We start from the raw sequence: 139657 nt of genomic DNA on the forward strand, positions 1-139657 counted from the left end.
ATAACAACACTGCTTTACAAATGTCTATCAAGAGAATGAGACAACTTAGCATGGCTCACACGCACGTGTCCACGGCTAGTAAAAATAATAAAACTGAAAGGTAAAATCATACACATAACATTTTTTTATTGGCCAATATATATATAATAAAACTGAAAGGTAAAATCATACACAACATTTTTTTATTGGCCAATATATAATTAATAATTTTTTAAAAAAAATTATAAGTTAAAGTTAAAAAAAATGTGAAATTTCTTGTTTAGAAGTAAATGAAATTTGTGTGTTCAATTTTTTTTAAAAAAACATATTTAATCTTTTTGTTCTCTCTTTATTTTGTTGTCTTCCCCAAATGTCTTCTTCCCCAATGAATCACTCCTTATACCTTTCTTCTTCCATATTAAAAATTTTCCTTCATCTTCATCCCTCACCTCACCTCACCCGCCCTTCACTAATCACAAAACCCAACACCTAATTCATATTATTGAATGTAAACTTTCTTGAATTTTTTAAGTAACCAATTTTGAATTTTCTAATAGTTGTGATGCTAAAAATATGGGTCTATCAACTTTCTTACACAACCTTCATTTTTCATTTGAGTTGTTAAGAAAAAAATAACTTTCAAAAATATTATTCTCCAAGGGACAGATTTGTGGGAGAGAGAGGGTTCGAAGAAGAAAAAGTAAGTATGCTATTTTTTTTAAATGAATGTTGAAGAAGAAAATAACTATTGAAGGCTGTAAATTTGGGGAAAAAAAAGAAGCTAGTGAAGATTGAAAATGGTGAAAATCAAGAAAGAAGAAAGAGGGGGGGGGGGGGGGGGGGGAGGGGGGTAGAAGAGAAGGGGCGGAAGAAGATGGGACAATTTTAATTTTAAAATGTATTTTTAATTAATTGATTAGTGTAATAAATTTTAAGAAAATGTTTAAGAGAAAAGGTGAATAAGCAAAAAAAATTGAAAATTAATGATGTGGTGCTTACATGGCTGTGACGTGGTACTTACATGAGTATGATGTGGCAGGTGAGAGTGGTATTCTATTCTCAGGGTTGTATTTAATTCACTTCAAAGATGTTAAGGGATATTTAAATGCCCGTGCAGTTTAAATGTTAAAGTAAGTTGTGAGTTTTATGTATTTTCTCAATGCAAAATTATAAAATTCAAAAGAAGAAAGGCTCAAACTTCCTTTACAAATGAATGAACTAAAAAACGATAGAATGGTCCGGTAAAGTAACTTGAAGTATTTTTCTCATCTTCTTTTTCAAATCTGTCCAATAGCTCTCGATAGTTCATCACTATCACTTTTTCTTTGGTTTATTGGATCTTGTTGACATTGTCATATGATTCTGTTTTGCTAATCGCATTTATAAGGTGTGTAGGAACAAATTCCTCGGTCATCTTACTATCCCAACTAGTCTTTCTTTCATGCTTCAACAATGACAACACATCTCTTTTTCACCTTTGAGGTGGTTATCAAATCTATCCTTCTGAACATGGCATGGTGTCTATCATCTGAATCCGTAACCTCTTCATTCAGATACATGAAGAACTATCAATTCAATTAGACAATTACACCAACTATTCAAAGCATTAATTAACATTTCAATATGGAGTTCCGATAAGGAATTTGACAGCAATAGGAGAAATATCCTCTTCCGTACTTTATGCAGGCGAGGTAATGACTCAAATGATTGAGAATTTTATGGGAAGAAAAAGATTTCCCCAAATTCTATTATCCAGCATGATGGCATGTGAACACAAACGCAAAGTTCTATGCAGGTTAGATGTTCGCTGAATTGCCTGAATGAGAATAATGGGGGCGTAAAATCAGTGTGGACGGTTTGGAAAGGGGTTGGTAACGTGCTAGGTCAGGATCCTGTTTCCCCTTGATTAACTTATTTGCCTCTTTTGATTAGTTTTTGTTTGGCTTATTACATTGAGATCCCCTTAAACTTGAAGTAAATTTCATTTATAGACACATGAGTTGTGACTTGTTTCAATTGAGCACATAGCACACAATAAAGTGTTCTTATTAGATGCTTTCCGTTCAAATTATGGAAAATCTTTCGGGTTTATTTGTAACTATCTGTTACATATTTAAGCTTAACTAAACGCATTTGCTCAATAAATTGTAAAATCTCATTGATGGCTTTTATGAGTCCACCACAACGTAACTGACCAGGTCCCTTATTAACACAAACACAGACGATGCAGAAAGTAATGTGTAAAGTAAAGCACAAAGGATGTTTACGTGGAAACTTTCTTGCTCAGGGAGAAAAAAAGCACAACCTATCTCATAGGATTTTAGCGACAACTTCATTAATCAACGAGCCAAAATTCAGATTACAAACTCTTGTAACCTAGGAATTAAAGTCTTAATCCCTTCCTCCTTGTAACACCTCTATTACAAGACAACAAGCAATGAATCTATTGCCCACTACACCAACTAAACCTAGTTGATATAGACTTCAAAAAGAACTTGACACAACTAACTCTAGCTACAAACTCGACTTGACGATGATTGCAACTGAAATGATCTAAATTCATTTATAGCATATGAATAGATCTTACACTTTTTGAATACAAGACATTAAACTCACATAACAACTAAAGACTACACTTAATCACTCGATCAGGTCCCTTGCTGCGTATGAGAATACCTGCCTTGAGAGAAGAATGGCTTTTGCTTTGGTTAAAAACTTGATTGCAAAAACCAGGTTGTTTCTTGTCAATATGACAAATATAAGATGGACAAAACAACCTAGTGCAATGCCATTGGTTGAGGGCTCTGCTCCTCTGTTACTGTTCTCACCAACCACTGCAGTTAGGGGTGTCAAAAATGAACTCAAACATAGGCAACCCGTCCAGAATTTTAAGGGTTGGGATCAAGATAATTTGAATTGGGTTCAATCTCAACACATTCAAGCCTAACCCATTTTAAGAGAATCCTCAATTGAGCCCAATTCAATCTCCAATTTCAACCCGTTTTAAAACTCTTTATTAAGATATGTTCCTATATTGAAGGTATGAGTTATTATCTGTTTAATATCTTTTAGTATTTATCTATCCATTTGTTACTCTTTTTAAAGAAAAAATTCTTTAGTTGAAATTCAAATTGTGATTATAAAAGTTAAATATCACTATGTTAAAATTATTGAGATTAAGTGGGTCAAATTGGGCGGGTCAAGACCCAACCCATTTTTTAGCCTATTTGAGCCCAAAGTAAACTTGGGTGGGTCAAGACCCAACCCGATTTCTATTTCAACCCATTTTAATATCTTCAATTTCAACCCAAGCCGCCCATTTGACACCCCTAACTGCAGTTGTGACAACTTTACTACTGTCCTCTAAGGTCTGTCTGGAACTTCACTCGCTCATGGGATCAAGTCCCCTACCAGATCTCATTGTTTGTTAAATCATCAGAACTTTAGAATATAACACTCAAGTTTGTTCCAATTGAGGTTATTATTGCCTACTAATGCAGTGCAGCAAGTTGAATTAGTTTAAGTCCCGATGCAAATGGTTGCGATCATGGTAGAACAGCTATATATATGAACAAACTTTTTCATGTCAACTTCATCAAATTGCCTTTGCAAGTCTTTTATATTATTTCAATAGAAAAAAGAAGTAAAAGAAGTTAATAAATGAAATTTGAAGTCATTTCAACTTCAAGGAGAAAAAGGAAACCGCTTTAGACTGCAGCAAGGGGAAATCAACATACAGAATAAACAGAGTTCCTTGTGCAGGCATAGGCATTTATTGGAAGCCACATGTTTGGATCTCATCGTTGGATAGCGTTGTTGGCAGAATGTCACCAGTCTTTTAACTGAATGCAGACACTTCCTCGTTGTCTCATCATTAATTATACGAGCAACACTATTTGTGTGAATCTTCTCACGGGCTGATCGTTCATGAATACAAACCATAGTAACACCAATAGATAAAGGCACATTACCAATGGCTATCTTATTAACGTATTGATACAATGCAGCAGTATATTGCCTATTCACAACTAGTCATCATTAAATAACCTTTCAAGTAAATTTGCTAAATCTTTGAACTCCCAAATGGCTTTCTATATGCAATTCATACATTGACAAGCAAAAAGAAACAAAAGAGATAAATGGGTGATTCAGACTAGAATTCTGTCTCTGCCCATGAGCTTCATATGCCAATGTTTTTGCAAGGATGCACATTTCCATGACCTTGCCTTGAGGGTATGGATTCTGATGCACTTTTTATCATGAAAGTGAAGCTAAAATGGAAGGAAATAATTAAACAATTGATGAAGCTAATGACATTTGATTCATATCAATTAAGATGCAGAAGCAACAGAAACACTCTTTGGACAGATCAAACTCCATGCAACATAAAAGCAAATGTCAGAACACTTCGTACAAAATTTTGCTAGAAGCTGAACAAAGCACATGTCAATTGGTTTGCCAAACCGAAGAAATAGAACAAATCAAAAGTGATAATAAAACAGGGATATCAAGTCCTCAGTTGTTAGTTTTCCTAAGGCCTCTGAAGAACCACCAATTGTCCTGTAATCAGAGGAAAAACAAACAGTTAGCGAAAAATGGTTCTCAAGAGAAAGAACGGAGGAAGGGAGCAAAGAAGGAATCTAACAAAAGATTGACAATAACAACATGCAAAGGAAAATCATCAAAATACTTTATTTTTGTCAGAAATATATGATACTATGTAGACGACTATAAGAAAAACACACTTGCCCTTCAAAAAGTAATTTCTTCTTCTCTTGTAACTCTAAGATTCTCTCTTCAATTGTATTCTCCATCACAAATCTCACGATCCTGCAAATTTGAAAACAACAATAAGCTCTATTCAATGGTCACCAAAGCAGAAGAAATACAACACACACTTGACTGGTTTATATTGCCCTATTCGATGGACTCTATCTTGGGCTTGCTGCTCCACTGCAGGATTCCACCAAGGATCCATTAAGAAAACCTAGCAAAGATCAAGAGATGAGCCACATAACATGTGCTTCTTCAACAGATAAATACAAGTCATAATTGTATATCAAATGAACCAAATAAAATGAACCTGAAGAGTGGAAGGAATGCAACACAAGATATGCACAAGTCTTAAGAATTTAGAGCGATTAACATAGAGAAAAAATAGATCCTTACATGTGATGCAACTGTAAGATTGAGGGCAACACCTCCAGCTTTCAAGCTCATAAGCAATATCTTGCAATTTGAATCCTCAGTGAATCTTTTAAGTGCAGCATCTCTTGCGGCAATAGACATGGATCCAACTAATTGAACACAATTGATGCCACACAGCTGAATATACACAACACAAGCTTCTTTTTTGTTAGTCTGGAAAGAAGAGAAAGTAGGAAGGAAAAAGTACCATTATGTCTTACATTAAGAGAATATTTTATCAGATCCAAAAACGATGTGAATTGGCTAAACACAATTCCTTTTGCAGAACCGTCCCTTTCAAACATGTCGCTAATTTCTTCCTTCTACATTCAATAAAAGTAAAAAATTAGCTATTTCTAAAGAAATTAGAGCGGTTTACAGAGAAAGAAACCCATAAGACAGAAAAAAAAGCAAGCTGAGGAGAATATGATGAATGCAATTGCATACCAAAGCTTCTATTTTAGTGCTTGTCTTGAATTTATCTAGCTGAATTTTGTTCAATATACTTGAGGACCTAAATTCTTTGACAGTAGGTTTAGAACTAGAATCTCCCTTATCTTTATTTCCAGAGAAGTCAAATGTGAGGGGTTTGGTACATGAAGGGCATGGCGTTTCCCTCACATCTTCAGCTAAATATATCATACACGCCCTGCAAAACACGTGCCTACAACAAGTAACCTGCAAAAATCAAAAAGAGATGCACAGTTCAAAGAAGACTCTGTTTAATGCATAAGGACTTTATACTAGATGTACTTTGGATAAAATCTCCATGTCTATGCTGCTAGAAAGAGAGTATCCCAAATGTGCATCCGCTTCATGAGAACTCCAACAATTTTTCGAATTCCAAAGAGAGTAAATGGCATTTGAAGAGTGTACATACAATATTCAGGCTGGATTTGAGCAATTGAAAGGTGCTCGATGTTCTTAGACCTTGAATGGCCAAGCACAAAAACAATTTAAGAAATGCAGAAAAGGACAGAGCTATCAAAAATTGAACTTCAGCTGAGTAACATGTTTGGTATTCTTTTCTTCTCTCTCTTTTCCTATTTCTTGGTATGGGGGAGGGGAGTGGGTAGAGGAGTGAAAACTCACTACTGGATCTTCCACTGCATCCTGACATAAGACACATGATTGTTCAACATCTCCAGCCTCTTTATTGCCACTAGCCAATTCTTTTCTAGAGTACATCACAAGGTAAGGATGATTAGCTGCCTGCCGATTAAAGAAAGACATTGGTCAGACATTTTCTGTAATCAAATTTGGCTGATGACCCATAGTAAGACAAATATATGTATGGGAGGCAAGTTCAGACGAAGCAAAAGAAAGGACAGTGTCGGTATTTGTGCTCATATAATAGAAGGACAAGAAAACTAGAAGCAGCCACTTCAAAATTTAGTTCACAGAAAAAAAGATTAGCACAAAATATAAGCTTTTGGATGAGAAAACAATTTAAGCAAATAGTTATGTTTAGTAACCCATCAACTAAGTCTTCCATAGTCAAATCTTTACTCCAACTTTACATATTTGAGTAAATTTTTGACAACCAACTATTTGTGATAACCCCCTTGACCAGATTGTATTAACTATCCATTGTTATCTTCCAACTACACATCCAACCATCCAGTCGAAAACGATGTAATACTATAGTGATAAAATAATACCAAAATAACAGCAGAAAAGTGATATAAACAGAAGATACAAAAAGAAGTTGTTGAACACTCATATCTATGCACACATAAGAAATTTATTGTCAATTAAAAAGGACTATGGGAAAGAGCAGAATTTTGCACGAAAAGAAAATTGGAAAGAGATTGTGTGACCAAATCATGAGGGTCATGAGTAGGGACAGGTCAAGAGAACCAAAGTAGAAGGACATCAACCCCATGACAAGAGGAAGTTGTTGGAAAGGAAGGAAAACGAGAAGAAGTTGAAAGAAAAAGAATAAAGGGTAGGAAGCCTGTGCTCTTGTCAATTTATATCCAAGGAGTAAAAACTATCATTTTCACTCTAATCCCCCCCCCCCCCCCCACACACACACACACAAAGTATTTTAATCAGTAAACACATGCTTATACTATTTGCACTAAACTACATTGAATCCTGTAAGAAATGGATAAATCGATTTAGAAAGCTTAGCACTGAAAACACCAAAATTGAAGCAACAAAGAGAGTCAATTAGAAAACAAAAACAAGAAGATGAATGTTCAAGGTTTCACATATATAAAGCATCTATATAGAGCATTGTCTTGGTACCTGCCGTAGGGGTGTGATCATACCCAAAATTTGACCAAAGTTATTCATCAGGTGTCCAAGCTGGGCATATCTGCACCAAAATAAATAATGCAGATGCAGTTAGAAGTATAAATATCCTTGCTCCCTTCTTACTTTTTGGCAAGGTAATGAATGGCACAAATGATTAAGAATTTTATGGGAATACAAATGATTGAGAACAAAAAATTGTAGGAAACAAGATACACAGCCAAAAGAAAGAGAAACAATGGGCCAGGAATTTGGCACAGCCGTAGACAAGCAAAGTGGACTTGAAGGAAGAATAGCTTGAGTTTGAAAATGAAATATCAGAGAGATAGCATACATCTCGAACTGTGCAAGGCTTCTATCGTGCAATGTCTTGTAGTAGTCGTATTCTCTCTCATCCAAAGAATCTTTTCTCACTGTAACCTGAATGAACCCAAAAAAGAACCAGTCAGAAGATTCTAATGGAATTGAACCACACGGCACTAGTGCAAACAGAACTTACAGTCTTTGTGGGGAGTGCAAGATCCACAGCTCTTTCTCTTTTGGTACGTCTTAGCATTAGGCTTTTCAGAATTTTGTACTTCAACCAAACCAACGCATCTCTACCTTCATTTTCGTATGCCTTTAAAGGTTTTTCAATATACTAGGAAAAAAAAAGAAGACGTTTCAACTTTACTATGTCAGCAATAAAATGAAGCTTCAAAAGTATGTAACTTACGTTCTTCCACCAGAGGAAGTGGCGTTCAGGTTGGTGGGAGCACTGTGAGCACACATCGTAGGAGCTGTAGAATTTATCAAAGGACAGACTGTATGAGATGTTTCAAAAGTAATATTGATTGAGAAGCAAAATGATAACAATATAAAGTAAAATAGACCGTGAGCCATTAGGAATTTCACCCTCTGGGATAGGAACAAGGATTTAAAAATGAATTTTTGTGTCTACCTAAAATCAAGTCCACTGCAATTACAATCTTCACAAAAGTAACAAGCATAAGGCGTAACTTGTAAGAAACGGGCCTGTAGAGAAGTAAAGAATTCAATTAACCTTGCAACTAAAGAAGTAAGGAAAAGGTAGTTAAAGTAGCAGAAGTTAACTTACAAATGAGTACAATTCTCCCATGCGGTTTTGCAGGGGTGTACCAGTCAATGCCCACTTATAAAAAGATTCTAATGCAAGAACCGCTTGTGTGGTGTTGCTGTGTATAGACTTGATATTATGAGCCTACGCCATAGAAGTTCAACCAGTTAAGAACATTTCAGATAAAAGATCTTGTGTCATGAAATTTAGGAGTTCTACTCTCAGACTACAAAACACTTGCAGGATTGTTCCAAGGCAAAAAAGAGAACAGAATGTCCATGTCCACCATGTAAAATAGAAAAGGGTGATCAAACTAAAATTGAAGATGAAATTCCATGTTCTTACATTATGTTGTGTCTTAATAGCTGAAACATTATTAAGATTATTCAGCAGTTAACCTATAGGTTTCTTCCTAACCACCATAAGATTCTTCACAGTCTAATGACCAGCATAGCTGTTGGCGCATTATTCAGCAGATAACATGATCGACTTGAAAAAAATTGCATAAACAACAAATGATCACCATGTATCTGGAAGTGCCAAGATAAGAAAACAAAAACTTAATGCATGAATCTATGAATGTATGACTTGCCTCATCCAAAATGATGCGCTCCCACTTCACTGAATGCAGAACTGACTTCCTTGTGGACACATCTTCACCAACCCAGGCTGAATTTTCAATAGAACCATCGTCACTCCATTTTGAGTTCTTACTATTCTGTTTTGACTTCTTTGGCCAATAATCAGCCTGGATAACGGAATACGTAGTAATGACAAAATCATATTCCTCCAGTTTGTACATACATTTCTCCCTGTTGGGGCCATGATACACAACAGTTTTGTTGCTTCCTTTAGTGGTGCAACGTTCAATCTCGTGAAACCATTGCGTTGCTCCAATCACAGGACATACAACAAGAGTTCCTTTTACTGTTGGGAGTTCCTGGGAGGTACCGGGTGAAGACGGCAATATACTAGAACCACTAGTTGCTTTCTTTAATTCGCGTTGAGCAAGCACAAGTGCTATGGCTTCAACCGTCTTCCCCATTCCCATTTCATCAGCAAGAATACCCCCTTTGAATATAGTTTCTTGCCTTAATGACCAAGCCAACCACTCCTTTTGGTACCTCAATAGTGGCAAGATCAAATCTGATGGTGCCTCGGCAGTTTCAGCAAACGAGACATTCTGAATATCCAAGTTTAAATCATCTGAATAATTCTCCAGAAGGAATTCATCCATTTCTTGTTCTAGTATCTCCCATGTCAAAACTGATCTTCTTATCTTTTGCATCCTCTCACGTTCATATTTCCTCATTTCTATCCTTCTCACCATGCCATAGAATCTATGATATGCATCTGTATCTTCATCCATTTGATCTTCAGTAACACGAACAACTATTAATTTAGTTAGAAAATTACGCGAACTATTCAAAGCATTTATAGGTGTTAGCATTTCAAGATGGATCTCCCCTATGGAATTTGACATCAATAAATTAAAAATAGGAGAAAATTAAAGATAACAGCTCATCACTAGGGCACAACTTTCGCATGGTATTTTAATTTACATGTCATTCATTATTTTCTAATTTGGGTCATTTTAAAATCATTCAATTTCAACCAAGCTTTCAAGATTCAAGAGCTTCAGAAGAAAAACAAACAAGAAGACAAAGAAGAAGAACCTGGAATTGGCGGATTCATTTTCCCGAAAAGCTGAGAGAAATTAGGGCTTGTTGTTCTTTTGATGCTTAGAAACTGATATCCAACAATGGACTGGTGGTCTCCTTATATAGACTTGGGCTTTCCTCTCCCATGAGCTAGCATTTGGGGTTGAGTTAGGCCCATGTGTCATATCTTTACATGGTATCAAAGCCAGGTACATCCCCATTTGGGCTCCCGGTCCACACTCTATTGGGCCTGGGAATGAAGAAATGTTAGAGTGGGTAGAATCTCACATTGATTGGGGAATGTACTGGTGGTCTACTTATATGGACTGGAGAAATTCTCCCCTAATAAGTTAGGCCCAGATATCATATCTTTACAATTATCATACATCTTAATAATAATGGGCAAATAAAGTAATAAAAAAGAATGTCCTCTCCAACAAACCTGTTCTTTTTCAAAATTGATGTTTAGAAATTGATCTAGTCGTTTTTAAGGAAACAGTATATAAAACCGCTCAACAGACTAAATGGCATTTAAGGAGTGTACGTATAATATCAGGATGACAATGATAAATTTGAAGTTGCTCGAAGTTCTTGGACCTTGAATGGTCAACACAAAAATAATTTAGTAAATGCAAAATGGGGAGAGCTATCAAATTAAACTTCAACTAAGTAACACGTTTCTGGATGCGTTTCTTTTCGTTTCATCTCTCCTTTTTTCCAGTTTCTTGGTTTGGGGGGAGGTTATTTGGGAGAAGGTGAGAGTGGTCTCTATGACGGACAAGATGAGGGAAGCGAGACTGAGATGGTTTGGTCATGTGCAGAGGAGGTGCGACGATGCCCTAGTGAGGAGATGTGAGAGGCTGGTTGTAGGGGTGTGCAGAGGAGTAGAGGTAGGTCGAGAAAAGTATTAGGAAGAGATGATTAGATAGGACATGACACAACATCATTTTACTGAGGATGTGACTTTAGATAGGAAGGAGTGGAGGTTACGTATTAGAATAGAAGGTTAGTAGGGTTAGAGGGTGTATTGCTTAGGCTTGTTATGCTTGTTGTAGTACTAGTCATACACTAGTTTCTTTTGTAGACTTTACACTGTTGTTTATTAACTTTTATACTTTCTTCATGGTTTTCTTCCTTTATTACTTGGGTTTGATGCACTTGAGCCGAGAGTCTTTCAACCTCTCTGGTTATGTTGTTGTTTTTGTTGTTGTTGGTGTTGGGGGAGGGGGTAGAGGTTCACAAACTCACTACTGAATCATGACATAAGTCACATGATTGTTCAACATCTCAAGCCTCTTTAATGTCAATAGATGCTAGAGAACTTCACAAGGTAAGGATGATCAACTTCCTTTCAATTAAAGAAAGACATTGGTCAGACATTTGCGACAATCAAATTTGGTTGATGACCATAGTAAGACAAATACTTCAAAATTAAGTTCACAAAAAAGACAAGCACAAAATATTTTCTTTGACATGAGAAAATAATTTAAGCAAAAACCTATGTTGATAACACCTCTAGCAGTCTTCTGATTAGCTGGACTGCATGTCAAATAAGTTTTTCATTAGTTCAATCTTTACACAAATTTTACATATTTTATCCACTGACAAATTGATTTCTGTTGTCCAAGACTTAAGTCTAAAATAATGTAATACTATAGGGATGAAATTATACCAAGAAAATGTTTATATAAAATTACAGAAGGAAAGGGATATTAAACATAAGATAATAATAAAAGAAGTTGCAGCACATTTATATCTATCCACACATAAGAAATGTATTGTCAGCCAAAGCACTATGGCGAAGAAGCAGAAAATGAATGTGATACGAATGCTCCTTTAAGGACTTACTCTAGAAGAAAATATAGGCGAGCAGCATGTGGAGATAATCTATCTTAGTTTATCTGTCTTACTTTCTTTGTATTAAGTAGGATAAAATATATAAGCAGTAATTATCTATAGTAGTTATAAAGTAGAAGTTACTACCAGCAAGCAGCAACAGTTATTTACAGCAGTAGTTGTTTCTGTCTATTTGTTAGGAGTTATTTATGTTTACTATTAATATTTGTATTTTAGGAGAATTCTGGAAAGGAAAAATATTATTATGTCTTTATATATGGAGATTTGTCCACTCCATACGGACATTGTTATTGGTTAATGCAGTGTTTAAGATTCTTGCACTTTTTTAACCAGTAAAGTTTCATTTTCATTTCATTTCATTTCAGTTTCTATCAGAATGTTTGCAAGAAAAGAAAATTGGAAGTTGGTAGAAAGAAAGGAAGATGAAAAGAAGTCGAAAGAAAAAGAATGAGGAGAAGAAAGCCATTGCTCTTATAAATTTATATCCAAAGGGCAGAATGTCATTTTCACTCTAATTGAAGCAGCAAAGAGAGTCAATTAGAAAACAAAAACAAGAAGATGAGTAAAGCATTTATAAAGCATTGTCTTGGTACCTTCCGTAGGCGTACAATCATAGCAAAAATGTAAAAATAATTATTCCTCAGAGTTCCAGCCTGGAGATCTCTGCACAAAAATACAAAATGGGTATACAGTTAGAAATAAAAATATCCTTGCTCCCTTCTAATTTTTTTGGCAAGGAAATGACACAAATGATTGAGAATTTTATGGGAAGAAAAAGACGAAAAAGATTTAAGTTAAAAATCAAGGACTAACCCAAAGGGTTCAAGAACTACTTGAGAACAAGAAATTGTAGGAAACAGGATACGCAGCCAAAAAAAAGAGAAACAAAGGGCCAGAAAATTGGCGCAGAGTGAACTTGAAGGAAGGATTTTTTTTCCCTTCAAATTTACCACTAGACAGTGTGTCTAGTGGTCTTTATTAATAATAAATAAAAATCCTCCATTGGAATATGTACAAGCAAGGGGGGCTAGACCTTACCAATCCTAATGAGGACAAGAATATCTACTTTTAGCAACTATGAAGAAAATAAGCGCTGGAGTTTATTATAAACTCTATGATGGTATTACATATGAGGATGCTTAAATAATGCAAAATTATAAAAGCCATGAAGAAAGTTGAGTTATCAACCTCAAACTTCCCTTTACAAATGGATGAACTAAAAATGATAGAATGGTCTTCTAAAGTAACCTGGAGTATTTTACTCTTGTCTTCTTCTTCAGTTCTGTCCAGTAGCTCTTGATATGTTGACACTGTCATGTGATTCTATTTCACATATTTTGCCAGTCGCATCTGTAGGTGCCTTGAAACAAATTTCTTTGTCATCTTATCATCCAAACTAATCTTTCTTTTATGCTTCTTTTTGTTATTGAGTTGACCTAGAAAAAATATCTGCATTCCTAGCTACATTTGCAAAATAATGATCCAACACATCCTCCTCTTCACCTTCGTCAAAGATGTCCTCATCTTGTAGGTTATCAAATCTATTTGGAGACAAATGGCTACTACCACCAACTTGTAGTTGTTTTGTAGTGTTAATAGGTGTTAGAAAAGTAAGTTTTTCAACATCGGAACTCACCAACTGATCACTTAAAATTGCAGCATTATCAGTTGATGCCAAACCTTGCCCAAGTGTTACAGATTTGGCACTTCTAGGAACAAAGGTTGGAGCAGCCGTGCTTAATTTGCTATGCATAGGAGAAGTGACCGGCTCTTCCTCTTCACCTACTATATCTGCTCACCTCAAAGCACTTGTCGCACCTTGGTGTTCCTTATTAGAAATAACCATTTCATTTTTAGAGTTAGTCTGAGAAATTGAGATCTTACCTTTCTCAACATTTTGGTCATTCCTTGTAGACATTAGCTGTTGCCTAATTAATAGCCATGTTGCTCACCCAATGATTGGCAAGGAATCTCATGTACCGAGGCATTTAAATTGACAAGTGGTAGATTGTTTTCTGGAATGGAATTAATCATAGTAGCAAACTGATTTTCCTTTAATGTATTAATTACTTCTTGATTAGCGATAACCATTTTAGAAGTTGTTGGATTGATCTCACTACACAATATTATTCGAAAGAGCATCAAAAGTGTTGAGACACGAAACCTCCTTTGGAACAATTGCTCGAGCACTTGAGTTCGTAGTTTGACTGCCTACAATTTGCTGCATTGTGTTATGAATTGGTGAACCAATTCTAACACCTGGAGGGTTTTTCTATGTCACCAAAGTCCAATTTGAATTCTGTACCAATTTCCTTTCAGTCACATTGTTAGATTGATGTACTTGTTACCCAGAATTTTTGATAAACCGTGCCGTAATTAAAGCTTGATTAATTACACCGGCATCAGTCAACCTACTATGTGCTCTTCACCTATATTTTTACCCATTTTAGCAGAAATAATTGCCAACTGATCCCTTTAGCCATCACCTGTTGAATGAACCTGCTCATTCCCAGATTTTGATACACAAATTGCATCTCCTGGAAGCTCGTTTTACACATCCATAATACATGTAGAAGCAACAATAGTCAAATTAGAATGTTGCTCAAAATTTTCACTCACTTGGACCACCAAATCAGGGTCATCACCATCAGAAGTAACACCTCTGTTTCCAACATTTATTTGTTGCAAAAAATTCCTTTGTTGGTTAGGACTAGAAGCATTATTTTCGCCACCAACCTTTTCAGCTTGTGCATGACCTGTAGCTTCAATTTGTTCATTACCGGTCCTTGCTCCTTCATTTAATAGCTTTCCATAATTATACTTCGACAAATCCAAGTCATTAGTCTTGGCCAATATTAATTCTTCCCCAATCTGCACACAATTAATATTAGTACCATAGCTAAAGCTACAACACAATCAGATCGATCATCCCTAATCACACCATCTAGTTGTTGTTGAGGATTTTGTTGCACCAAATCATTATCTTGATGATCATTAATATTACCAACTGGTATGATTTCATTACCAGCTCGCTTTGCATCTAATATCTCCCTCGCATCGCCTTGATATTTTTCAATACAAGTTCCAACTTTCGATGCTTCTTCTTGATTTTTTGTTGCATTCTTTATCAATAGCAATCAATATTTGGCAGCTTAATTAGCCAATAAATCCAGTAGACTTAAACCCTAGTTGTGCTAGGTCTCAACTTCTCTTGGGTTTCTTTATCAATATCAACTGGCTTACCCACTGCCAATGCAATGGATAGTAACAACTGTTTGTAAATAACTATGGCGGTATATTAGAAAAATATATACAAACAAAAGCTTTTGAGGTTTCTTCTCTAGAGGCTATGAATTGGTGTTGTACAACCCTTGTGTAACAGGTAGTTGACAGATTTAGCATACCTATTCAAATCTAAGCAAGTAGCCCTAGTGACAGAGAAGGGAGCAGCGGAACCCTGACTGGAGCTTGAAAACGAAATATCAGAGAGAGATAGCATACATACCGAACTGTGCTCGGTTTCTATGGTACAATGTGTTGTAGTAGTCGTATTCTCTATCATCTTCCAGTATCTCCTTTTCTTTTGTATCCATTTACGTTCATATTTCCTCATTTCTATCCCTCTCAATACGTAATGGAATTTCGGATAAGGAATTTGACAGCAATTGGAGAAAATTAAAGGTATTCAAATTTACACATCATTCATTTTTGGGCATTTCAAAATCATCCAATTTCATACAAGAAATTCAAGAGCTTTGGAAGAAGAATGAAGAAGAAGAAGGGAAAATATCCTCTTCGTACTCAAAAGATTGAGAATTTTATGGGAAGAAAAGTCTTTGAAGTTTCCCGTTAACTTAACTTTAGGAATCCTAATTACTTGATGTTAATCATTTTGCACATATGGGTTGGGGCTAAACTAGTGTTCTATTTTCTTCTTTGGATTTGTTGCTTTTCAAGTACTATTTCATGAAGTCCTTGTTTTCTGCAAGCAATAAAAAAAATCAAGTTTCTCTTGGTTTCTTAATATATGATTCGAGTAGTTGTTTATCTCTTTTAACAACATTATGACACCGGACCCAAATCTCCACCTTTCAATATAGATAAGGACTCTGAGTTGGGGTCGGGGTCGGATCTTGGGTCGAGGTAGGTTTCGGGTAGTTGTATCCCAGGTTAGGTTAGGGTAAATGTCAAGTAGTTGGATCCCAGCTTGGTGTCGGGGTTGAATCCTGGGTTGGGGTAGGAGTTAGGTAATTGGGTCCCAAGTCGAGGTCAGGGATACTAGTCATAATTTTGTAGTCAAGTTCGAGGTTGGGTGTTGGACCCGGGTCGAGATCGAGGTTGGGTTTAGAAATTGGAGTCAAGGTCAGGGTAAGGAGTTGGATTGAAGATGATAGTTAGGTCTCGAGGTGGGATCAGGGTCGAGAGTCAAATATTGGTTTAAGGCCGAAAATTGATTTTGGAGGTAAGATGGGGTCGAGGGTCAAGGCTGGAAAGCGAGTCTTGAGTTGAAGTAGAGTCCCGAACCTTAATCAAGATTAAGATCCCAAGTTAGGGTCAGAAGTCAAGTCTCGGGTTGGGGTAGGGAGTCAGGTAAGGACTTGACTCTCAACCACGACCCCGACTGCCAATCTGAGATCTCAATTAATTAGGCCTCACCCAACCACGAGACTCGACTCGTAACCTAGACCCTACCCGAGTCTAGATTGCATGTTGTGGTAGAACAAAGTTTTGAAAAATATTTTTCTTACTTTACATCCTCTATCTCAATCTATGTGAAACTCCTTTCTTTTTACTCTAGGACTAAAAAAAATATGTTAAACTTTTTTATAATTAGTAACAATTCAATTTAAAAATTTCCTTTTAACTTAATAAATAATTATAACCACATAAATATCTAAAATTTGTTTTACACCACAAATTTCAAAAAGTTGGCACATAAATTAGGATGGAGGGAGTAAATTTGCTAATTCTCTGAACTCCCAAATGACTTTCTATAAGCAATTCATAAGTAGGGATGGCAATGGGGCGGGTTTTGCCTTATGTGGGGCGGGGCGGGTATGGTTTTATGCGGGTGCGGGGTAGGTTGAAACTATTTTTAAGGAATGTAGTGTGGATGCGGGGCGGGTTGTGGAAATTGCAACTCCCTCTCAATATATGCTCGCCACTTTCTTTTTGAAGTTTTTGGTGGAGTTCACCTTTACAAAACTTAACCTTGTTTTATATTTTCATTAATATCAATCATTTATTTAGTTCTCAATAAGATGTTCTACAAGATTTCAACTACTCAATTTCACTTAATTAGTTTCTAATATTGAAAAAATATTTATCAGTTAGTCCAGGCTTCTATATCTCTTAAGCTACACGATAATTTTCTGGAAACACTTTAGCTACACTATAATGAAGCCTTATAATTTTCTGGAAATTGTATTATTTTGTGTTTGACAAAAAAAATTTAGAAAACAAATGAAACATAAGCTTGACCCACAGATTCACTAACCCCTTCTATTAAACAAGAAACAAGAAAAAATATTTATATTTCCAACTACATGATTGAGAGTTGAGACAATGATCTCTCTATATTTAAATGCCAGTAGGAAATAGTAGAACAGTTACAAGTTTATTTACTTGAAAAATAAAAAATAAAAGTTTTATGAATTTTATTTGTTGTGTGAAACTCAATCAAGAAAGAAAAGATCATGTGGGTGGAGCGGAGCGAGTCTATGTGGGGCAGTGGGGGATTGAAAAATAATTTTTCGCTATGTGGGGCGGGGCAGGACGGGTTACTATGTTTACGGGTCTATGCGGGTTTGCCTCGCAACATCCCCGCCCCATTGCCATCCCTATTCATACATTCACAAGTAAAGCAAAACGAAACAAAACAAGTTCAAGAAAATCCCCTATGTTGTAATATAACATCCCCAGTACACTTATTGAAGGGTGATTCAGGCAACCAGATGATTAATTATCTTTACAAGAATTCTGTTTCTGCCCATGAGCTTCATATGCCAATGTTTTTGCAAGGATGCTTCCATGACCTTGCCTTGAGGGTATGGACTCTGATGCACTTTTTATCATGCAAGTGAAGTTAAAATGGAAGGAAACAATAACAACAATTGATGAAGCTAATGCTAATGAAGGTGTAGAAGCAACAGAAACACTCTTTGGACAGATCAAACTCCATACAGCCTAAAAGCAAATGCCAGAACACTTTTCACAGAATTTTCCTAGAAGCTGAACAATGCAAATGTCAATTAGTTTGCCAAACCGAAGAAATAGAAATATCAAAAGTGATGATACAACAGGGACATCAAGTCCTCGTTTGTTAGCTTTCCTAAGGCCTCTGAAGAACCACCAATTGTCCTGCAATCAGAGGAAAAACGAACAGTTAAGGAAAAAATAGCTTTCTAGAGAATGAGCAGCAGAAGGGAGCAAAGAAGGAATCTAACAAAAGATTGACAATAACTTGCAAGGGAAAATCATCAAAATACTTATTTTTTGTCAGAACACATATGCAACTATGTAGACGACTATAAAAAAAACACTTGCCCTTCAAAAAGTAATTTCTTCTTCTCTTGTAACTCTAAGATTCTCTCTTCAATTGTATTCTCAATCACAAATCTCACAATCCTGCAAATTTGAAAACAACAATAAGCTCTATTCAATGGTCACCAAAGCAGAAGAAATACAACACACACTTGACCGGTTTATATTGCCCTATTCGATGGACTCTATCTTGGGCTTGCTGCTCCACTGCAGGATTCCACCAAGGATCCATTATGAAAACCTAGCAAAGATCAAGAGATGAGCCACATAACATGTGCTTATTCAACAGATAAATACAAGTCATAATTGTATATCAAATGAACCAAATAAAATGAACCCGAAGAGTGGAAGAATGCAACACTAGATATGCACAAGCCTTAAGAATTTAGAGCGGTTCACAGAGAAAAAAAAATAGATCCTTACATGTGATGCAACTGTAAGATTGACGGCAACACCTCCAGCCTTCAAGCTCATAAGCAATATCTTGCAATTTGCATCCTCAGTGAATCTTTTAAGTGCAGCATCTCTTGCGGCAATAGACATGGATCCAACTAATTGAACACAATTGATGCCACACAGCTAAATACACACAACACAAGCTTCTTTTTTGTTAGTCTGGAAAGAAGAGAAAGTAGGAAGGAGAAAGTACCATTATGTCTTACATTAAGAGAATACTCTATCAGATCCAAAAACGATGTGAACTGGCTAAAAACTATTCCTTTTGCAGAACCGTCCGTTTCAAACATGTCGCTAATTTCTTCCTTCTACATTCAATAAAAGTAAAAAATGAGCTATTTCTGAAGAATTTAGAGCGGTTCACAGAGAAAGAAAATACAAGATCATGAGCTCACACCCCTTGCCTTCCTTGTGAAAAGGAAAGAAACCCATAAGACAAAGAAGAAAAGCAAGCTGAGGAGAATATGATGAATGCAATTGCATACCAAAGCTTCTATTTTAGTGCTTGTCTTGAATTTATCAAGCTGAATTTTGTTCAATATACTTGAGGACCTAAACCCTTTGACAGTAGGTTTAGAACTAGAATCTCCCTTATCTTTATTTCCAGTGAAGTCAAATGTGAGGGGTTTGGTACATGAAGGGTATGGCGCTTCCATTACACCTTCAGCTAAATAATTCATGCACGCCCTGCAAAACACGTGCCTACAACAAGTAACCTGCAACAATCAAAAGAGATGCACAGTTCAAAGAAGACTCTGTCTAATGTATAAGGAGTTTATACTAGAAGTACTTTCGATAAAATCTCTATGTCTATGCCCCTAGAAAGAGAGTATCCCAAATGCTCAACAACTTCATGAGAACTCCAACAATTTTTCGAGCTCCAAAGACAGTAAATGGCATTGACTAGAATTAAATAATATAAGGTAAAGGGTAAAATAGTATTATGAATTATTATGTAAAGATATAATGGAAAAAGAAATTAAGTAACAATGGAAACACACCAAATTGGTTGTTCCATAAAATGGGGGTGTTTCATTGTTACGTAACAACGAAATTTAACAATACAATACAATACATTTTAAGTAACAATCAAAACAAACATTGTAGGTGTAGTAATGATACAATACAATACAATGGGTAACAATAATCCAAACAGAGTGTTAGGAATAGGACTAGAATAAAAAACTAGTTTTTGGCCGAATTCTACTTTTGGTAACTTTTAAGCAAATTTTTATACTTATCGTTCTTTTTTATATGTCATCCTTACTATAAAAAGTTTATCCATAATATTTGTCATTTAATAAAATCAATGTATAAATTACAATATTCTTTATATTATAACTTGATAGTTAATTAGTCTTGAAAATAGATATTTGACCAACCTAGAAAAATTAATAAGTAATTAATGTTCATTGTAGTTACTTCATACATTGATTAATTACTTTCACCATTGCATTACTCTAAAATTTGATTTTGATAAAGAAATCTAACAAACAAATTAAAAAATAAAAGATGAATTTATTTATCATTTATTGAAAAGTTGACTTCAAAAAAATATTAAATTAGGATAGAATTGTAAACTTACTTAGTTTCTATTTGCAAGTGAAATCTAAAAATGTGACATATAAAAAGAAACAGAGGTAGTATTTTATAAAAACATCTCATCATTTATTAATCCCAACTTGACAAGCTTGAAAAATGCACCATGAAAGCACTCACCTCCTCAACTTATGTACTCTATTACGGAAAAAAAAACTTATATACTCTATTTTTATTTAGGTACAAGGCATGAAATATTCCTCAACTTTGCGATTTAGAGTTGATATATCCTCGTTATAAAAGTGGCTTACACATGATTTTTTTTGTACAACGCCAAATTTGAATTTTAAATATATCTATTTGTTACTGACCTTTGTCATTTTTATTTGTTTCTATACGTGTAATGGTCCATGGTAGATGTGATTTGGAGTAATGAGAGCTAGATTTTTGCTGGGGTTCTATAAATGGAACCTCTTTCATGTTAGTCATGTAGTGTTTTGGGGATAATAAGCTAACAACTAATTTATTGAGGTTTTGGCTAGAACCTCTTTCATGTTAGTCATGTAGTGTTTTGGGGATAATAAGCTAACAACTAATTTATTGAGGTTTTGGCTAAATACTTCACGTATTCCACAAATAAGTCTGTATCATATCAATGATACGATAGCGATTCAGATCACTTCCTAAGTTTGCCTAATCTAATTATATGTGATCAATTGATTCATAATGAAAGCACTTGTAGATGGTCTTATGGGTAGAGCAGTCTTCCATAAAGATGACATTGTGGTTAATTTCTATTATGCTTTTTGGAAGGTTTGTCCGGATCTCTTTCTCGGTTAACCCACCCAATATTCGAGAGAGTTTAGACTTTGAATTGTAATACTTTGAGTTCCTTCTATATTGCATTTTGTTTAATAATTGGCCTTTTCTCAATTGTTCTTGCACGAATGGAATACTGAGAAAAAAGGTAGAATTAAAATGCATTTAGACTTAAATAGTAATCTAATATTTTTGTTGATAGATTTCTTGAAATGGCCTTTTCTCGAACTCATAACCTTAGGAGTGTTTACCTTCCGAACAACTTTCTCTGGTATTAGTTTGAAAGTGTGGTTGATGCGAATAAGAAACAATAGTTTAAAGTGTGGTGCTATAGTAAAGGTACTAAAATTAGTTCCTTTTTCTTAATATTCTTTACTAATGCAGCTGAATTCTTTACTCTCTCTGTGCTATATGAATTCTGATGCACTTTATGTCATGCAAAGGAAGTTAAAATGAAGGAAGCAATAAGAACAATTTAACAATTGATGAAGCTAAAGAAACACTCTTTGGACAGATCAAACACCATACAGCCTAAGGGCAAACGTCAGAACACAGTACAGAATTTCGCAGGGAATTAAACATAAGGAATAGAACATATCAAAAGTGACGATGAAGCACGTTTGACAAGTCCTCCATTGTTAGTTTTCCTAAGGCCTCTGAAGAACCACCGACTGTCCTGCAATCAGAGGAAAAACAAACAGTTAGGGGGAACAGAAAGAGCGGAGGACGGGAAGGTGGGAGGAAAGAAGTAATCTAATAAAAAGATTGATAATAATAATTTGCAAGGAAAATCATCAAAATGCGTTATTTTTGTCACAACACATGCAACTATGTGACGACTGTAAGGTAAAGACACTTACCCTTCAAAAAGTAATTTCTTCTTCTCTTGCAACTCTATGATGTTCTCTTCAATTGTCTTCTCTATCACAAATCTCACAATCCTACAAATTAGAAGAAAATAATAAGCTCCATTCAATGGCCTCGAAAGTACAAGAAAGGCAAAACACACCAGACAGGTTTATATTGCCCTATTCGATGGATTCTATCTTGGGCTTGCTGCTCCACCACAGGATTCCACCAAGGATCCATTAAGAAAACCTAGAAAGGATCAAGAGATGAGCCACCTAACATGAAATGTGTCGTGTGCTTATTCAACAGATAAATACGAGTCATAATAGTATCTTGAGCTGGTTCTTTGAGTGTGCAGAGAAGTGAAGTTAGGTACATCAAACGAACCAAATAACAGGAAATATAATAGGAATGAAACACTAGCTATGCACAAGCCTTAAGAATTTAGGGCAGTACCCAGAGAAAGAAAATAGATCCTTACATTTGATGCAACTGTAAGATTGAGAGCAACAGCTCCAGCTTTTAAACTCATAAGTAATATCCTGCAATCTGAATCCTCAGTGAATTTGTTAACTGCAGCATCTCTTGCGGCAATAGACATGGATCCAACTAATTGAACACAATTGATGCCCGACAGCTGAATACACACAATACAAGCTTCTTTTTAATTAGTCTGAAAGGAGGAATGGAATGGGAAGTAGAAAGTACCATTATATCTTACATTAAGAGAATACTGTATCAGATCCAAAAACGATGTGAACTGGCTAAAAACTATTCCTTTTGCAGAACCGTCCCTTTCAACCATGAACTTAATTTCTTCCCTCTACATTCAATAAAATTAAAAGTGAGCATCAAGAATGTATTTAGCAATATTATTCACAAGTAGAAGAATCAAAGAGTTAAGGGCAACGTCAATCAAATTAACAAGACTGAGATTCTTCAATACTTGTTCCACTGTGTGGGACACAACTAGTTTTATAAGCAGTTTGATTTTCTTCAATGCAATAGAACATGGTGAAGATACAAGATCATGAGCTCACACCCCTTGGGTTAGAACATTATCTTAGTTCTGAATCTATTAATGGAATAAACCTGAGAATCACAATAATTTATGGTTTAGCGTCTGTATATGATGATGTGACATGACATCGCTTGCTCACTTTGTAAAAAGGAAAGAAATCCATAAGGCAAAGAAGAAAAGCAAACCGAGGAGAATATGATGATAGTGTAGAATGCAATTGCATACCAAAGCATCTATTTTAGTGCTCGTTTGGAATTTATCAAGCTGAATTCCGTTCAATATACTTGAGGACCTAAACCCTTTGACAGTAGGTTTATAATTAGAATCTCCCTTATCATTATTTGTAGTGAAGTCAAATGTGAGGAGTTCGGTACATGAAGGGCATGGCATTTTCTCCACATTTTCAGCTAAGCCTATCAAACATGCCTTGCAAAACACGTGCCTGCAAGAAGTAACCTGAAACAATCAAAAAGAGATGCACAGTTCAAAGAAGACTCTGTCTAATTTAGAAGTACTTGAAGGTGCTTGAAATTCTTGGACCTTGAATGGCTAACATAAAAATAATTTAATAAATGCAAAAAGGAGAGAGCTATCAAATTGACAATGAGCAATTGAAAGGTGCTTGAAGTTTCTGGATTTGTTTCTTTCCTTTTCTTCTTTCTTTTAGTATTTCTTGGTTTTGGAGGAGGGAGTGGGTAGAGGTGCGCAAACTCACTACTGGATCTTCCACTGCATCATGACATAGGTCGCATAATTTTTCAACATCTCCAGCCTCTTTATTGCCACGAGCCAACTCTTTTCTAGAGTACATCACAAGGTAACGATGATCAGCTGCCTGCCGATTAAAGAAAGACATTATACTGGTCAGACATTTTCTGCAATCAAATTTGGCTGATGACCCATAGTTCAGACGAAGCAAAAGAAAGGCCAGTGTTTGTATTTGCGCTCATATAATAGAAGGACAAGAAAACTAGAAGCAGACACTTCAAAATTAAGTTCACTGAGAAAAGGTTAGTACAAAACATTAGCTTTGACATGAGAAAATAGTTTAAGCAAACAACTATGTTTAATAACCTTTAGCAGTCATCTGGTAATGCACATCAAATAAGTAATCTGGAATGCACATCAAATAAGTCTTCCATAGTCCAATCTTTACACCAATTTTACATATTTGAGCAGTGAAAAAATGATACCTGTGGTCCCATAATTTCCTGACCAAATTTTTGACAAACAACTATTTTTTATAAACCCCTTGACAAATTGAATTAACTATCCATTATTATCTTCCAACTACACATCTAACCCCCCAGTCGGAAAAATAATGTAATATCATAGTGATAAGCTTATACCGAGAAATGTTTATACAAAAATTACAGCAGAAAAGCAACATGAAACAGAAGATACAAGAAGAAGTTCCAGAATATTCTTATCTATGCACACATAAGAAATGTATTGTCAATTAAAAAGGACTATGGAAAAGAGCAGAAAATGAATTTTTGCAAGAAAAGAAAATTGGATAGAGATTGTGTGACCAAATCATGAAGGTCATGAGTAGGAATGTTGTAAGAAAAAGAATGAGGAGTAGGAATGTTGGTACCTGCCGTAGGCGTGTGATCATAGCAAAAATGTGACCATAGTTATTCATCAGAGTTCCATCCTCGACATATCTGCACCAAAATACAAAATGTGGATACAGTTATAAATAAAAATATCCTTGCTCCCTTACTTTTTGGCAGGTAATGGCACTAATGATTAAGAATTTTATGGGAAGAAAAAGATGTATAAGATCTTAATTTAAAAACCAAGATACTAACCCAATATGTTCAATAACTACTTAAGAACAAGCAATTATAGGAAACAGATTTAATGCAAGTAATCCATGCATAAGCAAGAGAACGGGATACACAGCAAAAAAAACTAGAAAAAAATGAGCCAGCAAATTGGTGCAGCTGGAGCCAAGAAAGTGGACTTGCAAGGAATAAGAGCTCGAGTTTGAAAAATACCTATCGAACTGCTCTCGACTTCTATTGTGCAATGACTTGTAGTAGTTAAATTCATTCACATCCAAAGAATCTTTTCTCATAATAACCTGAACCCAAAAATAGTAACCAATAATAGAAGATTTTTATCGAAATTGAAGCACATGACACTACTGCAAGACAGAACTTACAGTCTTTGTGGGAAGTGAAAGGTCAGCAACTCTTTCCTTTTTGGTACGTCTTAGCATTAGGCTTTTCAGAATTTTGTGCTTCAACAAAACCATAGCATCTCCATGGATCCTCTCGTACATGTACCGCGTATTCGCTAAAGGGTTTTCAATATACTAGAAAAAAGAAAAAAAGAAGATGTTTCAACTTTACTATGTCAGCAATAAGATGAAGCCTCAAAAATATGTATATCATTAATTGTTAACTTACTTTCTTCCACCAGAGGAAGTGGCGTGCATGTCGGTAAGGCCCGGGACGGCACTGTGGGCATTCATCAGAGAAGCTGTAGAATTTATCAAAGAACAGATAGCACAAGACATTTCATAAGTAACATTGTTTGAGAAGCAAAAGTATAACAATATAAAGTAAAATAGATTTTGAGCCATTGTGTCTTTCATGCTAAGGGATAGGAACAAGGATTTAGAAAAAGAATCTTTGTGTCTACCAAAAATCAAGTCCGCTGCAATTACAATATTCGCAAAAGTAACAAGCATAAGGAGTAACTTGTAAGAAACGAACCTGTATAGAAGTGTAAAGAATATAATTAACCTCAGAACTATAAAAAGTAAAGAAAATGTAGTAAATCAGCAGAAATTAACTTACAAGTGAGTACAATTCTCCGATGTGGTTTTGCAGGGGTGTACCGGTTAAGGCCCACTTATAAAAAGATTCTAACGCAAGAACCGCTTTTGTGGTGGGGGTGCTTACAGATTTGATATGATGAGCCTATGCCACAAAAGTTTAATCAGTTAAGAACATTGCAGATAAAAGATCTTGTGTCATATGAAATTTAGTAGTTCATATGACCTCTCAGCAGCTAGTTCATGTGTTACCACCAAAGTGGTGAAGCTAGACAAGGCACAAACTACATGCAGCATTGTTCACCATGAAGATAGAAAATAGTGATCAACAGAATTGAAGATGAATTTCACATGATGAGCAGTTAAGCAAAGCAAAGAACTTTAGGACAGAGATAAATTCGGTGCTCTTACATTTTGCTGAGTTTTAATAGCTGAAACATCATGGACATATTTACACCTACATTATTCAGCAGTTAACTGTATAGGTTTCTTCGTAATCACCACAAGATTCCAGTTAACGGCATAGGTTTCTTCATAATCATTAGCTCAGTAAAAGTTCACCATACCAATCTCCACATTTACAACTCTAATAACATGACTTGAAAAACTGGTATTTATAAGAAAAAGGTTGTATAAACAGCAAATGAACCAAGAATGTTTTCAAACCTCCGATACTACAAAATAGAGAATGCCAATTGAAGAAAACAACAACCTAATGCATGAATCTGTGAACGTATGACTTGCCTCATCCAAAATGATACAATCCCACTTCACCGAATGCAGAACTGACTTCCTCCTGGACACATTTTCACCAACACTGACTGAATTATCAAATAGAACCAGCGTCACACAATTTTGAGTTCTTGCTGTTCTGCTTTGATTTTTTCGGCCTATAGTCAGCCTGGATAGTGGAGTACGTAGTAATGACAAAATCATATTCCTCCAGGTTGTACGTAAATTTCCCCCTGTTGGTGCCATGATAAAGAAGAGTTTTGTTGCTGTCTTTAGTGGTGCAACGTTCAATCTCTCGAAACCATTGCAAAGCTCCAATCACAGGACATACAACAAGAGTTCCTTTTACTGTTGGGAGTTCCTGGGAAGTACTCGGTGAAGACGACAATATACTGGAACCTTTCTTTAATTCGCGTTGAGCAAGCACAAGTGCTATGGCTTGAACCGTCTTCCCCATTCCCATTTCATCAGCAAGAATACCCCCCTTAAATGTAGATTCTTCTTGCTTTATTGACCAAGCCAACCACTCCTTTTGGTACCTCAACAGTGGCAAGATCAAATCTGATGGTGGCTCAGCAGTTTCAGCAAGCGAGATGTAATCAGAATTATCTGCATAATTCTTAAGAATGACTTCATCCATTTCTTCTTCCAGTGTCTCCCATTTCAAAACTGATCCTCTTAGCCTTTGTACTCTGTCACGTTTATATTTCCACAAACGGACACTGTGTCTTCGATCCGAATACATATCTTCACCCCTTTCGCCTTCAGTAAAACAAGAACAATTATCAATTTAATTCGAAAATTACACATTCATAGCATTTAACATTTCAATATGGATCTCCCATAAGGAATTTGATAGCAATAGGAGAAAATCAAAGATAACAGTCACCATTAGGGCATTCCAATTTACACACTTTTTCATTTTGGGGCATTTCAAAATCATCCAATTTTACACCAGAAAATCAAGAGCTTCAGAAGAAAAACAAAGAAGAAGAAGAAGAAGACGAAAATGAAGATGAAGAACCTGGAATTGGAAGATTCATTTTCCGAGAAAGCAGAGAGATATTGAGAAGGTGAAATGGAACTGAAAAAGTTGAGCGGGAAGGACTATTTATATAGAGCACTATTGAAAATTAATCTAACTGATTAACAAATTAAAACCGCCATAAACTTGAACTAACTAATTTGATGACGTGTCAAAAGTTGCTGACATGTCAAATGAGCTGGATAATGAATGGTCTGATTTGAAGTAGTTAAGGAATGAATGTAAAATAATTCCTTTAATTTGTGTTTAGTTTTTTTTATGTTTAGAGTTAGATATCCATGTTAAAAAAAATTGTTGTTGGCTTTGACAAATTGATAACGGGGCTTTGGGATAAGTATATTTTTTATTATTTAATTATATTTTCAATCAACACTGTAAAAAGTTAATTTGCTTTACGATTTAACTAAAAAGTATGGCCGCGTGGGTGCAACATTTGTGTTGGACATTATATATATTTTTTTAAAATTCCTTTTTAATTTAAAATGTCAACTACGTACCCATCAAATGAAGTTATCGTAGGAGACGAAAACTCAGTCTTTGAATAAGTTTGTATAATTGTAAAAGCGTGTATAAACACTTTTTATATATTTTTGTACAAGGTTAATACATTACTTAATTACCGTAAGTGATTAATATATTTATATTACTTTAAAAGCATGAATTCCTAACTTGAATGTTAAATTAATATAATATTCCTAATTTAGGTTGTGAGTTTTTCGACACTTTTTCGACAAGTTGTGACTTTTTTCAAAGGTTTGTGATTTTTCGATGAGTTGTGACTTTTCCCGAGAGTTGTGACTTTTTCAATAAGTTGTGACTTTTCCAAAGAGTTGTGACTTCTCGGAAAGGTCATGACTTTCTAGATAAGACACAAAAAAATACTTGTTCATACTATCCTTTTGTTGACTATAAATAGAGAGGTTTCCTCTCATTTTTCAACCACAGTTTTTTTTAATCTTCTACTCTTCTTCTTCTTGCATTTTAATAAATTTCATGTGATTTATTTGACGTTGAGTGAGTTCGAAGTTTAGCGGAATATGAGGTACCGCTATTCTGATGAAGTAAATCGTTCTATCCTAAGATTGTATATTCCATAATCTCAAGTACTTGAGGAAAATAATTTTGATGATATAATAATTATTATTTTTTACTTAATATATACATTAGTATGTAATGTTTCAATATATGAAGTTAACATGATGTAGTCTGAATTTTATTTTATTTTTGTTAACACTTTTTCTTGTGATATAGATATATTCTTCTAAATAACTTTTTCCAAAATTATTAGACTTCTTAAGAGTTAGATAATTGTCACGATTTATGTTTTTGATGCTCAAGACAAAAGAATAACTTTATTTATCAATTCTACTTATGTGATTTAGGTTGTCAGGAAGTTTGCTTCAAAAATAGTTATTATTATATAAACAATGCCCTTTTTTGTTTTACTTATTTACTATTTCTTAAAATTTGAGTATTTTAGACGAAGAGAAATTCATATGACTTGTAATAATGTCAGTTGAAGATTGTATTAGCTTAATTTTTATTATTTATTTAATAACTAATTTTTATGAGATAAATATTTTCATTAATATATATATATATATATTAGGTATATGTATTTAAATTAAAATATTATATATGTCATGAATGTATTATCAAGCTAACAAGATCTTCTAACTTTAAAATATATTATTTTATAATGTTTTGAGTTTTTTTTTTATTAAATACGCACAACAAATGTGAAAATATGTGAATGTATATGAATCGTTTAAAATTTATGTAACATCCGACAATTTAAAATGAATATGAAGAAGCTTGAATTTGGAAATAGTCATTTTTGGCAAAATTTAAAATCTGGAAATTTGGCTAAGTTCAAAAATCTGGAAATTTGGCCAAGTGTGGAAATCAGTGATTTTTGGCCAACTTTGAGCAGTCGTAACTACTAGCTCAGGATGATTTAGGAGTAGTTCCAGTTATGGTTTCGAAGCTTGTGGAATGATCTTTCCAACGCCACCGAGTTTGCTCAATTCCGAGTTCGTATGAGCGAGTTATGCCCTTTGAAAGTTGGGGCAGTTGGCAAGGAGTCCGTCCGGAAATTTAAGGGCATTTTAGTCTTTTCACAAATCATTTCTTTTGAGGTTATATTGTTGTATTAGGCTGATCTTTGGATCATTTTGTCCCATTTTTGAAAGAGAAAGAGTTAGGGTTCTTGAGAGTGAAGAAGAGAAGAAGAAGAGAAGAAAGAGGAGATCAACAAGATTCGTCAAGATCATTGTGGATTTTCGTCGGGGGTGATCCCTATCAAGATATGTGAGTTCTTTGTGTGGGTTGATCCTTTCCCCCACTCACCAAGCTCATGTTTATGGTTTGAGAAAACATAGGATTTGTTGTTGAAGTTGTTAGTTGTTGTTGATGTTGTTAGTTGTGTTGTTGAAGTTATTGTTGGTTGTGGGACAGGATTGGGCTGTGTATTTGAGTTGTGATCTATTGTATGTTGAGATATTGATGATCCTTAGTGTTGGTTGGTTCATACCCCCACACACCAACTCGTTTTTAATTCCAAGAGAAGATTTATTGGTTGTTGAAGTTGTAGTGGTGTTGTGTTGAAGTTCTTGCTGGTTTAGTACAGATTTCCGGCTGTGATTTTTGAGTTGAATCTATTGTATAATAAGGGTCTTTATGATTCTAAGTGTTGCTGCTGAAACCTTGAGGTTGAGAGGGTTTAGAATTGGAAAGAAACAAGGGGAAAAAGTCGAATTTTTGGGGAAAAAGGGGCTGGGCTGTCGCACCTCTCCTAGTGCCAAGGACACCAATCCTTCCCTTTCATTCACCATTTTTTTCATACATGTTCCTAGGTATTATACCTATGTTTCCTAGTTGTTTCCAACACTCCAAGGTACTTCTAAAAGTCAAGTAAAGCTTCAATTCAAGTGAAGTTAGTTTCCAATTCAAGTGAAGTTAGTTTCCAAGTCAAGTGAAATCAAGCTTAGAAGTAAGTAAGTCAAAGCAAGTCTTTAAGGTTTTCCAAGAGTCTTCATTGAACGTTTTAACTTCATTCTAAGGCTCAAGTTCCAAGTTAAGTATTGAGTTTCAAGTCAAGTCAAAAGTTAAGAGTTTCACATCAAGCCAAGAGTTCAAGTAAAGTAAAGAGTTTAAAGTTGAGTTCTTTTCTCAAAGTTATTAGGGAACTATGTATTCCCAAAGAAGTTTTAAAGAAATGTTTTTACATTTAAACAAGGTTGGAAACTGAGATTTCCAAAAGAGCCTTCGGGCTAGTTTTTGAGTAATTATCTCATATCAGCAGGAAGAAATGTGTTTTAAAAACATAAGAGCCAGTACATTTTTTGGAGTAGTATCGAGCACCGAATTGGGGGAGCGTTCAAAGAACCCACAGCCCCCATAGAACCATGTTAGCCACCATGGGTAGAAAAGGATCATACTTTTTAGATGAACCCTTTTCAGATTAGACTAGTGGATCCATTAGGCAGTTCAGGTCTTATACCTTTGGCCGGGTATAAGATGCTCTGGTAGCGTGAGGTCGATCGTTGTATCATCACTATAGCTCTTATGTGATGGTTGTCGGTTAGAGAAACTCCCACAGCAGTTATTGTATTTTCATACACAGAGATTATTGTATTTTTATATACATCAGTTCATTGTATTTCTATATACATTTCAGGCTTATCGTATCTTTGTATACACACAGAGTTTATAGCATGTTTTAAACAGTCTTTCTTTATATCGCACTTGTTTTAAATTGCCTTATATTGAAAGAAGTCGGTCAGGTTGAGTTGAGTTGAGCAAGGTAAACTTTTCAGTTTCTTCCAAATTTCCTTCTAGCCTATGTTGCTTAGTTTTCCAGCTCGCATACTCGTACATTCCATGTACTGATGCCAGTTGGCCTGCATCGTTTGATGATGCAGATTCAAGTACCCCGGATCAGCATCCTGCACGTCGTTGATCCAGCTGAGCACTCCAGAGTCAGTGGTGAGCCTCCTTGCATTCCGGAGGACTCAATTATTTTGTGTTCTTAGTTTTTGTTTTATTAGGATGTTGCGGGGTCTGTCCCAACATCCATCTCAGTATTTTAGAGGCTTCATAGACAGACAGTCAGTCAGTTAGTTTTAAGTCTCTCATCTATATATATTTGTAAATATTCCATTTTGAGATTCGAGTTGCCTTTATGGCCATATTTTATAAGTTAAGTTGTTTTGTAATATTGCATTGCATTGAGTTATTCTGTTGGGTTAGGTTTCCGCTGAGTTAAGAAAGCCAGGCCAAGGGTTCGCTTGGGGCCAGAAATGGTCTCCGGGTGCCGGTCCCGTCCAGGGTGTAGGTTCGGGGCGTGACAATTTATTATTTACAAAATAAATTTTATATTCGGTAATATGGAATAAACATTATCATTTTGTCCCTACACTAAATTAAAATCTAATAACTAATAAAAAAAATAGTAACATTAATTGAAAGTCATGTTTATTTATGTAAGTATAAAATTTATTAGAAATTCAACTATTGCACATTAATTCTTTAGTCATAACATTATAAATTCTCTTAGTTATTACTAATTATTGCAAATGTTATTCACACTCTTTTACATTCTTTAGTTATGATATTATGAATTCTCATAGTTATTACATTAATTATTTCTATCTTTCATCTTTCCTTATATTAAACTTTGACCAATTATTTTTCATATTTTTATACCACCCTTATATATGTGATAACATGATGTTGTTATTTTTCCTTTGACGAATAATGGTTGGTTGAATAAATTGAAAATCATTTACAAGTATATGAACTATATCTTTGTAAAGTGTAAGATAAACAAGTGATTATATATATGATTCCACAGATATAATATATTCTTTAATTTTAATTTTTTAGCTTTTTCGGTAAAAAAAAAGAAACATTTCTTAGTTAACTATGGACAATCAGATAACCATCTTTGATTTGTGTACACAGTCAATCGAGAAGTCAAATATAAGAGCCAACAACAACAACGTCATCCATTATATTATAACTTATAAAATAAAAATTAATGTACAAAAAATAGTTATAAAAAATAAAATGCAGTTGTTCTCTTCACATATTCACATGACATTTAAACAGTTTAACGTAGAATACATGTGCAAAGCAAATCTGGCTAGATGACAAGAAAAATGCACAACAAATATAACAAAGAGATTACTAATGAACAATAACAATAGTTCTCAAAGACACCTTTGTATTGATAAACTGAACCAACTACAACTTCTGTAAACAACAACAATACTTGATAAACTATATTTAAAGCAATTTGAAATACAAGAAGAAATAACTAGTGATAGATAGATAAAAGAAATGGGATGAGAAGATAGAGTGAAGAAGGAGATGAGAAACTAGAGAAATAGAGATGAGATAACACAAAGATACATCATGATTTTGCTTGCCCCATTATGCCCAGTACTTGTTCTGTTTATACATTTTGTTGCAGCAAACTCTGTCCTTTGTCACGTGACCTCCCACTCTTCCAAACGTAATCGCCAAATCATTGAGAAACGCAGCAATTATCAACAAGTTCAGAAGATTAAATCACCTAGATGGTACAACGACAACAATCAAAGATCACAAGAAAATAGAATATTAGTTGATGAACAAAAGTTTTTCCGGAGATTAAGTGACGAAAGCTATTGGGTTATGACTGATGAAAGAAAATTGGTCACACTCGTCCAACATTTTCATAGTTAACCTTGTTTTATATTTTCATTGATATCAATCATTTATTTAGTTCTCATGTTCTACAAGATTTCAACTATTCAATTGCGCTTAATTAGTTTCTAATATTGAATATTAAAAAAATATTTATATGTTAGTCCAGACTTCTATCTCTCTTAAGCTACACTATAATTTTCTGGAAACACTTTAGCTACACTATAATGTGAAGCCTTGTAATTTTCTGGAAATTGTATTATTTTGTATTTGACAAAAAAAAAAAAATTAGAAAACAAATGAAACATAAGCTTGACCCACAGATTCACTAACCCCTTCTATGAAACAAGAAACAAGAAAAAATATACGTATTTCCAACTACATGATTGAGACAAAGATCTCTCTCTCTCTCTATATATATATATATATGCCAGTTGGAAATAGTATAACAATTACAAGTTTATTTACTTAGCAGAAAAATAAAAAAAAAGTTTTATGAATTTTATTTGTTGAGCGAAACTTAATCAAGAAAGAAAAAGATCATACGGGGTGGAGCAAAGCGGGTCTATGTGGGGAAGTAGATGATTGGAAACACAAGTTTGTGCTATGTAGGGCGGCGGGGTGGGATGGGTTAGTATGTTTGCGGGTCTATGCAGATTTGCCCCGCAACCGCCCCGCCCCATTGCCATCCCTATAATCATACATTTACAAGTAAAGCAAAAAGAAACAAAACAAGTTCAAGAAAATCCCCTATGTTGTAATATAACATCCCCAGTACACTTATTGATGGGTAATTCAGGCAACCAAATGATTAATTATCATTACAAGAATTCTGTTTCTGCCCATGAGCTTCATATGCCAATGTTTTTGCAAGGATGGACATTTCCATGACCTTGCCTTGAGGGTATGGATTCTGATGCACTTTTTATCATGCAAGTGAAGTTAAAATGGAAGGAAACAATAACAACAATCGATGAAGGTGTAGAAGCAACAGAATCACTCATTAGACAGATCAAACTCCATACAGCCTAAAAGCAAATGCCAGAACACTTTTCACAGAATTTTCCTAGAAGCTGAACAATGCAAATGTCAATTAGTTTGCCAAACCGAAGAAATAGAACATATCAAAAGTGATGATACAACAGGGACATCAAGTCCTCGTTTGTTAGCTTTCCTAAGGCCTCTGAAGAACCACCAATTGTCCTGCAATCAGAGGAAAAACGAACAGTTAAGGAAAAAATAGTTTTCTAGAGAATGAGCAGCAGAAGGGAGCAAAGAAGGAATCTAACAAAAGATTGACAATAACTTGCAAGGGAAAATCATCAAAATACTTATTTTTTGTCAGAACACATATGCAACTATGTAGACGACTATAAAAAAAACACTTGCCCTTCAAAAAGTAATTTCTTCTTCTCTTGTAACTCTAAGATTCTCTCTTCAATTGTATTCTCAATCACAAATCTCACAATCCTGCAAATTTGAAAACAACAATAAGCTCTATTCAATGGTCACCAAAGCAGAAGAAATACAACACACACTTGACCGGTTTATATTGCCCTATTCGATGGACTCTATCTTGGGCTTGCTGCTCCACTGCAGGATTCCACCAAGGATCCATTAAGAAAACCTAGCAAAGATCAAGAGATGAGCCACATAACATGTGCTTATTCAACAGATAAATACAAGTCATAATTGTATATCAAATGAACCAAATAAAATGAACCTGAAGAGTGGAAGAATGCAACACTAGATATGCACAAGCCTTAAGAATTTAGAGCGGTTCACAGAGAAAAAAAAATAGATCCTTACATGTGATGCAACTGTAAGATTGACGGCAACACCTCCAGCCTTCAAGCTCATAAGCAATATCTTGCAATTTGCATCCTCAGTGAATCTTTTAAGTGCAGCATCTCTTGCGGCAATAGACATGGATCCAACTAATTGAACACAATTGATGCCACACAGCTAAATACACACAACACAAGCTTCTTTTTTGTTAGTCTGGAAAGAAGAGAAAGTAGGAAGGAGAAAGTACCATTATGTCTTACATTAAGAGAATACTCTATCAGATCCAAAAACGATGTGAACTGGCTAAAAACTATTCCTTTTGCAGAACCGTCCGTTTCAAACATGTCGCTAATTTCTTCCTTCTACATTCAATAAAAGTAAAAAATGAGCTATTTCTGAAGAATTTAGAGCGGTTCACAGAGAAAGAAAATACATGATCATGAGCTCACACCCCTTGCCTTCCTTGTGAAAAGGAAAGAAACCCATAAGACAAAGAAGAAAAGCAAGCTGAGGAGAATATGATGAATGCAATTGCATACCAAAGCTTCTATTTTAGTGCTTGTCTTGAATTTATCAAGCTGAATTTTGTTCAATATACTTGAGGACCTAAACCCTTTGACAGTAGGTTTAGAACTAGAATCTCCCTTATCTTTATTTCCAGTGAAGTCAAATGTGAGGGGTTTGGTACATGAAGGGCATGGCGCTTCCATTACACCTTCAGCTAAATAATTCATATACGCCCTGCAAAACACGAGCCTACAACAAGTAACCTGCAAAAATCAAAAAGAGATGCACAGTTCAAAGAAGACTCTGTCTAATGTATAAGGAGTTTGTACTAGAAGTACTTTCGATAAAATCTCTATGTCTATGCCCCTAGAAAGAGAGTATCCCAAATGCTCAACAACTTCATGAGAACTCCAACAATTTTTCGAGCTCCAAAGACGGTAAATGGCATTTAAAGAGTGTACATACAATAGTCAGGCTGGCATTGAGCAATTGAAAGGTGCTCGATGCTCTTGGACCTTGAACGACCAGCATAAAAATAATTTAATAAATGCAGAAAAGGAGAGAGCTATCAAAAATTGAACTTCATCTGAGTAACATGTTTGGTATTCCTTTCTTCTCTCTCTCTTTTCCTATTTCTTGGTATGGGGGAGGGAGTGGGTAGAGGTGCACAAACTCACTTCTAGATCTTGCACTGCATCATGACACCAGTCACATGATTGTTCAACATCTCTAGCCTCTTTATTGCCACTAGCCAACTCTTTTCTAGAGTACATCACAAGGTACGGATGATCAGCTGCCTGCCAATTAAAGAAAGACATTATATTGGTCAGACATTTTCTGCAATCAAATTTGGCTGATGACCCATAGTAAGACAAATATATGTATGAGAGGCAAGTTCAAGCGAAGCAAAAGAAAGGTCAGTTTCTGTATTTTCGCTCATATAATGGAAGGACAAGAAAACTAGAAGCAGTCACTTCAAAATTAAGTTTACAGATAGAAAATGATTAGCTTTTAGATGAGAATAATTTAAGCAAACATCTAATAAGGAGAATTGAGAAAATAAAATTATACTAAGAAAATTTTTATACAAAAACTACATCAGAAAAGTGATATGAAACAGAAGATACAAAAAGAAGTTGCAGAACATTCATATCGATGCACATATAAGAAATGTATTGTTAATTAATCAGGACTAATCGAAAGAGCAGAAAATGAATTTTGCAAGAAAAGAAAATTGGATAGAGATTGTGAAACCAAATCATGAGGGTCATCAATAGGGACAGGTCAAGAGAACCAAAGTCGAAAGGAAGGAAAACGAGAAGAAGTTAAAAGAAAAAGAGTGATTCTGGATGACTAATTTCACCTATAAAACGACCCTGCATGACAAAAGGATAAACACATGCTTATACTATTTGCACTAAACTGCATTGGATCCAGTAAAAAATGAATAAATCGATTTAGAAAGCTTAGCACTGGAGACACCAAATTTAAGCAACAAAGGGAGTCAATTAGAAAAAAAAAACAAAAAGATGAATTCAAGAATCCATTACAATCAAGAATGTTCAAGGTTTCACACATATAGAGCATTTTCTTGGTACCTGCCGTAGGCGTGTGATCATAGCAAATATGTGACCATGCTTATTAATCACATTTCCATCCTGGACAAATCTGCACCAGAAAACAAAATGCGGATACAGTTAGAAATAAAAATATCCTTGCTCCCTTCTTACTTTTTGGCAAGGTAATGGCACAAATGATTAAGAATTTTATGGGAAGAAACAGATGTATAAGATCTTAAGTTAAAAACTAAGAAACTAATCCAAAGGGTTCCATAACTACTTGTTGGCTGATGGAGGATTTCCAAGAGATATTCTTGTCATCAAAGATGTGATCCTCTAAGATGAGAAGATATTCTTCATATCAAGATATGATCCTCTAAGATCTTAGTATAATTGTGGTAATCTAGAATATCATATCTTTGATTCTTTCTCTTAATGTAAAGATTTAGGTGATTCTATTCCACAATCTTTTATGTATATATAAAGCCATGTACATGACATAGAAAGATATGAATGAAATTATTCAATAATCTTATTCCACATGGTATCAGAGCTTTAGGCTTATTCCTGGCCAATTTTATTCATCCTATCTTGAAAAATCCCATTTTGCTATCTTTATCTGCCTAAACCATGTCTGAAAATGGTACTGCCGCAAATACTCCAGTCTCTGAAAATGTTTCTGCAACTGTAGAGAATAACTCTACAGTTTCAATTGGAGATTTGCAACATTCAGCTTCAACAGGTAGTTGTTCATTGGCCTTCACAGGTATTTCTTACTCTTTTATTACTAATGTCTCAGACAAAATTTCTCCAACGTGGGTGGTTGATTCCGGGGCAACTGATCACATGACTAGTTTCTCTCATCTCTTCATATCATATTCCCCTTGTCCTAGCTATAAAAAAATAACTATAGCTGATGGTTCAGTTATTACTGTAGCTGGGCAAGGAGACATACCACTTGGAAAATCCTTGATACTTAAAGATGTCCTTCATATCCCAAAGTTATCTGCAAATCTCATTTCTATCCAGAAACTCACCAAAGATTCCAAATGCCAAGTAACTTTCTTCCCTTCATATTGCTTATTTCAGGAACAGAACACGAAGGAGATGATTGGGCGTGCTAGTGAGAAAGGTGGTCTTTATTGTTTGGATTTCCACAATGGTGAATATATATCTAAGAATTCCTTGTCTAGTTCATTCTTGTTTGAATCTATCATGTCCAATAAAGAGAAAGTATGGCTTTATCATCGTCGGTTAGGTCACCCTTCCTTTTATGTAATCAAAAGGATGTTCCCATCTTTGTTCAAAGATTTGATTGTTGAGTCTTTTCATTGTGATGATTGTGAAATTGCAAAACACAAACGTACTTCCTTTCCAATTAGTCACAAAAGATGTCAAACTCCATTCTCTCTTATTCATAGTGATATATGGGGACCCTCTCCCATTCCTAATATTTCTGGTGCTAGATGGTTTGTGTCATTCATTGATGATTGTACAAGAGTTACGTGGATCTATTTGCTAAAGCAAAAATCAGATGTCAGTCAAATTCTTCCTACCTTTTTTAATATGATCAAAACCCAATATGATGTGCCAATTAAAAGATTTCGATCCGATAATGCCAAGGACTACTTCAATCAAAACCTCTCTGTTTTCTTCCAAAAAGAGGGAATTATTCATGAATCTTCATGTGTCAATACTCCTCAACAAAATGGGATAGCAGAGAGAAGAAATGGTCTGTTACTTGACATTACTAGATCATTATTGTTTCACAAAAAGGTGCCAAAACAGTATTGGGGGGAAGCTGTCCTAACTGCTGCACATCTTAGTAACAGAATGCCATCAAGAATTCTGAACTTTCAAAGTCCGCTTGATACTCTTAGGAATTTCTTTCCAAATTTTGAAATTTCCAATAAATTGGTTCCTAGAATCTTCGGAAATGTTGCCTATGTTCATATTCATTCTCAAAATAGAGGCAAATTAGACCCACGTGCTCTTAAGTGTGTTTTCATAGGATATTCTCCTACTCAAAAAGGTTACAAGTGCTATCAACCATCATCAAAGAAATTATTTGTTTCCGCAGATGTCACATTTGATGAGAGTGAATCCTTTTTTAATCGTTCTTACAATCAGGGGGAGTCACTGAAGGGAAAGGAACCTCTAGACTTGTCACTATTTGATTTGTCCATTTCTAGTCGTGCCAAATCCTTGCTTGAGTCACCATTTCTACAGTCACCTGAGTCTCTAAATCCAAATGAACCCATTGAGTCTCCTAATCCAAATATAGATAATGGAATTCTAGAAAATAATCTATCATTGCAGGTATATTCCAGAAGAAAGAGACTAACTGATCAAACTACTCGGTTGCAATCATCTCCTCAGGTTACTGCTCCTGATACCCATCCTGAACTTGTTGAACCGTCAGAAACACCAAACCAAACTGATCATGAAGAAGAATTTAACCAACCTAATGTCCTTGACCTTCCCATTGCAATCAGAAAAGGAACCAGAACTTGCACACAACACCCTTTGAGCCTCTCCATGACATATCAAAATCTATCCCCAAGTCATAAAGCTTTTCTCTGTAACCTCCACACAATTCCTATCCCCAGAAATTTGTCTGAAGCATTAGGAAATAAAGAATGGGAGAAAGCTATGAAGGTAGAAATGGAAGCATTGGAAAAAAACAAAACTTGGGATATTGTGGAATTACCAAAAGGAAAAAGGTTGGTCGGGTGCAGATGGGTATTTACTGTGAAATATAAGTCAGATGGGTCCATAGAAAGATATAAAGCACGTTTGGTAGCAAAGGGTTATACACAAACCTATGGAATTGATTATTTGGAGACTTTTGCCCCAGTGGCAAAAATGAATACAGTGAAAATTTTATTATCATTGGCTGCAGTTTTTAATTGGAACCTACAACAATTTGATGTAAAAAATGCCTTTTTACATGGAGACTTAGATGAGGAGATCTATATGGAGGTGCCACCTGCTTTTGAAAGCAAGAAGGGAATGGTGTGTAGACTGAAGAAGGCACTCTATGGATTAAAGCAATCACCTCGTGCATGGTTTGGAAGATTTACAAAGGTTATGATCAAGCTAGGGTATCGACAAAGTCAAGGAGACCACACCTTGTTCATACGACACTCAAAAATAGGAAAAGTGACAGCATTGTTGGTTTATGTGGATGACATCATAGTAACACGTGATGATTCAGAGGAGATACAAAATTTGAAGAAGTGTTTACTCAAGGAATTTGACATCAAAGAGCTTGGGAAATTAAAGTATTTTTTGGGAATCGAAGTGGCACACTCAAAACAAGGAATCTTTATTTCCCAACAAAAATATGTGCTTGATTTGTTGAAAGAAACAGGAAAATTAGGGTGTAAACTAGTGGCTACACCAATTGAATACAATCATAGATTGTGCAATGCTCCAGAAGATTCAGTGGTAGATAAAGGCTTGTATCAAAGGCTTGTATCAAAGGCTTGTAGGGAAATTGATTTACTTGTCCCATACAAGGCCGGACATTGCATTTGCTGTAAGTGTTGTTAGCCAATTTATGCATGATCCTAGAGAAATGCATCTTCAAGCTGTCAACCGGATTCTACAATATCTTAAAGGAAGTCCAGGAAAAGGAATATTATTCAAAAGAGGAGGAAACATGGTTTTAGAGGCTTATACAGATGCCGACTATGCTGGTTCATTAGTGGATCGAAGGTCAAGTTCTGGATATTGCACCTTCTTAGGAGGAAATCTGGTGACTTGGAGGAGTAAAAAACAAAATGTAGTAGCTAGATCAAGTGCAGAATCTGAGTTTAGATCCATGGCGATGGGAGTTTGTGAGTTGTTATGGCTAAAGATAATCCTTGAAGATTTGAAGATAAGATGGGAAGGACCTATGAGGCTATATTGTGACAATAAATCAGCAATAAGTATAGCTCATAATCCTGTACAACATGATCGCACTAAGCATATTGAGGTAGACAGACATTTCATTAAGGAGAAATTAGATAACGGACTCATTTGTACGCCATTTGTATCTACAAAAGATCAGGTTGCTGATGTTTTAACAAAAGGATTGCCAAACAATATGTTTCAAGATCTAATAAGCAAGCTAGGAATGGAAGATATCCATTCACCCGCTTGAGGGGGAGTGTTGGCTGATGGAGGATTTCCAAGAGATATTCTTGCCATCAAAGATGTGATCCTCTAAGATGAGAAGATATTCTTCATATCAAGATATGATCCTCTAAGATCTTAGTTTAATTGTGGTAATCTAGAATATCATATCTTTGATTCTTTCTCTTAATGTAAAGATTTAGGTGATTCTATTCCACAATCTTTTATGTATATATAAAGCCATGTACATGACATAGAAAGATATGAATGAAATTATTCAATAATCTTATTCCACACTACTTGAGAACAAAAAACTGTAGGAAACATGATACACAGCCAAAAAAAGAGAAACAATGGGCCAGAAAATCGGCGCAGACGTAGACAAGCAAAGTGGACTAGAAGGAAGAATAACTCGAATTTGAAAATTGTTACGGGGTTATTTAGGGACTTTACCAATGTCCACTTAAATTACCTAACTAATAGACAACTTAGTTAAGTATGTTAGGATAACAGTTAGGAGATAGTTAATTAGTACTATTAAGCTAATCTTTTTCTAATTCAATGTATAAGAAAGTATATCTCTTGTACAATCAGAACATCAATAAGAATTCAAGAATTTCTCTCTCAATACTCTCATCTTTTCTTCTTCATGCTTAATTAGTGTTCTTGAATTCACTGCATGTTCAAATAATAGCAAAACTGAAATACCAGAGAGATAGCATACATATCGAGCGGTGCTTGGCTTCTACGGCACAGTGTCTTGTAGTAGTCGTATTCTCTATCATCCAAAGAATCTTTTCTTACTGTAACCTGAATGAACCCAAAAAAGTAACCAGTAAGAAGATTCTAATCGAATTGAAGCACACGACACTAGTGCAAGCAGAACTTACAGTCTTTGTGGGAAGTGCAAGATCAACAGCTCTCTCTTTTTTGGTACGTCTTAACAATAGGCTTTTCAGAATTTTGTGCTTCAACCACACCATCGCATCTCTACCTTCATCATCGTATGACCATGAAGGTTCTTCAATATACTAGAAAAAAAGAAGATGTTTCAACTTAACTATGTCAGCAATAAGATGAAGCTTCAGAAGTATGTAAATTCTTAAATATTAACATACTTTCTTCCACCAGAGGAAATGGCTTGCAGGTTGGTGGGAGCACTGTGGGCACGCATCGGAGAAGCTGTAGAATTTATCGTAGGACAGACAACACAAGATGTTTCAAAAGTAACACCGATTGAGAAGCAAAATGATTAGAATATAAAGTAAAATAGATTTTGAGCCATTGTGAATATCACACTCAGGGGTAGGAACAGGGATTTAAAAAAGAATCTTTGTGTCTACCTAAAATCAAGTCCAGTGCAATTACAATCTTCGCAAAAGTAACAAACATAAGGGGTAACTTGTAAGAAACGAACCTGTATAGAAGAAAAGAATTTAATTAACCTCACGATTAAAGAAGTAAAGAAAATGTAGTTTAACTAGCAGAATTTAACTTACAACTGAGTACAATTCTCCAATGTGGTTTTGCAGGGGTGTACCAGTTAAGGCCCACTTATAAAAAGATTCTAAAGCAAGAACCGCTTTTGTGGAGTTGCTGTGTACAGATTTGATACAATGAGCCTACGCCATAGAAGTTCAATCAGTTAAGAACATTGCAGATAAAATGTCATATGAAATTTAAGAGTTCTACGCTCAGGACTCAACAGCTAGACCAGGCACAAACTACAAACCACATGCAGCATCATTCAAGGGCAACAGAGAGAACAAAAGTTAAGTGTGTAGGTTTCTTCCTAACCACCATAAGATTCTTCACATTCTAATAACCAGCATAGCTGTTAGCACATTATTCAGCAGTTAACATGATCGACTTGAAAAAAATTGCATAAACAGCAAATGAACCATGTACCTGGAAATGCCAAGTTACGAAAACAAAAAACTTAATGCATGAATCTATGAATGTTTGACTTGCCTCATCCAAAATGATACGATCCCACTTCACTGAATGCAGAACTGACTTCCTCCTGGACACATCTTCACCAACACTGCTGTTCTGCTTTTTCCTTTTTGGCCTATAGTCAGCTTGGATAGTGGAGTATGTAGTAATGACAAAATCATATTCCTCCAGTTTGTACATACATTTCTCCCTATCGGCGCCATGATAAAGAAGAGTTTTGTTGCTTCCTTTAATGGTGCAACGTTCAATCTCACGAATCCATTGCAATGCTCCAATCAAAGGACACACAACAAGAGTTCCTTTTACTGTTGGGAGCTCCTGGGAAGTACCGAGTGAAGACAACAATATACTGGAACCACTAGTTGCTTTCTTTAATTCGCATTGAGCAAGAACAAGTGCTATGGCTTGAACCGTCTTCCCCATACCCATTTCATCAGCAAGAATACCCCCTTTGAATATAGTTTCTTGCTATAATGACCAAGCCAGCCACTCCTTTTGGTACCTGTTAGAGAATCATAAAGTTATATGTTTCCTTGTTATAATATTCTAGCTGATTCTTAGGGATTTAGATATTTAGTTACCTTAGTTAGTCTTTTCTTTACCTATATTTAAATCATTGTCTTCTTCGGATAATATACATTGAAATTACTCCATACTTTTGTTGTAACAGTACCTCAATAGCGGCAAGATGAAACATGTCTTATCACCTCTTCAAATAAATGGGTAATTGATTCAGGTGTCACAAATCAAATGACTGGTAATTCTAATATTTTCTTTAGCTTTCAATCACACAAATCTCCCTCTCCCATCACTGTAGTTGATGGGTCTACTTGTACTAGTGTTGGATTTGGAACTGTTAAGCCAACCTCTTCTAATACTTTGTCATTTGTGTTAAGTCTACCAAAATTGGCTTTTAATTTGATCTCTGTTAGTAAACTTACGAGAGACCTTAATTGTTATATTTCATTCTTTTCCGATCATTGCATGTTTCGTGATCTTAAGACAAATCAGATTATTGGTAAAGGACATGTATCTGATGATCTTTACATCCTTCATGAGTGGGAGTCTCAGCCTGTTGTTTGCTCTAGTATCGTGTCTCCATATGATGCACATTGTCGATTGGGACATCCTTCTTTACCTCTATTAAAGAAGTTGTGTCCTGAGTTTCAGAATATTTCTTCATTGGATTGTGAAGCTTATCGATTTGCAAAATATTATTGCACATCATTAAGTCAAAGGGTAAATAAGCGGGTTGGGTCAACTTTTGAGTTAATTCATTCTGATGTTTGGGGACCATGTCCTATCATTTCTAAAACTGGGCATAAGTACTTTATTACTTTTGTGAATGATTTCTTTCGGATTTACTTTATGAAGAGTCGCTCAAAAGTGTTTACTCACTTTTGTGCCTTTTGTGCTAAAGTCAAAACTCAATTCAATGCTTCAGTATGTATTCTAAGAAGTGACAATGCTAAAGAATATGTGTCAGAAATATTTCAGTCATATATGAGACAACATGGTATTCTTCATCAATCTTCTTGTGTTGATACACCCTCTCAAAATGGAGTTGTTGATAGAAAGAATAGACATTTACTTGAGACAGCTCGAGCACTTATATTTCAAATGAAGGTTCCTAAATAGTTTTGGGCTGATGCAGTCTCTACGACTTGCTTTCTTATTAATTGCATGTCGTCTACTGTGTGTGCTGGTACTATGCCTTACAGTGCTCTCTTTCCAAACAAGTCACTTTTTTCGGTGGAACCTAAGGTATTTGGATGCACGTGTTATGTTCGAGATGTTCGACCATTTGTTACCAAGTTGGATCCCAAGGCATTGAAGTGCGTTTTCCTAGGTTATTCTCGCCTCCAAAAGGGGTATCGGTGTTATGTTATTCTACTGAACTTGGCAGATATTTGGTGTCAATTGATGTGGCATTTTTAGAGTCTATGTCAGTCTTCTATGCACCTCCAATTTCTACAAGTCAGGAGGAGGAAGATGAGTGGTTAGTCTATCAAGTTACCCGTGTTTTGACGGAAGAATCAAATGTTGTCTCTCCATCTCCCAATTTTTTTATTGAGGATCAATCGACTATTGTCCCATCAGTTCCTACTCCATTGGCGGTAGTAAGACCACCAGTTGTTCAATTTTACTCGACGAGGCGAGAGACCAATGATACATGTCCTACAACAATCCATTTGCCACCAAATCCTGCAGAAAATCTTGACCTCCCTATTGCTCTTCGCAAAGGTACTCGTAGTTGCAAATCCACATATTATATTGCTAATTTTGTTTCTTATGATGGCTTATCCTCTGCGTCTAGATCTTTGATTGCCTCTCTAGACTCTATCTCTGTACCCAAAACAATGAAAGAGGCTTTGAATCATCCTGGATGGTATGATGTAATGCTTGATGAAATACATGCCTTAGAGGAAAATCACACATGGGATTTGGTGGATTTACCCAAGGGAAAGAAATCAGTGGGAAGTAAGTAGGTCTTCACAGTTAAAGTTAATCCAGATGGGTCTATAGCAAGACTTAAGGCTAGACTTGTGGCGAAAGGATATGCTCAAACCTATGGGGTAGATTATCCAGACACTTTCTCTCCGGTTGCCAAACTCACTTATGTCCACCTGTTCATTTCTCTAGCTGCTTCTCAGAATTGGACTTTACATAAGTTAGATATTAAAAATGCATTCCTTCGTGGTGATCTTCAAGAGGAAGTTTATATGGAGCAACCACTTGGTTTTGTTGCTCAGGGGGAGTATGGAAAGTTTGTCATTTGAAAAAGAACTTGTATGGCATGAAACAAAGTCCCCGGGCTTGGTTTGACAAGTTCAGTGAGGTAGTTCAGGATTTTGGGCTGAAAATGAGCAAATGTGATCACTCAGTCTTCTACCGACAATCAACAACAGGCACTATCCTCCTTGTTGTATATGTTGAAGATATTGTTATCACAAGAAGTGATTATGCAGGGATTTCTTCCCTTAAGTCTTTTATGCATACTAGATTTCATACAAAGAACTTGGGCCAATTGAAATACTTCTTGGGAGTTGAAGTGAACAGAACCAAGAAGGGAATTTTTTTGTCTCAGAGAAAGTATATTATTGACCTACTTGCAAACACTAGAAAGTTGGCAGCTAAACCCTGCAATACTCCAATGGTACCCAATGTACATCTTATGAAAGATGACAGTGATCCTTTTGATGATCCAGAAAGATATAGAAGGTTGGTTGGGAAGTTAAACTACTTGACTGTGACTCGTCCAAATATTGTTTTGCGGTAAGTGTTGTTATCAGTTCATGTTCGCACCTACGGTCAAAGATTGGGAAGTTGTGAAGCATATTCTATGTTACTTAAAAGGAGCTCCTAGACATGGCATATTGTATAACAATCATGGTCATACTCATGTGGAGTGTTTTGTAGATGTTGAATGGGCTGGATCCAAAATTGATAGAAGATCTACAATAGACTATTGTGTCTCTGTTGGAGGGAATCTAGTATCATGGAGGAGTAAGAAGCAAGGTGTTGTATCTCGATCCAGTGCATAATCTGAGTACAGAACTATGTCGCAATCCACATGTGAAATTATGTGGATACATCGTCTCTTAACTGAAATTGGGTTAAAGCATCATACACCAGCAAAACTTTGGTGCGATAATCAAGCTTCTCTTCATATTGCCTCAAATCCGGTGTATCATGAAAGAACTAAACATATTGAAGTTGATTTTCATTTTATTCGTGAGAAGATTCAGGAGAATCTGATTTCCACTGGCCACTTGAAGACAGGAGAGCAACTAGCTAATTTGTTGACAAAAGTGTTGAATGGAACTCGAGTTGATTACCTTTGTAACAAGCTGGGCATGATCAATATCTATGCTCCAGCTTGAGTAGGAGTGTTAGAGAATCATAAAAATATATGTTTCCTTGAATATAATATTCTAACTTATTCTTAGGGATTTAGATATTTAGTTACCTTAGTCTTTTCTTTACCTATATTTAAATCATTGTCTTCTTTGGATAATATATATTGAAATTACTCCATACTTTTGTTGTAATAGTACCTCAATAGTGGCAAGATGAAATCTGATGGTGGCTCGGCAATTTCAGCAAGCGAGACATTCTGAATATCCAAGACTAGATCATTTGAATAATTCTCCAGAAGGAATTCATTCATTTCTTGTTCCACTATCTCCCATGTCAAAACTAGTCCTCTTATATATTGCATCCACTCACGTTGATGTCTCTTTATATCTATCCTTCTCAACATGCCTCGGTATCTACGATCTGAATCTGTATCTTCATCCCTTAGGTCTTCAGTAACACGAACAATAATCAATTTTATTAGAAAATTACACGATCAATTCAAAGCATTTATGGGTGTTAGCATTTCAAGATGGAGCATCCATACGGAATTTGATAACAGCTCATAACTAGGGCACAACATGATGAACCTAGGGCATAACATGATGAACCTATTCAAATGTTATTACAATTTACATGTCATTCATTATTTTCCATTTTGGGTCATTTTAAATCATTCAATTTCAACCAAACTTTCAAGAAACTCAAGAACTTCAAAAGAATACAAACAAGAAGACGAACCTGGAATTGGAGGATTCATTTTCCTAGAAAGCACAGAGAAATCAGACAACTAGTACATTCGTCAATCATTGTGGACCTTTTACCCATTCACGCCCAGGCTTAGCTGGAGCGTGGACCAAAAGCCCAAAAGGCCCAACTGGAGCGTGGACCGAGAGTCCAAAAGGAACCACCTCCTTCATGCCCAGGCCCAAGTGGAAAGTGGACTGAGAGCCCAAAAGGCCCAACTAGAGCGTAGATCGGGAGCCCAAAAATGGATGGTTTTGGGATGGATCTGGCTCTGATACCATATAAAGATATGACACTTGCAACTAACTCAACCACAAAATCTAATTCATGAGAAGAAAAATTGCCCAACTCCATATAAGCAAAATACCCGTTCATTTCCCAATCAATATAGGACTTCTTACCTACTGTAATATTTTTTTATGTTTAAAAATTGATATATTTTTTTTATTATTATTTAGAAATTGATATCCAATTTTCCTTCTGTCCCAATTTATGTGACTTACTTTCCTTTTTAATCAGTTTCAAAAAAGAATAACACATTTCTATATTAAGTAACAATTTAACTATAAAATGACTATTCTACCCTTAATGAAATGATTTACAGCCACACAAATTTCTATCATTCATTTTGGATCACAAGTTTTAAAAGTCTTTCTTTCTTTCTTAAACTTCATGCCGAGTCAAACTACCTCACATAAAATGGGACGGAGGGAGTAATATTTAGTGAATTAAAGTAAAACAAAAGAAAACTATCCTTTCCAACAAACCTATTCTTTTTCGAAATAGTTGTTTAGAAATTGATCCATACATTGTTGTAAGGAAAAGGTAAAAGGTTTAAATATGTCATTAGAATTTGAAAAGGCTCAATTATGTTCTCCGTTAAAAGTTTGGCTCATCTATGCCATTGTTATTTGAGAAAAGGTTCATTCATGACATTAGTTTTTTTACCTCAGCAAGACCCAAACAACTTTTGACATTTTTCAATCGGAAGTTTGGATCAAATATACTCTTTTTGTTTCTTCTTCCTCAAGAACACCAAGAACAAATGAAAATACTAAGAACTCTCAAAATTTCCAACTTCTTCGGTTCTTCACGAAATCATTTCAAATTTCAAAAGTAGCTTCCCTCCGAGCTAGATACCTAAAGTCAATATCTTTTGATCTCGAATTCAACCTAATTCAATAAGACCCACTTGAAATTTTCTTCAAAAGTTTAAAAGCTTCAACATACTTTAATGGTAGAATTTTCTTCACAACTCCAGATCACTTAAAATTTTGAACATAGACTCATAAACACTGGGAACAAAGATCTAGTATCAAAAATAACAATAAAAACAGGAATCAAAGCAAAATTTTGAAATTTTGGGACTGATTTCAGTTTTTTTTTTGGAATATTTTTATAATACGGGTGGGTTTTTTTTAACACCACAAATGATTTAAGAATTTAGGCTTTTTTTAAATGGAAAAAGGTCAAATATACCCCTGTACTACTAGAAATAGTTTATATATACCCTTCGTTATACTTTCTGGTCATATATACCCCTCCCGTCATACTTTGGTACATATATACCCCTAATTATAACAGAATGACACATGTCTGCTTAAAAATCAAACAACCCATTTCCCAAATTTTTATACTCTTATTATTTTTTTTATATGTCATTCTTACTATAAAAAGTTTTTACATAATACTTGTCATTTTATAAAATCAATGTATAAATTACAATATTTTTTCTATTATACCCTTGATAGTTAATTAGTCTTGAAAATAGATATTTCACCAACCTAGGAAAATTAATAAGTAATTAATGTTCATTGTAATTATTTCATACATTGATTAATTACTCTCACTATTGCATTACTCTATAAAATTTGATTTTGATAAAAAAATCTAACAAACAAATTAAAAAATAAAAGATGTATTTATTTATCATTTATTGAAAAGTTGATTTCAAAAAAACATTAAATAAGGGTAGAATTGTAAACTTAGTTTCTTATTGCAAGAGAAATCTAAGAACGTGACATATAAAAAGGAACAGAGGAAGTATTTGATAAAAATATCTCATCATTTATTAATCCCAACTTGACAAGCTTGAAAAATGCACCATGAAAGCACTCACTCAACTTATGTACTCTATTACGGAAAAAAAACTTATGTACTCTATTTTTATTTAGGTATAAGGCATAAAGTATCCCTCAACTTTGTAATTTAGAGCTGATATATCCTCATTATAAAAGTGGCTCACACATGATTTTTTTTTGTTCAACGCCAAATTAGAATTTTAAATATCTGCCTTATAGATCTATTTGTTTCTAACCTTTGTCATTTTTATTTGTTTCTATACGTGTAATGGTCCATGGTTGATGTGATTTGGAGTAATGAGGGCTAGATTTTTTCTGGGTTCTATAAATGGAACCTCTTTCGTGTTAGTCATGTAGTGTTTTGGGGATAATAAGCTAACAACTAATTTATTGAGGTTTTGGCTAAATACTTCACGTATTCCACAAATAAGTCTGTATCATATCAATGATACGATAGCGATTCAGATCACTTCCTATGTTTTCCTAGTCTAATTATATGTGATCAATTGATTCATAATGAAAGCACTTGTAGATGGTCTTATGGGTAGAGCAGTCTTCCATAAAGATGACATTGTGGTTAATTTCTATTATGCTTTTTGGAAGGTTTGTCCGGATCTCTTTCTCGGGTTAACCCACTCAATATTTGAGAGATGTTAGACTTTGAATTGTAATACTTTGAGTTCCTTCTTTATTGCATTTTGTTGAATAATTAGCCTTTTCTCAATTGTTCTTGCACGAATGGAATAAAGATAGAATTTAAATGCATTTAGACTTAAATAGTAATCTTATATTTTTGTTGATAGATTTCTTGAAATGGCCTTTTCTCGAACTCATAACCTTAGGAGTGTTTACCTTCCGAACAACTCTCTCTGGTATTAGTTTGAAAGTGTGGTTGATGCGAACAAAAAGCAATAGTTTAAAGGGTGGTGCTATAGTAATGGTACTAAAATTAGTTCCTTTTTATAGTAAGGAACCTTTTTCTTAATATTCTTTACTAATGCAGCTGAATTCAGAACTGTGAAGGCAAATACAGATGCACATTTCGATGATGTTGCCTTAAGGATATGAATTCTGACACACTTTATGTCATGCAAAGGAAGTTAAAATGAAGGAAGCAATAAGAACAATTTAACAATTGATGAAGCTAAAGAAACACAGTTTGGACAGATCAAACACCATACAACCTACGGGCAAACATCAGAACACAGTACAGAATTTGGCACGGAATTAAACAGAAGGAATAAAACAGATCAAAAGTGACGCTGAACCAGGTTTGACAAGTCCTCCATTGTTAGTTTTCCTAAGGCCTCTGAAGAACCTTGGGACGAGAAAGAGCAGAGGACGGGAAGGTGGGAGGAAAGAAGTAATCTAATAAAAAGATTGATAATAACAATTTGCAAGGAAAATCATCAAAATGCTTTATTTTTGTCACAACACATATGCAACTATGTGACGACTGTAAGGAAAAGACACTTACCCTTCAAAAAGTAATTTCTTCTTCTCTTGCAACTCTATGATGTTCTCTTCAATCGTATTCTCTATCACAAATCTCACAATCCTACAAATTAGAAGACAATAATAAGCTCCATTTAATGGCCTCGAAAGTACAAGAAAGACAAAACACACCAGACAGGTTTATATTGCCCTGTTCGATGGATTCTATCTTGGGCTTGCTGCTCCACCGCAGGATTCCACCAAGGATCCATTAAGAAAACCTAAAAGGATCAAGAGATGAGCCACCTAACATGAAATGTGTCGTGTGCTTATTCAAAAGATAAATACGAGTCATAATAGTATCTTGAGCTAGTTCTTTGAGTGTGCAGAGAAGTGAAGTTAGGTATATCAAACGAACCAAATAACAGGAAATATAATAGGAATGCAACACTAGCTATGCACAAGCCTTAAGAATTTAGGGCAGTACCCAGAGAAAGAAAATAGATCCTTACATTTGATCCTTACAAGACTGAGATTCTTCAATACTTGTTCCACTGAGTGGGACACAACTAGTTTTAAAAGCAGTTTGATTTTCTTCAATGCAATAGAACATGATGAAGATACAAGATCACGAGCTCACACCCCTTGGGTTAGAACATTTTCTTAGTTCTGAATCTATTAATGGAATAAGCCTGACAATCACAATAAATAACGGTTTAGCACCTGCATATGATGATGTGACATGACATCTCTTGCTTTCATTGTAAAAAGGAAAGAAATCCACAAGGCAAAGAAGAAAAGCAAACTGGGGAGAATATGATGACAGTGTAGAATGCAATTGCATACCAAAGCATCTATTTTAGTGCTCGTTTGGAATTTATCAAGCTGAATTCCGTTCAAAATACTTGAGGACCTAAACCCTTTGACAGTAGGTTTAGAATTAGAATCTCCCTTACCATTATTTGCAGTGAAGTCAAATGTGAGGAGTTTGGTACATGAAGGGCATGGCATTTTCTCCACACTTTCAGCTAAGCCTATCAAACATGCCTTGCAAAACACGTGCTGCAAGAAGTAACTGCAACAATCAAAAAGAGATGCACAGTTCAAAGAAGACTGTCTAATTTAGAAGTACTTGAAATTCTTGGACCTTGAATGGCTAACATAAAAATAATTTAATAAATGCAAAAAGGAGAGAGCTATCAAATTGACAATGAGCAATTGAAAGGTGCTTGAAGTTTCTGGATTTGTTTCTTTCCTTTTCTTCTCTCTTTTCGTATTTCTTGGTTTGGGAGGAGGGAGTGGGTAGAGGTGCGCAAACTCACTACTGGATCTTCCACTGCATCATGACATAAGTCACATAATTTTTCAACATCTCCAGCCTCTTTATTGCCACTAGCCAATTCTTTTCTAGAGTACATCACAAGGTTATGATGATCAGTTGCCTGCCGACTAAAGAAAGACATTATATTGGTCAGACATTTTCTGCAATCAAATTTGGCTGATGACCCATAGTAAGACAAATATATTTATGAGAGGCAAGTTCAGACGAAGCAAAAGAAAGGCCTGTGTTTGTATTTGCGCTCATATAATAGAAGGACAAGAAAACTAGAAGCAGGCACTTCAAAATTAAGTTCACAGAGAAAAGGTTAGTACAAAACATTAGCTTTGACATGAGAAAATAGTTTAAGCAAACAACTATGTTTAATTACCTTTAGCAGTCGTCTGGTAATCTTGAATGCACATCAAATAAGTCTTCCATAGTCTAATCTTTACACCAATTTTACATATTTGAGCAGTGAAAAAATGATACCTGTGGTCCCAAAATTTCCTTGACCAAATTTTTGACAAACAACTTTTTTTGATAAACCCCTTGACAAATTGAATTAACTATCCATTATTATCTTCCAACTACACATCTAACCCCCCAGTCGGAAAAATAATGTAATATCATAGTGATAAGCTTATACCGAGAAATGTTTATACAAAAATTACAGCAGAAAAGCAACATGAAACAGAAGATACAAGAAGAAGTTCCAGAATATTCTTATCTATGCACACATAAGAAATGTATTGTCAATTAAAAAGGACTATGGAAAAGAGCAGAAAATGAATTTTTGCAAGAAAAGAAAATTGGATAGAGATTGTGTGACCAAATCATGAAGGTCATGAGTAGGAATGTTGTAAGAAAAAGAATGAGGAGTAGGAATGTTGGTACCTGCCGTAGGCGTGTGATCATAGCAAAAATGTGACCATAGTTATTCATCAGAGTTCCATCCTCGACATATCTGCACCAAAATACAAAATGTGGATACAGTTATAAATAAAAATATCCTTGCTCCCTTACTTTTTGGCAGGTAATGGCACTAATGATTAAGAATTTTATGGGAAGAAAAAGATGTATAAGATCTTAAGTTGAAAACTAAGATACTAACCCAATATGTTCAATAACTACTTAAGAACAAGCAATTGTAGGAAACAGATTTAATGCAAGTAATCCATGCATAAGCAAGAGAACGGGATACACAGCAAAAAAAAGAAAGAAAAACAATGAGCCAGCAAATTGGTGCAGCTGGAGCCAAGAAAGTGGACTTGCAAGGAATAAGAGCTCGAGTTTGAAAAATACCTATCGAACTGTTCTCGACTTCTATTGTGCAATGACTTGTAGTAGTTAAATTCATTCACATCCAAAGAATCTTTTCTCATAATAACCTGAACCCAAAAATAGTAACCAATAATAGAAGATTCTTATCAAAATTGAAGCACATGACACTACTGCAAGACAGAACTTACAGTCTTTGTGGGAAGTGAAAGATCAACAACTCTTTCCTTTTTGGTACGTCTTAACAATAGGCTTTTTAGAATTTTGTGCTTCAACAAAACCATAGCATCTCCACCGTCATTCTCGTGTCCCATAGTCACTAAAGGTTTTGTAATATACTAGAAAAAGAAGACGTGTCAACTTTATTATGTCAGCAATCAGATGAAGCCTCAAAAGTATGTATATTATTAACTTACTTTCCTCCACCAGAGGAAGTGGAGTGCACGTTGGTCAGGGCAACTGTAGGACGGTCCTCACAAGATATTTCAGAAATAACAATATAAAGCAAAATAATTTTGAGTCGCTACTTATTTCACCCTCAGGGGTAGCCGACTAGCCAGGTAGGACCAAGGATTTAAAAAGGAACCTTTGTGTCTACCTAAAATCAAGTCCCCTGCACTCACAATTTTTGCAAAAGTAATAAGCACAAGGGATAACTCGTAAGAAACGGACCAATATAGAAGTAAATAATTTGATTAAGCTTAAAACAATACGAAGTAAGCAAAATGTAGTTAAAGCAGCAGAAGTTAATTTACAAATGAGTACAATTCTCCAATACGGTTTTGCAGGGGTGTACAAGTTAAGGCCCACTTATAAGAAGATTCTAAAGCAAGAACCACCTTTGGGGTTTTGTTGTCTACAGTTTTGATATAATGAGCCTATTTATGCCATAGAAGTTCAATCAATTAAGAACATTTCAGATAAAAGATCTTGTGTCACATGAAATTTAGGAGTTCTACAAAACACATGCAGGATTGTTTCAGGGAAACAAAGAGAACAAAATGTCCATGTAAAATATAAAAGGGTGTTCAAACTAGAATTGAAGATGAAATTCCATGTTCTTACATTATGCTGTGTCTTAATAGCTAAAACATTATTAAGATTATTCAGCAGTTAACCTATAGGTTTCTTCCTACCCACCATAAGATTCTTCACAAACTAATGACCAGCATAGCTGTTAGCACATTATTCAGCAGTTAACATGATTGACTTGAAAAAAATTGCATAAACAGTAAATGATCACCATGTATCTGGAAATGCCAAGTTAAGAAAACAAAAACTTAATGCATGAATCTATGACTTGCCTCGTCCAAAATGATGCGCTCCCACTTCACTTAACGCAAAACTGACTTCCTTGTGGAAACATCTTCACCAGTTGAATTTTCAATAGAACTATCATCACTCCATTTTGAGTTCGTGTTGTTCTGTTATGACTTCTTTAGCCAATAGTCAGCCTGGATAGTGGAGTACGTAGTAATGACAAAATCATATTCTCCAGTTTGTACATACATTTCTCCCTGTTGGTGCCATGATACACAAGAGTTTTGTTGCTTCCTTTAGTGGTGCAACGTTCAATCTCGCGAAACCATTGCGTTGCTCCAATTACAGGACATACAACAAGAGTTCCTTTTAATGTTGGGAGTTCCTAGGAAGTACCGGGTGAAGACGGCAATATACTGGAACCACTAGTTGCTTTCTTTAATTCGCGTTGAGCAAGCACAAGTGCTATGGCTTTAACTGTTTTCCCCATTCCCATTTCATCAGCATGAATACCCTCTTTAAATATAGTTTCTTGCTTTAATGACCAAGCCAACCACTCCTTTTGGTACCTCAATAGTGGCAAGATCAAATCTGATGGTGCCTAGGCAGTTTCAGCAAACGAGACGTTCTGAATATCCAAGTCTAAATCATCTTAATAATTCTCGAGAAAGAATTCATCCATTTCTTGTTCCAGTATCTCCCATGTCAAAACTGATCTTCTTATCTTTTGCATCCTCACGTTCATATTTCCTCATTTTTATCCTTCTCACCATGCCATAGAATCTATGATATGCATCCGTATCTTCATCCATTTGATCTTCAGTAACACGAACAACTATCAATTTAGTTAGAAAATTACGCGAACTATTCAAAGCATTTATTGGTGTTAGCATTTCAAGATGGATCTCCCCTATGGAATTTGACATCAATAAATTAAAAATAGGAGAAAATTAAAGATAACAGCTCATCGCTAGGGCACAACATTCACATGGTATTTTAATTTACATGTCATTCATTATTTTCTATTTTGGGCAATTTCAAAATCATTCAATTTCAACCAAGCTTCCAAGATTCAAAAGCTTCAGAAGAAAAACGAACAGGAAGACAAAGAAGAAGAACCTGGAATTGGCGGATTCATTTTCCCGACAAGCAGAGAGAAATTAGGGCTTGTTGTTTTTATGATGCTTAGAAACTGATATCCATCAATGGACTAGTGGTCTTCTTATATAGACTTGGGCTTTCCTCTCCTCTCCTCATGAGCTAGCTTTTGGGGTTGAGTTAGTCCCAGGTGTCATATCTTTACATGGTATCAACGCCCGGTCCATGTGGACCGGGAGCCCAAATGAGGATGGACCTTGCTTTGATACCATGTAAAGATTTGATACTTAGGCCTAACTCAACCCAAAAGTTAGCATATGAGGAGAGGAAAAACCAAGTCTATATAAGAAGACCACCAGTCCATTGATGGATATCAGTTTCTAAGCATCAAAAAAAAAAAAAGCCCTAATTTCTCTCTGCTTTTCGGGAATATGAATCCGCCAATTCCAGGTTCTTCTTGTTTGTTTTTCTTCTGAAGCTCTTGAATCTTGAAAGCTTGGTTGAAATTGAATGATTTTGAAATTACCCAAAATAGAAAATAATGAATGACATGTAAATTAAAATACCATGCGAATGTTGTGCCCTAGCGATGAGCTGTTATCTTTAATTTTCTCCTATTTTTAATTTATTGATGTCAAATTCCATAGGGGAGATCCATCTTGAAATGCTAACACCAATAAATGCTTTGAATAGTTCGCGTAATTTTCTAACTAAATTGATAGTTGTTCGTGTTACTGAAGATCAAATGGATGAAGATACGGATGCATATCATAGATTCTATGGCATGGTGAGAAGGATAAAAATGAGGAAATATGAACGTGAGGATGCAAAAGATAAGAAGATCAGTTTTGACATGGGAGATACTGGAACAAGAAATGGATGAATTCTTTCTCGAGAATTATTAAGATGATTTAGACTTGGATATTCAGAACGTCTCGTTTGCTGAAACTGCCTAGGCACCATCAGATTTGATCTTGCCACTATTGAGGTACCAAAAGGAGTGGTTGGCTTGGTCATTAAAGCAAGAAACTATATTTAAAGAGGGTATTCATGCTGATGAAATGGGAATGGGGAAAACAGTTAAAGCCATAGCACTTGTGCTTGCTCAACGCGAATTAAAGAAAGCAACTAGTGGTTCCAGTATATTGCCGTCTTCACCCGGTACTTCCTAGGAACTCCCAACATTAAAAGGAACTCTTGTTGTATGTCCTGTAATTGGAGCAACGCAATGGTTTCGCGAGATTGAACGTTGCACCACTAAAGGAAGCAACAAAACTCTTGTGTATCATGGCACCAACAGGGAGAAATGTATGTACAAACTGGAGAATATGATTTTGTCATTACTACGTACTCCACTATCCAGGCTGACTATTGGCTAAAGAAGTCATAACAGAACAACAAGAACTCAAAATGGAGTGATGATAGTTCTATTGAAAATTCAGCTGGTGAAGATGTTTCCACAAGGAAGTCAGTTTTGCGTTAAGTGAAGTGGGAGCGCATCATTTTGGACGAGGCAAGTCATAGATTCATGCATTAAGTTTTTGTTTTCTTAACTTGGCATTTCCAGATACATGGTGATCATTTACTGTTTATGCAATTTTTTTCAAGTCAATCATGTTAACTGCTGAATAATGTGCTAACAGCTATGCTGGTCATTAGTTTGTGAAGAATCTTATGGTGATTAGGAAGAAACCTATAGGTTAACTGCTGAATAATCTTAATAATGTTTCAGCTATTAAGACACAGCATAATGTAAGAACATGGAATTTCATCTTCAATTCTAGTTTGAACACCCTTTTATATTTTACATGGACATTTTGTTCTCTTTGTTTCCCTAAAACAATCCTGCATGTGTTTTGCAGAACTCCTAAATTTCATGTGACACAAGATCTTTTATTTGAAATGTTCTTAACTGATTGAACTTTTGTGGCATATATAGGCTCATTATATCAAAACTGTAGATAGCAAAACCACAAAGGCGGTTCTTGCTTTAGAATCTTCTTATAAGTGGGCCTTAACTTGTACACCCCTGCAAAATCGTATTGGAGAATTGTACTCATTTGTAAATTAACTTTTGCTACTTTAACTACATTTTGCCTACTTCGTATTGTTTTGAGCTTAATTAAATTATTTACTTCTATACAGGTCCGTTTCTTACGAGTTATCCCTTATGCTTATTACTTTTGCAAAAATTGTGAGTGGAGGGGACTTGATTTTAGGTAGACACAAAGGTTCCTTTTTAAATCCTTGGTCCTACCCGGCTAGTCGGCTACCCCTGAAGGTGAAATAAGCAACGGCTCAAAATTATTTTGCTTTATATTGTTATTTCTAAAATATCTTATGAGGACCATCCTTTGATAAATTCTACAACTTTTTTGATGCGTGCCCACATTGCCCTGACCAACGTGCACACCACTTCCTCTGGTGGAGGAAAGTAAGTTAATAATTAATAATATACATACTTTTGAGGCTTCATCTGATTGCTAACATAATATAGTTGACACGTCTTCTTTTTCTAGTATACCATTGTTACAATGAGCTCTATTTATAGACGCTACATTATAAATCTTATTCCCATTCTAACATTAAATATATGTCTCATTTATCCAATTTAACCAAATAGAGTCCAAATCAAAACATCTTTGCTAATGAATGTTTTTATCTTATGTATAAAGAGATGAAAGGCACAGGTAAAAGAACTCATAGCTACTTATATAATCGAGAATGTTGTCCTTTTCTCCTTTCTACTAGCATTCTCAAATATATTCTTTTGTATTTCCAAACGAATGTTTTCAATGTTGAGGGTGCACTAATCTCTTGACTCTGGCACAAACAGTTATAACCCCACCCCAAACTACGTTCTCTTTTAGGTCCTTCAACCAATCAATATGACCCCACATAGCCGCTTTTGCTAAAACTCGAGCAGTTCTCCAGACAACTCGTTTTAGATCAACTTTTAAGTTCTTGGCAGTCTATAGGTTATCGACTTTTATTTATGACCAATAAATATGGATATCTTTACACCATTTGTATTCCTTTTCTCCTCTATCCCTAGTAAAATTTTGACTCTTCCAATATTTAGGAAACAATAATCTTGAGAAGTAAGGTTGTTCCTCCTTTTCCCTTACTTTCTTTTCTGTTTTGGTGCTTTAATGTGCTTACTCAGTCGAACGGGTTAAAATATAAGATATATCCTTCTCTTATAAGCTTCAGAAATATAAGTGTTATTGAATGTGTAAGAGAACTAGAAGGGCACAATAGAACATATAGGATGTACATAAAAAGAAAAAACACGCTTAGAAATCCTTCATAAATCAAAGTTAAAACTTAACCAAAAACACCACAAAACCAGTAGATTGAAAGATGAAGCCTTCTTCCCTTCAATGAACAACAAAAAGACTACACTTAGCAGCTATAATAAAAGGTACATCACACTAGTAAGGAACATGGGATAGCACAACTTGTTCTGTGCTGACCAGACATGTGCTTGTCACTGTGTTTCTGCACTTCAATAACCAGCAAAAGCAGACCTGCCTTTTAGCACTTTTTCCTTCTTTTGTTCCCAATCAGATATCAAGACCTACCATGTGTTCTCCATTTCTCATATGCTTACTCGCCAAGGGCTTTACAAAACTAGTTAAATCAAAATGTGGAGAAGCTGAAGAACTCACAGAACTTCACCACAAAAGGGAAGGATAAAAAAACCCTCCTACTCTGCTAATGAGATCACTTTTTATTAGTGATCATCTCAAAATTATGCCAAAAAAACATACTTTTCTTGTCCTTATAGAAAGATATAGCCTATATGTTACTCCCACATTGATTCAAACCATTACAATTAAACAAAGAAATTTTTTTACCAAACGAACTTACTGATTCAACTGCATAACAAGGCACCATCAAAATCACACCAATCAAAAACATTTGTTCCTGCCAAAACAAATTTAAAAAAAAAAACCCAAATGATAAAAAAAATCAACTATTTCTCAGATAATCAGATAAACAAATATACATAGAATTCTTCAACTTAGAAAACACAAACCTCAGGGTTTTTGTAAGAAGAGAGATGTTCAAAGAGGAGGTACATAGAGAGTGTGAGAGAGATGACAATGAATACTCCAGCAATTAGTGTTGCTCATACAGGAGGCGAGTAACTACTGAAAAGGTCGTGGATGACCCTATTCAAATGCTCCGATGATAACGATATTACCCCTTGCATCAGCTACGATTTAGGGGTTCGCCCGAAACCTTGATTTGCCCGATGATCGGAGCTATATAATTTTTTTTTCTCCGGCTGAATTTTTGTCAATATATTAAATAATATTAAAAAAATTGAACGAAATGATCTAATAAACCCTTGTACTTCTATGCGTGTTTATATTTTGAACTTTTCTACTTACCTTATTGTCAACTGAACCCTTCAATATAATAAAATAAAATATCTTAAACCCTTCTAACCATTGACCAAACTTATGTGGCAACTTAATTGTTGAGTTGACATAAATACGTGATCTCACGCAAAAAAGGAGCTTAAATATTAAAATTTAGATTAAAAATAATTAAAAGAAAAAGGAAAATACAACAAAAAGAACAAAATAAAAATAAAAATTATAAACTTCACTCTTTCTTCTTTCCCCCACCCCTCCCCATTTCTTTCACCTTCCCTGATCTTCCCCCACCCAATCCCCAATTCTTTCATTCTCTCTTCCTCCACTCTTTTCTAGTTCTTTTTCTCTTTTTTCTTTCTCAAATTAGAAATGAGATCGTGCAAAAAATGAGAATAAAATGAGCAAAGGGAAATCGAGAAAATTGGTGCAATATCGAAATCCACGGAAAAAAATATGTCTAATGAGTATCTTGAACTCTTTTTGTTGTTAAAATTGTTAGCAATTTTAGTGCTCCATCTTTAAATTTGTTGTTCTTGATTTGTCTTTCTTTTCCATTTTCTAGGGTAAAGTGACAAAGATCCAGTCGTTTTGAAAGGATAAAAATAATTGATGAATGTAAATTAGTTGAAGTATGTTGGATAAAATTGTGTATAAATATTATAATATATTGAAATACTTTAATGGTAATTCATTGGCATCCGGGAGAAAATGGGTTTACATGTGTTCGTCAAGTGATATGAAGATGGACTGCAAAAGATGAAAAAACTAATTTATTTTAAAAAATTAAACAATAAGTAACGTGTCATATAAAACCTGATGTGGTGATGACATGTAACTTTTATTGTGCGTTTGAAGTTCACACAATGTCAAAGGGATTTAAAATGCTGAGTTTCATTGAGTTTAAGGATTCAGTTAGTAAATAGTCAAGTAAAAAGGTTTAAAATACAAACTCATACAAGTACAAGGATTCATCAAGACTATTTTGCCTATATCTATCCTTCTCAACATTCCTCAGTATCTACGATCTGAATCCGTATCTTCATCCCTTCCGTCTTCAGTAAAACACGAACAATTATCAATTTAATTAGAAAATTACACGAACTATTCATAGCCTTTAACATTTCAATATGGGAGCATAAGGAATTTGACAGCAATAGGAGAAAATCAAAGATAACAGTCACCATTAGGGCATTCCACTTTACACATCATTCGTTATTTTTTCATTTTGGGGCATTTCAAAATCACCCAATTTCACACCAGAAAATCAAGAGCTTCAGAAGAAAAACAAACAAGAAGACGAAGACAAAGATGAAGACGACGAACCTGGAATGGGAAGATTCATATTCCGAGAAAGACAGAGAAATGCGGGCTTGAATGAAATTAAGAAGCTGAGTTGAAAATTGAATTGGAACTGGAAAAGTTGAGCGGGAAGGACTGTTTATATAGGGGAAAATTAGCAATTAAGTCATAATACCCAACATAATTAGTCAAAATAACAACACTTTAAAATATTTATTTAAAATGGCAGAATGACAATATTTTTATAAAATAATAAGTATTCAAAGTTTAGTATTTTAAATTAATTTTATTTATGGAAAGAGTCCAATATTGAACCAAATTATATACCAATAACCGTTTAAAGTGGAAAAAAAATAATTAAACCAATACCATTAACCCTTTTTCATCACCATTCACGTTTCTTTCCCACCTTTCACGGTTCAAGTCTATCTTTCTTCAAGGTGCTAAATTGTTGTTCATCAAGAAATTTTCTTTATTGTTAAACGAATCTCTTTATTAATTCAAGCAGATTTCTCGGTTGGCAAGGTAATTTCCATTATCCATTTTGATTTTTTTGATTTGATGTTTAAATCACCGATTCTATACATTACGGATTTTCAGTTGAATGTTCTAATTTTTATGTGATTTTGTTTAAATATTCATCATATAGTTATGATTTTCAAATTTTTTCAATTTTTTTTTGTGATTTTCTTTTAATTTTTCAGATTTTGTAGATTCTAGAAATTCATATATATGTTTGTTTTGTTTGATATTTAATACATTTTTGATAATATCGAAATTTGCTTTTAGGGTTTTGGATTTTGGGAAAAGCATTTGCTCCATTAAATATTTTGTTTGATATTTAATACATTTTAATATTTGTTTGTCTCATCCATTTTGTTTCTTTTCGTTTTCCACGTTATTTTTGGGCTTTCGTATCTTGGCCTTGTTGCTCGCGTGGTGGGAAAGAGGTCTGAGATCCTGATAATTGTGCAAAATTGTGTTGTAAATTTTTGGAACACTTTGTAAGATGATATAAAGTAGTTGGGGTCTTTGTGACTTATTTCTTCATCATCTCTGTAGGTTTTAAGCATAGCCTGTTGTGTGTTTTATAGTCACTGTGAACCTTGTTGTAGTAAGGGAAAATATATTTGGCCGGAGGAATTCTGGTTGGTTTTCTAAAGTTATGAAGTTATGGTTTTATTACTGTAAAAACTCTTGAACTTTTTTTTCATAATTTTAATGTTTTGTATTTTATTTTTTATAAGACATTTTTTATATTCATGTGTATACTCTCTGCAGTTTTAATCATAACAGTATTAGCAAGATAAGTTTGATGAAAACATGATATATAAAGTTGTGATGAATACATTATAAGAAGGGAAATACAAACTAATTTGGTATTCATTTAGAATTTGGAATACAAAATGATATTGAAATACATCTTGATGTTCGGGATACTAACTGATATTGAAATACATCCTGATTTTTTGGAAATAAACTTGTCCATAGAAATAGTAACTACTATTTTAAAGTCAAATAATAATAGTATAACACAAATGGATATCGAAATATAAATACAATTTAGTTTGAATACAACTTATTATATGTTTTATGTTTTCACCATAAATGTATTTTACTACTAATATATAAAATTGTGATGAATACATTATAAGTAGAGAAATACAAACTAATTTGGTATTCATTTGGCGTTTGGAATACTAAACGATATTGAAATACATGCTGAATTTAGTTTGAATACAACTTATTATATGTTTTATGTTTCACCAAAAATGTATTTTACTACTGATATATAAAATTGTGATGAATACATTATAAGAAGGGAAATACAAACTAATTTGGGATTCATTTGGCGTTTGAAATACTATATGATATTGAAATACATCCTGATGTTTGGGATACTAACTGATATTGAAATACATCCAAAATTTAGTTTGAATACAACTTATTATATGTTTTATGTTTTCACCAAAAATGTGTTTTACTACTAATATATAAAATTGTGATGAATACATTATAAGAAGAGAAATACAAACTAATTTGGTATTCATTTGGCTTTTGGAATACTACACAATATTGAAATACATCCTGATGTTTGGGATACTAACTGATATTGAAATACATCCAATGTTTGGTTTGAATACAACTTATTATATGTTTTATGTTTTCACCAAAAATGTATTTTCAGTATCATTTTATTTTACTACTAATTTGTATTTATATTTTTTTGTTGCTCATACAATTTTTCAATTACACTTTAAAGTAATTACACGTTAAATACACAAAATAAAATAAATTCATAACATGGATATGAATACATTTCGGGTGAAAACATATTCAAAGAATTCCAGGATAGTAAATATATAAAACAGAGGGCATTAGAAATTGGGAAACAATTCCATTCTAATAAGGTGTAAAATTGAAGCATCATTAACTAAACAATACGCGGTCCATTCCTACACGAACGCCTATTGTACCCCTAAACCCACAAGTACGGCAAGAATTCTTGCTCTTCTTCCCATATAGCTCGTTGTACACCTCGTCACGATACTTCTTGAATGGCCTTCCAGGTAGCTTTTTGTGCTTTGGAGGCCGCACTATGTCTTCCTTAATGTACCCAAGTACATTCCACTCGTTTTAATCAGGTAAGGAAATAATTGGAATGTTGTATGTATCCAACAAGTTACTTGGCTTGTACATGTCAGAACAACATGGTCCAACATCAAAATGTTTCTTCTTTAAAACGGCCCAAGCATGCGAACATGGTATTTTATCACATATCATGTTTGACTTGATCTGTTCGTTTTCCATTGGAATCTATGCTCAATTGAATATTGCGTCATCACAGCTTTTAAAGTTTCCTTGTCCTTATAAACTTGATCTTCCAATACTACCTTATGTTTGGTGTTTGTAATAATGTCGCAATTCATGTAATCGCTATTGTTCAGCACACTAAGCACTAATGCTTGTGTATCAACTATATCTCCTCCATTTATTCCACACATTTCAAATCCATCTTTCAAAATATTTCTATCAGCCAATTCACAATCATTCACAAATACGGATACACATAGAGGATACTTTGCTAATTCCTTGTTATCTTTCTTCAAAGACACATACACCCTCACACCCATGTCGCTGTGTATTTTCAAAGGTGCATTACTATCCTCTATTTTATACCTAAGTTTCACACTGTTGAAGCTCAAATCAACACAAATTTGCTTAGAAACAACATCTAATAATTCTCTAAATGTCGCATATTTTTTCATCACAATTGCTTCTATAGTGTAATCAACGTAGCAATTATCCTCGTTCCACCTCCCAGAATGCATGACTAGAAAACTAATGCTTCCCATGCTACATTAACAAATATATATTTGATAATCACATATTTGCAGTAGTCTAAAACAAAAAAAATGTATCCAATAATCAATTACATAAATGTAATGTGCGCTCAAACATCAATAGCTTCAAAAAGAAAAAATATAGAACACGCACTCAAATACATAATGATCTGTATTTACATACAACTATTCCACCTTTTAGCTCAACTACAATAAATTAAATTCAATATTTAATTGTATCCAGAATTTATAGCAAGGCAACAAATATTGGTATACAATTCTTAATTTCTTTATGATTTTTAACCTTTATAAAGTTGTATCCATTAACATTTGGTTACAAAATAGTATGGAACATAAAACATCAAAAAAGGAAAAATTCAATATTTAATTGTAGCCAGAATTTATCACAAAATTTTTACGACTCTATCACTATGTTGTTACTAATTACATTAACTTTCTGGGATACAAAATAGATTGTGTATTTTAAAAAAACAACAGCTTCAAAACTAAAAAAAATATACAATTTCATATTGTTAATATTTACATTAAACATAATGGGATACTAAAAGATTGTATGCATTCAAATAAAATAAAAAAACAACTATGAAACTAAAAAGAATCAAGCACCTTCAAGCGTTGTGCATCATATATTGGATTTTTAAAAGTCCAAAAAAAATTAAAAATTTCAAACCAAACAAAGATTTCACCGATTCAAAATAAACAACAAGAAAATAAAATACCTGCTGTCGAAATTTCTTGAATTCAATAGAACTGACGAAATTATAGTCATGGATTTCGAAAACATCCGTTTTAAGAATATGCCGAATTCAATTCGAAGAAGCTATGAATATTATCAATTGAATGATTAGGAAGACAAAACTAATTTTGCAATATTTTTTTTTTTGGAATTATTAAGAACGGAAGAGAAAAAAAAACGCTCCATAGAAAAAATGGCAACATCCCCGCTTTTCTAAACGTAACTGGATAAGTTCTAATCATTTTTTCCTTTTTTGATGTTTTATGTTCCATGTTTTTCTCTATTTTATTATTAAGTATTTGTATTCTTTCAAATTAATCAAAATAAAATAAATACATAACTCATTCTTTTAACAAACTAAAATATTGTTATTTTTAATAAATAGTTAAATTGTTGCTAAAGAATCCCACTAAAGGCTAAAATATTGTTGTTTTAAAAAATTTCCCTATATATAGAGCACAATTGAAATTAATCTAACTGGTTAACAAATTAAAACCGCCATAAACTTTAATTAACTAATTTGATGACGTGCCAAAAGTTGCTGACATGTCAAATGAGCTGGATAATGAATGGTCTGATTTGAAGTATTTAAGAAATATATAAAATAAGGAAAGATTACCTAAATACACAATTTATAATACCATATTCTCTAAAAAATTCCTACCGTTTGAATTTTTTTTTAAAATTACTATTCTCTCATATTCTCGGATACATTACTTACATGATGTATCGGTCGGATACCTCACTTTACGCGATGTATCAGTCGGATACATCATTTTACGCGATGTATCAGTCGGATACATCATTTTACGCGATGTACTAGGATGAACACGATGTATCGATCGGGACGTTAAGTGATGTATCTGAAACTGAGACGCAATGTATCGGGACGTTGATGGATGTATCCAAAACTCGGACGCAATATATCAGGACGTTTTGGAATGTATCTAGATTCCACCAAATTTAAGAAATTTTTGTAATTCGAAAAAGAGTAGAGATAAGATGTCATTAGATCTTTACACTATGGGATTTGTGTAAAATTCCCATCAAATAATTCCTTTAATTTGTGATTATTATTTTTTTGATATCTAGAAATTGATATCCATGTTTAAAAAAATTGTTGTTGCCTTTGACAAATTGATAACTAGGGTTTTTGAGATAGAAGTGTGTATAAATATTTTGTTCACGTATGCTATGAATAAGTTCGCATCGTATCAATAGCGATTCAAATCAGTTCCTAAGTCAATTGATCCATAACAAAAGCACCAATAGATGGTCTTATGGGTAGAACAGTCTTCCACAAAGATGATATTGTGGACTTGTGGTTAACTTCTATTATGCTTTTTGGAAGGTTAGTCCAGATCTCTTTTTCTCAGGTCAACACACTCAATATTCGAGAGGTTAGAGTTTGAATTGTAATACTTTGAGTTCCTTCTTTATTGCATTTTGTTGAATAATTGGCCTTTTCTCAATTGTTCCTGCACGAAAGGAATATTGAAGAAAAAAGTAGAATTTAAATGCATTTAAACTTAAAAGGTAATCTAATATTTTGGTGATAGATTTCTTGAATTAGAAACTTTAAAAATAAATACATTTAGAGGGAGGACATGAATACTCTTAATAGAAAAAGTCTCCATTCCATAATTTCATCATTAACTCTTTATTAGTTTGAATTTTTTTATTTTTTTTTACCGCTTCCTAAGAGCTCCCACCTTTTTGCTTCTTTGGTGACTCGAACTCACAACCTTAGGAGTGTTTACTTTCCTAACAACTCTCTCTAGTATTAGTTTGAAATTGTGGTTGATGCAAACAAAAAACAATAATTAAAAGTGTGGTGCTACAGTAAAGGCAAATTTCCTTACTATTCTTTACTAATGCAGCTGAAATTCAGAACTGTAAAGGCAAATTTCCATGATGTTACCTTGAGGATATGAATTCTGATGCACTTTATATCATGCAAAGGAAGTTAATATGAAGGAAGCAATAAGAACAATGTAACAATTGATGAAGCTAAAGAAACACTCTTTGGACAGATCAAGCCTAAGGGCAAACGTCAAAACACTTGGTACAGAATTTCGCAGGGAATTAAACCGAAGAAATAGAACATATCAAAAGCGACAATGAAACAGGATTTTCAAGTCCTCCTCTGTTAGTTTTCCTAAGGCCTCTGAAGAACCACCGACTGTCCTGCAATCAGAGGGAAATCAAACAGTTAGGGGAAAATGGTTTTTTAGATAAAGTGCGGAGGATAGGAGAAAAGGAGTGTAACAAAAAGATTGACAATAACAACTTGCAAGGGAAAATCATCAAAATGCTTGTTCTTTGAGAATTGTTTGAATAGAGAACATTAACAGGCTTTCTGAGCTATCTATCAGCCTCTCACACTAAAGCCAACTTGTCTCAACTATCCGTTGAAATATCTAGTAGAATATATATATTTGCAACCAAAGGAAACATATATATTTCTTTCAGAACACATTGCAACTACTGTGTTGCTCAGACCTCTTCAAAAATGTCAAGGGATGTAATGACCCGAAAGGTCATTTTGGTAAATTTTTCGTGGAAATGACTATTTTGCCCTTTCGGTAGTTGCCCCGAGTCCCATGTTTTGTGGTTGTAAAGTTGGTTTGAGGAAAAGTTGGTAAAAAGTTGAGTTTTTGAGAAGTTGAGTTTTTATGAGTTAAAGTTGGTTAAAAAATGCTTTTTCGAGTCATTTGGAGTTTCGAGACTCGGATCGGATTTCCGTCGATTCCGGCAGTTTTAGAATGTCAAAATGGGTCTGTGTGAAGTTACGGAGTTGAATTTGGAGTTGAAACGAAGAATTGAGGTCCTAAGTTGCTAAAGCTGTGAAATTTTGATAAAGAGTTGACTTTGGTCAACATATGAGGTTCTGAGGCTCAGATTGAAATTTTGAGAGTACCGTTGGTTTTGGGAGGCGATTCTAAGTCTAGAATGAGCCTTGGTTGAATTTTTAGATGCTCCGTTTGAGTTTCGAATTTTTTTGGCGTTAAACTAGTTTCTTGGCATCTTATTGAATTTCGGGTCAAGGAGTCCTCGAATTCAAATTCCGACGGTTCCATTGAGTCCGGAACGTCGAATTTAGTGGGGGTACATATTTAGTTTGTGTGCACGAGATTTTGAACGAATCCCGAGGGTCCAACGGGGACTTAAACTTTGGTGTTATTGCTGTGTTTCAGCTGCTGCGTTTTAGCTGCAACAGCAGTCTTTTTTTTAAAAGTCAAAATCAGTAGCTATTTTCCCACAACTTGAAAATACCCATTTCTCCATGTTTAGACTTTGAGAGCTCGAAAATAAGCGATTTCAAGTGGTTTTTCGCAAGGAATTCATTGGGTAAGTTATTTCCAACTTATATCTTTGATTTCCATCGATTATTTATGGATTTTAACATCAAAATTTGAGATTTCAAGTGTAAAATTTGGGGGTTTTTGCCTAATCCGAATTTAATAGAAAAATTGAGTTTGTGAACTCATTTCAACTCCTTTTTCGAAACGGTTTTCACTATTGGATTCTAAATTTCTTGGGAAACATTTTTCACTAAAAATTTCCAGATTTCGAGAATATTTTTCCGGAACGAGATTTTTGACCATTTTACCCTTTTTCTCCAAATTTCACGATATTGGTGTTGTTAGATTCGTATTGATTGTGGGATTCCATTTATGAATAGATTGTGGTGATTTGGAGCATGCTCGGAAGGGTAAAACTCAGATTTGAGTTACTAGTTGAAGTGTTTTGAAGCAAGAGACTTCTAAACTTTGTTAAACTCTTAGACTACGCATGACTACTTTCCTAATTGTGTTGGGGAGTAATGGGGATTGAGGATGGGTTTTACTTGTTGATTGAAATTGTTGTAAATGAAAGATGGGGAATAAAATGAGCTAAATGTGTTATATGTGACTTGAATTTGTTGAATAAGTCATGTGATAACTGATATTAAGGGGATAGAAGAGCATGAGTAGGCTATGATTGAGACAAATGATGTGTAATATTATGATGTGATCGTGATATGATTGTGATTGATGACATGTGCATATTCATTATTCATCTCATGTGTGAGCTATCTGTTGCATGAGTTCTGAGACATTGATATGAGGATGGATGGATATGAGACACAGTTGAGACTAGCTCCGGCTAGAGATATATGAGATGGACTAGCTCCGGCTAGCGATTTGGATGCCGATGGGATCTGGTTACGACGGTGATACATAGTCCATGTGTGGCCCCCATGGGTTCTGATTTGAGTATTCAGCGCGGTCTGATTACGTCAACAAATGTGTATCTTAGGACAGACATGCATCACGACTACATGACATCATTATCGCATTTGACTTTATCTTTGTCTGTAGTGTGTGGATTTTACCTACTTGCCCATCTTCATGTGATATATGATCTATTTGCTCTTATATGAGGAATGAGGTTGATGTTGAGACACTGTTGGATATATCTGTTGATTATGAATTGTGTGGTATAGGTTGTTGGTTCGCTGTTAGAATGAAGTTTCGGTGGTTCGGTTGGGATTGGAAGGAGTTGTTTGTAGCTGCTAGTTTAGCTTAGTTTAGTGTTACTTGCGAGTACCTGTTGCTTTTGGTACTCACCCTTGCTTCTACACAGTTGTGTAGGTTGACAGCTCTATCAGATCCGGCTTATTACTCATCTTCAGATTAGAGCTTCCAGACTTACTTGAGAGGTAGCGGTTCATTCCAGACGTGCCCTCAAGTTATCTATATTTACTGTTCTGTTCTATTCTAGAACTTTACTATGAGACTTGTATATTTTATTCAGATTCTGTATTAGAGGTTTGTACATGTGACAACCAATTATGGGGTTATGTTGAATTTATTTAAAAACTTCCGCTTATCTTTCTATCTATTTCTTGTTTTATTAATTCTGTATCATCGGGTTTTTGGGTGTTAGGCTGACGTGTCCGGTGGGGTTTGGGCACGTGCCATCACATTCGGTTTTGGGTTGTGTCAGGGTGTGTGTCGGATTCGCCAAAAGTAGTGTATTTTTGAAGAATCCAACACGGGTGCGGCATCAAAAATGAAAAGTCTGCACAACGATGACTGTAACAAAAAGACACTTACCCTTCAAAAAGTAATTTCTTCTTCTCTTGTAACTCTATGATGTTCTCTTCAATTGTATTCTCCATCATAAATCTCACAACCCTGCAAATTTGAAAACAACAATAAGCTCCCATTCAATGGCATACAAAGCAGAAGAAATACAACACACACTTGACTGGTTTATATTGCCTATTCGATGGATTCTATCTTGGGCTTGCTGCTCCACCGCAGGATTCCACCAAGGATCCATTAAGAAAACCTAGCAAGGATCAAGAGATGAGCCACCAAAAATGTGCTTATTCAACAGATAAATACGAGCCATAACTGGAAAATAGATCCTTACATGTGATGCAACTGTAAGATTGAGAGCAACACCTCCAGCTTTTAAACTCATAAGCAGTATCCTGCAATCTGAATCCTCAGTGAATTTGCTATCTGTAGCATCTCTTGCGGCAATAGACATGGATCCAACTAATTGAATACAATTGATGCCCGACAGCTGAATACACACAATACAAGCTTCTTTTTTGTTAGATTGAAAAGAGGAAAAGGAAGTAGGAAGGAGAAAGTACCATTATGTCTTACATTAAGAGAATACTGTATCAGATCCAAAAATGATATGAATTGGCTAAAAACTATTCCTTTTGCAGAACCGTCCATGTTGCTAATTTCTCCATTCTACATTCAATAAAAGTAAAATTTGAGCATCAAGCATGTATTTAGCAATCTTATTCACAAGTAGAAGAATCAAAGAGTTAAGGACAGTGTCAATCAACATATCTAATGCATAGGCCTCACTTGTTCCACTGAGTTGGACACAACTAATTTTAAAAACATTTTGATTTTCTTCAATGCAATAGAACATAATGAGTTCACACCCCTTGGGTTAGAACATCATCGTAGTTCTGAATCTATTAATGGAATAAGCCTGAGAATAACAAAAATTAATGGTTTAGCGCCTGTATATGATGTGGCATGACATCCCTTGCTCTCTTTGTGAAAAGCAAAGAAAAGCAAACCAAGGAGAATATGATGATAGTGTAGAATGCAATTGCATACCAAAGCCTCTAATTTAGTGCTCGTCTGGAAATAATCGAGGTGAATTTTGTTCAATATACTTGAGGACCTAAACCCTTTGACAGTAGGTTTAGAATTAGAATCTCCCTTATCATTATTTGCAGTGAGGGGTTTGGTACATGAAGGGCATGACATTTTCTCCACACTTTCATTTAAATCTATCAAACATGCGTTGCAAAACACGTGCCTACAACAATAAAAAAGATAAACACAGTTCAAAGAAGACTCTGTCTAATGTACACGGACTTAATACTAGAAGTACTTTTGATAAAATCTCAATATCTATGCCGCTGGAAAGAGAGTATCCCAAATGCTCATCTACTTCATGAGAACTTCCCTGAAAAAAGAAGAAGCAAAACAGAGTATTTTTTTCTAAAAGGGATTGCATATCATCAACATTTTCCCAGAAAGAACTAGAAAACATGTGACCCGTGCATTGTTTTAAGGAAAAAGTATTTTAAACTGTTCAACAGAAGTAATTGGCATTTAAAGACTGTACATACAACATTCAGGCTGACACTGAGCAATTGAAAGGTGCTCGAAGTTCTTGGACCTTGAATGGCCAACATAAAAATAATTTAGTAAATGAAAAAAGGAGAGAGCTATCAAATTGAACTTCAAGCTGAGTAACGTGTTTCCTATTTCTTGTTTTCGGGGGAGGGATCGGGTAGAGGTGCGCAAACTCACTACTGGATCTTCCACTGCATCATGACATAAGCCACATAATTGTTCAACATCTCCAGCCTCTTTATTGCCACTAGCCAATTCTTTTCTAGAGTACATCACAAGGTAACGATGATCAGCTGCCTGCCAATTAAAGAAAGACATTATATTTGTCAGACATTTTCTGCGATCAAATTTGGCTGATGACCCATAGTAAGACAAATATATTTATGAGAGGCGAGTTCAGACGAAGCAAAAGAAAGGTCAGTGTCTGTATTTGCGCTCATAGAACAGAAGGACAAGAAAATGATACCTTTAGCAGTTGTCTGATAAGTCTTCCATAGTCCAATCTTTACACCAATATTACATATTTGAGCAGTGAAAAAATGATACTCGTGGTCCGTGTCCCATAATTTCCTCGACCAAATTTTTGACAACCAACTTTTTTTGATAAATCCCTTGACCAAATTGAATTAACTATCCATTGCTATCTTCTAACTACTCATCCAACCCCCCAGCCACTAAACTACATTGAATCCAGTAAAAAATGGACAAAAATCGATTTAGAAAGCTTAGCACTAAAAGCACCCACATAAAATTGAAGCAACAAAGAGAGTCAATGAGAAAACAAAAACAAGAAGATGAATGCAATCATCTATTACAATTATCAGGCATATATCCTTGTCTTGGTACCTGCCGTAGGCGTGTGATCATAGAAAAAATGTGACCATAGTTATTCATCAGAGTTCCATCCTCGACATATCTGCACCAAAATACAAAATGTGGATACAGTTATAAATAAAAATATCCTTGCTCCCTTGCTTTTTGGCAGGTAATGGCACAAATGATTAAGAATTTTATGGGAAGAAAAAGATGTATAACCCAATATGCTCAAGAACAAGCAATTATAGGAAACAGATTTAATGCAAGTAATCCATGCATACGCAAGAGAACGGGATATACAGCAAAAGCAAAAAAGAAAAACAATGAGCCAGCAAATTGGTGCAGCTGGAGCCAAGAAAGTGGACTTGCAAGGAATAAGAGCTCGACTTTGAAAAATACCTATCAAGCTGTTCTCAACTTCTATTGTGCAATGACTTGTAGTAGCTAAATTCATTCACATCCAAAGAATCTTTTCTCATAATAACCTGAACCCAAAAATAGTAACCAATAATAGAAGATTCTTATCGAAATTAAAGCACACGACACTACTGCAAGACAGAACTTACAGTCTTTGTGGGAAGTGAAAGATCAGCAGCTCTTTCCTTTTTGGTACGTCTTAGCATTAGGCTTTTCAGAATTTTGTGCTTCAACAAAACCATAGCATCTCCATGGATCCTCTCGTACATGTACCGCGTATTCGCTAAAGGGTTTTCAATATACTAGAAAAAAGAAAAAAAGAAGATGTTTCAATTTTACTATGTCAGCAATAAGATGAAGCCTCAAAAATATGTATATCATTAATTGTTAACTTACTTTCTTCCACCAAAGGAAGTGGCGTGCATGTCGGTAAGGCCCGGGACGGCACTGTGGGCATTCATCAGAGAAGCTGTAGAATTTATCAAAGAACAGATAGCACAAGATATTTCATAAGTAACATTGTTTGAGAAGCAAAAGTATAACAATATAAAGTAAAATAGATTTTGAGCCATTGTGTCTTTCATGCTGAGGGATAGGAACAAGGATTTAGAAAAAGAATCTTTGTGTCTACCTAAAATCAAGTCCGCTGCAATTACAATATTCGCAAAAGTAACAAGCATAAGGAGTAACTTGTAAGAAACGGACCTGTATAGAAGTAAAGAATATAATTAACCTCAGAACTACAAAAAGGAAAGAAAATGTAGTGAAACCAGCAGAAATTAACTTACAAGTGAGTACAATTCTCCGATGTGGTTTTGCAGGGGTGTACCAGTTAAGGCCCACTTATAAAAAGATTCTAAAGCAAGAACCACTTTTGTGGTGGGGGTGCTAACAGATTTGATATGATAAGCCTATGCCACAGAAGTTTAATCAGTTAAGAACATTGCAGATAAAAGATCTTGTGTCATATGAAATTTAGTAGTTCATATGACCTCTCAGCAGCTAGTTCATGTGTTACCACCAAAGTGGTGAAGCTAGACAAGGCACAAACTACATGCAGCATTGTTCACCATGAAGATAGAAAATAGTGATCAACAGAATTGAAGATGAATTTCACATGATGAGCAGTTAAGCAAAGCAAAGAACTTTAGGACAGAGATAAATTCCGTGCTCTTACATTTTGCTGAGTTTTAATAGCTGAAACATCATGGAAATATTTACACCTACATTATTCAGCAGTTAACTGTATAGGTTTCTTCATACTCACCACAAGATTCTTCACATTCTAATAGGCTTCATAACTGTTTAGGTTTCTTCATAATCCCATCTCCACATTTACAACTCTAATAACATGACTTGAAAAACTGGTATTTATAAGAAAAAGGTTGTATAAACAGCAAATGAACCGAGAATGTTTTCAAACCTTCGATACTACAAAATAGAGAATCCCAATTGAAGAAAACAACAACATAATGCATGAATCTGTGAACGTATGACTTGCGTCATCCAAAATGATATGATCCCACTTCACTGAATGCAGAACTGACTTCCTCCTGGACACATCTTCACCAACACTGACTGAATTATCACTAGAACCCTCGTCACACAATTTTGAGTTCTTGCTGTTCTGCTTTGACTTTTTTGGCCTATAGTCAGCCTGGATAGTGGAGTACGTAGTAATGACAAAATCATATTCCTCCAGGCTGTTTGTAAATTTCCCCCTGTTGGTGCCATGATAAAGAAGAGTTTTGTTGCTGTCTTTAGTGGTGCAACGTTCAATCTCCCGAAACCATTGCAATGCTCCAATCACAGGGCATACAACAAGAGTTCCTTTTACTGTTGGGAGTTCCTGGGAAGTACTTGGTGAAGACGACAATATACTGGAATCAATCTTTAATTCGCGTTGAGCAAGCACAAGTGCTATGGCTTGAACCGTCTTCCCCAATGCCATTTCATCAGCAAGAATACCCCCCCTTGAATGTAGATTCTTCTTGCTTTAATGACCAAGCCAACCACTCCTTTTGGTGCCTCAACAGTGGCAAGATCAAATCTGATGGTGGCTCAGCAGTTTCAGTAAGCGAGATGTTATCAGAATCATCTGAATAATTCTTAAGAATGACTTCTTCCAGTGTCTCCCATTTCAAAACTGATCCTCTTCGCTTTTGTATTCTCTCACGTTTATACTTCCACAATCTGACACGACGTCTTTGATAAGTTCTTATGCTCCTTGATGTTTTGATGATCTCCTCACAAGTGCAGGAACCTGGTCCTCTGCAGAGTATGAATACTCATCCAGTGGTCAAAGTGTTGTCCAACTGTCTGCGTCAGAAAGTTGGTGAGTTGCAGAGTACTCCACCAATCAGAAGCAATGAGGTTACTTGTACGTTTGGCAGTTTTTCTTCATGATATATATCAAACAACAAACAACACTTTGAATTATTCATTCAAAAGAGAGATATTTCAAGCTTCAAAACAGCAGGGACCTAATCGATTGCTTCAAGTGCTTCCTGTACCAGTTGTTACTTTGTTTGCTTGTAATAGTGCTTATATTGTAGGATTCGTTTCGTTGTGATAAGAAACGTTTCAACTTGTGTGAATCATTGTGAGTTCTGAGTTAGAGTTAACTTGGTTCTTACTCCAAAACCTATATTAATCAGGATAGGATTAGTATAGTGGGTAGTGTGGTATCTACTCTAGCTCGTCTAAGTAACAGGAGGTGTTACTTAGAGTTGGGATTAGCAGGCTAATCTCGGTTTGTAACTGGCTTTTACTTTTGCTTAGAGAAGATTAGTGAAAAGCAGTTCTAAAAGTCCTAGCAGGCCAGGTCGTGGTTTTACTCCATTGAGCAAGGAGGTTTCCACGTAAACTCTCTTGTCGATCTTTACTTTTCAGCACTTGTTTCTTTACTGTTTTAGTTTCAACTGTGCTGAGGACCTGGTCCCATTGATACGCGTGGACGCATACATTCCTTCAGTCTTCGATTCGAATCCGTATCTTCACCCCTTGCGCCTTCAGTAAAACAAGAACAATTATCAATTTAATTAGAAAATTACACAAACTATTCATAGCATTTAACATTTCAATATGGATCTCCCATAAGGAATTTGATAGCAATAGGAGAAAACAAAAGATAACAGTCACCATTAGGGCATTCCAATTTACACATTATTTCATTTTGGGGCATTTCAAAATTATCCAATTTTACACCAGAAAATCAAGATCTTCAGAAGTAGAAGATGAAGACGAAGATGAAGAACCTGGAATTCGAAGATTGATTTTCCAAGAAAGCAGAGAGAAATTAAGAAGCTGAGTTGAAAATTGAAATGGAACTGAAAAGTTGAGGCGGGAAGGACAATTGAAATTAATCAAACTGATTAACAAATTCAAACCGCCATAAACTTTAACTAACTAATTTGATGACGTGTCAAAAGTTGCTGACATGTCAAATGAGCTGGATAATGAATGGTCTGATTTGAAGAAGTATTTAAGGAATGAATATAAAATAATTCCTTTAATTTGTGATTAATTTTTTTAATTATTATTTTATGTTTAGAGTTTGATATCCATGTTAAAAAAATTGTTGTTGGCTTTGACAAATTGATAACGGGGTTTTGGGATAAGTATATTTTTTATTATTTAATTATATTATCAATCGATACAGATTTGCTTTACGATTTAACTAAAAAGTATGGCCACGTGGGTGCAATATATTGTGTTGGACATTATATTTTTTTTTAAATTCCTTTTTAATTTAAAATGTCAACTACGTACCCATCAAATGAAGTTATTGTAGGAGACAAAAACTCAGTCTTTGAATAAGTTTCTATAATTGTAAAAGCGTGTATTGTAACAAACCCAAATTCCTCACTATATTAATAACAGACTTGGAAAGTGATTTAAACCTTTAGAATCGTAATTGCGATAATCAAACAATTGAATTACAATGGAAATGCTGAAATAACAAGTAACTAAGATAGAGATAAGAATTGGAATGAGAAGCTTAGATTCTAGAAGAAGAAGAGAGGAACAAATGTGTTTCTTCAATACGCATTGTTGCTCCCCAATATACACGCAAGTATATATTTACGTTGTCTTGATTATTATCATCATTGTTACCTCAAACACCTAACCCCAATTCTCTTGGATGTCCTTGATTAATTTTTCTGCGCTGGCATAAAACTCTTTCGGGTTCGTTGTAAGGTTCGACAAGTTCTTCCTTCCGAGCCAAACCTGAAAATCAAGTGCCTGCAATAAATAAGCTAAGATCAAGTAATTAATACCTAAATATTCTAATTGTAGACTTAAGAAGATCGAATATAAATGAATTTCTAAGTCTCCGGCAGCGGTGCCAAAAATTTGTTGCTCCCCAATATACACGCAAGTGTACGTGGTCGTGCAAGTAATATAGATTCTTAAAGAACGAGTTATCGTTCCCAAGGGACTTATGATCAATTTATATCTAACACTTAATTCTACAAATAAAAGTAAAAGTAACTGTTTAAGAGATTGTGATGATTGTTAACTACTAATAATTATGCACTAAATAAAAGTAACTAATTGTGAACGACTTTAATATGATGTTTCAAGCAAGTAAAAGGCAATTCCAGGGCTGCAGCATATACTAAATCTCATGTATCATATTATCGGTTTAGAACTAGTTTCAGTTGTCAAGTTACTAGTTTACAGGGTTAATTGTATGAGTCGAGTTCACACCTCTAGTTGCCTACTCCAGTTATCTATCTAACTACATCATTTAGCGGGAATAAATAGACTAACTAGCGAGCATTTATATTTCATCCTATTTCGTAACCAAGCGAGTTGTTCGTCCGGGTGTCACTCCTGAACACAAATCACCTCAACTTAATGGGTCGATCAAGCTCTCTACATTTTCTGGTCTATCTAACCTCTCCTCTCCTAATTCAAGTTTAGACAATATATTTATCTTATGGTGATCAATCATAAAATACTAAAACAAGAACATAGAAGTAACTTATAATGACAACCAAGAATTAATTCAACAAGCCTTTAATAATCAACAATTCATCCGTAGCTACTGCCCCAGAACTAAGGCGTTTAGCCACTCATGCTATTAGAAAACCACAAAATATAATTGTTCATGCGATTTCCTGAAAATAGAAGAGTTAAAAGATCAAAACCTATTACAAATGTGAATACTTGCTCTTGCACACCCGATAAAAGTCGAACCCCAACAATGGAGCCCTAAGGGTCTATTTATAATAGTAGGAAAATTAGAGCCAAAGTCTATTACAATTAGGAATCTTTTTTTAACACTTTTAAGCTGGAAAAATCAGGATCTTGCTGGCATGTCGCGCCTAGCATCGCGCCCAAACTTCACCGCTGAGGTTTCCACCCCGGCGCGTCGCGCCTCTCAAAGCGCCTGAGAAAGGCCCCAGAATGTTGGGCCTTGGCGCATCGCGCCTGAGATGTCTCTCTGAATGTTGACCCTTGGCGCCTCGCGCCTAGCAGTGCGCCTGGCCCTGGGGCCTTCAACCTTAGCTTCTTTTCAGCATATCCTTGCATCTTTTCTTTTAATTTGATTCAAATCTCCTTGAGAGTTCCTAAAACCTCTAATCACATGTTTTAGTGCATAATATCGCAAGTATAACGAAATCAAGCTAATAGACTCAAGATCATTCGTTACTTCAATCAATTCATGGGCAAATATTGACAACTTAGGCATATAAATATGCCTAAGATCATGTATAAACCCTTCTTTCAAACTCATTTGCCCTTTTAACCAAATGTTAATTGGACAGGGATCCCAAATAAAACACTCCAACATTTGACTTGTCCCAATAATCCCAACTAAATTAGTCTCCACCAATAGTCCATAGTCCCTTACATATCCAACTCGATTCACAACAATACTCTTGCCCTCAATGAGAACCTTGTCCTCAAGGTTCAAGTACAACAATGTCAACAATAACAGAATATCACTCTCATAAGGTGAAACATACTTCTTCCTATCAAATTCCATTAAAGGGTATTGTGATAACAATTCCATTACTAAGAGGCAACCACATATGCTCTGTTTTGTTTTCCAATTGATAGCGTTGACTGGAGATCATTGTTAGTTGTTTGGTCCAACTCCTTAAAGAATGTAGTACAATAAATGGATTGTACAAATTCACCATGTGACAGATTCTTAAAGTAGTTGTAAATATTAGATTGGCTGATGATATTTCCACATGAACAAGGAGAAGAGTAGTGTACCAAGGAATAAACAAAGAACAAGTTCCAGCCGTCCAAACAACAATCAAAGGGACAATTATTTTCGCATCCGTTGAATTCCTTGTTGGCAGGTCATTGTCTGCTCCAATATTGAAAATGCCCACTTCAATGGTTAACACCACAACAACTTGAATGGAATATGTAGCGCAATTTTACTTTTGCAAACTTACCGAGAAAACTAGCCGAGTTAAAACAAGGAAAGCTGGTCTAGAGACAAGAAGATTGGTAGTGTAGTCCTTTAGATTTGCAACGATGGAAGTAACCCAAGATTAGCATGATGCTAGCTGACCAAAAACTACAAAGATATTTGGCAACAGGGGCGAGGCCAAAATTATCCTTCCAAAGTAGGAGCGTGCCAAGACTTGCGAAAACATTAACCTTGAGCAAACACGTCTATAAAATACGCGTGTCCATGTATCGAGCCTTATTTTCAGCATGCCATGCTAAAAGGAAAACAAGAACATTTCTTCTCCAAGTCAATCCAGTCACCTTTGATGTCAACGTTGTCAAGTAGAAGGAAAGGCTTCTTTCAACAACATAAAAGTGAGTATAATTTGATGAAAGAGTAACTGCTAGTGCTGAATCAAACTGCAAAATGGAGGAATTCGCACACCAAAATTGTCCGGGATCCCACACTCTAGTCATAGAGTTCGAATAAGCAAATAAGTAACATCTGCCAGAACAACCCTGCAATTGTAATCCCTCCATGTTAACTGTGTAAACCGTCCGAGTCATGAAAGGGAAACTTATTCTCGAATTCCATACACCAAGATCCGTTGCAGTTAAACGAATGGATACAATATCACATTTAGCACCAGGATCAAATGGAAATTGACTCGAATTAAGTTGATCACCTCCACTTGTTTGTGGCCTCATTATCGGAGCCAACCAAGTGACACCTCTAAGAGAAAAATCCAGAACGTTAAAGGTCTTGAACGCACAGATATCAGATAACGAGAACTCTGAAAGAGTGCACTCCTGCCCAGTATCAACCCAATTGCATTTGCGTAAGTGAAAGTCAAGGCAAAGCGTCGATCTGTTTTGGTTACCCCCACGATATTCAGGAGAATCATGACAACAGGAAATTGTGTAAAGCCATAAGGCAACAACAAATGAATCATCAATTTCAGCAAGTAGCGAACTTCCACTCGACATCACAGTTCCCTGACAAGCAAAAGTAATCGAAAAATCAGATGTATTCAATGGAGGAAATTTTTCAAACAACGCCACATTATCATGTGAATTTTCCTTCTCGTCATTATAAGAACTGTCCGCATCATGCAGCACCGTAAGAGGTACAAAGTGTTCAATCTCATGGACAATAGCTTTCAAATCATGAATGTTGAAACATACTGTTGTGTGTGAAATTTCATGGAACACTTGATCTTCGACAATGGAAGAAGGTTCATATTCCAAATTTGCTTCTACTGATTTGGCATTCCCAATTTGTGGTGTATCTACGTCTTCAAGAGGTTCAACCTCAACATTGTTTTTAGTAATCAATGCCACAGACTCTACATATTTATACTGCACTGGCAATTCATCGAACACATGGTCTGCCTGTGAGCTTCCAGTGTTGAAGGCTAATACAGACGTAGAGGACTTTAGAACACGATCGAGAGCAGGAAGGGGAGACACCACAACTGATTGTGAAATTGTAGGGACAAAATTAACATAGTCAAAATGAACCTGTGAGGATTTAGCTAGACGCCCCAGCACATCGTTGTTGGTTTGTTGGCGGAAACGCTGAGCAAATTTATCCTTAAAATGTGTCCAATCCAAAAATAGCTTGTTGCAAAATAAACTATTGAACCAAGCCAGAGCTTCACCCTCAAGGTAGAATGAAGGAAGCGGAAGCCAGTCATTCGCATCAAAACCAAGGTATGTGAAGTACAACTCCGCCTGAAAAATCCAACTCCCTAGGTTGCCGTCGCCACTAAATCTAGGTAGAAACATCGACGTGTCGTTGTTGGAGTACGATGGATGAAATCACCAATGTAACAAACCCAAATTCCTCACTATATTAATAACAGACTTGGAATGTGATTAAACCTTTAGAATCGTAATTGCGATAATCAAACAACTGAATTACAATGAAAATGCTGAAATAACAAGTAACTAAGATAGAGATAAGAATTGGGATGAGAAGCTTAGATTCTAGAAGAAGAAGAGAGGAACAAACGTGTTTCTTCAATATGCATAAACCTTTTTTTCAAGGGAAAATTGTATATAATAGCAAACTATTAATTCAAATTAAATTTTATAAATATAGTTTGATTTAATTGTACCTCATAGCAAACTGTTGTTATTTCACCTCTCTCCTATTGAATCTCGCTCGCCACTGTCGTTCTCTCCCTCCCCTCTCTCGTTTTTATACAAAGTCAAGTGTATAAAGTGTGTTTGTGTTTGTATAAAGCGAGAGAAAATTGTATATATACATATATTTTCGTTCCCCTCTCTCCCCTCTCCTAGATCTCGCTCGCCACTCTCCCAGATCTCGCTCTCTCACTCGCCTCTCTCACTTTATACAAAAAACGCAAATGTATAAAATGAGTGAAAATTGTATATATACATATTTTTTCGTTCTCTCTCCCCTCTCCCAGATCTCGCTCGCTCACTCGTCTCTCTCACTTTATACAATTGATCTTTTTGTATATGTATACCAAAGCAGATTATACATCTGCTTTCTTTTGTATATGTATAGCGAAATATACATATTTATGTTTGCTATGGAGCGCAATTATGCAAACTTTGCTATAGCATACAAATATGAATTTTGTGTTTGTTATATGTGAAAGTTGCTCTTTTTTCAAACTCATTTACCCTTTTAACCAAATGCTAATTGGGCCGGGAACCCAAATAAAACACTCCAACATTTTACTCGGCCCAATAATCCCAACTAAATTTGTCTCCACCAATTCTAGTCCATAGGCGTTTACATATCCAACTTGGTTCACAACATGTATAAACACTTTTTATATATTTTTGTACAAGGTTAATACATTATTTAATTACCGTAAGTGAATAATATTGTATAAACACGGCTGTAAAAGAAATCTTTTTGGCTATGCAGGTATCAACCGAAAATATTGCTACATGGGTACAATATGTTGTGTTCACGGTATATTTTTTAAAAAAATTCCAAAAAAGTATTATAATAATACAATTGATTTATTTCATCAAACAATTATACAGTTGAAAATCGTTAAACTTTTTTAATTATGTATTTCTCATCTAAATCATAGTTAGAGACTTTTTTTCGTTAATTATTAAATCTTAGTTATTAAATTTAATCTATGTCATGTGTTCCCAATTCAATTAACAACTTATAAGAGAAAATAAAGAAAAATGAAATGAACGAATCTCACGAAAAAGAGCTTCACTGATGGTGCATTGAATCCGGCAACAAAGAAAAAGTAGAGTTGCAAATGGACGAATTAAGTAGTTCAAAAGTTGATTAAGACATCGATAAAATGATTTTTAGTTCTAATTAGACTATTTATGAGTTAATTTAGTAATTTCAATTACCACACAACTACACAAAATAATTAAGATTTATTGATAAATCTTGGTAATAAACTACCATTTTCATAGCAACAAAGAAAAAAAATCACAAAACGTTGTCCAAAATCTATATAGACATGGTGATGTGGCACCCCTCTATGACCTTCATTCATATTTATCTTTTTTCTCTTTTTTTGTCATTTTTCCTACTTAAAAATATCAAAATATAATTTCTTCAATTTTTTAAATTATAAACCCTTCATTAAAAGCCTTTAATAATATTAACATCCATACATTTTTTTTGGTAATAAAATCATTTTATATACCAAAGTAGGCATTAACATTTATACATTATTCATTAATATCTACAATCTCTTGAGTTTCCTATCTTTATTATTTTTAAACTTATCTAATAATGAGGGAGTGGAAGGGATACAGTTTAATTGAAGAAAAATAAGCATTTGTAATTTTGAATCTTTGAAGGCAACCCAACCTATAAATTGATAGGAGGAAACCACAACATGAAAAATAGACAATTATTTTTCACTACTCTTTATTTTTTTGACATTTTTCTTTATTCTGTCTAATTAATTTTATACAATAATAGGTTTTTTTTTTAGTTTTATTTAAGGTGTATATATGTAACTCTGAAAATTGAATTGAATGAGGTAAGGAATTAAATTTTTTTCCCTCTTTAAGATTTTTGCATATAGTAATTACTGTAAAGAAAATCTAACGAGCCAAATTGAAAAAAAAAAAAACAATCATAGAAAAGATGAAGGAAAAAAAAAAGGAAGAGAAAATAAGGCTGGAATACGTAAAAAGAAAGTATAGTATAAAATATTAAGGAATAGGCCATAGAGTTGTGCTATATACTCTATTGACGATTAGATTGTTATGCAATTATGAAGAAGAAATAAGTGTTGCCGGTAAGAGAAGAATACTTGAAAGAATTCTCATAGATAAGTTGATTTTTTTAGCAGTAAAGTAAACGACAATTAGCAAAGCGCTATCATAATTGTAGAGGCGCTAATTATTTAAACAGTCATTTAAGTTTTATTAAAATATTACTTTGAGTTTGGTAAAAAAATTCTAAGCATGAAAAACAAGTTAATGCATTTTTTTTAACAAAATGAAGATTATAATTTTGTTAAGTGAGTTTAATGAATTAAATAAAGTTAAATAATATTATTGTCTTAAATAAAAATGACATTTGAAAGAAATTTTCAAAACTTGAACAACAATTTAGAAAATAACTCTATTTTAGAATGACAACTCTATATAAATTTTAAACTATGTTGTTGAAGATAAGAAATTATATTTGTATTAAGAATTATCCTTATACTTAATATTTGAGTTTGACTTATTTTATTTATTGCAGTTAACAAAAATAGATTGACGTGACTATCAGATATTATCCTATACCACATATTACTTTTTTATTTGTTTATAGTCTAGACTAGACTATAAATAATTCTTTTTCTTGAATTAGTTAGATAAAAAAAATTCTCCTTATATTTATTCAAAATATTAATTTATCAACAAAAATATTTGTGTTCATCAAGATAAACTTAAATTATATAGTTCACAATTCAGAAATCACAAGTTTTTACATTTGGATAGTATTTGAAAATAAGTAATATTCTTATTTATCTAATATAAATTTTACTATAAACATGTGTTATGCCTTTTATTTAAACTTGTGCTCCATCTTTTTTTTCTCTCCTTTTATAATTTCTATACTTATCACGTTAGTTTTTATTTGCATTAATATTGTGTAAACTTTTATTTCTTTAGCAGAAAAGTTTATGTTAAATCAAACGTATGAATTAATTAAACCACTTCTTTCATTAAATTTGTAATCTTTGTATTTGTACTAACTCACATAAATTGAGACGGATGAAGTAATATATATAGCATGTGTTGAGACAAATTCAACTTGTATTTATTTATTTTTTTGCTTAAGAACGGAAGGATTTTATTTATTAATAATATAGTTTATCCATACAAAAAAGAAACTAATCTAAATGATTTAGGGTGTGTTTGGTATGAAGAAAACATCCTAGAAAATGTTTTCCTGGAAAACAAGTTGATTTTTGATTTATTTTCTCATGTTTGGTAAGTGAGTAGAAAATATTTTTCGGAAAATATTTCTAGTGTTTGATTTATGAATGAAAAATGTTTTTGAGAAATATCTTTTATTTTTACTAGAGTAGAAAATAATTTTTGAAATTGAAAATATTTTTTAAAAACAAAACTTAATTTCTTTTGGGGGTGGTAAGGGGGTAGGGGAGTGGATGGGGGGGGGTCTAGGGTAGGGGTGAAAAATTGAAATTTTGAAATTGAAAATATTTTTTAAAAACAAACTTAATTTTTTTTTTTTTTTGGGGGGGGGGGGGGGGGGTCGAGGGTAGGGGTGAAAAATGAAATTTTGAAGTTGAAAATATTTTTAAAAAATAAACTCAATTTTTTTTTTGGGAGGGGGGTGGGTGGTCGAGGATCGGAATGAAAAAATAAAAATTTGAAGTTGAAAATACTTTTTAAAAACAAACTTAAATTTTTTTCTTTTTGAAGGGGGTGGAGGGCTGATAGGGGGGATGATGGGGGGGCGAGGGTAGGGGTACAAAAATAAAAAATTGAAATTAGAAATATCTTTTAAATACAACTTTTAATATTTTTTTTGGAGGGAGTGGGGTAGGGATGAGGGTGGGGTAAAAAAATTGAATTTAAAAACAAGCTTTAAAATTATTATTATTATTTTGGGGAGTGGTGGTTGGGGGGGCTGGTTTGAGGGTAGGGACAAATTAAATTGATTTTTTCAACAAAAAAATAATTGTAATTTGAAGTTGGAAGAGAGTTTTGGAAAATGTTTTCCTTAAGTTTTGAAGGAAAGTCATTTTCCTTAAATTTGAGGAAAATGAATTGATTTGAAAAACATTTAACCCAACCAAACATGAGAAAATTGGATTGTTTTCATTCATACCAAACACACCCTTAGTTTCCATAGCATCTCTTTCAAGTGCAGATGAAACAAACAATGGAGATGCATAAAAAAATTTAGGGCTATCCATATCCATATTTGGAACATTTGATTTCCTTCTATATACTGCTAGTAGATTCGTTGTTGTATTAACCTCCCTTGATATGTGCTCTATCGATGATCCCTTCATTTATTTTAGCAATGATCTGCAAATCCGTTATTATATTAGCCTCCCTGATATGTGCTTCATCGATGATCCCTCCATTTGTTTTAGCAATATCTGCAGTCCGCGTACATATAGTTAGTTTTCAAACGCATTATATCCAAATAATCTCAAAGAACTTATATCAATTCTAGTTTACTGAAGTGACTTTTGTATCATTTACCAAATCCTTGCTACATTTCATGTATTAAAAACTCAAAATTAAATCGTGTCACTAGAAAAAATGTTTTTTTTTAAAATAATAATAATAATAACATTGTATGCTTATTGAATTTTTTTACACAATTTGTATTTATTCTATCCTATAGTATTCGTCAATATATAAGTTACGTAGGAGACTAAAATTCAATTGACAAAATGTCAGAGCAATGTACGCCATAACGCAGATTAAATTAATGTTGAAAATTACGTTAGTGATCTAGAAAATAAATGAAAGTGCCTCAACAAGTTGGACTGAACAATATGTCAAAATATTGGAATTTTAATGAAGATGTGTGAAAAGTACCAACAAGTTGCAATTTTCTTGTCAAATCATGCATGATAAAATTTAGGAATATAAAAATATAGTCAAAATTCAATATAATGAGCCAAACACAAACATTTCACGTTGAAACGTGACTGAGGCAATACTACTATTTTCCAGTTGAAGATAAGTCCAATATATGACTATAGGAAAACAAAATATCATCATTTTACAGTGCAAAATTCTCTAGTTATTACAAAAAACGTGAATGTATATATTTCTTCTGTTTCACAGTATATGTACCGAGCCCTACCAACAACTAGTCAAAGCAAAAGCCAATTGTATGCTAAAGACGGACTAGTTTGTCCAAAATGACACCGAATTTATTCATTCGATTCCAAAATAGTTATCATGTTTCGTTTCTGGATAGCAAATTTAACTAATTTTTAAAATTAAATTTGATAATTTTAAAATGAATATTCAGATATTCAAAAAGCAACAAAATTATATGAAAAGTACTATAAATTAAAAATATTCTCATACTAATATGATAAAACATAAATCTTAAAATTTATATATTGTTTGATCTTTTTTAAAAAATTATGACAAATATTTTAGAATGAGAAACAAGGTTGTCTGTGTACTTCCATGTGATTTGAGAGGAGAGGGCCTAATGTCACCCTAGGGCCCAGGGGCAGACCCACCTTGGTAAGGGGTGTTCAACGACATCCCTTCGTTGAAAAATTACATTGTATATAGAAGTCAAATTTTAATTTAATAAATATATATATATATATATATATATATATATAAGTATTGACACTTCTTAACACAAGTTAAAGATCTAATCTAATAATTAAGGTAAATTTCTTGAAATTGTCTGTTCTAGTCCTATTAGACTCGTAATTATATATTTTGGAGACAGTATTAGGGAGTGATGATCGAGAAAAATGCCAAGGCATGAGGCATGCATGTACGTGGGCTTTTGAAGGGAGTATAACCAGACTTTTTAGTTATGTGAATGATATGATATTGAAAATTTTGGTTTGATAATTTCAGTTTTCAATTTTTAAAAATATTATATAATATTAAATTACTAATTTAATATATATAATTTGATATTTTAAAGTTTAATTTTATATTTCGTGCATTATATAGTGAATTGATAATCATAATTTGGTCAATTTCAACTAATTACATATACTTATATAATAGAGAATTATGACTTTGACTTTTTAAAATACGTCTTAATTATATCAAACTTATACCTTGGATGTAGAAATATTCAAAAGAAATTACAGGCAATTCCCTTCGTTAATCAATCAACCAAAACTGACATTTCAATCAAGATATAGAGTAGTCAAATTAAAGTTCTAAAATTAAAATAATTAGCTTTGTAGTAAATTTGTTCTTAATTTTCATATTGGCATTCCAATTCAACTTTATTCCATTTTAACCCTTTAATTCCAATTTTTATGTTCCATTTTTAGTGGTTGCTTCGCGCGATAACAACCACGGCGTACCGGTCTTCTCTTTTCTTATACGTTTCCCATTAATACTAACAGGAAAAATCCTTTTGGCCAGAATGGTAAAATAGCATATTTCACACTATGTTATTTTATCTTTTTGAACATTTTTATCATTTTAACTTTAATACCTTTTAATTAAAAATTGTTAAAAAGATCAATTTTTTATAAAATAAAAAGAATATTATAGACTTTTTAAATTTTTGGCCAAATTTTCTAGCCATATTTTAGAAAAAATGTTCTTATATTTACATATAAGAACATTTTATTATAACAATTAAGTTTTTCTTTTTTAAAAATAAAATAGAATAACTAAAGTATTTTTAGCATTTTGCTATAGTAATGCTTTGACTGTACTACACATGCATTTTATATATGACATCAATTACTTTTGATGCCAAATACTCCCTCCGTCCCATTTTATATGTCACAATTTTACTTTGCACTTGCATTAAGAAATAATATAACTTTACCCTTCTACCCTTATTTAATGTTTTCTTAAGTCAACTTAATAATAAATGATGAATACATTTTCAAGATTAATTAACTACTCTATCAAGGGTATGATAGGCAAAATATGATAATGTATGCATAAATTTTATAAAATGACAAGTATTATGATCCAACTATTTATATAAAGGGATGACATATAAAATGAGACGGAGGGAGTAGTATAATGGAAGTACCCACGAATTACAGGGACGTACCAAGCATCCAACTTGTTGCTATTAATTAAGAGTGTTTCCACCACTAATATATAGTGCGTATTGATGTCATATATTAAATGATAATATCACTGCAATTTACAAAAACCTACTTAATAATTCCATTAATTAAAAATTTATTTGACTAATAATGACTTTCAAGAAATTTATTGATAATTTAGTCGATGAGGTTAAGAAAAAGAATATTAAAACATGTTACCTTTTTTATTAGTTAAAAAATTATTTACTTAAACCAAGTTTAAAAAGCTTGAGGCAAGTTGTTGAGCACGTGACGTGGATTGAAGTCCAGTATGGATATGCATCATCAATTAGAGAAAGAAAAATTATAGTGAATTTATTTCGAGAGAATTTCGTTAATTTATTTTTACTTTTTTTGCGACTTTCGTATTCAACCCGATTGATTTACTATGTGTTACGATTGTTGGAAAGTTCAATGCATATAACAATATGATTATGTTATATACGATAACCATAAGTTAGATACTTCATGGATGATATTTAAGGATTATTATTCATTTAATTGACAAGTCCAATAAATTCATTGTTTTTGCAAGCTTACTAAAATCTTCATAAGGTTGATTATTACGATTTGATTGACTAGTTTAATCAATTCATAGCCTATAAGTCTTTTTTATTTGGATTCGTGTTAGGTCTAGTTTTATCACTTTTACTGAATTATTGATAATAACTGCACATTTACTATATAGGCACGGTGATTAATTGAAACTAACATATTTTTTAAAAGAAGACACTTTAAACCGATTTACCCTAAATCATCCTCAATAGAGTAATTAGACCCTCAGGGAATATAGAAATATAAAAAATCACCATGTGTTAAATTAGTTTTTGGATTAACTCACACTTCAAAAATTAGCTTAAAGAAAAAAGAATTATCCAAGTCTTATAAATAGTCCGCCATCTCATTAATCACCAACGTGAAACTTTTTACCATTTTTTTAACAGCATGATTACTAGGACGACATTCCTTTCTATCCTAATTACCCAAATTGAATCAAGTATTATCAGCATCCACTACACACCTAAATGGAAAAAAACAGAAAGGTAGATTTCTATCTAAACTCTCAGCGTTCATTCTTTAATGAGATTAAGTTTTGTGCACTGTCAGTGTAGTAAATTTCTACACCATCAGGTAACTTACTTTAATAAAATATTATAATTATAAAAAAGAAAAGAAAATAATATCAACCATTTACTAAAAAGAGAAGAAGAAGAATATCAATAGTTGAGTCCTATTTGGATTCTAACCAAATATAATTCCGTAATTAAATTATTTTCTTTCCAAGATTAATACAATAATTAGGTTTATCGTAGGTTTTCCCTTAAGATCATCGCTCATGTAATTCTTCAAACATCATACTTTCTGAACCTAGTAAGAAATAATTTTTAGAACTTCAAACATTCTAAAACTTGACAAGCTTCTTCTACTCAACGGTATGTCGCGAGAACAAATTTCTTATATTTTCTTGTTTATAAGCATGAAAAAACTCCTTTTGAACAAATCTTCATTAGCAAAATAATTCAATGTACCAAAAATAGGTGAATATAGCGTCGAGAGAGGTGAATATTGCATTTAAAGTATTGTCATATCGTCTCTAATTCTTCTGTTCTACACCAAGTTATTGGGAAGAAATTTTATTAGTTTAACTTCCACTACTGAATATATTTTCCAAAGGAAGTGTTGAATAATAAATAGACATATTCATAATTTTAAGTTATCTAACATTCATAAATGTATTTTGCAGCATCAATGGAAAACTCAAATTTAGATGAGCAACATACAGAAGTTGAAGTTTCATTAGAAGAAAGTGATAGGGAAGAAACAAGACAGATTGTTTCCGAAATAGGAGTTGGAAATTCGAGAGACCCCTATATCGGTAAGGAGTTTCAGTCACTTGATGATTCATTTAAATTTTATCTCGAATATGCTCATCGTAGCGGTTTTAGTGTACGTCGAGGTCGTATGACTAAGTCAAGAAAAGATAAGTCAATAATTGGTCAAGAGTTTGTCTGTTCAAAGCAAGGATTTCGTTCAAAGAAAAATTTAGAAAGTAATAAACCACGAGATGAAACCAGAGAAGGATGCAAAGTGTTGTTATATATGTCAAAGAAAGAAGAAGGTAATTGGGTTGTTTGTAGGCTTGTTGCTAAGCACAATCATGAACTTGCATCTCCAAATAGTCAAAAATTCTTGCGATCAAAAAGAAAAAAATCTGATGCCCAAAAGAATCTTATTGATTTACTTGATAACTCTGGAGTTCGTCCAAGTAAAATAGCATCAGTGTTGATGAATCAAGCTGGGGGTATAGATCGACTGAATTTAACAAGTCAAGATATCCAGAATTATTTGCAAACTAGAAGACAAAAAAATCTTGAAAAAGGAGATGCACAATTAATGCTACAATATTTCCAAAGGCGTCAATCTGAAAATCCAGGTTTCTTTTATGCAATTCAAATGGATGTAGATGGTCATTTAGCTAATTGTTTTTGGGTTGATGCTAGATCTAGGATTGCTTATAAGAATTTTGGGAAAGTAGTTGTTTTTGATCCTACATATCTGACAAATAAATATAAGATGCCTTTTGTTCCATTTACTGGAGTTAACAATCATTATCAGTCTATTTTGTTTGGTTGTGCTCTACTTTGGGATGAAACTCAAGACACTTTTGAGTGGTTACTTCGTACTTGGCAAGAGGCAATGTTCGGAGTTGCGCCTCATACAATCATAACAGATCAAGATTCTGCCATAACAAATGCAGTTGCAACAATATTTCCTAACACTAAACACCATTTTTGTATGTGGCACATAACAAAGAAGATTCCAGAATATTTAAGTCATGTTTATCATCAGTATGTTGATTTTAGTAGCAAGTTTAGTTGGTGTATTCATGGTACAACCACTCCTGAGGAATTTGAAACAATGTGGATAGAAATAATGGAGATGTATAATTTAGGAGAAAATAGTTGGTTGCAGAGAATATATGCAATTCGTGAAAAATGGATACCAGCATATGTGCGTACTACTTTTTGTGCAGGCATGTCAACAAGTCAAAGAAGTGAGAGTATGAACAAATTTTTTAAAGATTATTTGAATTCTAGTACTCCAATGAGTATATTTGTGGTGCAATATGATAAGGCTATTGACGCTAGATATGATAAAGTAAGAGAGAAGGATTACAAGACAAAACATTCAAGGCCTATCTTGAAAACTTTGTATCCTATGGAGGATGAAGTGGCGAAGGAATATACAAGAAAGATATTTCAGATTTTTCAAGAAGAACTAATTCAATCTCAAAAATTTATCTCTGAAAAGATTGAGGTTAAGGACGGAAGAAACATCTATAAAGTGCATCAACTTCAACGACAAAAGCCGACATACATCGTTAGTTTGGATCTTGCATTGAAAAGAGCTGTTTGTTCATGCCACAAATTTGAGTTCATGGGAATTCTATGTAGACATGTACTAATGGTATTTATAAAGAAGCAGATTCACTCACTTCCGACATATTATTTATTAGATCGATGGAGTAGAAATGCAACCAAAGAAAGAGCTAATGATCCACCAAATGAAACAAAAAATTTGAAATCTTCTACCCTATGGTTTAATAACATTATGATACATTCTATTGGGCTATCTGAACGAGCTACAAAGTCTGAAAAACATTATCAATTTGCACATCAAAGATTATTGCGATTGTGTGAAGAACTTGATGAACTTCCTTATGAATCAGAGGAAGATTGTGTTGTATCAGGGGGTCCAGGTAGTGAAAAATATTGTGAAATAATATCATGTGAACAAAGTCAAGATACTACTCTGCTTGACCCTCCAGTAGCGGCAACTAAAGGGCGTCCAAGATCTTTGAGAATGAAAGGTGCTTTGGAAGTTACTCAAAAGACCAAAAAAGTTACTTCTCAGAAGCAAAAAAGGCAAACGAAAAGTATGAAATTTAAGAGAAAGGAAACAAGGTAATTTCACTTTACACAATAAATATTATTTCTATTGCGAGTTATTGTTGTTATAACTTCTAACATTTTATGTGCAGTTCAAATTATAATGTCGAAGTCGAGCAGAATGGTACAACAATATCTAACGAGGCTCATTCAATGGTAATTTTTTGTATACTAGCTTATGTCAGTTGGCTTACTTTTCATATACCTTCTTCTTCAACTAACAGAATTCTTTCAAATTTTATCATTTAATTTGTCAGCAGTTTCAACGATATCCAGAATATTATCAAGGATTTATTGAGAACACTGATTGTGCTTATGCCACATCATTTACGGTAAGAACTATTCATTTTTTATTCTATCGTTTATATATTATGTACATGCTAAAGTGTGTGTTGATGAATTATAACTCTTCCTTTCAGGAGTTGATGAAAGCAGCTTCAACTCCATTCCAGCAACACCATCCTAGTTAGTGAGTAAGAAGATGAAGGATTTGGAGCTTTGAGAATATAGGAAATAAGAGGAAGCAGTTATTTAGATTTTAGTTTATTAGTTTTCTTTGAAATTTTTTAACTTTTGAATAGTACTTTCATTGTTTATTTTGACATGTATATGGGATAAAATTATATGCTTGTATTGCAGTTTGTCCTCTATTTTTGGGTCAAATCAATTATATTTTTTGTTACGTGTGAAAATAGATGCACTTTATATCATTCGAAAATGAGCGTAAAATGTAAGATTCCTCTACAAATCAACAAATTTTACTCTAAAAATAGCTGATGTTATAACATGTGTTGTCGAAAACCTTAATAAAAACTAGCTATGCCATAATACAATTATATACAAATAGTTTTCTGGTGGTGTAGAAAACTTGTTCCTTTACGATATGCAAACTTATATGATGCTCCAGATGTGGTTGAACTTTTTACCTCATCCTCCTCCCCAACCAGCTGTTAATAGCATCATGAGTCTATGAGTTTCCTCTTCATTGCTTAGTTTCAAAGATGTAAAACTTGAGATATATATATGTCAAAGATCATAAATATAATTAAAATCACTTATTCGATAAATTTTTATTGATAAATAGTATCAGAATGATATACATGAATCTGAACTTATATTAGAATTTAGATTCTAACAAGTCCAACAAGTTTGTCATACATAGAATGAAACTTAAATTTCATACAATAGTACAAATTGTGAAATACATTTACTATAAAGCGTCTCTCTTTTCTTTTCGAAGCATTTTCCATTCCTTTTACCCCATATAGTATATATGTTGCTTGGGGTGGACAAGAGGAGTTGTATATGCATCGTTATCGATCATTGTGAAGATAGAAATATGTCTCAGCAGGAGCTAGAAGGAGCATCTTCGGATGACTTGGTTCAGAAACAATGGGAAAGAAGAGGTTACCTTGGCGTGCATACAGAAGCAGAACGACTATAGCTTTATTGATCTTCATATCCCTGCTAGTCGTGTCAAAGCAGACAACATGAATGATCTTAGCTCATTTGGCTGATTAGTATGGTTCATGAGAGCTCAACTCACTGTGGAACAGAACACAATTATTCCCAATATTGAGAACTAAAGGGGTTCACAAATGCAAGTATTTCTGCAAGGCTTTTCGAGGAGCTTGTTGGTGTTCTGACGCCACTCGGGGATGATGAAAAAATATGCTCCATGAGCATCGATAAATCATGTTCCATGAGCCACCAACCAACCAAAAAACAAAACTCAATAGACTCCTTACGTGAAAATTTACAGAAAGAGAATCAGTAACTCATTCATAACAATAAAATTAATTCAGAATATGATCAATCTGTCCAAAAATAATTTAGGTAAATTATGTCTCTTAAAGTTGAAAGCATTACAGAGAAATAGGATTAGTAACTTAATTCTATTTTCTCTTCCCATCTATTGTTAGATCAGGGTATTGATAAATTATGCCCACATAAATGGTATGAAGAGCACCATCATCTATAGGAAGATTGAATGAATTACTCATAAACAATGAAATTCTATTAGAGTAAATTGATTGTGCAAATAAGACACATTAATCACATAATAATTCTAAAATTAAATTATTAATAAAGAGAGAATAGTTTCACTAACATAGATCTACTGTACTCACATAGCAAAATAGGTTATTGAATTTGACACTTTGATTCTGCAAATTCACCTGCAAATGCTTTCTTTATACTAATCAATAAAATAACCATTAGTTAATTAGAGTGAAAAATGATAAAATAAAAACAAAATCATAACCCTCCATGAGTACGAATAAACAAACAAAATTGGAATATCAAGATATGCAGATCGGAAGAAAACATAAAGAGGAAGTAGGTCAAATGTGATATGCAGATTGAAAAAAAAAGCATAAAGAGGAAGTAGGTCAAATGCGTATAAGAAGGAGTAACTGCCGCTGAATATCAGCTATTTTAGAGGGATAAAGACAGGATTTTAATTTCTAGGAGAGAGAGAAAAAAAAGTTAATTTTAATTTTATATTTCTTAAAAAAGATTAGGGAGAAATTAAAATTACATGATGGTGTAGAAATTTACTACACTGACAGTGCACAAAACTTAAACTCTTCTTTAATTCGCTATAATAAAAATAGTTTTTATCGGTAATAAATATATATATTACATAAAGAGTATTAAATTATTATCGTTATTAGTTAATTATTATTGGATTCAGTATTGCTATAAGCTTCAAGGACATTTACAAAGAATGTTAATTGCCTCTAAAATATATATTTAGTATTAATAAATTATTATTATTAATTAATTATTGCTAAAAATTAATTTTATGTAGCAATCACCTAACTATGAGTAATTAGAGAATTTTCACTAGATAAAATGGGGTCCCACATTAGCTGTAAAGAACTCAAAAACAACTCATGAACCACACACAAGTCCACAATGGTTGCATTAGCCGATCGACTTTTCTCCTACCTATGCTTCAACGAAACTACTTACGTAAAATATCGTACTACCAAAGCAAAAAAAAAAACCCTATTTATACCCCATTTCACTTATGAAACTTACTCATTATTAATTTCTAATGAAAATAATGGATACCAAAGAAGCTCAAAAAAACCATTTTTCATCAATATTAACTAGATTTCATGCTGGTTATTTTAGAATAAGCCTTTCTTTATGTAGCCAAGCGTTACTATGGAAAACATTAAGTGAGCCATCGGACGATATTCATAAAATTCGAAATATTTTTCGAATGCTTCCTTCTACAGCTTTCATTCTTCTATGGTCTTTAGCTTTTTTTGCGTTAATATCACTCTCTTTACTATATTTTCTTCGCGTTTTATTTCATTTTGACATGGTTAAACGCGAATTCTTGCACCATGTTGGTGTAAATTACCTTTACGCCCCTTGGATATCGTGGCTTGTGTTGCTACAAGCAGCCCCATTCTTCAAACATGAAGGGGTTTGTTTTCTTATACTTTGGTGGATATTTATTGTACCAATATTGGCTTTAGATATTAAGATATATGGACAATGGATTACAAAGGGGAAGCGTTTTCTATCAGGAGTCGCGAATCCTACTAGTCAATTATCGGTTATTGGTAATTTGGTAGGAGCAAGGGCAGCTGCTGAAATGGGATGGAATGAGAGTGCACTATTGTTGTTTGCAATTGGAATGTCACATTATTTAGTGTTATTTGTGACACTTTATCAAAGGTTACCAGGAAGTAGTTCAATTCCAGCTATGTTAAGGCCAGTATTCTTCTTGTTTTTAGCTGCTCCTAGCATGGCTAGCTTGGCATGGGATTCTATTTATGGAAAATTTGATTCTTCATCCAAGATGCTATTCTTCCTCTCCATTTTCCTCTTCCTTTCACTGGTGAGCATTTTAAAAGCACACTTACAACATCTCATGATATTTATAAAGCATAAAAGTAAGAGTTTAAGTTATATATACGGACAATATAAACAACTTTTTATCTCATCAATGTTACTTTTATCTATTATAATAACTGGTTTTATTTTTAAGGTTATAAACTTCACATCCTATAAGAAACCTATTTGTAAATATATTCTTTAGATGAACTGATAGTGTAAAATAACAGTATAATTAGCAAGGATAAATTGCGCAAGAAAATTAAGAAAAAAGTGAGTTTTTTTTAATTTTATAATGTTAAATGAGTCTTGATGTTAGAATTAAAGAATTATTACTTTTAGACATACTAAATAGAAAGTAAATAATATAAAATCTAAAACAAATCAAATATTTTTAAAATTTTTGTTGTTGTTGTTGTTGATGTTTGAACTAACTAGAATGGAAAGAATATTTGTTTATTCCTTCTTCTATATATAGTAGGAATATTTTATTTTTTTTGTATGTTTTCTTTGAAAGAAGAAAAGAAAAAAGTGAAAATAAAGAAAAAAAGAGAATGATGTGGACCGTCTAAATTGACCTTATAAGTATTCAAGTACTAGTTGGCTTTTGCATTTGCAAGATTTTGTATTTGTCATTTTCTCCATTGTACGGCATGATGTTGTTGCCTACCAACAGTTCAATTCATAACCGTCACCGTCATCTTAAATACACTATGTGTCCCTTTTTGTCAACCTAATGTACCACTAAGATTTAAGACTTGTCTACTTGTCTAACGGCGCATCTAGAATACCGTGTTCAGAAATTCAGTAACTTTTATATAGATATTGTATTTATATTGAAAAATTTATTATATATTAAAGAATTTAATCGTAACAAAGTAAGTATTTGGTCCAGCCGTAGAAACGAAACTTGCTTTAAGTGTTGTTGTCCTCATCCTTAGTGAGGGTTTGATTTTCCTTAGGTTAGAGACGGAGCCAAGATTTTGAATTTTAGAATGATAATTTCAAATATTAATAACTAGTTTCTGAACTTAATAGTTATATATATATACACTTATTTTCTAGATTTCTTTATACATATATATTACTATTTGAGCAAAAGCTATTGAGTTCGATCGATCTTGTATGGACTTTTGGCTCCACTCCTACTTTGGGCATTTATAATAAAGATTTGTGAAAAATAGAGTTGAGATATATAGCTGGAAACTCATAAACTTTAAAATGTTGAATCTGCTTCTATACGGAAGTAATGTATTCTATTTATGAATATATGATGACTAAAAGTATTGTTTCCTAACTTGTTGAAAATGTACGTACGCAGGTATCAAGACCAGCCTTATTTAAGAGATCAATGAGGAAATTTAATGTATCATGGTGGGCATATTCTTTTCCTTTAACAATTATGGCTATGGCATCAACTAAATATGCGCAAGAAATGAAGAATACTGCTTCATACATATTAATGTTGTTTTTGTCTGCACTATCAGTCATAGTATCACTTGTCTTAATGATTTTTACTGCCTTAAATTCCAATTCACTTTTACCTTGTGATGCTGATGATTCAATGCACTGCATTAGTATTAATCAACGCTCCTCAATTGTATAATTGTAGTAATTATTTAATTTATTTATTTATTTTCGAATACTTAGAACAACCCACGTATGTAAAATTAGTAAAGGAATTGTACTAGTTAGGCTGTCATTAATGACTTTTGTATGTATTTGTGATGATCAAAGATGGAATAATACCTAAATTGTTTTAATTATACGCCTACTTAATTTATTTGGGTTTGGTTTATGCGACGTTTTATTAAATGTATTTAACATTTTTATTAACTTTCAATTTCATCATGCATGTGTTTACCTGTTTTTATATTCATAATTTCAAATTCAGTACATGACGTGAATATATATTTTCACACTTGTATTGAGTTATTATGTCTCTATGAATTTGTTTGAAACAAATTTTAAAGTGATATAAAATATATTGCACCGTAAATAAAATATGAAAGAAATATAATTTTATTGATAAATATTACAGGTACAAATCTGGTTATTTCTTAATTTTTCTCTCTTCCTAATATTCGTCCGTGATTCGAGTGACATATTTCTCAAAATATGATGATTTGAACTTGATCTCCATGAAAGGATTTGTGAATCTTCTTGAGTTATTTGACTATCAAGAAGCGTTCAACATGTCTTGATCTCCTTATGAATATCTCAAGATTTTACGGGGTATTAATTTGAGATGCCTCTTTAAGTAAATATATAAACCTTTAAATAGGCATGAACTAGCTAGAATTTAGATTTGAGTAGTCTCCAAGAACTCTAACTGAAATTATATTTATTTTGTAGAGTCCACACTGTTATTAAAAATATCTTGTAGAATTCTATAAAATTTCAATGTTTAAGTACCAATGATTTTCAGAGATTTACACAGGAGGTAAGTTGGGGGAGCGATTGGGTCTTTAGACATCAATACCACATGTATGCCGATGTTGCAAGAGGTGACGTTGATCACATCAAATCAAACTATATCATATAAAATGAGACGGAGGTACAACATTATTATAATACTTACTAAGGCAGAATCTGGAGTTAAGATATAGCCTGAACACAGTTGGACTCAACTGAACATTCCTTAAAGTAGCTTGTCTTTTACTGCTCTATTTTTTGTTCTAGTATTACTACTTTTTCTCATTTCGTTGTTATAAGTAGCAAAAAGATGAAAAAAGTAGCCACGCGCACAGTGAAAGCAACAATGTGGGGCATAATAAGATTAGGTCTTTGTGTACTTGCCCCTTAGCTTTGCTATTTTGCTTATTTTCAACCATTCCCATTGATAGGGTTATGTAGTGGGAATACGACCACTTGGACCTTTTTACCACTTTTTGACTCAACTCAAGTTATAAAAACCTTTTAAAAGTTATTTGGTAGGATGCATTAGATATAGTTTACAAAAATATAGTACAATGTGATTTTAAAGATGAGATTTGAGAAAGAAAGTGTGTATACAATTTTATTTCTATTCTGTGAAGATAGAAAAATTATTTCTGATTGATTATTGGCTAAAAATATATCAAACTCAAATATATAAAAAAACAATAATAGAGAAACGTGAAGAACAATAGCAAACAATAAACAAGGTGTAAATGAAGCAAAACAAATAACGGGTAATAGTGAATTTAAATAGTTACTAGTACGAATTTTAGGCATAATACATAAATATGATCCTTAACTAATTGGCTTCAGCGCATAACGATGACCTCCAACTTTGGGAGTGCACAACTTAAACTTGTATTAAATTGAACAAGTAGACACACGTGTCCTATGTGATATGGTACATGTAGGACGCCATGTAAGACACAAAATTGCCATGTAGGGTGTCATGTAGGGCGAATGTGTTTATTTGTTCAATTTTATATAAGTTTAAGTGTCTACTTGTGCATATCTAAAGTTAAAGATCATAGTTGGCAGTTGAAGCCAAGTTAAGGATCATGTTTATATATTATGCCTATAATTTGATTGCAAATTTAATAAAAATAGTAACTAGTAGTACTAAATTTTAGTATCATAATTTATATGTAAATCGTAAGCCATTTTCCGAAATGATAATCACGGAAAAACCTTAGTATAATAACAATAACAAGCACTAATAAATAATTAATGGCTAAATTAAAAGGAATTATATGTAAATCGTAAGCCATTTTCCGAAATGATAATCACGGAAAAACCTTAGTATAATAACAATAACAAGCACTAATAAATAATTAATGGCCAAATTAAAAGGAATATAATTGTATCAAAAAGTGACAAATGAATAAGTCGAGTTGGATATGAGTTAATAAAAAATGAGCCCAGGTAAGAACTGATTCATTCCTTAAAAAGAAAAAAAACTCCAAATAAAATATCATAGAAGACTGACTATTCCTTTGGAAAAAAGACAGTCACTACCTCTCTCCTCCGTCCCCAGCCCCCTTTCTCTCTTCTTCTTCTTGGAATTTCATCCACCACACTCACTTTCCTCCTCTGCATTCTCTCCTTCATCCACTTTCTTCTCAACCCACATTTCTTTTTCATTACAAATCAGTCGTCCACACTAATTACCACTTAGTCTAAAAGTCTTTTAGATTTTAGCTTTTTAGTCTAAAAGTATTGAGATTATTATTTATTTTTTTAGGCTTCAAAAAAAAGGTCTAAGTATGGATTAACACAAAGAATAATGGTGGATATTGAAAAATTAAAACTCCATTGATAAATTAGAGAAGGCTTGAAAAATAACAAATGGGTCTTGTGAATTTGTGAAGTTGATTCAAAATTGTGATTGTGATTAGTTGAATTTGTGGTGGTGAACTTGTATTTGAATTTTCAAGTCAAATGGGGAAAATCTCATCTATTTGACATGAATTTAGTGTTCAATTTGGAATAAATATGAAGAACATGCTTATTTGGAATATATTTTTTTTTTAAAAAATGCTTATCTAAAATTTCCAGAAATTACAAAAGTGGCTTAATTGATTTTTTTAAATTTTTAACATGATTTCTTACATGGAAGTCCACGTGTAAACAATTGTATTTCACACACACTAGTCAGATGGAAAAATGGTTAAAATATTATGTTCTGATGAGTTTAGGAGTTCAGTTGGCAAATTGATAAGTAAGAGGGTCCAACTTACAAACGGAGTCAAGTGAATGGGTCTCCCTGGTCATTCCGCCGTATTTTAATATTGAAAGTATTTATTAGAAAATTGATCTCTAACTCCACAACAATAAAATCAATCATGAAAACAACTTTATTTCTATATACAATAACAATTATCTTAGTGTTAATTTCTAAATTACATTAATAATTTTTTTATACTGCACTCTAAATATCATGCCGTAAAAGAAAACTCTAAATCTTACCCCCACAAAATAACCAATATACTTGTTTTTCCTTTTCAGGTTATTATTCCCTAATTTTTATTTTTTTCTTCCTCTATATTTCTCCACAAAGTCCTTTTCTATTGACATTGTCTTTTGCTGTTCTTCTTTATTTTTTTAACTCCTCATTTTTTTAAGTTTGTATTTTAATATTTCTTAGAATTTGAATTTTAAACTCTTTTTTTTTTTTCAAATCTTCTCTGTTAAATAGTTTATCATACTTGATATTAAGAAAATATTCTATATAGAAATGAATAATTAATATTTCGAGGAATACATTATCAAATTATTAATTTCTTGATAGTCAAACATTGTTCATTCTTTTAGTCACGAAATCTGATATTTTCTTCAAATTAATTAAAACACATTGATTACATCATTTTAAAGACTATTTTAATAATCAAGATACGAATTTTAGTAATTATCATATTATGTAACAAAATATTAAAAATATGTTTACCTAATAATTCTTAAAATTATTTTTAAGAACAAATATTAACTATTCAAACACATTTTATTTAAATTAGTTCAAAATTTTCTTTCTAAAACATGTCAAAACAAGTGTAGCATTTGTTATTATTTGTTATTCATTTTAACACAATTACAAAAATATCCTTATGAGACCATAACAAAAGTAAAGACATGCACAAATTTTTCTAGATTTTCATTTCGATCATTAATTATACAATTATTATTTTATCCTTAAATGATATTAAAATTATTAAAGTGTCATTGATCATCCTTCTCATTGCTCTTCTAATAATAGAAATACTTATATGATTTACATTATCATATACTGACTCTCTGACAGACTATTATATATATTTCATTATTTCTTAAAAATATACAAGTAAATTTTATATGATGCTCATATGATATATACTATATACTTACAATTTATCTGATATAATTATGAGGTTAGTAGGATTAGAATACATGATCTCAAATTTAATTAACAACATCTTAATTACTACACTAAATTTTTTACTTGTGTCAAGAGGTATTAATACTATATATATATATATAAAAAAAAACTAAAATTTAACCTCTATATAATGTGATTTTCTAACGAAGAAGTGTCGCTTGACACCTCTTGGATAAGGGTGAGTGCTCTCCTGATTATAAGTCATATGATATCATTTACTAATAAGATACAATAGAGGATTGATTCACTCCTTCAAAAAGAAGGCTTAGTCTTCTTTGATACCCACATATTCTATATCATATATTGACAGAGTATCGTAGATGATTAATTATTCCTTCAAAAATACTTTTTATTCGATTTATCATCCATGACAAGGTATCATAAATGACTGATTTATATGTTTAGAAAATGATTATCTATTACATTCGCATGATATATACTATCATTTACTGACGATATATTATAAAGGACATGTTCATCTCTCAAAATAATTTATTTTAATTTAAAAAAGTACAAGAAATAGAGTTCTGATTTAATTTTGATATTTTAGTTTATATATTTTCGAATAATTTTATTTGTAAATTAATTTATGAAAAATTGAGTCAATTTGGATGTAATTTTTTTCATTTATATTTTTATTAATTTAAATGTTAATATCTAAGTTAATAATCTACTTTTTATGATCTAATTATTTATTTCTTTTTATATTTTATTAATTTAAAATAAACTATTTATATTTTTATCTGTATATTTTATTTTTATCTTTAAAATGAAAAAACAAGAGAAAGAAACAAAAAAGAGAAAAAAAAAAAAAGAAAAAAAAAAGAAAAAGGAAATTAGGAGAAAAAGGGACAAAAAGAGAGAGAAAAGCTAGACAAGGTTTGACGCCGCAATTCAAGGGATTTGTTTATGTGAAGACATTAGTGGACGATAATTTTTTTTGTAAGTTATCGCAAATATTAGATGATAATCTTATGTCTTATTTATAAAATTTGAGTAAACATAATTAGAACATAGAAGACATTTTTCAATGGTTGTATAATTTTTTTAATATAAAGGACAAAATCTAAATGGTGGCTCAAAAAAAGAAATATTTCTTTTGATCATGTATACTATAATTGAGTAACAATTACTATATGTAATTTTTCCTTTTAGTATTTATGAGTTCAACAAAAAATATTGTTGCTATTTCTATTCTACTATATTAGAAGTATCAATTTAGTGGTGGTATCAACGTGTGTGTTTATTGTGTCTACCATTTGTTGTTCTGACTCGACTTAGTTTGAATATTGATAATTTTGCATTGTGGCTTTATATGAAACTCAATATCTTTTTTTTCTTTGTTATTACAACTTAGAAGAGAAATTACTGGGCATGGGAATGAAATAACCCAAATTATAGGTGGAAAAAAGGCAAATAATTAAGGTTTAATTTTTATTTATTTTTTGGTTCTACACTTCTACTTTGATTGTAGTATACCAAGAATAAGGGTGTGTTTGGTATGAAGGAAAACATCATTTTCCGGAAAATGTTTTTCAATTTTCTCATGTTTGGTTGTGTTAAATGTTTTGGAAAATGTTTTCCAAATCAACTAATTTTCCTCAAATTTAAGGAAAATAACCTCCATTCAAAACTTAAGGAAAACATTTTCCAAAACTCTCTTCCAACTTCAAATTACAATTATTTTTTTGTTGAAAAAATCAATTTATTTTGTCCCTACCCTCAAACCAGCCCCCCCCCCCCAACCCCCCTCTCTCCCCTAAAAAAATAAAATAATTTTAAAGCTTGTTTTTAAATTCAATTTTTTTTACCCCACCCTCACCTCTACCACCCCCTCCCAAAAAAATATTAAAAATTGTTTTTAAAAGATATTTCTAATTTCATTTTTTTTATTTTTTTACCCCCACCCACTACCCTCACCCCCCTATCAATCCCCCTATTAGCCCCCCAACCCCCTTCAAAAAGAAAAAAATTTTAGGTTTGTTTTTTAAAAAAAATTTCAACTTCAAATTTTTATTTTATCATCCCGATCCTCGATCACCCAACCCCCCCCCCCCCAAAAAAAAAAATTGAGTTTGTTTTTAAAAAAAATTTCAACTTCAAAATTTTATTTTTTTACGCTTACACAGCCCCCCCCCCCCCCCCCCAAACCCACCCACCTCCTACTCGCCACCCCTACCCCCCAAAAAAAAATTAAGTTTGTTTTTAAAAAATATTTTCAACTTCAAAATTTAATTTTTTTACCCTACCCTCGACCCACCCACCCACCCACCTCCTACCCAGCCCTCCCACCCACCCCACCCACCCCCCCCCCCCCCCTCCCAAAAAAATAATTTAAGTTTACTTTTAAAAAATATTTTCAACTTCAAAATTTCATTTTTTCACCCTACCCTTGACCCCCTCCCACCCAACTCCTACCTAGCCCCCCTACCCACCCACCCACCCCTGCCACCCCCCACCCAAAAAAAATAATTTAAGTTTGTTTTTAAAAAATATTTTCAATTTCAAAATTTCATTTTTCACCCCTCACCCACCCACTCCCCTACCAGCCCCCACCCCCTCTCCCCAAAAATAAAAAATTTAAGTTTGTTTGAAAAAAATATTTTCAATTTCATTTTTTCACCCTACCATCGACCCTCCACCCACCCACCTCCCTACCACCCCCAAAAAATAATTTTAAGTTCGTTTTTCAAAAATATTTTCAATTTCAAATTTCATTTTTCACCCCTACCCAGCCCCCACCCCACCCACCCCAGTACCAGCAACCCCTCCCCTCCCCACCCCTAAAAAAAAAATTTAAGTTTATTTTTAAAAAATATTTTCAACTTCAAAATTTTATTTTTTCACCCCAACCCTCGACCCCCCTCCCACGCACCCCTTACCAGCCCCCCACCCCACCCCACCCATCCCCCTACCAACCCCTAGCCCCCCAAAAAAAATTTAAGTTTATTTTTAAAAAATATTTTCAACTTCAAAATTTCAATTTTTCACCTCTACCCTCGACCCCCCCGGTCACCTACCCCCAATTTTGGGCCTTTTCTTCACAAATCCCAACAGGCCCATTCTTAAAACTCATACAATAGCATTCCCAGCAGCCCTATTTCATTATTCTCAAAACCTCCTCCAGCCCACCCTTTAAATTCGACCCGGCCCAGTTCGTTTATTCCCAAAAAGAAAATCTAGAAGAGACTCTCAGAACGTTCACATTAACAACAATTCCAGACGACATCGTTCTCCAGCGATACGTAGCGTGAAACAACCACAACAGCACATGGCGAGTCATGGCGAAATACACGGCAGGTTCACGTCTTGGACGCGTGAATCAGTACTCTGCGATTTGTTGTCGTCTTTTCCACGATGTCCCTCTCAAATTTGTACGATTTCAGCAGAAAAACATCTGCCAGCAGCTGTCAATCCGTCCTTGTGGCCTTGAGATGGAACCACGTCGCGCCTAAGGACGAGTGAATCAATTTGGAGCGTCCGTTTCCCCTCTCCTCTTCCGAAATGGGTTGAAATCGCAAGGCAAATGTGTCTCCCCCGAAATGGTGAAAGGATTTGGGGTTTGAATTTCGAAGTGGGTCCATTTCCTATGGGATTTCATCCGTTTCCCCCCATTCTGAATCCTAATTTTCCCTCTTTAAATGGTTCCCTCTTCTTCTTTGTTGTTGGGGATATTTTAGTTAAAATTGGATTGAGAAAAAAATAAATACAAAGAGAGGCTTGAGTAGTAGTGTTTAATATACAAGCTAAATATACTTCGAAAACAACGGATACAATAGTTCTCGGCGTTTGGGTTCAATTTTATGCCTAGATTTCTTGATCACCATTTGTGTTTGAGTTCTCGTGGTGAAGATCGTCTCCCCTACTCGTTTGTCTCAGCTCGCTACACACAAGAAGGTTAACTCCATTTTCAATTCCAATTCTTTAGTCGGCATACTGTTTCAATGATGTTGAGGTTGTTTATTGATTTATTTTTCTTCTTCCTTTCTCGACTGCCCTTATTCTACTCGATTCTTGATTTATGTTGTAGCCTAGTGATTGAGTTAGAGTCGGCGCCTTGTTTGTTTGAGATATAAAATGTGCTTTTGGGACTGTTGTTGTTCGTATGAGTCTTAAGAGTTTTCTTTTCCGAGTAAGCTTTCATGTAAAAAGGGTCTATTTCGTTCCGATAGAGTCTAGTTTATCTGTGATGTTATTGTTTGCCTCGTGTTTGGCATCACTGTTTTCTCTGCGTTTTCTTTTAAGGCTACTTCATTACCCTTCATCTCGAGTTCCTACTACACCATTTTGCTGTGGAGTTCTTGGTGCTGAAAAATTATGGTCAACCCTATTGATAGTATAGAAATTTAGGAACTTTGAGTTTTTGAATTCTGACCCATGATCTGATCTAATGCTAATGACTTCATTGTTAAATTTATTTTGAACCAGTTTCACAAAGATTTCAAACATATCGTAAGTCTCATCCTTTGTTGCCAAGAAGATGGTCCATGTAAACCTAGAATAGTCATCTACAATTACAAATATGTACCTTTTGCCCCCTTTACTTAGCACGCGCATTGGGCCGCATAGATCCATGTGGAGCAGTTCCAGAGGTTTTGTTGTGCTAACTACTCCCTTTGGTTTAAAAAAGAATTTTGTCTGTTTTCCTGAGGAGCATGCACTACAGATTTGGTCACTATCGAATTTCTGTTTAGGCAGTCCTCTAACCAGGTCCTTTGTTATTAACTTGTTAATTGTAGAAAATTTAATATGCCCCAACCTCTTGTGCCATAGAAGAGAGTTGTCAGTGATTGCGCTGAGGCTTGTGAGTGAATTTTTCTGGACTCAGTATCTCTGTTTTATATATATTCTTATGCCTTTTTCCAAGAAGAACCAGTTCCTTTGTGGTTGAGTTAACCACTTTGCATTCATCAGCAATAAAGATTACTTTATTTCCTTTGTCACACATTTGAGATATGCTTAGCAGGTTGTGTTGTAGTCCGTTCACATAGTATACATTATCAATTGCTTATTTAAGGTTGATCCCTACCTTTCCTATTCCTTGGATTTCTCCAGTTTTTCCGTTCCCAAATGCTACGTTTCCACTCTTAAAATCTTTCAGAGAGAGGAAGTTATTTCTATCTCCAGTCATATGTCTTGAACATGCACTGTCCAGGTACCAATGTCTTGGCTTTCCTCTCGCTGAAACCTGCAATTATTAACCAAGGGTAGTTTTGGGTACCCAGATCCACTTGGGTCCCTGTTTGTTAGTAAAAAGATGAATAAGATTTCTTCTAGCCCATATTGGAGGGGTCTTAGGGGGTAGGTGTCTTCTTTGAGTTGTTGCCTTTAGGTACTTTTTGAGTATTTTGAACAAAGGCAAAGTTGTTTTTATGTGCAGTTTGTTTTTTATTACATGCATAGCTGTTATGACCTGTAAGTCCACAGTAGGAACACAAACAATCTATGTTGGGATTCTTTGCTTCATAAAATCCTATTCCATGTTTTGTGGTAGATAGATCCTTTTGGATTCTATCGAGAAGTATGAAGGATCTGGTCCATCTCATACTGTGCTCAACTTCCATTTTTGTCACGTGAAGTTTCTTCTGAAGATCTTCATTTTTCACAATTATGGAGTTAAGTTCTATATTCAGTTCTACTAACTCTTTTTGTAGGAGACAATTTTGTTGTTCTAGGTTCACATCGTCTTCTCTAAAAAAATGCATAGTCTTCCCATTAATAAGTCTTTTTCAGAGCATTTTGATTCATATGCATTTATGAGAGTATGCAATAGTGATTCCAGTTTTCCTTTTGAGTAGGACTCAAGATGTTTTTTTAATGTGAGTTAAACTAACCTGGTCTTGTTTGTCCTTTTCTTTTTCTGATGATGATCCAGCCATGAGTGCTAGAATTGTATCCTGTGTCTGACAGCTATTTTCTAGTTCACCTGGTTCAGTTATGACTACTAGTGCAAGAAAGTCGTATTTGTCAGATTGCTCTATCACAAGTAAGGATTTATTTTCAGCTTTCTCATATTCGGACTCATCTTTTGACATGCCTTCTATTGCTGCAAATGCTTTCTTCATTGAGAGATCAGCCTCTTAGGTAGTCATTCTCCTATTTGTGAGAATGTTCCTGTCTCATTTACTTTCCCTTGTTTTTTTCGGATTATTCTTTTTGTGTTCTAGGGCCCAGAGTAGACAAAATTTAATAAAGTGATAAGGACTTCCACATTTATGACAAAGTTGCTCTCTTGAGTGTTTAGCTATCTTTTGAGGACCTCTTCTTTGGAATGTTTGTCCTCTTTTCAACATTCTGGAGAACCTCTTTGTCATGAGTGCAATATTCTCATCTTCAAAATCTTCAGGGGTTGTGGCTTTAAGAACCAGGTTCATCTCTTTTCTTTTGTTGCCTATTTCTCTTTCTTGGTTTTTCTTCAGTTCATACGTTATGATATTTCCAATGAGCTCATCTATGGCCAGTTTATCTAAATCACGCGCTTCAGTAATGGCTTCCACTTTACTTTCCCACGATTCTGGTAAGACACTTAGGAGTTTTCTAACAGCTTTTCCATTCGGAATTACTTATCCCAGCGAGTAATTCTCATTGATGATTGCAGTGAACCTGGTGTGCATATCTTGGACAGTTTCCCCTTCCATCATTTTGAATAGTTCATATTGTCTGTTCAAGTTATCGATTTTGGATTTCTTGACCTGAGTTGTTCCTTCGTGTGCAGTTTGGAGAGGAATATACCCTCTTACGATAAAACAATTTACTTTATCAGAATAGTGGTACCTCATATTCCGCTAAACTTCGAACTCACTCAACGACAATAAATCACACAAAAATTTTTAAAATACACGAAGAAGAAGAAGAGTAGAAGATTTAAAAAAAATGCGGTTGATAAATGAAAGGAAACCCCTCTATTTATAGTTAACAAAGGGCAATATGAGCAAGTGTTTTTTGTGTCTTATGTGAAAAGTCACGACCTTTCCAAAAAGTCACAACCCTTTGAAAAAGTCACAACTTAATAAAAAAGTCATAACTATTTGAAAAAGTCACAACTCATCGAAAATCACAACCTTTTGAAAAAAGTCACACTTATCAGAAAAATCACTACTCATCGAAGGTCACAACCTAAGTTAGGAATATTATAGTAATTTAACATTCAAGTTATGAATTTATGTTTTTAAAGTAACATAGATATAGATATAGATATGATGAGTTAGAAAAAATTCTTTTAAATTTATATAGATTGACAATCTAAATCTTTTATAGTATCTCATGTAATGTCACATCACTTACAAAGTTATTGTTTTAAAAAAAGGAAAATGCATAAGTACCCCCAACCTATGTCCAAAATCTCTGAGACACACCTAACCTTTACTAAGGTTCTATTACCCCCCGAACTTATTTTTTAATTAATTTTTTACCACTTTCGGCTTACGTGGCAATATAAACTAGATAGGTTGAAAGTTTTGTTCAACACGCGTTGGGTCCCACTTTTTCAACTTTCTAAAAAGTAAGCTATCAATTCAAAAGTAGCTTTTACACTTCCCAAAATTTCAAAAAGCTATCACTTTATGTTTTAGATAAAATATATTATTTATAATTTACATTGTTAATATATTTTTAGTTAATTTATAGATTTCAATGTTTATATATTTTATTTCAAATTTGGGCTTGTAAAATTTTGTAAATATTATATATATAATTTTATTTTATTTATAGATAAAAAAATTTATTTATAATCTACTTTGTTAATATATTTTTAGTTAGTTTATAGTTTTCAATGTTTATATATTTTATTTTAAATTTGGGCTTGTAAAATTTTGTAAATATTATATATATAATTTTATTTTATTTATAGATAAAAAAAATTACTTATAATCTACTTTGTTAATATATTTTTAGTTAGTTTATAGCTTTCAATGTTTATATATTTTATTTCAAATTTGGGCTTGTAAAATTTTGTAAATATTATATATATAATTTTATTTTATTTATAGATAAAAAATATTATAACTTTGTTAATATAATTTTAGTTAGTTTATAGTTTTCATTGTTTATATATTTTATTTCAAATTTGGGTTTGTAAAATTTTGTAAATATTATATTTATAATTTTATTTTATTTATAGATAAAAAAAATATTACTTATAATCTACTTTGTTAATATATTTTTAGTTAGTTTATAGCATTCAATGTTTATATATTTTATTTCAAATTTGGGCTTGTAAAATTTTGTAAATATTATATATATAATTTTATTTTATTTATAGATTAAAAAATATTACTTATAATCTACTTTGTTAATATATTTTTAGTTAGTTTATAGCTTTCAATGTTTATATATTTTATTTCAAATTTGGGCTTGTAAAGTTTTGTAAATATTATATATATAATTTTATTTTATTTTAGACAAAAAATATTATTTATAATGTACTTTGTTAATATATTTTTAGTTAGTTTATAGTTTTTAATGTTTATATATTTTATTTCAAATTTGGGCTTGTAAAATTTTGTAAAATATTATATATATAATTTTATTTTATTTATAGATAAAAAAAAGTTTACTTATAATCTACTTTGTTAATATATTTTAGCTAGTTTATAGTTTTCAATGTTTATATATTTTATTTCAAATTTGGGCTTGCAAAATTTGTAAATATTTTATTTTGTATTAAGATCCGAAGTTACAATTATATTGTTATAGTTTTCAAATTTGAAGTTAACAATTTACTTTGTAAATATTTCATTTTGTATTCAGTTTGACTGTATCCTTTAATCTTATTAATTTAACATAATGATCGTTGATATTTCAAAAATATATATTTTGTACTCATGTGAATTTTACCGTCTTTACGAAAATTTCTATTCATTTAACGTTTCTTAAGTTTAGCTTATCACACAGGTAGGTGAAAATATATTTGATCTCTTTTTCAAACACCCTTAAGTTGTAAAAAACCGAAAAAACCCGAAAGAACCGACTAAAACCGAAACCAAAAAAACCGACTTTGCGTGGTTTGATTTGGTATTTAGATTTAATAAACCGACATAATTGGTTTAAGTTTTTTTTTAATGAAAAACCAAACCAAACGGACCTATGTACACCCCTACTTCTAAGTCATCAAGAATCGTGGTTGAGTTCAAAGGTTAGTTTTTTCTTGATTTTATTTTGTTAGCTTTTCGAAGAAAGGAGCAATTTAACTTATGATAATGGAGATTTTTTTTTCCAAACATGAAGAACAATAATAAAGAAGAAGACAATTGAGTTAATATTTATTTTTTTCAAGTTTATTTTAACACATGGCCAATTTTTATTGGTCAGTGCTGTCTAAAAACTGCACCCACCCGCCTAACATAGGTGAAGTCACGGACTCAGCCACGTAGACCGAAAAGTGGTAAAAAATTAACAAAAAAATAAGTTCGGGGGGGTAATAGGACCTTGGTAAAGATTAGATGTGTCTCAGGGATTTTGGGCATAGGCTTGGGGGGTACTTATGCATTTTCCCTAATAAAAAATAATTACTAAAGTTGTTTGACTTAGTTATTCGTTACATCTTTTCTTCGTCAATTAAAATTTTATTTTACTCCATAAAAAATTATTTATTAAAAAAAGATTATACGATTTATTTTGATAAGACAAATCAATTTTTAAAAGGAATTTATTTTTATTAAATAAATTTTATTAATTATATTTTGAATTTAAATTTGTCAACTATTACTATAAAAAATAATTACTAGAGCTATTTGACTAAGTTATTTGTTATATCTTTTTTCGTTAATTACATTGTATTTTACTCTATCAAAACTTATTTATTCCAAAAAAAATTAGAGTATTTATTTTGATAAGTCAAATTAATTTTATTAGGAGTTTATTGGAATTTTCTTTAAGTTTATCGATTCAAAATAAATAGAACTCATATTACAATAGTTAAATGAATAATTTTGCCTACTGATATATCCTCAAAAAAATATAGTGGTTTATGAATTTTGTGTTTGAGGAAGTTTTTGGGTGTGAAGAAATTGAAAAGGGTGGGACAATGAGAAAGAAAAATCATACTTTTTTTCTTTGTATATATATTTTTTTAATATATAATTTCTGATGTGTCATAAAAAAATATATGATATCTAATAAAATAATGTTGGAACACCACGTGTAGTTGGTTGTATTATATACCCAATGATCAAGTGAGAAATGAGTTTAAAATATTGTGTTTTATCGAGTTTAAGTGTTTATTTGACAAAATGATAAGTAGGAAGGTCCAATTAACAAACAGAGTCAAATACAATGTTTTTTCAAGGCATAACGCCCCCTAAATATTCATAACTAACATTTTTGCTAGGGGTGTCAAATGAGCGGGTTGGGTTGAAATAGAAATCGAGTTGGGTCTTGACCCCCCCCCAAGTTTACTTTGGGCTCAAATGGATTGGGCTCAAAAATGGGTTGGGTCTTGACCCACCCAATTTGACCCGATTAATCTCAATAATTTAACATATTAATATTTAACTTTTATAATCACAATTTGAATTTCAGCTCAAGATTTATTTTTAAAAAAAGTAACAAATGGATAGATAAATCCTAAAAGATATTAAATAGATAATAATTCATACCTTCAATATAGGAACATATCTTATTAAAAAGTTTTAAAACGGGTTGAAATTGAAGATTGAATTAGGCTTAATTGAGAATTCTCTTAAAATGGGTTAGGCTTGAATGAGTTTAGATTGAACCCAATTCAAATTATCTTGAGCCCAACCCTTAAAATTCTGGACGAATTGAGCGGGTTACCTATGTTTGGGTTCAGTTTTGACACCCTTAATTTTTGCTCTTGATAATGGGAATGACCAAATATCATGTCACCCTAAATAATCATGGTTGGAAAAATAATATTAATTTCGCCCAAAAATAAAATTCATGCTAAATAGCAATAATAAGAGAATAACAACAACATCAAATACTCTAATCAAATGAAAATATAATATCCAAACAAAGTAATTAATACCACTGCTTATAGCTTGATGGTGTCAAGAGACTAACCACACTTTCTAACTAAACAATTTTCTTTTATGTCACACAACTCACCATAATATTATTCTCGCACTATTTTCTTATAGACTATAAAAAATAATATATAGATTACTCTTTATTGCTCTCTTTGATTTTTGGTAATCTTTTTTTTTTATAAATGAACAGAAGCTCTCAATTTATAGGAATGAAAAATGCCAAATTTTCTTTCTGTAATAATAATTAGTTGGTCGCTAATTTTCAACATAGTAGATTTGCTTTCATCAAAAGATGGTGCATTTTCTTCCTCATTAATAGGTATGGACCGCAGAGCTCCGCCTAGTCGATTTTCTCTATAACATTTTTCACCTTCAAAATCTTTGATGGATGCTTGAGTTTAAGAAGTTGCTTCAGTAGCTCTTCTTATCCTTTTCATCTTTTCTTTGTGGAATTATAAAGAACCTTCCAATTGTTCTATCGTCGTAGAATCTAAATTCTTAGACTCCTCAATAGCACACATCACATTATCAAATTTAGGTTAAAAAGAACTAAGGAGAGATCTACCACACACAAATCATCTATTTCCTCCCCGTACCTTCTTGGTTGATTCAAAACAGTTATCACTCTTGAAGAAAAATTCAAATCTATTCAGATTCTTTCATTTTTAAAACTTCAAAATCAGCCTTTAAAGTTTAAAGTTTTATCTTCTTCACATTATCAATTCCTTGTAGCAAATTTTACAAAATCTCCCTTTCTATGAGGTGGTTGCATCAACCACTTTCTCAACCATGTCATCATCCAAACACTGATGGATGAGCGTGAGGGCCTATTGGTCTTTCTTCCTTGTCTTTAATGATGTATTTTGGGACAATTTCCTCAGTAGTGAATTTTGTATATACCATTTGTTTATTTAATGTCCCTAATATCTTGAGAGTCAAAAATGACTTTCATGCATAGACATTATTTTTCATAATTATCTCTCTTAAGATGGAGGAATTGAAAGAACAATAAACTATTATTTGTCATGATTCTAATAATGGAAAATAATAATCTCATCCAAGAATAATATCCACATTAAATAGCAATAATAAGAGAATAATAATATCATCAAATATTTTAACGAAATAAAAATATAATAACCAAGCAAAGTTCCAACAATATTTGTCCACTTTTGACTTTGCACACTTCTTAAGAAATTTTAAATAACAAGGTAATTTTACTATATCACCCTTTGAATTTAATAAATGCAATGTCTTGAAAAATATAATGAAGAAATGACTATAATTAATAATAAGGGTAAATTAGGAACTAAGTGTAAAATTATCCATTAATTTCATAAAGTGGACAATTATTATTGGACATCCTAAAATAACATAGTGGACAACTATTGTTGTACAAAGAGAGTAATTAATATCACCGATTATAACTTGATGTTATCAAGAAACTACCACACTTTCTAAATAAACAACATTCTTTTATTTCACGTAACTTACTACTCCCTCGGTCCCTTTTTACTTGTCAAATTTTGACTTGATACACCTATAAAAAAAAATTGATTGTCATAGTGAGTTTATCATTTTTATCCATATTAATTGATAGGATCCCAAAGATCTTTACAAGCTAAATTTTTTAAAGACGTTAATTCAATATTAATAAATTGAGGATATAATAGATAAAAAAGTTATTCTTTCTTAATTTGTCAAAATTAACAAGTAAAAAGGATAAATAAAAAAAAATTGAACAAATAAAAAAGAACAAAGAAATACTATATCATTCCCATGTCATTTTCTTACCGATTACAGAAAATAGTTTGTAGATAACTCTTTGTTGCTCTCTCTAATTTTGATTGTGTTTTTTTTTAAATGAACAGAAGCTCTCAATTTATAGGAATGGAAAATGTCAAAAAAAAAATCTTGTATTAAATAACCGGTTGCCAATTTTCAACATAACAGATTTCTTTTGAAAAAAATTGCACCTTTTAAAATTATCGACAAAAAAATATTGCGCACCTTTTTTTCTCTCAGTAATGAGTATGGACCCCACAATCACCACTATCAATTTAAGAACATTACTGTTAAAAATAATTTATTTTTATAAACACTTTTTAAAATGACTTTTCAGAAAATAGGCTTATGTCTGTGTGAAGTAGAAACTTAAACAAAAACTTCTTTATGTAATTCACTTCTTTTACTTTCTACTACTGTTATCAAGCCTTAATTAAGCATATTATTACGTCTTTAGTTTCTCTACTCCAAACTTAACAAAAACTAAGTTGAAAAAGTGGATGGATTTGGTGGTGAGAGGAAATTACACGTCGGAGCGACAATCATCATCCTATTGTTTGGAGAGATCATTTTCTTGTTTATGCTACTCTTTCGGTAAATTTGAATGCTTAGTGTGTTCATGTTTTAATTTAAGTTTATATTTTATGCATTGACAGAGTAAAAGTTTTTTAATGATGAAAGTTGGGACTTATCAATTTTTACGTACAACCATTCTAAATATTCGTCACTAACATCTGTTGACACCTAATTTTGATCCTCCATGATAGAAATTAATTTTCGAACTTCTTAATTTCAAACGATTTGAAATAATTAATTTTTATAAAAATTCGAAATGTTTTAGAGGTTTTGATGATTTTTATTCATTTCTACAACATTTTAGGTGATAAATATGTTTTTACCTGGTTAGTATATTTAATAAAATCATCTCCAAAGACGTTACATTTTAGTTAAGTGTTTTATTAATTCGCTTTAGTTAAGTTATAGTTATTATTTTCAAGTTTTAAAATAGCCTTGTAAATTTTATAACTTTTGAATAATAAATTTGCTTTATATAATTATATATATTATTGGTATGTTTTTTTATAAATATTTGATAATCATCCCCGAAGATTTCACATTTCAAGTTAAATATTTTATTAATTTAGTTTGGTCTAAGTTATAATTGTAATTTCGAGTTAATTAATTTGCATCTAATTTAATTATGTTTTAGTTAAATTAATCAATGACGTTAAAATTAAGAAGTTTGTTAACTAATTAGATAATTCATCTTATTTAGATTTTAGCTGAAGTCGCAAATTAAATTCAATGTGGCTATACCTTATTAACGATTTTAGCCATCTCCTTTTACCCTTTTTAAACCTTTAAAGCACCAAGTATTGGGCCATTTTCAGCCCAAATCCCTCCCTTCAGCCGACCCAACTCTCAGCAGGCCCATTCCCATCCTCATATCCAACCCAATTCCAATTACTTTCCCAAAAGAACCCAACATACAACAGCAACACAGTACCAACAGGCCCCTGTAGCGTTTCTTCTTTGCAGCGAAGAAGTGTACACTCCAAACTCCAGAAAAAGTAGAAACCCAGAAGCAGACGCGTACTACAGCACCCGTCCTTCCCCCTTTTTCCTTTTGGAATGAGTCAAAACCTCAAGGAAAAAGGTGTTTAGCCGGAAGGGTGAAAGGTTTTGGAGTTTTGAATTTTGAATTTGGCCTTTTGAATCTGATTTTTTATCCCTTTCCCCCCAAAATCCGAACCCTAATTCTCCACTATAAATACCCTGTTCTTCTACAAGTTGAGGGGGGATTTTTTTTAGTTGCAAGATTTTGGGTCAGAGACAAGCGTTGAGAGAAAATTTGGGAAAAAATACAAAGGAATCGGTTGATTTTTTAAGACAGAAATACACACTGAAATTTCTAGTTACATCATTGTTTAGGACTTCTTGAAATCAAGATTTTTGTTTAGTCCTTGCTCTTGTTGTTTCTTGTTACTCATCAGAATTTTGGGAGTCACATCTCGGTGGTGGAAGACTGTTTCCGTCCAGCTCACTGATTGTTCCGTTCGCTGCCTCGAACAAGGTAAACTATTCATGACTATTTCATTCATTTTGAGTTCATAATGTTGAATCGTGTTTTGTCCTCTGTCGATTCAAAGAGGATTTTATATGATATGTTCAAGTCTATCTTTCTCTTCGTGTTAATATTTCTGAATCTGAGATACGTGTGTTTCGTTTTCGAGAGAATTTATCGTCCATCCACGCTTGCTTTTCTCTGTTTATGGCTCTTCTTGAGTTCTTTTGGTTGTTGTGCCCATTTCATTTTTGTTTGTCTATTTGTTGGTCGTTTGGACACTGCTTCATCCCATCTTGTTGAAATCGTTTTGGGTTATGAATGATGCTCTTCGGTACAAGACACATCTTTTGATTTCTTCTATAGTTCACGCATGTTGTAGCTGTTTATTATTAGTATAAATTATAGGAACTACATAATATAAGTACTAAATAACATCTTATTCCTTCTAGTTTTCTATTTACCAAAAATCTCTTAAAAATGATGTTTGCGGAATACATAGCGTTGTGCACATGATACATTAGGTTTGATACATTTCACATAGCGGGATACATAGCGTTGTGCACGGGATACATTAGGTTTGATACATTCCACATAGCGGGATACATAACATTGTGCACGAGATACATGTGAGATACATAGCGTTGTGCACGGGATACATAGCGTTTGATACATTCCACATAGCGGGATACATAGCGTTGTGCACGGAATACATGCGGGATACATAGGTAAATAAGGGATTTTTGAAATTTTTGAAATAAGTAGGGATAAATGAATATTAAGGTAAGTAAAGGAGTGCAGTTAAGTAATTTGTCCTTATTATTATTATGGATCCTGTGTTTAATCCAAATGAGCTTTCTTAATAATATGCGTATTGTTTTACTATTTGGGGCCATATACCACTTAAGACTGATTTATCTTTCCATTATATGCCTTAAGTGAGTTGGTTTTGCCTCTTTCGGGTTACGATCTATATAAATTTTACTCTCAAGTAACACACAAAATCCGCTTTTTTTTTTTTACTGTTCGTGATATCTGGGAGCTCCACCTTTCTTTTAAGTCTTGGTAGATTGAATAAATATAGAATTATAAATGCAACACCATCTGTTTAGCTGTGGTTTCTCCCGTTTCTTTTAAGCATATTGCTAGTTGTTTAAGTGAAGTATAAAGTCCATTTGGCTGCTTCTTTTCCTGTGTCCCGAACTTATTCTCCTTTTACTGTTTGGCATGGCGTGTTGTTAAATTTATGCCTTGATTTTGTTTAGATTTAGTCGGAAAATGCCTACTGCTTTATTTTCTTAGCTTGATTATTACATAATTGTGGATGTTATATTTATTTGTTTAATGGCATGACATGAGTCTTAGTGTTAGGCTTTCTTTAAATCTTGATGAATGTGCATATTTGGGGTATGTTGATTTTTTTCCCCCCCTTAAAATTGATACGAATTGAGTTGTATCTTGATGGCCAATTTTTATTTTTTTAGTAGGATACAAATTGTTGTATGAGTTAGCATTTTCCTTTGTTCCCTTATTATATTATTAATTATTAATGCATTAATCTCTCATTTTGCCTTAAGTTGCAGAATGTTGAGTTTTTTTTTTTTATAATTAATGTAGTGGTTTTGTCTCTATTTGCCTTTAGTTATAGACAACCTTGATTTTAATTAGCTTGTGTTTATTATGATGTCTCCTTTTTAAACAATTTCTTCGTGTAGTATTTTCCTTAAATGTTGGTCCGTAAATATTCATAGCATGTTTGGTCCATTTGCTTTTAGATTTAATATGTTCAATTTCTTCTTGTTATGATTCCAATTATGCTTAGCTATTTTATTAAAAATCTCATTATGATTAATTATTGATTATTATGATCTTGTCCTTTGCATGAACTCCTTCAATGAGTCTACTGAACTCCACTCACCTACATATCCGAGTTGATTTCCTATCGAGTCGGTCTTGGTCATCGTTCAAAAAACGAAAGCCGAAATATTGCAATTGGAAACTAAAATACACAGGCGGAAGAAAGGCTGAAATACAGCCTGTATACAACCGTATACACTGATATACATGGAAAAAATGCCGATATACAGGTTCAAAAAAACGAAATGCAGGTTGCAGGGGTCAAAATAGACTGTATACAGTCCGATATACACAAAAGTGGATCAAAATATGGCTTATATATATCGATATACACTTTTCATATACACAGGTCTTTGGGGAAAAAATGGGCTTAAAGTCTAATGGATTGTGCCTAAATTTGGGCTTTCTCTTGTTATTACCATTATCTATTTGTTTGTATTAACTCTCTAACCCCTTTTTATATGGTTCGTTAATTAACTTAATTAAATCCTCAAAAGATGAACCATTTGCTTATGCTAGATATATTTCAATAAAATTTTCTTTTTGTCAATTCTTGTACTATGTTTGAAAACTTATACTTAATTTTCGATGAACTTAAAATAGTTTTCATGCTTTAAATGACTAAATGAATCTAAATTATTATTTTTTAAGAAATTCAAATAAAATTCTAATCAATCTAGATTTGCCAAACGCTAATCGCGTGCAAATTAATTTGAATATTTCAATTAAGATTCAATTTTCTTAAAAAACTAAAAATTGTTCTTTTTAACTATTTTCTCAAAGTTAAATCAAATATTGTATATATATTATTTTTTTATATATTTTTTTTTTATGTCAAATCATTTTTTTTTTCAAATTAGTCAAAACTATTTTTTAGTCAAATCGCAGGTCAACCGCAAGTTAGCGGACATTCCAAGGGCCTAACACCTTGTTGGAATGTACATTGAACTTTGAACCCTGTTGTTTTCAATTGATTTTATCTGTGTAAATCTTTTTGAAAAACTTACTTTTTTTCTTGATTTTTTACTAAAAATTAAGTGGTGACTTTGATCTTTTGGAAATTCGATTTCTCTTAAATCATAAGTTTAATCGATTTTTTTGAAAACCTAGTCATTTTTCTTTTATGTATATTTTTGAGTAAAACAACATTATTACTGTTGATGATGGGAGTTGGGACTTGTCAATATTGCACCGCATTCTAAATATTCATCACTAACATATTTACTCTAGATGATGGGAGTTGGGACTTATCTAATTTCTAGGCCACCTTAAATATTCACCACTAACATTTTTGCTCTTGATGATAAGAGTTGGGACTTGTCAAATATAATGGCCACCCTAAATTGTCATTGCTTGCAACAAAATTTAAAGTGACAGAAAATATATTACAATCATAAATAAAATATGAAGAAACGTAACTTTATTGATAAATAGTGTGGGTTCAATTATGCTCATCCCTTAATTCGAGGGTTGTTTGTGGCGTATTTCTCAAAGTATGATGATTTAAATTTAATCTTTTTATGAATATTTCATGAATTTGTAAAATATTTGAGAAGCCTTTTAAGAAAATATAGTACTCTTTATATAGACATAACTTGAATTGAACACATCTTATAGAGTCCCGTAAAATTTCAATATCTACCGTCACCACTAGCATTTTTGCTCTTGATGATAATAGTGGTCAAATTTCATTGCACCCTATCTAATTTATCGGTTGCCAATTTTCAACATAGCAGATTTCCTTTCAAAAAACTTAAGGATGACTTTGAGTCTTACTCCAAAGATGAAGGTCTATTTTGAGCCTTTTCTCTCGGAGTCTTAGAACTAATTAATGTCTACAGTAGTGTTCATGTGTGTGTGTTTGTGACTTAAGTGTTTCTAAAAAAATTTACCCTGGTTTGGTTGCTCTCTGTTAAGAATTGCTGGTTTGTAGATTTTTTTTTTCCTTAGAAAATATACTATTTTGCCTTTGTTACTTTATTTTAGCTCCATGGATTGAGAATCGTCGTTTAACATTGGGTCAATTTGTATTTTTCATGTGCTCACTGGTAGCATCTCCTTGGTCCTTCTATCTTTGTTTTATTATTTCTACTCTTCTGTAATATCTAGGAATCAGTTACTGTGTATCAGTGGTTTTTTTTTTGTTTAATGTATTACATCGTCTTTTCTAGTTTATGCTTATTAGTGATAATTTGTAGGATTTCCTGTGGACCCTTTTAATCTTTATAACATCCTCTAGTTGGAATTGTATGCTCATTTATGGGAATCGTTACATATATATTTGCTTTCGTCTTTTTGTCTTATCATGTTTTTCCTTTGTTCATTTTGGCTGGATTACGTGTTAATATTTCACTTTTTCTTATGCATGTGAAATATGTCTGGGTTCGTCACGAACTCACTCCCCTTGCATTTTTGAGAGAGCCATAAAGGCTCAAATCTCTCCTTTCAAGTCAGCCAACCAAAAAAAAATAAAAATCGACAAACAGGTCCAGGAGTTGAAAGAAGAAGCAACAGATCGAGAAATTGAAAAGATTGGGCCTAAGGTCCACTCTTAATTTCAAAATAGTATTTTGTTATTTTGGACCTAAGCCCACTTATTTGTTATTACTTGTTAGTTCTTAGGACAAGTGGAAGAATTGGGCCTAAGACCCAAAAGAAAGATATTTATTTTATGTTAGACTATGACAGGTACTAGTGATTTAAATAGGCCAAAGGTCCAAAACGAAATTATGCCCAAGTGCTGATTCAGGCGGACAGAAAATCAGACTTGGGCCCAAATTTTCTTCTTTACTTCGTTATTTTATATTTGTTTACCTGTCATTACCTGCTGTTAATCTTAAGGTTACTACAATTTAATTTTCCCAATAGATAGCCATTCAGAACTAATTTTCTAAAAAGCAACTAATTAAGCATTCACTTCCTCCGATATAAAATATAATCTTGTAAGATATTGTACTTAGGTGATATCTCACTTAGATAGTAGTCCCATATTTTCCTCCCTTTTCCCCCTTTAAAATGGTTCTAACTATAAAAATTGTACAAATCAAATTAAGTTAATTTTTAGTCAAATGATTAATTGCCGGATAATCGCATTAGTGGGTGTTCTAGATGCTTTAAAACCCTTCCTAGAACACTAATAAAAACCCCGAACCCCTTTTAAGTTTTCATTAGATTTCTGTTTTAATCTTTTGAAAACAATAGTTTCTTAATTTACTTTAAAATTAAGTGGCGACTCTTAAAATCAGTCTAACTAATATTTGTAAATAAAACAAATATTACTTTGATATTGAAATGTTATCTCAAATATATAATTCCTTGATGAGAGTTCTCTAATTTGGCATAATTAGGTAACAAGTGACATATTTCAGAAATACTTTTATGGAGGAAAAAGTGCAAGCAATAGAATTAAATATTTTTTTCATTCTTCTAGAATGAACTTAAATTAAATAATTAGTACTATTGTTCTGTAAGTGCACAATAGCATATTTTCTTTGGCTCTCTATGGTATACTTTAAATCATTTTAGCAACAATTAACAAAGACGAAAAGAAAGAGAAAGCAAAAGCACTAAACCTGTAAATAATTTTTTTTTGTTTACAAATTATGGAGAGAAATGATTGTCTCTTCACTTATTGTTACCTGCCTTTATCATAATGATGATGGAGTAGAGTATAGAGTTATTAAAAAATTCTTGCTTAAATTATCTAGTTTCCGAAATATTTTTGGAAAAAAATTGTTTGTAAATGGGCACTTAAAAACGAGTTCTCAAGTCCAAACACACTCAAACATCTATGTTTCCGATATTCATAATTTGAGATTTTTGAACTAAACTTTTCAAGTACGTACTCAACGGTGCTATCCATATTTTCTTCTAAATCTTGAGTTACACACCAACCCAAGTTTAGAGTGAGATTATTATTTATTATTACATAGAATCTCAACTTCAAAATTCAATCAACCATTCAAAATTTTGACATAAGATTTTAATTTGATTTCCATCGATTGAAAAATGATAAAACAATAAAAGAATTTTTTTGACACCTTCTTCTCACCCATTTTTTGGTACGAAAATAATTTTTGGTAATGTAATGGTGAAATGAGTTGTGATTATGGTTTACCGGTTGATGGTCTAGTGGTGAAATAATTGTATTTCGTCAGTATGTCACGTGTATTTACATTATATATGGGCCAAACACATATACATCCCCTCTAATTTGTCCACATTTTTATTTTGACACTTTATCTTAGCCTTGTTCCATTTCAATCCTTAAATTCCATTTTTTATGTACCATTTTAACACGAAATACTATTTTTGTGATTTCTTTATTTTTATATATATTCTTCAATTGCAACTTCTTATTTTAAATCGACATGTGTCAGTTAATTTTAGTTAAAAAATTAAAAATTAACAAAAAATAATTCTTTTTAAAAAATAATAATTTGTTTTTAAGAGTGTTATGTATTTTTGTGTGAAAAATAACCGACAAAATTGTGTTGATTTTCTTTCTTTAAAATCACTGACAACCTAACAAAGTCAGTCGAGTTTTAACATTGTTTAGTAGTGTTATTAACAATGAACAAGAGTTTTTTTTTAGTAGTGTTATTAACAAAGTCAGTCGAGTTTTTTTGAAGATGAGTTTTTTTATTTGTATTGATTTATATTAAAAATTAAAAGTGAGTATTTGCGTTAAATTTAGATAGCCTAGATGATAAGAAAAAATAAATAAGTAGTGTTATTTAATTTAATTGAATGTTTAAGAAAGAAAATCAAAGAACTTTCGTCAATTTATTTTCATGCAAAAATACAGAGAAATATCAAAAAATAATATTATTGTTTGAAAATTTTTATGTTCGTTCGCGAATGTTTAATTTTTTTACGAAAATTAATAGGCACACGTCTATTTTTTGAAAATAAGAAATTGCTATTGAAGAGCATATATAAAAACAAATCATAAAAATTAGTGCAAGTGTTTAAATGGTACAGAAACAATGGAATTTAAGGGTTAAAATGAAAGAAGGCTAAGTTGGAGTGCCAAAATGAAAAATGAAGGCAAGTTTGAGGAGTTGTGTATGTGTTTGGCATAATACATAAAGAGAAAAGACATAAAGTCACCATTGAAGTTGTTCCGAATTTTTAAAAAGACTCCTTAACTTTGCAACCATCCTATTACCCCACTAAACAATTATGAACTGATATTATTATATCATTTTTTGATTAGCCCCAGATTTTAAGAAACAAGTGTGTTCACACTCCAATCATTACATGACACGTGTTAATTTAATTAATTTTTTTTTTTTCATTTTAAGTTTTTTCTTTCTCTCTCTTTCTCTCTTAATATTTGACTTATTTTAATTTTGATTTTATCTTAAATTCCACTTCATCTTTCACCCCCCACTTTCAAGGAGATCCATCCCTCCATTTTCTTTCTTTTACTTCACCTCCCACCCTCACCCCACCCCCCATGTCAAGTTGAACCCCTCTCTCTTGTTTTTCTTTTCTTCTTCTCCAATCAAATTCTTTATTTCAATGATTTTTTTTAGAAAAAAACCATACTATTTTCTAGACTTTATTGAATTATTGATAACAAAACTAATTATTTTTCTAAGAAAATTTAAAATTATGAAGGTATCATCAATTACTCCTTTTCATATAACTTCAAAATTAAAAATGATAATTTTAAAAGAATCAATGAATTCTCCAAAATTGAAAGAACTTGATTGAAATCGGATAAAAAAACTATATGATACCTCCTAATCATCTTGAAATCTAATGAGATTATCAAATTGTTCAAAATGTAAGAAATTATTTAGATAAAGTTTTAAAATTAAAGAGAGTAAAACTAATAGTAGTAAAAAAGGAAGGTGAAGTTGTGGTAAAAATGGTGAAATTGAAAGTGAGAAGCTTCAATGGAGATGACAATGAATGTTTGAAGAAGAAAGAAGAAAGAAAGATAAAAAATGATAAGGAAAAAAAGTTAAAATAATAAGAAAGTATATTTTACAATAAAATACTTGTAAAAATAAAATTATATTAGTTCTTTTAGGTAGCTCACTCTCTTTGAGAGAGTGCACACACTCTCTATGTAAGGTGGACAAAAAATGATGTAATAATATCAGTTCAAGATTATTTAGTGGGTAATAGGACGCCCGCATAGTTAATGTGTCTTTTTGAAAATTTGGGACAAGTTCAGTTGTCACCTTATGTCTATAAACATGACTCTTAACTTGGCTTCAATTGACAACTATGATCTTTAGCTTTGGGTGTGAACAAGTAGACACTTAAACTTGTATAAAATTGAACAAATAGACACACTCGTCCTACATGACAATTTTGTGTCCTACATGTATTATGTCACGTAGGACACATGTGTCTACTTGTTCCATTTTATACAAGGTTAAATGTCTACTTGTGAAATCACAAAGTTGGAGGATATAGTTGTTAGTTGAAGCCAAGTTAAGGATCATGTTTATGTATTATGCCTAAAATTAATGATGTACGATGTATGTCAAGTGTATATATGTCCAGTGGTGGTTATGGTTGTCTAGTGGCGGTAGAGTGATTATTTTGTGTATGTCATCTAATGTATATCAATATTAGATACATGATACACATGTAACTTACATAGATACAATAATATAAATCTATCAAGTTATTTCTAACTTGCTTTTGAAAATTTCATCGATGTTCATAGAACTAGAGTTTCCATAATTTATATATGTTTACCCTAGTTATTCATATACGATTTATAAAAATTCATGATAAATTACCCTGTTTGTTTTGGCAAGCAAAATATACAAACGAAGTTCTAAAAGATTCCTAAATGTATAAATACAAAATTTGTATATACTTACCTTGTTTGAATATTTGCAAGCGAAATATACAAATGGAAAAACGAAATATACAAACCACAACCTCCATAGCAAACTGAACTATGACTATGGAGCGCAATTACGAGAACTATAGCTAGAGCCCTATTATATCTATTATCCTTGCTATTTTTGAAATTTACTCTACTATTGATAGTGGGAGTCGGGACTTGACAAATTTCACAGCTATCCTAAATATTCACCATTAACATTTTTGTTGTCGATGATGGGAGTTGGGACTTGTTAAAATATAATGGCCACCATAAATAGTCCCATTAACATTTTTACTCTTGATGTTGGTGTTTACATCCATACTTTATTCAAATAGGACGAAACATTATGGTAACTCAAAGAATAATTTAATTAATTCAATTCAATTTAATTTAATTTTTTTTAAAGAATAAAAGATTTTAAGAGTCGCCACCTAATTTTAGAAAAAACGAGGAAACCAATTAATTAATCTAAAAGAATGTCTACGAAACCAATAGATTTTAGGTAAGAATTCAAGCTATTTCGAAGGGAAGGTATTAGGCAACCGTCGAAATCCACAATTGTGGGTCCCAACTGAATTCTTTTTTTCAAACTGAGGAGGAGTTAAAAAATGTGATATACACAAATAATAAAATAAAACAATAATATAATAAGCGACCTAAGGTTTTCCCAACGTCACTATATACAAAATAGTGAATAAAGAATGTAATCCGAACTTCATTCGAATAGCTTCAATGGGAATTAAGCAACTTCGGGCACATGTAAAGACACTTAGTAAAAGTGTTAGTACTAAATAAATATGAATAAAAATAAATGAATCAAATAATAACTTAAAAATAAAAACATGTGTTATTAACATGGGAGACCTTGAAAATCGACGATAATTTCTTCATCGGCTAATTTAACATATAAAATAAATGAACTTAAACTAAATTTTCTTCTTTTAAAATAGGGAGGCCTAAAAAACCAATTGAGAGATTTTTTCATTTGCCAATTTTAACTTGTAATTATTAAATGTCAATTCGAGATAGCAACCGAAAGTAAAAATAGGACGAATCATACAAAAATAATTCAAGGAAATAACAATCAACAATGGATAATTGGAATAACTTTACATATTGCCTTAAACTCCAAGGCTCACCACTGTTATGGTAGATAAAGAATATTCAAAATAAAGAAAGAGAAAAACAAATCCAAGGCAGTGAACAATAAAATATAAAACAACAATTCAAAGTGCCAATAATCATTGGAAAGCAAATCATTACTACTAAATAATTTAATGTGTAGAACAATTGCAGCACAACATGCATAATTCCATATAAACAACATAACAATAGTTCAACATAGAGGGTAATATAACAATAGTTCAACATAGAGGCTAAAATCACTAGCTAATAAAATATTTTTTTATGAAAATCTTATTCGTATTTAACTGTATTTTTACACTGCGCAAAAAATATCAAAATAAATATAAATAAAATTAAGAAATAAAATATTTTTTAACAAATAAAATAAATGGCATTAAAAAATGTAATTTAACAAAAAATAATTTTTTAATCAAACTGAACAAATATTTAAACATATTCAACCGACTATGACCAAAAGAATGTAATCAAAACTGACTGATAAAAATCCTAAAATTTTGTGAAATAAGGATAAATATCGATAAACTTATTTAAAATTATAAAAAATATATTTGAACTATTGAATGAATAAAACTTAAAAATTATGAATTTTGAAAATGTTATGCTAAAATTGGATGTCAACCGTTGGGGAATGGTCAAATTTCACGTCCACCCTAAATATATAATTAGCACTACCAATTTATATCTTTATAAATAGTCCCACTAACATTTTTGCTCTTGATGGTGGGAGTGGCCAAATTGCATGGCCACCCTAAATATATAATTACCACTACCAATTTAAATCTTTAAAAATAGTCCCACTAACATTTTTGCTCTTGATGGTGGGAGTAGTCAAATTTCATGTCCACCCTAAATAATTACCACTACCAATTTAAATCTTTATAAATAGGCTTATGTCTGTGTGAACTAGTAACTTGAAAAAAAAATCTTTTATGTAATTCACTTCTCTTACTTCTCTTTAGTTTCTCTACTCCAAACTCTACCAAAACTCAGTTGAAAAAATGGATGGATTTGATGGTGAGGCAGAGATTACACGTCGAAGTGACAATCATCATCCTACTGTTTGGGGAGATCATTTTCTTGCCTATGCTAATCTCTTGGTAAATTTGAATGCCTAGTGTGTTCATGTTTTATGTGTCGGCTGAGTAAAGATTTTTTTTTACACTTTCAAGTCACTCGAAAATATTTATAAGTAAGCGTTTTAAAATTATAAAATTTGTAATCTTGAAAATAAGATAAGGTAATCTATGACAACATATAAAAATAAGTATGACCTAATAATATAAACATGTAATCATGTATTCCCTTACTACCTTAAACTCTTATTTTTACTGTGACAGTACTGTCTATGCTTTTGTCCATTTGTTTTCAGTTGAAACACTTTTGATCCATATTATATTCTGCTTGCAAATAATATTTGGAGGACAAAAAAATATATATCTAAACAAAAGTTATTTATTTACACGTATAGGGAGCCAATGAATTGGAAGAGAAGGAACATAAGGATCTAAAAGAAGAAGTGAGAAAAATGCTAGTGATTTCTCCTTCCAAATCTTTGCAAAAAATTGAACTTATCAACACAATCCAATTGCTTGGAGTGGCATACCATTTTGAACATGAGATTGAGGAATCATTGAGTAACATCTATAATGGTTATGAAGAATGGATTGGTGAATTTTGTGAAAGTGGCAGTGGCCTTCATGTTGTTGCTCTAAGCTTTCGATTACTTAGGCAGCAAGGTTACTATGTCTCATCTGGTAATTAATACTCCCTCCAATTCAATTTCTATGACACTACTTGACTAGATACAACATTTAAAAACCCAAAGAAGCTTTTTAACACTTATGGTCTAAAACAATCTTAAATATCCGTGATAAATTGTCTCAATAAGGTTAAAACAAAATAGACAATTGTACAATATTACTCGAGCTTGTTTGTTGGTTTTTCTTGACCCCTACCATGTTGATATATGACAAAAAGTTACAAGAGGTTAGAGGGGGACATGGACCTTACCTCTAACCTATCAGAGGACTAGTACTAAGAGTAACACCAAAAAAGCTGATGAGAAGGAGTAGCCTATACAAGATTTTCTCATCCTAATCAAGAGTCATACTAACTTACAAAAAAAATTACTCTTTTCTAACTAACTAATTTGTATTACTCAACTACCCCTTCACTACTTTATCTTCAAGTAACTCTCATTTCATCAATACAAGCATTAACATTGCTAAGAATTTTGATGGTCTCCTGGATGATAGGTTTCATCTTGAGATTGGTATAGCTCCCATCAGTATTTAATTTTATAACTCCTGCATCTGGCATACTCCCAGCTTATTTGTTGATAATTAAGATTTTAACTTTTACACACTAACGTATGAATACATATTTTGAAACAGATGTTTTTAGAAAGTTCATCGATGACCAAGGAAATTATAATAAAGCATTGGTTAATGACATGCAAGGATTATTAAGCTTGTACGAGGCAACACAATTCAGAGTACATGATGAAGAAATTTTGGATGAAGCAGTTAATTTTACCACCATTCATTTGAAGTTAATGTTGCCTAAATTGAGTAATTCTCTGTCGATACAAGTGAGCAATGCACTAAAGTATCCAATCAACAAAACTATAGCCAGAGTAGCAACTAGAAAATACATATCGTTTTACCAAGAAGATAAATCATGTGATCAAGTGTTATTTAATTTTGCGAAATTGGACTTCAATACATTGCAGAAGATGCATAAAATGGAGCTATGTGATATCACAAGGTAACTAGCAAGATACACAATTAATAATATCACAACACTGTTTTATTTTAAAAAAAATATTTTTATTGATTTTGAGATTTAACTTTATATTTTAGGTGGTGGAAAGAATTGAACTTGGCAAATGAACTACCTTTTGCAAGAGACAGAGTGGTTGAGTTGTACTTTTGGTCTTTGGGTGTGTACTTTGAGCCCCAATATAATGTTGCCAGGAAAATACTAACCAAAGTGTTATGTTTCGTTTCAATTACTGATGACATCTATGATACATATGGAACACTCCATGAACTTACTCTCCTTACAAACGCAATAGAAAGGTATGCTTTTTTTTTTTTTGGTAACATTAATTATACTATATCTTCATTGCAGTTTATTTTCCTAACATTTATTTTTAGTCCATCCAAAGGTAACAAATGAAAACCTCACAATTTGTAAAAACTATCACAAATTTTCACTACTCAATCTTACCAAATAAGCATTAATTAAATCATAGTTCATATTTCATAATTAAAAAGTAACAAAATATCTAAGGCGCCACATTAATAAATAAAGTATCTCCATATTTTTCCTATGAATAAATGTTTGTAGTTACATGTTATTACAAATTTTTATAATACACATAATTTTACAAACATTAATCAGTCAATAATAATAATACCTAAATATTCTTAAATATAATCATCCCACGTGGTACAGATAACTCTTCATGTCGAATATGAATTGATTTTTATATTTTGCGAACTTTAAAATGATGGAACATCTTTAAGTTTTACATTTTAAAAGGAAATGAAAGGGTCAAAATGCTCTTAAACTTTGTAAAACTGAACAAAAGTGTCATCAGTACTTAGTAGTTTGGTTAAAAAATGTCTCCATTATTAATAATTTGACCTAAAAATGTATATATTGTTACTCAATTGGATCAAAATATCTTTTCTAATAAACATATTATTTCTTTTCCTTTTAAAACCATTCTTTTCCAAATAAGAATATTTTTTTTCAACAACATCACCTATATTGTACGTTTACAATGGGTGGAACATCGACGCTGCAGAAGATCTAGCGTCCTATATGAAACTCTTTTACACTGCTCTCCTACATCTTTACAATGAAGTGGAGAAAGAGTTGGCAAAGGAGAACAAGTCCTTTCGAGTCAACTTTGCTATTAGTGAGGTAATTATGTGATACATATTAATTATTACTCCTAATGATCCAGCTTCCTATTAGTTTGTTTCACAAAGAATGATTTATTTCCATTTTTATCAATTCTTTGATTTCACTTTTCCATATGACATGTTTAATTTAGGATCATAAGATTAAAAAGTCTTACTCCCTTCATCCAGGGGGGAGCTAAGTGGATTTCGTGGCTTCAGACGAACCCGGTAGCTTTTTCATAGAACTTGTATTTGTATTAAAAAATTTAAATAAATACAAATGTACATTAACTTGAAAACCCTTGACAAAATTAATTAATGGCTTAGTGGGAAGGATGGGGTTATGGAAATGCTTTACACGCTAAAGTTGTGCTTTTTAAAAAAAGTTCCTAAAATTTAGAACCCTAAACTCTTATTCCTGACTCCACCTATGCGGCTCCGTCCCATTTTATGTGGCATTATTTAACTTGACATGTTAAAGAAAAAAAACTTTTAAAACTTGTGGTCTAAAACAATCTTTAGATATTTGTTTGACTAAGAATCATTTCATTAAGGGTAAAATGAGAATTTTAAAGTTAATTTTTTTCTAATTATAGTAATTTGACTTTGTTTAGGATGAACTAAAAAGGAAAGAATATCATATAAAATGAAAAGGAGAGAGTATTTATTTTCTTAAACTCTGCGAAAAATTAAATTAGGTCATTCATTTTTAAAGAAATGAGGTAATTAATTTCAGATGAAAAAGTTGGTGAGAGCTTATTTTCAAGAGGCGAAATGGTATCATGGGAACACAATCCCCAGAATGGAGGAGGAGTATATGAAGAATGGAATTCAAACTAGCGTTATCCCAAATCTTACTGTTGCTTCTTGGTTAGGCATGGGCGATGAAGCAACCAAAGAGGCATTCAAATGGATTATAACACAACCTCCAATTCTCATCGCTTCCTCTATTATTGCAAGATTGTTGAATGATATTGTATCACATGAGGTATATAAATTCTCACATCTTCATGTGTATTCAATGCATACTTTATGTATAGCTAAGCTATATTTAGTTTTTTAAGTGTATCATAATGTATAGTCAGCGTGTAATTCATGTATATATACACTATATTGTATAGCCAGTATATATTTCCTAGGAAAAAAATACTTGGATGAGTTACCTTTTAATAAATAATTACGAATTTTAACAATGTTTTTTTTTTATTATCATTTATAGCAATACATAGTAATATTATGATAAATCTGACATATGTATTAAAAGTGAATTATGTATGCAATATATATGTATTATAACTGCTTTAAAATATATTATGCTTGTTTGGTAAAAAATTGACACATTATATTAAAATGTGTGATAAAATGTATTATCCATCAATAAAACTTGTATTAAATGTGTTTTATAAATTTTTCTCTGTAAAATATATTAAAACTGTATTATAAATGTATTAAAAGTGATCAAGTAAAAAAATGTTATTGCTATAAATGGTAAATATTTTCTTAATATGGTATATTTATGTAAGTTTTCCTATTTTCTATGACTTTTGGCAAGCTATAGTGTATAATCAGTATACTTCCTATAGTATTTTGCTATTATTTTTATGTAAATAAAACATGGCTATATTTTTTATAAATTAATTACTTTATTTTTTATATTTGAAATTATCTCTTATTATTATTATTATTATTATTATTATTATTATTATTATTATTATTATTATTATTATTATTATTATTATTCAATAGTTATTGTTTTTATAGTATTGGTTATCCTTACTATTTTAGTTATTAATATTGTTCTTTTCTTGAGCCGAGGTTCTATAGAAAGTCACATCTCTATCCCTTCAAAGGTAAGAGCAAGAGTAAGATCTGTGTACAATTCATTTTTTTAGGCTTTATTTATGGGAATACACTGGAATTTTTTTATTTTTTTTTATCTTTTTATTTCTCTTGCGATCTCGTCTCTTGTGTACTTGTTATTCTAATGGTTGTTGCTCATGTGATACGCAGAGAGAAATAGAAAGAGGAGATGTAGCTTCAGGTATTGATTGTTACATGAATGAATATGATGCCACAAAGGAAGAAGCTTACATGGGGATAAGGAAAATAATAGAGAATAATTGGAAGGATTTGAATCAACGATGCCTAAAACCAACAACAGTACCAAGAGTTTTGCTCATGACAGTGCTTAACCTTATTAGGACATCAGAATTCTTTTATAAAGATGAAGATGCTTATACTTTTTCCAAAAATAACTTAAAAGACGTCATTTCTATGGTGCTTGTTGATCCCATTAAAGTATGAAAGCAAATAAAAGGACAAAATAAAGAAATTGTAATCCTCTAGAATGCTTATATTTCTTTCACACTTAATTGTGGATGTTTATTTGTTACTCCAATAAGCAGCTTTGTAAATATTTGCGCACCTTTTAAGATCTTTCATTAAGTCGAGGTACATGAATATATGATTGCATTAACATCTTGGTTGATGCATGAGTTTAAATATCACTATTATTTAATATTTAATTAATTAAATAGATATTAATATTTAATTATTTTTGGGGTAAGATAAGGACAAAATGATAATCCAACTTTGAGGTTAAGAGCTTCCCACTTATAATAATATATGATATATGATACTATATGATATGATCATATGATGAACAGAAGCTCTCAATTTATAGGAATGAAAAATGTCAAAAAAAAAATCTTGTATTAAATTATCGGTTGCCAATTTTCAACATAGCAGATTTCTTTTGAAAAATATTTGCGCACCTTTTAAAATTCTCAAAAGATGGTGCATTTTCTTTCTCATTAATGGGTATGGACCCACAATCACCACTACCAATTTAAATCTTTATAAATAGACATGTGCCTGTGTGAAGTAGTAAATTGAACAAAATTTATTTATGTAATTCACTTCTCTTACTTGCTACTACTGTTATCAAACCTTAATTAAGCTTATTATCACGTCTTTAGTTTTCTCTTCTCCTTGTGTGAGGCCTCTTGTGAAGGTTTGTGAGGTAGCTGCTTGTCATTTTAGCGGCCCTTCTTCCTTCTTAATTATGATCTTGTTCTATTCTAGAAATAATGTCATTTGAGACTTATATTTTTTTTCGATTTTGTTATAACACATTAGAGGCTTGTGCACGTGACAACCAGGTTTTGGGGTATTTTTAACTTGATTATAAATTTCCGCATTTTTTTTTTGTGAAGGCTGAGTTTTAGGCTGACTTGTCTTGGTGGGATAAGACGAGTGTCATCACGTCCATTTTTGGGTCGTGACAATATGATTGCATTAAGATCTTGATTTATGCATGAATTTAAATATAACTATTACTTAATATTTAATTAATTAAATAGATATTAATATTTAATTATTTTAGGGGTAAGATAAGGGCAAAATGGTAATCTAATTTTGATGTTAAGAGCTTTCCACTTGTAATAGTACTAGTAAAATTATCCACGCTTCGCGCGAGAATTTAATATCATGAAATTTATAAAATAATACTTAAAACCTGTCAGCCTTTTAAACTAAACACTATATTATATATCTTACATACAAGATTACGTAGTAACAAACATTAATAATGTAAAGGAAAATGAAAATTATTACATCTCATCATTTATCCTTAATAACATAAGCATAAATTAATGACAGTAAAATTACTTACCAGAATTTATAACATAAGCAATGGTGTTATTGAGCCACTCAACAGGAGCAAAGTACACAAATATTTAATTGTGAAGAAGAAGAAGAAGAAGAAGAGGTTCAGAATTTTCGTTGTTATAAAATGAGAGGAAATCCCTCTATTTATAGACAACAAATGGTAGTGTGAACAAATATTTATTGTGCCTTATCAAAAAAGTTTCAACTATTTGGAAAAGTTTCAACCCTTCGGAAAGGTCACAACCTTTCATAAAAGTCACAATTTTTCATAAAAGTCGCAACTCTTCATTAAAGTCGCAATTTTCCATAAAAGTCACAACTTTTCATAAAAGTCACAAGTTTTCATTAAAGTCACAACTCTTCATTAAAGTCACAACTTTTCATAAAAGTCGCAATTTTTCATAAATTTCATAACTTTTAATGAAAGGGGAAGGCTAGTTTTGTAAATAAATAAATTAAAAGGGAATTCTAGTTTGTGATGGCGCCATGTAGGTGGGGCCTAAGGTTCTCTTTTATATATATATATATGATATGATGGACAGAAGTTCTCAATTTATAGGAATGAAAAATGTCAAAAAAAAATCTTGTATCAAATTATCTGTTGCCAATTTTTAACATAGCAGATTTCTTTTGAAAAATATTTGCGCACCTTTTAAAATTAGTGAACTTATTCGCGCTTCGCGCGGTTATAAAAAATGATAAGATGTCATTATATATTTATCCAGATATTTAATTGTTTTCATAGAGAAATATTTTAGTAGTAGTTGGATAACTTCCAACAAAGTCATAAGTTACTCTTTTGAACCATTAAAATATAATTAAATTTACAACAATTTTTTATTTTGTATAAAATAAAAAATAAAGAGAAATCATAAAGAGAACTATAAAAAAAAAAAGAATGCAACATTATTTTTACCCTGCTTACAATCCTAATCATTAAAAATAAAATAAAAAAATACGAAATCAATACACAATCTTCCGAACTCCTGTCGACATCCATTTCCACAAGTTGATCACTATTTAATAGTTTTGTTCTTCGAGTCAAAATAAATGATGAATAAAATAAGTATTGAAAACATAACAATTTAAAAGACTAATGTGATCATTTATCCAAAGTCTTACAATGCTTTTATTTATAGGACTATAATATGAATAACAAATAATGCCAAGAATATGACTACTAATTATTTTGAGATTATGATAGTAAAATTATGAGAGTAATGAAAATAATGAACATTTAGTTTTGTAATAAAGAATATAAATGAATAGTTAATTGACATATTTATTATTCTACAATAAAAAATAGAGAAATTGTAAATGTAAAAAAGAAGAAAATAAGCAGAATTCTTATCCAAAAATTATAATAAAGATGAAAAACTTAAGAAACTCAACATATTATTGTGTAGGTTTTAGTGTTATTTAAAACTTGTAATGAAGTATTTTTTTTAATTGAAAATTCATAAAAAAAAATATATATTTAGACATTTTTGAGGACCTAACAAAAAAAGAAGAAGAGAAGAGATAATAATGTCTAACAAAGTCACAAGTTACTATTTTGAACCAAATAAAATTATAAATTTACGACAATCAAAACTTTATATAAAATACAAAATAAAGAGAAATCATGAGAGAACTATAATAAATAAATAAATAAATAATACAACATCATTCTTAATATCTTAATTATTAAAACACTAAAAAAATTATCAACATAATAAACACTAAAAACATGACACTTAAGTGGAGTAGTAATTGAAACATTCATTTTTGTACAATAATAATTTAAAAAAAAATTGTCAACCAAAGATATAAAAGAGGAAGAATAGAAAAATTGAAAATAAAATAATCATCATACATTTCTCAAAATAGCTTTTTGTAAGTGTGATTTTAAGGAGTTATAAATTTATAAATTAAACTAATTTGAAGGTTATGAATATGAAAGGTTATGAGTTATAAACATTATTATATTAATTAAGATTTGAATATATGTAATTGAAGAGATGTGAATTAAAGAGATGATTTTATAAAATAAAACAATTGAAAAAAATTAGAGAAAATGTCAAAAACCACAAAAAGATAAATCGGATCATTGGTCATTGAAAGGTGCACATCACTTTTTTATTATCTAGCTTTATATATAGAGAGATATTCTTTGTACAGTCTCACATTTTAATTTTGGATAGTGTATGTTATAATAATTCAAAATAAATGTGTAATAAATACGTAATAAAATGGGCAATGAAAGATTAATATGCCTAATTACTATAAATATAAATTATTTAAGCAATTTTTTAAGTAGGATAAAAGAAATCAGAAAACAAAAGCAGAACAGGCAGAATTAAGTAATGAAAGTTTTATGGGTAATTTGTATCCATAATTTAATGGACAAGTAAATATTTAGAATTTAATGTGCAAATAAATGCACAAAATGAAAGAAAAACTACAAAATGAAAGAACAACTATACCGTAACTTCTTGCTAGCGTATATGGCTTTTGTTAGCAATAATTAAGCAATTAGAATTATCTATGGCTCGAAACAATAAATAATAAATAAAGAAAAAAAAGTAGAAAAAATAAAAAGAAAGAGTAAAGGTGCAATGAAAAATATCAAATATAGAATAATTTATTTAACTATGTTTAAATAATTTATAAAAATATATTTATTTTAATTTTTTTCCTTATGTAGTTTTAGTATTTCACCTTTATATTATGAGATTATATTTTTAATTCTCGTTTAACAAATTCATTACATTTTTTTCTTATATATAAGTGTGTATATCTTTTGTAATTTTGATTATTCATTTTAATACTTTAATTCCCTACTCTCAATTAAAAAAAATAAACTAAGAGAATAAGTAAGGAGAAAAATAAAACAAAAAATAACGTGCCTTAAGGATCTAAATTTATTTTCTTTCCTTTTTATGTTTTATTATTTATTTACAATTATTAGATTTTTTCTTTTCATTTCATTTTTCTTCCCTTCCTGCCTTTTTCTTTTTATTTCTTTCCATTTGGTTCAATATCTATTTATTTACAATTATTAGATTTTTCTTTTCATTTCCTTTTTCTTCCCTTCCTGCCTTTTTCTTTTTATTTCTTTCCATTTGGTTCAATATCTTTTTCCTTTTATTTTGCAATTTATTATCTTTGCTTTCTCCTCATTCTTCTCCATTTATCACGCCAAATTTATTTTATATTTTTAAAAAGATAGTCATAAATTTATAATTTTTGAATGACCTTTCATATCATTTTAATGTTTTATATAGTCCTCATTTTTTAAAACCAAAAGAGTAGAAAGAAAGAAATGACACTTTATAGGGGCTGCCCATTCTCATGATTTTGCTATTGATTGTCGATTTTAGGTATATTGAGCTTTTAATTTTTGCTGATATAAAAGAATCAAATTCATACAAATATATTCTAATGAATTTATTTATGCAAACAAATCAAAATTTCAATTTAAATGATGCGGTTAAATTTTTCTGGCCTGATTCTTCATTTCTATAACTTTTTGTTTTCTATTACAACAATAAATATATTCGTTCAAATATGAATGTTGATCATATGGAGATTGTTATATTATCTTGTATATGCCCAACTTTATGTATATATAAATATAGTTTACAAAAAAAAATACAATTGGAAGGTAGGAATATTTCTCATGTGTCTCAAATGTGATTATTTATTATTATACTAAAAATAAGTAATTGCCATTAACATGTCAAAATATGAAGAACTCTGTTTTCTTCACATGATGCAAACATATTATTGATAAAAATGACAATAAAAATATTGCCAGAAAACATACCTTTCAAAGTGTATTGTCATTA

General features: G+C 32.6%; 4 protein-coding genes and 4 pseudogenes across 4 annotated transcripts; 5 read left to right on the forward strand and 3 right to left on the reverse strand.

Annotated features, from left to right (window-relative positions):
- Nucleotides 1–4395: 4395 nt before the first annotated feature.
- LOC125810490 (ATP-dependent helicase rhp16-like) lies at nucleotides 4396–47697 on the reverse strand (annotated as a pseudogene).
- Nucleotides 47698–54746: 7049 nt separating this feature from the next.
- LOC125810463 (ATP-dependent helicase rhp16-like) lies at nucleotides 54747–56550 on the reverse strand (annotated as a pseudogene).
- Nucleotides 56551–56941: 391 nt separating this feature from the next.
- On the forward strand, nucleotides 56942–58047 carry LOC125810464 (ATP-dependent helicase rhp16-like; annotated as a pseudogene).
- Nucleotides 58048–64977: 6930 nt separating this feature from the next.
- On the reverse strand, nucleotides 64978–77277 carry LOC125810465 (DNA repair protein RAD16-like; annotated as a pseudogene).
- Nucleotides 77278–91622: 14345 nt separating this feature from the next.
- LOC125810466 (protein FAR1-RELATED SEQUENCE 5-like) lies at nucleotides 91623–92820 on the forward strand. Its single transcript, XM_049489939.1, has 2 exons — nucleotides 91623–92685; nucleotides 92759–92820. The coding sequence occupies exons 1-2, from the start codon at nucleotides 91623–91625 to the stop codon at nucleotides 92818–92820; spliced, it is 1125 nt and encodes a 374-aa protein (XP_049345896.1).
- A 107-nt stretch (nucleotides 92821–92927) lies between these two features.
- On the forward strand, nucleotides 92928–94311 carry LOC125810468 (protein FAR1-RELATED SEQUENCE 5-like). The gene is made up of 4 exons (XM_049489940.1): nucleotides 92928–93856; nucleotides 93934–93997; nucleotides 94102–94173; nucleotides 94261–94311. The coding sequence occupies exons 1-4, from the start codon at nucleotides 92928–92930 to the stop codon at nucleotides 94309–94311; spliced, it is 1116 nt and encodes a 371-aa protein (XP_049345897.1).
- Nucleotides 94312–96888: 2577 nt separating this feature from the next.
- LOC125810592 (S-type anion channel SLAH1-like) lies at nucleotides 96889–99462 on the forward strand. The gene is made up of 2 exons (XM_049490066.1): nucleotides 96889–97700; nucleotides 99018–99462. The coding sequence occupies exons 1-2, from the start codon at nucleotides 96903–96905 to the stop codon at nucleotides 99300–99302; spliced, it is 1083 nt and encodes a 360-aa protein (XP_049346023.1). The 5' UTR covers nucleotides 96889–96902; the 3' UTR covers nucleotides 99303–99462.
- A 29780-nt stretch (nucleotides 99463–129242) lies between these two features.
- LOC125810469 (sesquiterpene synthase 15b-like) lies at nucleotides 129243–134462 on the forward strand. Its single transcript, XM_049489941.1, has 7 exons — nucleotides 129243–129341; nucleotides 129713–129998; nucleotides 130638–131010; nucleotides 131106–131323; nucleotides 132038–132177; nucleotides 132895–133146; nucleotides 134169–134462. The coding sequence occupies exons 1-7, from the start codon at nucleotides 129243–129245 to the stop codon at nucleotides 134460–134462; spliced, it is 1662 nt and encodes a 553-aa protein (XP_049345898.1).
- The last annotated feature ends 5195 nt before the right edge of the window (nucleotides 134463–139657 follow it).

The sequence above is a fragment of the Solanum verrucosum genome, unplaced genomic scaffold (genome assembly GCF_900185275.1).
Source record: "Solanum verrucosum unplaced genomic scaffold, falcon-dt-bn FXZP01000118.1, whole genome shotgun sequence".
Taxonomy (NCBI): Eukaryota; Viridiplantae; Streptophyta; class Magnoliopsida; order Solanales; family Solanaceae; genus Solanum; species Solanum verrucosum.

Excerpts from the sequence above, each read along its gene's own strand:
- LOC125810466 (XM_049489939.1), top strand. The coding sequence starts at position 91,623 with ATGTATTTTGCAGCATCAATGGAAAACTCAAATTTAGATGAGCAACAT. Across the intron at positions 92,686-92,758 it reads TAACACTAAACACCATTTTT|CAAGTTTAGTTGGTGTATTC; the intron begins GTATGTGGCACA and ends TGATTTTAGTAG.
- LOC125810592 (XM_049490066.1), top strand. The coding sequence starts at position 96,903 with ATGAAAATAATGGATACCAAAGAAGCTCAAAAAAACCATTTTTCATCA. Across the intron at positions 97,701-99,017 it reads TTTTCCTCTTCCTTTCACTG|GTATCAAGACCAGCCTTATT; the intron begins GTGAGCATTTTA and ends GTACGTACGCAG.
- LOC125810468 (XM_049489940.1), top strand. The coding sequence starts at position 92,928 with ATGTCAACAAGTCAAAGAAGTGAGAGTATGAACAAATTTTTTAAAGAT. Across the intron at positions 93,857-93,933 it reads TTTAAGAGAAAGGAAACAAG|TTCAAATTATAATGTCGAAG; the intron begins GTAATTTCACTT and ends TTTTATGTGCAG. Across the intron at positions 94,174-94,260 it reads CTTATGCCACATCATTTACG|GAGTTGATGAAAGCAGCTTC; the intron begins GTAAGAACTATT and ends TCTTCCTTTCAG.
- LOC125810469 (XM_049489941.1), top strand. The coding sequence starts at position 129,243 with ATGGATGGATTTGATGGTGAGGCAGAGATTACACGTCGAAGTGACAAT. Across the intron at positions 131,324-132,037 it reads CCTTACAAACGCAATAGAAA|GGTGGAACATCGACGCTGCA; the intron begins GGTATGCTTTTT and ends ACGTTTACAATG. Across the intron at positions 133,147-134,168 it reads ATGATATTGTATCACATGAG|AGAGAAATAGAAAGAGGAGA; the intron begins GTATATAAATTC and ends TGTGATACGCAG.